General features: G+C 41.9%; 2 protein-coding genes across 2 annotated transcripts; both read right to left on the reverse strand.

The window, feature by feature from the left end:
* Positions 1 to 5,259: 5,259 nt before the first annotated feature.
* Positions 5,260 to 48,761, reverse strand: c1qtnf12 (C1q and TNF related 12). Its single transcript, XM_060936767.1, has 8 exons — positions 47,695 to 48,761; positions 24,505 to 24,609; positions 24,190 to 24,301; positions 21,798 to 21,979; positions 18,516 to 18,624; positions 14,518 to 14,611; positions 6,616 to 6,694; positions 5,260 to 6,529 (listed from the first exon to the last, which is right to left on the reverse strand). The coding sequence occupies exons 1-8, from the start codon at positions 47,866 to 47,868 to the stop codon at positions 6,431 to 6,433; spliced, it is 954 nt and encodes a 317-aa protein (XP_060792750.1). The 5' UTR covers positions 47,869 to 48,761; the 3' UTR covers positions 5,260 to 6,430.
* An 8,633-nt stretch (positions 48,762 to 57,394) lies between these two features.
* Positions 57,395 to 111,181, reverse strand: LOC132895891 (cilia- and flagella-associated protein 43-like). Its single transcript, XM_060936641.1, is given in 38 exon segments — positions 57,395 to 57,570; positions 61,539 to 61,692; positions 61,785 to 61,865; positions 62,422 to 62,586; positions 62,722 to 62,881; positions 63,173 to 63,285; positions 63,543 to 63,747; positions 66,201 to 66,289; positions 66,386 to 66,472; positions 66,701 to 66,808; positions 66,899 to 67,018; positions 67,315 to 67,440; positions 67,527 to 67,607; positions 74,053 to 74,142; positions 79,205 to 79,411; positions 79,548 to 79,753; positions 79,816 to 79,924; positions 80,096 to 80,200; positions 81,129 to 81,254; positions 83,495 to 83,572; positions 85,053 to 85,157; positions 85,537 to 85,690; positions 85,816 to 85,946; positions 86,036 to 86,203; positions 100,749 to 100,912; positions 101,013 to 101,177; positions 101,265 to 101,368; positions 101,487 to 101,635; positions 101,776 to 101,856; positions 104,549 to 104,665; positions 107,380 to 107,511; positions 107,663 to 107,745; positions 107,849 to 108,002; positions 108,753 to 108,903; positions 109,001 to 109,168; positions 110,044 to 110,140; positions 110,635 to 110,888; positions 111,153 to 111,181. Coding segments are annotated over 38 exon segments (4,992 nt in total).
* Positions 111,182 to 125,630: the final 14,449 nt, after the last annotated feature.

Below are 125,630 nucleotides of genomic sequence, written 5' to 3' on the forward strand. Positions count from 1 at the left end.
CATCCCTACAACATAATACACCAGTTAGCACCCAGCCAAACGACTACTCAGATAAACACTCAACTTTTCACACGGAATTTTAAGATGCAAAGCCAGTGCTATTGAGAACAGATAGCACAGTCTAACGATAGATAGATAGATAGATAGATAGATAGATAGATAGATAGATAGATAGATAGATAGATAGATAGATAGAGTGGTGCTTGAAAGTTTGTGAACCCTTTAGAATTTTCTATATTTCTGCATAACTAGATACAAAAGAGATCATTGTTGACTTCAGGAAAAACCAACCGAGCCACGCTCCACTTCTCATCAACAACATGGCCGTGGATGTGGTCAATAGCACCAAGTTCCTGGGGGTGCACATCACAGATAACTTCACCTGGTCTGTCAACACTGCGTCACTGGTCAAGAAGGCACAGCAACGTCTGCACTTCTTGCATAGGATGAGGTGAGCCCACCTGCCCCTGCCCATCCTCACTACATTCTACAGAAGCACCATAGAGAGCGTTCTAACCAGCTGCATCTCTGTGTGGTGTGGAGGCTGCAGTGCCTCTAAATGGAAGAATGTGAGGAGAGTGGTGAGGACAGCAGAGAAAATAATTGGGAATTCTCTTCCCTCCATTCAGGACATTAGACCAAGGCACTGCATCTCTCAAGCCAGTAACATCATTAGTGACCCCTCACACCCTCACTATGGACTGTTTTGGCCTCTGGAAAGAGGTTCCGCAGCATTCTGTGCAGGACCACCAGGTTCTGTAACAGCTTTTTCCCCCAGGTCACCAGACTGCTGAACTCCAAATCCAATCTCTAAACTTCTATTTATAACTTGAACACTTCCTAATTCTACAGGTCACTTTATACTATAGCACTTTATAATATTTTTGCTGCTGCATAATTTAATTTAATATGCTTCATATTTAATTCTGTGCTGAGTCAAATTGCAATGAAATTTAGTTCGGTGTACACTTGTTGCATACTGAATGACAATAAAGGTTGTCTAAGTATAAATATGACCTAAAACATCATCACACAAGTCCTAAAATTAGACTAAGAGAACCCAGTTAAACAAATGAGACAAAAATATTATACTTGGTCATTTATTTATTGAGGAAAATGACCTAATATTACATAACTGTGAGTGGCAAAAGTATATGAACCTCTAGGATTAGCAGTTAATTTGAAGGTGAAATTAGAGTCAGGTGTTTTCAATCAATGGGATGACAATCAGGTGTGAGTGGGCACCCTGTTTTATTTAAAGAAAAGGGATCTATCAAAGTCTGATCATCACAACACATGTTTATGGAAGTGTATCATGGCACGAACAAAGGAGATTTCTGAGGACCTCAGAAAAAGCGTTGCTGATACTCATCGGGCTGGAAAAGTTTACAAAACCATCTCTAAAGAATTTGGACTCCACCAATCCACAGTCAGACAGATTGTGTACAAATGGAGGAAATTCAAGACTATTTTTACCCTCCCCAGGAGTGGTCGACCAACAAAGATCACTCCAAGAGCAAGGCATGCAATAGTCGGCGAGGTCACAAAGGACCCCAGGGTAACTTCTCAGCAACTAAAGGCCTCTCTCACATTGAATAATGTTAATGTTCATGAGTCCACCATCAGGAGAACACTGAACAACAATGGTGTGCATGGCAGGGTTGCAAGGAAAAAGCTACTGCTCTCCAAAAAGAACATTGCTGCTTGTCTGCAGTTTGCTAAAGATCATGTGGACAAGCCAGAAGGCTATTGGGAAAAATGTTTTGTGGACAGATGAGACCAAAATAGAACTTTTTGGTTTAAATAAGAAACATTATGTTTGGAGAAAGGAATACACTGCATTCCAGCATGAGAACCTTATCCCATCTGTGAAACATGGTGGTAGTAGTATCATGGTTTGGGCTTGTTTTGCTGCATCTGGGCCAGGATGGCTTGCCATCATTGATGGAACAGTGAATTCTGAATTATACCAGCAAATTCTAAAGGAAAATGTCAGGACATCTGTCCATGAACTGAATCTCAAGAGAAGGTGGGTCATGCAGCAAGACAACGACCCTAAGCACACAAGTCATTCTGCCAAAGAATGTTTAAAGAAGAATAAAGTTAATGTTTTGGAATGGCCAAGTCAACGTCCTGACCTTAAGCCAATCAAAATTTTGTGGAAGGACCTGAAGTGAGCAGTTCATGTGAGGAAACCCGCCAGCATCCCAGAGTTGAAGGTGTTCTGTACGGAGGAATGGGCTAAAATTTCTCCAAGCCAGTGTGCAGGACTGATCACCAGTTACCGGAAACATTTAGTTGCAGTTACTGCTGCACAAGGGGGTCACACCAGATACTGAAAGCAAAGGTTTACATACTTTTGCCACTCACAGATATGTAATATTGGATCATTTTCCTCAATAAATAAATGACCAAGTATAATATTTTTGTCTCATTTGTTTAACTGGGTTCTCTTTATCTACTTTTAGGACTTGTCATAAGGTCATATTTATGCAGAAATATAGAAAATTCTAAAGGGTTCACAAACTTTCAAGCACCTGTGTGTGTGTGTGTGTGTGTGTGTGTGTGTGTGTGTGTGTGTGTGTGTGTGTGTGTGTGTGTGTTTATATATATAATAATTCTTGAAGAAAAGTGTCAGCACTTTTTGTAACAGTCATGGGTAAACTACGTTTTCCAACACAGGAAAGTCTTTCAAACATGACAACCTGCATATGTCTTATTAGCATCTCTCAAGACAGAAAAAAAACTGTGGTATAAGATGAATAGAAATATAATAAACAATCATTATCAGAATAGGATTATGAGAATATAATCAACTAGAGGTGTAACTATAGATTGTGACAAGATGCATCATGATGCAAAAATGTGATGTTCATGATGACATTGTTTGATTCACATTGTGTATATAAGCATTTTAATAATTTATGCATCTAATTTATGCATTTGCACTGTTTGAACACCAAAGGGCCCATAGATTTGGGACACAGTGGGCCCAATAGCGCTGGATCACAATGACCACCATGCATTATAGGTTATATAGTTACACAACCACATTCTAACCATTAGAAAGTGCTTTCCAGTTACTTTCAAATGGCATCAGTGCCATGCTTCTGCAATCTACAGTGCCCAAGACAGAGGCAGCAGAAACTGAGCATTTTAGCTGTCTTTGGCATTCTATTTCTGGTTAAAATGACGCCTCAGGCACTGCTACTCTGACACTGCAGCTCATTATGGTTCAATCGATCATTTTCCCCAGGTCAGAGACTTTGCTTATTGATTCAATTCAATTTTGGGGGAGAATTTATCAATGTATTTATTTCTTTTTAAGATATGGTGAACCTGTCATGGCCAGTATCATGAATTAAAACAAATTGAATGGTGAGAAATCGTTATAATCAACTTTAAAAAATCTAAAATATAATTGCCTCACAACACTGGTTTTTCATTCTTTTCCTATCATAGCATGTCTCTTAGGGTTATACCGGTATTCTTTTAGGGAGTCCAGTAAAACAGCATCAGTATCAAACAGTTTGAAAAGCTAAAAGGCCCATTGACTTGTGCTAGTGCTCTAAGACAGTGGCATGGAACCCCAGTTACTGAAAACCACACATCTGGAGGCAAAATAGTGAGAGAGAGAAAAAAAACAAGAAATACATGCATAAGTCGATAGATAGATAGATAGATAGATAGATAGATAGATAGATAGATAGATAGATAGATAGATAGATAGATAGATAGATGTCTTGTTTTTCACGTCAGTTTCCAAAAGGCAGTGAAAGGCTGGATTTCGGACATTGCACTGTGGTGTGTCCAGGTGGCTGGCCACAGTCAGCTTGGCAGTGCTGTTCCTTCTCACCAAGGTATTTGAGGTAAAGTAAATGACTCAAAGATGTATTTTCTACTCCACTGCACCAGGTTTAACCACTTTGCTGCATAGTGCATTACAACACTGTAGGATTATGAAAGTTAACAGGAAAACCCAACCTGAACAACTTGTATATCATTCTTAATCAATGAAATGTAATCATTAATCATGTCCAAGAACTATTTTATGATGAAATTCTGAGGGAACTTTGACATACTGGTCTATTTTTACTAGTTTCCTACTATTTACTGAGAGTGGTGTCAGTTGGATTATGCCTTTGCTTCATCTCTACCTAAAGAGAGTGATGCAGCAGCACTTTAGTCCTTTTGTCTGTCCACCTCTCACCTCCTCATTCGTACACCCTACTCAAACAGATCAGCTTCAACTTTCTTATGCTAATATTGCCAACAATGACATCATCACACAGATCGCTCACTAGCCAAGCCAAGTCTATGCTGTGATGCAGTGTACTGTCTTGTGCAGCTGCAATACATTTTAGTACATTGAATCCAACATATAGTACTGTGCCAAAGTCTTAGGCACATGTAAAGAAATGCTGTAGACCAAAAATGGCTTTAAAATAATGAAATTAAATGTTTCAGCATTAAAAAAAAATACTAAAAACAGCAGTAAGCCATAATACATGAAACAATGTCAATATTTGGTGTGAGATGACCCTTTGCTTTAAAAAATAGCAGTCTCAGGTACAATGAGTGCAGTTTTATAAGGAAATGAGTCGTAGGTTTTACTGAGCATCTTGCAGAGCCAGCCACAGTTCTTCTGGACACTTTGTCACACTTGTTTCTTCATTTTGCACCAAAACCCAGTAGCCTTCATTATGTTTTCTTTTTTAATCCAAAAAGTGGATTATGTAATATGCTGCTCAGATACAAACTTTTTTTTCTGTAACATTTAATTTTTGCTGGAAAAAAGTGAACATTTAGAACTCTAAAATGTTTTTTTTTTACTGACTCAGTAATGTAGAAGTCATAAAATAGAAATCTATAACAAAGTTTATAAGGCCTAAGACTTTTGCACAGTACTGTACATTTGCAGTCTCTAATACTTTTACGAATATGACATTGGACAAAAGTGAGTGAGAAAGTCAGCGCTCGCATTTGTGTTTTTAGGAGCTAACAACAAAAACTGATCTTTTCCCATTAAATAGCATTATAACTGCACCAGTGATGTCTTCCTCTGATGGCACAAACCCAGTAACAAAAATACCGCACCAACCTACAAACTGGCACTAGCTTTATGAAACACATTACAAATATGTCAATAGATATATTTAAAGTACTTTAGGGTGGTATTTTCATTTAAAGAAACATAAAGCAAAGCAAACAGTGAGTTCATATGTCATAAAAGTCATTTAGAGTCAGCTTTATACACAAATATTACTTACATTTATTGAATGTCAAAATGTTCAAGCTCCATGCTACAGTACAAACTCCTGAAGAGTAAATCTGCTTAAAATGGTGTCTTATTCACATTATTTATGAACTCTCTCATATTGATATCCTAATACTCACATAAATACTTTAAACAATTGTATCTGTACTCATATATTTGTCTGCTATAAAAGAATCAGCTTTTCCACAACAAGCACAAAAAATGGAGACGGCTCATTGGTAACGTTGTTGTGTCACATCCAAAAACAAGAAAAGAGTGCAGCAGGAATCTCGAACATGTCTCATTTGTCATGAAGGCACCTCTTCCCAAGTGCCTACATACATTCCAAGGACCCTAGCTCAAATCTGGAAGTGTTTTCAAGTGGGCATAACGAATAAACAGAGTCAGAATCATTGCTTTTTATGGTGCGCTTGATTGCCTCCAGGTTTTGCCCTTTTGCAAGCTGGTAAATGTGTTCATTATGAGCAATCACATGATTCATTTTCCTCGTGCAGGGTGTTATGGTGTGTTATCTACTGTGTGAGCATTAGAAGCCAACAAAGCAGAGGTGTATACATTAGAAATTATAATGACAACAGGATCTGTCAGGTTCAGTGAGTCCATAGCCAGCACCTTTACTCAGGTTGAAAAATATATGTCATCTGCTAATAGCAGTCAATTTTTCAAATAATGAATCTGTATTATAGACATGAGTCATTTTCCAAAGCAACATTTGTCTTATTATATATCTTTGTATACATCTACTGTAGATTTTATACATATATATGTGTGTGTGTGTGTGTGTGTGTGTGTGTGTGTGTGTGTGTGTGTGTATCACAAAATAAATTCTGTTCAATATCATATACTTAAAATCCCAATAAAACAAAAGATAACTTTTGTTGCATATGAAAATATTCATAATTTTTTTAGCATGCCTACAGCTGATTTAAAGATCCACACTGTCTTTTCATTCCAAACTGTGACGAGAGTTGCATCCGACTGTCTTTTACGGTGGCGTAAAACAGATGTGCCACAGTCAGTGCAGTGGTTCAGTCATCTCGACTGAAGCATTTGCAGAGCAGTTAGCTGCCTCTGGCTGTCCACTATTTGATTCAGTGTTTGATGGCAGTCCAAAAGAAAGCAGTCTTAGGTGGGAGGAAAAATGAAGGGAGGCTATACTCCCAACAGCATGCCCATGAAATCCGAACCATTCTGTATCGTGATTGAAGCTCCTGCTGCATTGTCCACAAATATGGAGGTATACTGACCAGCCTGAAGAGAAAGCACAATAACACTAGTCAAAAACAGCAGCAAATCACTGCATTAAAGTCACTACTATATGTGACTTAGACACTGACCTGGAGCTCCAGCAATCCATGAACATACACTGTGAATATCTTGCTGTTACTCTCCAAACCAACGATCATTTCCAAAGACCTACACAAAGAAGTCAATGCATTAATAATAAAATTAATTATTAAAAGTGATTTTCAGGTATCAGATACAGTGTGGTTAGGAAGCAAATCTATCAGTGGTCCATCAAAGAAGCTATATGATGTAAAAATAATGGCACAAACATTTTATCATATAAGGAATAAAACACAACAGGATGTGATGTTATTGGAAAATAATCAATGACTGGATGGTGTGATGTGACCTGATGCAAAGTGTAATTACTGTGACCACCCCAAAGTTATTTCTTATTATTATTTTCCAAAAACAGCACAGAAATACCAGTGTTTTATTCCTCTTGTATCATAGAAATCTATTGATTTAAAGAACTTTCCGGCTGGTAACAAGCTCAAGTTCTGACACTGGAGAGATTCCTTCGAAAATGTTATATATATATATATATATATATATATATATATATATATATATATATATATATATATATATAAGAATAGAGTAATCCTTAGGCACAAGAATGCTCAAACTAGGAGCAATAATACATTCGTCCACCGAATGCTTTGATAGAGCGGTGCTACAATACCAACATGCCCTTGACAGCAGCGGCTATGGGTACCGCCTATGTTTTGATGCGACCAACGCCCAAAGATTCCGCACCATACGAAATCGTGGCCGGAAGATGTATGCCAACTTCCTGTATGCCAAGTTTGGCCGCCAAAATCAGCGCACACAACAAGAAAATACTGATGGAAACATCGAAGCCGCCCAAGATGTGTAACTGCCGCAATAAGACGACCTGCCCCCTCAACGGCGCATGCCTTACAAAGAACATTATTTACAAAACCACCGTTGAGAGTGACTGTGGTAAGGAAACCTATATCGGGCTTACGGGGGACACATTCAAGTCACGCTACAATAACCACACTGCGTCATTCCGTCACGAGGGCAAGCGTCACGCAACAGAGCTGAGTAAACATATATGGACTCTAAAGGAATCCGGAGAAAATTATATACTGACATGGGACATTATAGCACGCACTCCGGTATATAATAATAGCACTAAGCGCTGTAATTTGTGCCTTGCAGAAAAATATTATATTGTATGCAAACCACACCTAGGCACGCTAAACAAGCACAATGAACTAGCCAGCGCATGCCGGCACGCTAGTAGGTTTATTTTAGCAAACATCTTTTGAGTATAAAAGTAGCCGTGTACTGACATTCTTGCTGCACCTGATGAGAGAGCAAGTCGCTCTCGAAACAGGCTTGTCGTGCGCAATAAAATCATGGGTATAAATTGAAGTATTTTCTCTCTTTATTTTGTTGTGTTATATATGGGTGGCACGGTGGTGTAGTGGTTAGCGCTGTCACCTCACAGCAAGAAAGTCCGGGTTCGAGCCCCGTGGCCGGCGAGGGCCTTTCTGTGTGGAGTTTGCATGGTGTCCGCGTGGGTTTCCTCCGGGTGCTCCGGTTTCCCCCACAGTCCAAAGACATGCAGGTTAGGTTAACTGGTGACTCTAAATTGACCGTAGGTGTGAATGTGAGTGTGAATGGTTGTCTGTGTCTATGTGTCAGCCCTGCGATGACCTGGTGACTTGTCCAGGGTGTACCCCGCCTTTCGCCCGTAGTCAGCTGGGATAGGCTCCAGCTTGCCTGCGACCCTGTAGAACAGGATAAAGTGGCTAGAGATAATGAGATGAGATATATATATATATGGACATGAGTCTTTTACTAGGAAATACACCACTCATATTTTTCATACAAGCTACATCCAGGACATGGAGAACTAAAACCATGACATAAATATCTATATGTCACTTGTGAGGAAATCAATGAATTGTTTTGATAAATTTGGGTACTATGTGAATGTGTCTATATACATCCATCCATTATCTGTAACCACTTATCCTATGTAGGGTCACAGGCAAGCTGGAGCCTATCCCAGCTGACTATGGGCAAGAGACAGGGTACACCCTGGACAAGTCATCACAGGGCTGACACACAGAGACAAACAACAATTCACACTCACACCAACAGTCAATTTAGAGCCACTAATTAACATAACCTGCATGTCTTTGGACTGTGGGGGAAACCAGAGCACCTGGAAGAAACCCCATTGGCCACTGGGCTTGAACCCAGAACCTTCTTGCTGTGAGGTGACAGTGCTAACCACTACACCACCATACTGCCCTGTTTCTATATAATAAAAATAAAATCACACATTGGCTTGAAGATATAGTGGTGCTTGAAAGTTTGTGAACCCTTTAGAATTTTTTATATTTCTGCAAAAATATGACCTAAAACATCATCAGATTTTCACACAAGTCCTAAAAGTAGATAAAGAGAACCCAGTTAAACAAATGAGACAAAAATATTATACTTGGTCATTTATTTATTGAGGAAAATGATCCAATATTACATAATTGTGACTGGCAAAAGTATGTGAACATCTAGGATTAGCAGTTAATTTGAAGGTGAAATTGGAGTCAGGTGTTTTCAATCAGTGGGATAACAATCAGGTGTGGGTGGGCACCCTGTTTTATTTAAAGAACAGGGATCTGTCAAAGTCTGATCTTCACAACACATCTTTATGGAAGTGTATCATGGCACGAACAAAGGAGGTTTCTGAGGACCTCAGAAAAAGCGTTGTTGATGCTCATCAGGCTGGAACAGGTTACAAAACCACCAATCCACAGTCAGACAGATTGTGTACAAATGGAGGAAATTCAAGACCATTGTTACCCTCCCCAAGAGTGGTCAGCCAACAAAGATCACTCCAAAAGCAAGGCGTGTAATAATCGGCGAGGTCACAAAGGGCCCCAGGGTAACTTCTAAGCAACTGAAGGCCTCTCTCACATTGGCTAATGTTAATGTTCATGAGTCCACCATCAGGAGAATACTGAACAACAATGGTATGCATGGCAGGGTTGCAAGGAGAAAGCCACTGCTCTCCAAAAAGAACATCGCTGCTTGTCTGCAGTTTGCTAAAGATCACATGGACAAGCCAGAAGGCTATTGGAAAAATGTTTTGTGGACAGATGAGACCAAAATAGAACTTTTTGGTTTTCATGAGAAACATTATGTTTGGAGAAAGGAAAACACTGCATTCCAGCATAAGAACCTTATCCCATCTGTGAAACATGGTGGTGGTAGTATCATGGTTTTGCTGTATCTGGGCCAGGACGGCTTGCCATCATTGATGGAACAATGAATTCTGAATTATACCAGCAAATTCTAAAGGAAAATGTCAGAACATCTGTCCATGAACTGAATCTTAAGAGAAGGTGGATCATGCAGCAAGACAATGACCCTAAGCACACAAGTCGTTCTACCAAAGAATGGTTAAAGAAGAATAAAGTTAATGTTTTGAAATGACCAAGTCAAAGTCCTGACCATAATCCAATCGAAATGTTGTGGAAGGACCTGAAGTGAGCAGTTCACGTGAGGAAACCCACCAACATCCCAGAGTTGAAGCTGTTCTTTACAGAGGAATGGGCTAAAATTCCTCCAAGTTGGTGTGCAGGACTGATCAACAGTTACCGGAAACATTTAGTTGCAGTTATTGCTGCACAAGGGGGTCACACCAGATACTGAAAGCAAAGGTTCACATACTTTTGCCACTCACAGATATGTAATATTGGATCATTTTCATCAATAAATAAATGACCAAGTATAATATTTTTGTCTCATTTGTTTAACTGGGTTCTCTTTATCTACTTTTAGGACTTGTGTGAAAATCTGATGATGTTTTAGGTCATATTTATGCAGAAATATAGAAAATTCTAAAGCGTTCGCAAACTTTCAAGCACCACTGTATGAAGTTTATTTTCTCGTATTGAAAAAGTCACATTTTTCATATGAAATACATTGCAGATCTGAGTGATATATTTCCTAATATTTCACTTCAATGATGTCACTCCTAGTGTTTTCCTGTTGATTAGATGCACATTGCAAAAATGGCGAATCGGTTCAAAATTAAAATTCTTTTGATTCTTTTTTTTTTTTTTTTTGTGGATGCGTCCAGATAATATAAAGAATATTACATGGTGGCAGTAAGATATTAAGTTTATCTTCTTGTGTTGAAAAATATATATTCACGACTCAAAGATAAACTTCATATCTTCACACAACCACGTAATATCTTCTATATATACATTACATAACATTAAACCATCCCAATGACTGATATTTTTCTTTCTTAAATAGCATGTCTTTAAATTCATTAATTATTAGCATTATATTGTAGGGTTGTCTGCTACACAAGTCCCTGTATAAATAGTTACTATAGAAATGATAACATATTAGAACAAAGCGCATGAATATAAACTTGTGACTCAAATTGCGACCGAAATTTTTGTCAGTGCTGCTATTGTAGAAAACTCATCAGTAGTAATAATAATAACAACAGTGATAACAGTATTAATACAGACATGATTCTGTAGTGGTAATTGCTGAATGGGCTCAGGAACACTTCTGTAACCATCCGTCCAGTATCTGTTGCAGGCAAGCTGGAACCTATCTTAGCTGACTATGGGCAAGAGGCAGGGTACACCCTGGACTAGTCGCTAGCTCATCGCAGGGCTGACACATAGACAGAAACAACCATTCACACTCACGGTCAATTTAGAGCAACCAATTAGCCTAACCTGCATGTCTTTGAACTGTGGGGGAAACCAGAGCACCCAGAGGAAACCCATGCAGACACGGGGAGAACATGCAAACACCACACAGAAAGGCCCTCGTCAGCTGCTGGGCTCGAACCCAGGACCTTCTTGCTGTGAGGCGACAGTACTAACTGCTACCCTTCTGAAACCATCGTCTGTAAAAACAGTGCATTACTGCATCCACAAATGCAAGTTAAAACCATATACAAACAATATCCAGAAACACTGCCACCTTATCTGGGCCCGAGCTCTTTTACGATGGACTGAGGTGAAGTGAAGTCCTGTGGTCTGATGAATCAACATTAGAAATTCTTTTTAGAAATCATGGACACCACGTCCTCCAGGCTAAAGAGGAGAGGGACCATCCAGCTTGTTATCAGAACACCGTTCAAAAGCCAGCATCTGTGATGGTATGAGAGTGCATTAGTGCATATGGCATGGATAGCTTGCAAATCTGGGAAGGCATCATTAATGCTGAATGATATGTACAGGTTTTGGAGCAACATGCTGCCATACAGACAACATCTTTTTCAGGAAGGCGTTACTTATTTCAGCAAGACAATGTCAAACCGGATTCTGCACCTATTACCACTGCATGGCTCCATAGTAAAAGAGTCCAAGTGCTAAACTGGCCTGCCTGCTGTCCAGACCAGATTATGGCAAAGGAGACCCCAAACTGTTGAGCAACTGAAATTGTATATCAGGGAAGAATGGGGCAACATTTCACTTTCAAAACTACAGCAGCTTGTCTCCTCAGTTCCCAAACATTTACAGTGCTGTTAAAAGTAAATATGATGCAACACAGTGGTAAACATGCCCCTGTCCCAACTTTTTTGAAATGTATTGCTGGCAATACATTAAAAATAAGCACATTTTTTAAAAAAACAAAAATATTTCTGTTTCAATATATGATATGTTGTCTTTGTCCTATTTACAATGCAATACAGGGTTTCCATGATTTGAAAATCATTGCATTCTGTTTTTATTTACAGTTTACACAGCATCTCAGCTTTTTTTGGAATTGGGGTTGTATCAAATCCTTTCATGAAGGACCTCTCAAGGCTTCAGCTCTGATTAAATGAGTGTTCATGCTCATGGCAGCTCTTCCAGTTGAATGGAAAGTCAGAAGCAACATTTTGACTTCATTTCTTTGGTCAGTCTGCAGATTCGCAGTGCTGAACCACAGCTCTCAGATGGAAAATGAGGAAGTTGTCATGGTGAATGAATCTTACTGATCGTTTCACTAAACTGTCTTCTCACTGAGTCTCACCTCACATTCTCAGCATATCCTAGCTGCTGCTGGGTTACAAACTGATTAAAAACAACCCAGCTCTGCTTTTCTAAAATGTGTCCAAAATGTTACGATTTTGGTCCTCTCTTATATTGTAATCTATCATCTTTCATAGGAGTGACTTTTCTTTTGCAATAATCTTTTTGCAGTGGTGTTATTGGTGTGCTTTGCCTTCTGTAATAAGAGAAGGACAGACAACCTTTTACCTTTAAATAATCTTTTAGCATCCAGGTCAGATTTTTGCAAGCACATTTCAAACACACACACACACACACACACACACACACACACACACACACACACACACACACACACCAAAACAATCGGGACCCTGTTAAGTCAAAGGTGCTACCCTATGGGTCAAAGATCATCAAGGGTACTGGACCAGGCTGAAGGATTGAGGACATTTCGGGGGGGGGGGGGGGGGGGTTAAGGCCTAAGGCCTACTCTGCTTTAACACAGGAAATGCCTTGCTGCTTCCACACAGGCTAGAAGAGACGACATTATTTACAGCCTATAAATTTTGGCTCAAGATAAACTGGCATCATAAGACTAATCAGGTTTATGAACCATCCTCTTGCATTTGCACAGAGTGTAACTACAGCAACAGCAACAAACAACTAATTGCTGCTGCCTTAAGGGATTTGCCTGGATCTGCCCTCATTTATCTTCCCCGCAGTGTCTTTTCTTCTTAAGCTAAAATCATTTTCTCGTTTGATTTCTCGAAGAGGACTTTTACGACATGCATTTGCTTGCCCAAACCACTTAAACAAGAACCACATGGTCTTAATTCCAAGAGGAGCCCAAAGAAAAATACTAATTTTCATCACCAATGATGTATTCCTTCAAGCCGGGGTCATGCATGAATTTATGAAGATGTGGATACGGTCTGTGGAAACAGAGTCAAAATCGGGCGTTTGGCTGTAATAAATACATGAGGGGAAATTATACAGGCGACTGACTTTCTTACCAAAATTGCTGTTATAAGCAAAGATGTCTCCCACATGGGCTTGTTAACAGAGTTGACATTGTCTGACAACAGACAGAGCTGAAACCACCAAAACTAACATTGGGGCCAAAGAGAATCACACAGAATGTGATATACAATTATACATATCAGATTTTTAGAGTTCGGCATCGTAAAATGGTCCACAAAGAGCAGTGACATGCTGCTACTTAGAAACACTGGAATAATGGAATAACACACAACGCCATGAACAACATAGCAGAGTCATGCCACATGTTTTCATTTCACGTTTTTATTCGGCTAAAATAAAATACAGAAGTCCCTGAGAAATACATTACTTCATTCATATGAACATAGCTGCATCTCTAAATAGCCTGAATTGTTTGATTCAATACTCAGTAATTGCATTCTGTCTGAATGTATGCTATTGGAGCAGGGGTTCTCAACTTTAATAGTCAGGGACTCCTTTAAAGTCTTCAACCCAAGTTGTTAAAACACCTCTGGAAGTACCTGCCACATAACCGCAATCTTGTACAAACTCCATCAGTTTTAAAACACATAAACTCTGACTTTTTTTTAACTAAATATTAGCAATCTGCTATTGCTACTAATGCACTACTCCTGTAGAGCAAGATCCACCTCCAGTAGGACAAGACATACAGTATATGGTGTTAATTGGACGATTGTGAAGATTGGCATAATCATCAATCATCGCTGATTATTTTACTGGAAGTGACAGGCTATAAAATCAAAAATTTATCAAGTCGTCATTCCCAAACCCGTTCAAGTGACCAGTAAAACCGACTAATCACTCTAAGAACTTAACAATATAACAGGTTTAATAATGATTAGCTGTAATTTCCATCATGGTAATGGGCTATGCTTTCTGGATCCTATTTTGAGAACCACTGGATTAGAGAACACTCACGTGTATCGATGGCAGAGAGACTCAATGCAGATCAGGACTCTCACATTGTCTCTGGCCCTGAGTTGGTTTTTACTCCTTTTCACCTCACTGTGGTCTGCAAAAAGAACACACAATCAGCTTCACGCCTGCAGCTAAACAACTGGAACACTCCTGAGAGTGTATTCGAACATTCTGAGGTAAACTGAAGTAATCTGATTTTGCTTTACTGAAGTAAACATGGCCTGAAGCCTGCAGTGTCAGCGGTATAAATATTAAGGTATTGGCATGTTACTGACAGCAAGTGCCAGGGTACTGAGGGAATGTTTTATACCACACAGAGACCGAGTCAATCACAATAGTCCAATAGTCCAACACAGCCTGAGCGTGGATATTTGTAAATATTTTGTGAATTTGTCACGGGATGATGGAGATTCTATCACAGTCTAGGACTGAGAGTTAATAGCTGAAGCAGACCTTAGAAGAATTTAACCTGGGAGAGGGTTTTAGAGCTTTTTTTTTTCAGTCACAGAAAACACAGTCATGACAAATTGTAAAATAAAAATTACTGAAATGTCATACTGAAAATGGCTTAGTGCATTCCATTCATTATATTTAGAATACAACATTGTTGAAGTCTCAATTCTGATTGGTCTGAAGGTATTAATTTATTTTCTGTAACAGCAGCTCAGACAGGGCGGCACGGTGGTGTAGTGGTTAGCGCTGTCACCTCACAGCAAGAAGGTCCTGGGTTCGAGCCCCATGGCCGGCGAGGGCCTTTCTGTGTGGAGTTTGCATGTTCTCCCCGTGTCCGCGTGGGTTTCCTCCGGGTGCTCCGGTTTCCCCCACAGTCCAAAGACATGCAGGTTAGGTTAACTGGTGACTCTAAATTGACCGTAGGTGTGAATGTGAGTGTGAATGGTTGTCTGTGTCTATGTGTCAGCCCTGTGATGACCTGGTGACTTGTCCAGGGTGTACCCCGCCTTTCGCCCGTAGTCAGCTGGGATAGGCTCCAGCTTGCCTGCGACCCTGTAGAAGGATAAAGCGGCTAGAGATAATGAGATGAGATGAGATGAGATGAGATGAGCAGCTCAGACAATAAAGGCATCTTTGAGGTTTATATTCACGTGCTCGTTTTAGTATTTTACCATTTCTTTAGTAACAGCTAATATGCAGTGTCTTGTATGGTGCACCACATAATGCGAAAAATAAACAAATAAAAATGTGCTATTATCTAACAAAGGAAAGCATGTAACGGTTAATATTGTTAATTTTTCTTTTTAGCATTTATGGAAGGAGTTTCCAGTATCAGAGTTTTGTTGTAATCAGGATGTTTTCCACTATGGCACAGACACTACACTGTTTTTTTTTTCTTTTTTTTTGTCTTATTAATTTCAAGAAAGAAAAAAAAAGAAAAGCTGGTGAGGAAACATCAGTTTATAGATGTCATAACATAAGTCCTGACAGGAACTACTTGTTTCGTGGAATGTTCACAACATTATGATGTGACTCTAGACATATTACGTGTCCTTTATTAATAACATAGTTGGCAACTTGCTGCAGAATAAGAGGAATAAAACACTTTGGGACATGTTGTTATAAGAAAATAATCAACTTCCTACTTCCTATGGTGGTGTAGTGGTTAGCACTGTCACCTCACAACAAGAAGGTTCTGTGTTTGAGCCTAGCAACTGATAGGGGCCTTTCTGTGTGGGGTTTGCATATTCTCTCCGTGTCTGCGTGGGTTTCCTCCGGGTGCTCTGGTTTCCACCACAATTCCGAGACATGCGGTTAGGTTAACATGGGGCAGCCATGGCCTGAGGTTGGGCTGAAGTGCCCTTGAGCAAGGCTCCTAACCCACAACTGCTCCCCGGGCAGCTGTAGCATAGCTGCCCACTGCTCTGAGTATGTGTGTGTGCTCATTGCTCACTTGTGTGTGCATGTGTGTGTTCACTGCTTCAGATGGGTTAAATGCAGAGGTTAAATTTCACTGTGTGCTTAAGTCTGTGCTTGAGTGTACATGTGACAAATAAAGGCTTCTTGGCTTGGCTTCTTCGTAAACCATTCTGTCAGTGATTATTTATCTATAACAGCATGCAACATGCTGTTTTATTCTTTAGTTATTCCTTAGTTACATCTCTCGATACTATGTGTATACTAACTTGATTAATTTATACTACTTTAAAATTTTTGAGTTTCCATTAAAAAAAACTTCGACAATGTTAGAACATTAGACACATACTTATTAATGACCATGCTTTAAAGTAAGCTACATTTTGACTTGAAAGTACACATGAAAATACACTTTAAAAAATAATCTAAAATATAACTAGCTATACTCATATTATATAAAGGCTACTAAATTTGAAAGGCAGAGATTGCTTCTCCCATGACACACACATCCACTGCCACTAAAAGTGGAATGCCATCTTTACTACAGCATCACCAGGATTGAATTTTACCATTGTGACACAAGTACCAGACAAATGTTTGGACATGCCTTCTAATTCAATGTTTTTTCTTTCTTTTTATTAATTAAAAGTCAATCCGTGTCTTAAAGTAATGATGGATGTCGTTTCTCTTTACTTAGTTGAGCAGTTCTTGACAGAATATAGATTACTACAGTTGTGAATGGAATAGGGCTATTTACTGTATTTTTATTATTTATTATTTATTGTTTGATTTCAAACACATTAAGAAGTCAAGAAACTAGTCCGCTAATTAACTTTGGATGAGGCACACCTGTTAATTGAAAAGTATTCCAGGTGACAACCTCATGAAGCTGGTTAAGATAATGCCAATAGTGTGCAAAGCGTCATCAAAGTAAACAGTGGATACGCTGAAGAATCTAAAATATCTCATCTCATCTCATTATCTCTAGCCGCTTTATCCTTCTACAGGGTCGCAGGCAAGCTGGAGCCTATCCCAGCTGACTACGGGCGAAAGGCGGGGTACACCCTGGACAAGTCGCCAGGTCATCACAGGGCTGACACATAGACACACAACCATTCACACTCACATTCACACCTACGGTCAATTTAGAGTCACCAGTTAACCTAACCTGCATGTCTTTGGACTGTGGGGGAAACCGGAGCACCCGGAGGAAACCCACGCGGACACGGGGAGAACATGCAAACTCCACACAGAAAGGCCCTCGCCGGCCCCGGGGCTCAAACCCAGGACCTTCTTGCTGTGAGGCGACAGCACTAACCACTACGCCACCGTGCCGCCCAATCTAAAATATGAAACTTATTTTTTTTAATGCTTTTTTTTTATTTCCAACATAATTCCTTATATTTTCCATTGGCTATTTCATAGTTTTGATGACATCAGTATTGTTCTACAAGGTAGAAAATAGTCAAAATACAGAAAAACCTATGAATAAGTAGAGTAGGGGTGTACAAACTTTTGACTGGTACTGTAGATTAAATTAAAAACAAATTTAATAAAACTGAAAAAAAAATACAACGCAACCCTAATATAAGTAGACATTAATACCTAGAAATAAGCATCAGAACTTCATTCTTGGTTTATCTTCTCCAGTGACTAAACTCATTGGTTATTTCTGACTTACTAATAAGCAGCCAATGTGTATCACTGACTGTATTATCACATCTTTACAATTATACTTAGAGATATACTTCGTGATATACTTGAAATTGGGTATATTCACCCAAAGTATTCACATATACTTGACTATGTTCTACTTTAATTTCCTGCAAGCGATAAGAGAACCTAGTTTACTCTATGACATCTCTCTGAGAAGACTGAAAAGACAAAGATTCTCAGGCCCTTCTAAGGGAAGATTACTACAGACTGCACACTGCACAATAAGTCCTTCTTATACACTTAGTTCTCCATTACCACTATTCTAAAACAGTACCAGTCGTTACAAACCAGCTTGACAGCTTGATTGCAGTAACATTGATCTATTGTTAGCACTCAACAATACTGTATCTAATGGATACACAGAAATATTTCCAAGCATTCAAAAAAAGCTAAGATTTATGTGATTGTCTTACCAATATGGACGTTGGCAGAGAACTGATAAATTCCTGTGATGGGTGCTGTAAATCGGCCAGTGGACTGATCCATTCCCGTCCCTCTGAGAAAGGCACCTTTGGCAGGGGGCTGGAGGTAAGAGGCAAGTGAGAATTACTGAGCACAGCAACCAGGACCAGACACCAAACTACCAGTTACTATGTCGTATCTATGAAATAGAACTTCTAGGCCTTAAGAGTATAAGAACCCTGCAGATAAAATGTTGTGTCTTTTGAGTAGCATTCCAAACTATGAAAGGTTTTAAGAACATTTTTTTGTTTGTTTGTTTTTTGTTTTGCCTTTTTTTTTCTCAAAAAACAGTTTAATATGCTGCAATTTAATAAGCCCGCATACTCTTATAAAATAAATCGGGTTTGGTTTGGGAGCATGGAGACGTTAAGGGTTTGGAAATATTTCAGATTCTGCCAAGACGCCTTCAATTCTGTTTTTGATCATCACTGTATGGGGCAGTCATGCCAGGCCACATCATTCTGTATTATGCCTTCTGAATCTATCAGAATGATTTTCTACTTCACTGAAAGTTTTTTCCTGACAAAATAAGCTAAAATAATAGCATTTAACTGCGCATTTATCACATAAGTATTCTGTCATTCTTCTGTGACATGAAAGACTAGAAATCAACATTTACAATGCATTCTCAAAATAAACTTTGATTGATTGCTCTGAAAAGGATTTAAAATCATCCATAATTTATAGCAATGTTCCAGCTGGGTGCACTTTCTGTTGCTAGTAAGAAATCATGCACCTTTAAACTTTGAGGCTGTTTTAGCAGTGGGATGCTTGGCACCATAGCCTTTTATTGTCTGCATTCATCAAAGCCCTATTTTTTTTCCATTCCTGGTGCAGAGACCACTTCACAAATCACAAGGGGTTTTTTTTCTTCACCGCCTCTCCTCATAAGCCAGCGTCTCAATTCCCCGTGCCAACCTCATCAGAATGTCACAAGACGTAGCTCTTCCCTGAAGCAGTGTGCCATTTCAAACAGCGTCTCTCTCTCTCTCTTTTTTTTTTATCCCTACCGCTCCCTGGTCCAAGTCCCAAACAGTGTACCTTTTTGTACAGTGCCAAGAAGGCAATGTGGCACATTTGAAAAAGGAGATATTTTTCAGCAGGAGGACTGTGAGAGACTCAGATTTGGTTCTGCCTGGAATATTGGCTAATCCAGCACATCTCATCATTAGTGCCCAGATGACGAGAGCTATTCACACTGAGACATACTGCTCCAAAATATGGCGTATAGGTCACATTTTATTCTTCAAAACTGTTATGATGAGGGCATGACTACAGAGCTTACAGTTACAGTTCCTTGCATAAATATTCACCCCTTCCCATCTTTTTTTTAATAGCCTGGAAGTGGAAATTACTTAATTGTGATTATATGTCATGAATCTGCACAAAGTAGACCATATTATTAAAGAAAAAAAATATATAGATTGCAAAATTATTTATAAATAAAAAACTTAAGAGTTGTAATTGCATAATTATTCACCCCCATTGCTGTAAAATCTCTTGTACTGGTGTAGCCACTTGTCCTCGGAACTCTTAAAATTTGTTAAATGGTCACAGGACAGCCATAATCCAGATACCATAAAGACTGAGTCAAAAGGAGGGGGCTGGGGAAAGTCATATGACATCCTGTTTGGTCTGATGAGATGAAGGCTCAAAGCATTCTATTTGGCAGAAATCCAAAACTGCTCATTACTCTAAGAATCCCATCCTCATAGTGAAGCATGGTGATGGTAGCACCATGATAAGCACCATGGTGATGGTAGCACCTTGGCCTCTTGGTTGCTTCTGTGACTAATGCCCTCCTAACTTGTTTGTGCAATATATTTCCAGTTTTAAATAATGCATTTAATAGTGTTCTGCAAAGTTTGGGATTTTTTTTTCTTCACAAAACCATTTTTAACTTTTCCAGAACTTTGTCCTAGATTGTTTTGATAGCTCCATGGTTTTCGTGCTATGTTCTCTAACAAAATCTGGAGCCTTCCAGGAAAAGGTGTATTTATACTGAGATCACATGGCACTTTAATTGCACATACACTTTCAGAAAATAAAGTATATTACTGTACCTTTAGGAGTACAACAGCTTGTCACTGGGGCAGTACCTTCTAAAGTACTTATTTGTACCCTTTATATACTGCTTGGGAACATATATGTATCTTTTTGGCCCTAAAATGGTATGTATAGTTATCTTAAGGTCCAATAATGAGCCCTAGGGGGCACATTAGTGTAGATTGTACCTTGTGGGACAGAAATGGACTCCTACTGCACCCCTGTTTCTGACAGTGTAGGCAGACACTAATTATGTGATTTCTTTTGGCAACTGGTTGCACCAGATATAATTTAGAGGTTTCACAGTAATGGGACAAACACTTGATCACTTGATGTTATTTGAAGAATTTAACCAACTATTGATCTATTTTGTGTTGATTCATGACACATAACCCCAGTGAATTCCATTTCAATTCCAGGTTGTAACACTACAAAATGTGGAAAAGTTCAAGGGGGATGAATATTTATCCAAGGCACTTTTAAGTGGAACCTGGTTCAAAATCAAAGTGATTCTCAAAAATCTGGAATTTGTGCAAAAACGAGTCATCATCATGAACATTAACACTTAAAAGAGCTATCATTTAGGACCATTGAATGCCTATCAGAGTATGACTTTAATTTGCACACTTTATTATTACATTATCCTTAGAGCTTCTCTGTTCTTTTGTGTCTCTCTCTTCCTCTTATTGATTTGATCATGTTTTCTATGCAAAAACAGCAGGCTCATAAAACAAAGGCTGCCCATGATTTTACTTCAGCCCACCTGTTTTTGTTTTTATGCGAATGTGCCTTTCATGGCATTAAAGAATAAAGTGAACTCGAGATATGATTGCATGTGATTAAAGGTCTTGTGGTGAGGTAATGCACATGGGGAAGATAAGCCATAAAACATGGATGCAGAAAGAAAAACAGACAGGGTGAGGACGGATTTTGGAAAAACACTACTGCCTATCTGTAAGAGCCACATAATGTAATCATTAGCAGCCTCACCTTTAGATGTATTTGCGAGGCAAGTGCACAGTAGATGGATTTTCAGACAATGCTGATGAACTATTTCAGAGAAAAATAGCTGTACTTATTATTTACCCAGGGCTGCACATTACCTCCCAAAATATTAATCTTTTTAAAAGCTGTTCATCAATTATAACTAATACATTCCCTAGGGAGTGACTTTTCATAACACTTACTGTCTGGAAGTTCTGCAGCTCAGTCAGAGTCTTCTTGTCTACCACGACAGGCCCTCTGAGCTTACAGTGGAAGGCCTCTTCGATCCTCCTGTATGACGCCATACCCTCCAGTGCCAGCAGAGTTGTGGGAAGTTGGCTCTGCCCGCTTGCCCTGTCCACCAATGCCCTCCTCTCCGTTGCTTCTGAATAAACACAATAGGGGAAAAAATGCATTAGAAAATATTTCAGATATGATTTGAATGCCAAAATAGAGCCCAGAGGTCTGGACCCAATTAAAACATGAGCCTTATCTTAACATCTGATCTTTCAAATTATTTTTGTTAGTTATTGAGGTTAAATTAAATGTAATAGAATTTAATGTGAGTGAAGGAATATTATTTATCCCAAAGGGATATCTTGAATCATCCACTTTCAGTTATCCAGTGTTGCGGAATAGCTAGATATAAATAGCAATGCTGATAGATTAGCTACATTTTAGTAGCTCAGTTGTTTTCAAAATAATGTAGCATTTCCAATAACTAGCTACTATTTTCAACAAGTAATGGAGTGGCACTATAAGCTAGCTACAAGAAGCAATGCTGCTACTTTTGCTACATTTTAATAGCTGAGCAATTTTCAAAATAATGCATCATTTCCAAGAACTAACTACTATTTTCAACAAGTAGCAGTATAGCAGTATAAGCCAGTTACAAGAATCAATGTTGCTAGTTCAGTAATCAATCAATCGATGGCTGTCTATTCTGTGGAGAATATGTATAGTGTTTTGTCATGTTCTGTTCTACATCTTCATAATGCTTTCGATGAGTCCTGGGTATGACTTTAAACTGCAACTGATGGTAAGTCTCAGGTCTGGGAGGACTTGAGTATTGGGGAAAGTGGAGTTACCCTGAATCACCATTGCTCCCAGGTCCGCTCTGACCTGGTGTGGTAGCACCTGCCTGGGATTTGCATTTCTGCGCATCCTAATGAAGCAGCCATCATCACTAGCAATGGACTGCCAATGACGAATCGATCAATCAATAATAGTTCATTTATATCACACACAGAAATCAAGTTACACACATAAAAAACCTAATACATATAAAGGACATAATGCTGCCTAAAAATAACTAGTAAGCTAATCTATCTAAGCAGCAAGCATAGCTTAGCTACATTTTAGTAGCTAAGCTAATTTCAAAATAATGTAGCATTTCCACTAACTAGCTACTATTTTCCAAAAGTAATGGAGTAGCATTATTATTATTATTAACTTGCTACAAGCAATGCTGCTAGCTTTGATACATTTTATTAGCTCTATTTTCAAAATAATGTAGCATTTCCACTAACTACCTACCATTTTCAACAAGTAACGGTTTAGTACCAAAGAAAACTAGCTACATAGAGTTCCAAAAGCAAATTTAACCAGCAGTACTGGAGTAAGTGCTCCCTGTATATGTTACTTTTTTACTGTTGCTTTAGCTGGGTTACTTTCAAAATAATGTTGCTTTTCTACCCACTAGACTTTTTTTTTTTTTAAATACCAAAGAGAAGTGTAGCTCGACAAAATTAGCTGGCTAGGTTTCTGGATATAAACTAAACCAAGAGAAGTGGAGTAAACTCTTTTTATGTGTTGTGCTTTTGGACAATGATTGTTGTTTTGCAGGTCTTATTATGAATAATTTACAAATAGAAAATTCTCTGTTATGGCATCCCCTGGACAAAGCATGCAGATTTTATTTTGTGCAATAAATTATCTGCACAAATGAAAATGTCACAGAATGATTTTCCTCAGTTTGACAAAGCCTTTGACAAATTTTATAGCATAACTAGCGATAGATCTAGATCAATAGAGCTAAAGTCTTCCACATGTGCTAATGGAAACCTGACCCAGTGTATATTTGGTTATTAATGTGTGAAGGTAAATGTGAAAAGCCTGAAAACCCCTGTGTGTGTGTGTGTGTGTGTGTGTGTGTGTGTGTGTGTGTGTGTGTGTGTGTGTGTGTGCGTGCACTGAATTGTCTACCGCACTCAATAGATCAGTCTTTTCAAAAGAGCATATGGTTAGCATACACATATTTTAACAGCCTAATTTCTGGGTCATGAAAAGCTCCTTGTATATAATCACAGGTCCTCTGACTGGTTTTGCACAAGCTACGATCTTCTACAGTGGCTTTCGTAAAGCATGTTTGAAAATGTGTGAAAATGAAGGCACTGGCAAACCACAGCCATGTCTACAGCGTCGTTCAGCAGATCAAACTTTTAAAACGCATATGGTTAGCATGTGCAGATTTTTAACAGCACTGTGACTTACTGGCTCATGAGAAGTGCCTTGTCCAATCACAGGTCTTAAAGTTTCTCCCATATGCCCACACATTGGTTTTAATGTGTGTTATATGTGTTGATGAGAGCTCACCTTTGATCATTTCTTTAAACTCCTTCAGCAAAACCTCTTGAGTGACCTCTGCACCAGGGGCCCCTGGCGGGCCCTGGGGTCCCGGAGGTCCAGGAGGTCCTTGAGGTCCTGGCTGAAACATAACATACTCTTAATCTCTGACTCAAAAGTCATAAGACATGTCACAACATGACATGATATATGACATAGGATGTTAATTATGTCCTAAAAGCCCTACAGTCAGTACAAGTGTTCAATTGAAACATTGCCTAATAGGATAGAAATGTAGAAATCAAGTCTTTGTTGAGTCACAAGGTATGATTTGAGATTCAGTACCAGTGGTCGCTTCCTTTTCCGGCATTTTGCTGGGAAATTGCCAACCGGCCTCTTCACAAAATCCATCCATGATCCATGTGGGTCAACTCTTTGGCTCTCTATGATCTGAGTAAATAGAATTAATAGAATCATATGTATTATAATATATTATATATAATTTTGTATACTTGTGTAAGTGTGTAAGCATGCAAAACTTTGTTCTTGATTATGGAGTTGGCTTTGCATGTACGTACCATTGATCACTCTGCCTGTGTTCACACATTATATTCTTATTTTCCTCTTCAATGAGCCTTGGAGGACTGCACTAATTATGTGATTTATCAGACACATTAAACCGGAATCATTCTACACTTGGCATTCAGTGTAGAGTATTGTCACTAAATCCAATGAGTCATAATTTCTGCTTACAAACCATCACTGGAAAATCTTGCCTAAAGATACTATTAAATGGTGCCAGACATCAGTGCAGGTTGCTCTTTCTCTCTCTCTCTCTCTCTCTCTCTCTCTCTCTCTCATATCTTTCTTCCTTTTTCTCTCCCTCTCCATCAAAGTGAAGGAATTGGTTTTGTAGCATGTTATGCTATCTCATACCAAGTATGGTCACGTTCGTGGATATTGCTCAGGTGATACATCAGATTTTACTGGACCTGCCATTTACAAGTACCACATCAGATGTTATAAGATCTTATCACAATGGAAGTCTCTCCCCAATTTTTCAGCATGAGCTTGCTCACTCACACAATCAAATATGCAATCTTGATAAATTTGATATAATGCATACATTTTTGCATCTTCCATAATGCACTTTAGTTCTTCATAGTTTGTCAGTCATAGCTATAGCATTTTACTTTTATTTATATTATATGGAAACGAGTGTGTGGCAGCGGGGGCATGGTCAAGCGCCGGTCTGTAAGAGGAGGGCGGAGTTGGGGAAGGTAAGTGGCAGAATCGCTACACCTGAGTGTAATTAACCTGTGTTTTGTGTGTGTTCTCCCCAGTAAACCGCCCTACTTAAGGAGGGAAAGGGAGAGCGGAAGGGAGCTTCTTCCCCGGCAGAGACGACAGTGTGTGTGTCTCTGCCTACTGGTTTAAATATTGTTAGACTGAAAAGTTCGGCAATAAAGCCTTCTGGGAACCTTGATCTCTGTCCTGCCGTCCTCTGTGCTCCACCCACACACTAGTCTCGCTACAGTGGTGCCGAAACCCGGGAAAAGGTGGATCATCAGTCCTACAGCCCCATGGAATCCTCCCCGTTCGCAGACTTGGTCCACGCCCTCGCCACGGCTCAGCAGAGCCAGCACCAGGCACTCATCACGCTCCGGAAGGAGCAGGAGCGCCGCTTTGAAGCCCTGGTGCTGGCTCAGCAGGAAGATCGAGTGGTGTTCCGGCGTCTCCTCGCGTCGGCGGGGTCCACCAGCGCCCCGGCCGCGGGCCTGTCTCCCCTCACCTTAACTAAGATGGGCCCGCAGGACAACCCCGAGGCTTTCATCACGTTGTTCAAGCAGGTCGCCGAAGCCTCGGGGTGGCTGATGGAGCAGCGTGCAGCATGCCTCCTCCCCCTCCTGACGGGAGAGGCGCAGCTGGCCGCACTACAGCTCCTCGCCGATCGCCGGCTGGCCTACGCCGACCTTCGCCGGGCTGTCCTCCAGCGCGTGGGGCGCACGCCGGAGCAGCAGCGCCAGCGCTTCCACGCGCTGTGGATGGAGGAAGTCGGCAGCCCGTTCGCGTTCGGCCAGCAGCTCCGGGACGCCTGCTGGCGGTGGCTGAGGGCCGAAGATCGCGACGCCGAGGGAATCATCGACCAGGTGGTGCTGGAACAGTTCATCGCCCGCTTACCAGCCGGAACCGCGGAGTGGGTCCAGTGCCACCGCCTGGCGTCACTGGATCAGGCCGTGGGACTGGCGGAGGATCATCTGGTGGCTGTTCCGGCGGCAGGACAACCACCGACATCGTCTTCTCTCTCCTCTCTCTCTTTCTCTCCCCCCCTCCTCCCGTGTCCCGTCCTCGCCCCATTCCCCCACCACGGAGGCGGGGGCCGGCTCCACCCCAGCCGGCCCGCTGCACCCGTGGTGCCCTCCCATTTCTCCCTTCTGTGTCTGTCTCTCCCCCCCCCTCAGGTGAGTGAGCCTCAGAACACAGCTGCAGAGGGAAGGCCCGGGCCGGTTTGCTGGCGCTGCGGGGAACCGGGCCACCTGCAGCAACAGTGTGCAGCGATGGAGGTGGGGGCGGTGGTGCGGATCCCCGACGCGCCAGAGGCTGCCCTCGATCGGGCCGGAGCGTATCGCATACCGGTAAGTGTACAAGGGGCTACATATCAGGCGTTGGTGGATTCGGGCTGCAATCAGACCTCGATCCGCCAAAGCCTGGTGCAAGACGAGGCATTGGGGGGAGCACAAGGGGTGAAGGTGTTGTGTGTGCACGGGGATATTCACAGCTACCCGTTGGTGTCGGTCCACATACATTTCAGAGGGGAAAAATCAATAGTGAAGGCGGCGGTTAATCCTCGCCTTACCCACTCTTTGATCTTGGGGACTGATTGGCCGGGATTTCGGGGTTTGATGGCACGCCTAGTAAAGAGTGGGTCCTGCCGGTTGATAGGGGAGGGTCCCGGTGTCGCTTTGGCTGGAGCGTTGGTCGCAGAGCCGTCTACGTCATCTCCGCGACAGAGTGAGGAGCCCCCGGCCCCTCCTCTTTCTATTGGGAAATCCCTCACGGATTTCCCACTGGAACAATCGCGAGACGAGACTCTGCGACACTCGTTTGACCAAGTGAGAGTAATCAATGGTCAAACGCTCCAGCCGAACGCCACCCCGCCCTTCCCCTATTTTTCTATTTTGAAGGATAGGTTATACCGAGTGACGCAGGACACTCAGACGAAAGAGCGGGTCACCCAGTTGTTAATTCCAAAGAGCCGCCAGGAATTGGTATTCCAGGCGGCTCACTTTAATCCCATGGCTGGACACCTCGGGCAGGATAAGACACTCACCCGGATAATGGCCCGATTCTATTGGCCGGGGATTCGCGGCGACGTCCATAAGTGGTGTACAGCGTGCCGCGAATGCCAGTTAGTAAATCCAGCGGCCATTCCAAAAGCGCCCTTGCGCCCCCTACCATTAATCGAGACCCCGTTCGAAAGAATTGGGATGGATCTCGTCGGGCCATTAGACCAGTCAACATGTGGGTACCGCTTTATATTGGTTCTGGTGGACTATGCAATGCGATACCCGGAAGCGGCGCCTCTTCGCAATATCTCAGCACGCAGTATTGCAGAGGCCCTCTTCCACGTCATCTCCTGGGTTGGAATCCCGAAAGAGATTCTGACTGATCAAGGCACCTCGTTTATGTCACGAACACTGAGTGAACTGTATGGGCTACTGGGTATTAAGCCGATCCGCACCAGCGTTTATCACCCACAGACGGACGGTTTAGTTGAACGGTTCAATCGCACCCTCAAGAATATTATCAAAAAATTCGTAAGTGAGGACGCACGGAACTGGGATAAGTGGCTCGAACCCTTGCTGTTTGCAGTGCGAGAGGTCCCCCAAGCCTCCACGGGGTTCTCCCCATTTGAATTATTATATGGGCGTAAGCCGCGCGGCATCTTAGATGTACTGTGGGAAAATTGGGAGGAGGGACCTTCACAGAGCAAAAACGAAATTCAGTACGTTATGGATCTGCGCGCAAAACTCCACACACTCACCCACCTAACTCAGGAGAATTTGCGGCAGGCCCAGGAACGGCAAACCCGCCTGTACAACAAGGGCACGCGCCTTAGAGAGTTCACTCCGGGAGATAAGGTACTCGTCCTGTTGCCCACGTCGAGCTCCAAATTAATCGCCAAGTGGCAAGGACCCTTTGAGGTCACACGGCGAGTCGGGGACGTCGACTATGAGGTTAGGCGAACGGACAGGGAGGGGTCGCTACAGATCTACCACCTCAATCTGTTAAAACTCTGGAAAGAGGAGGTCCCCGTGGCATTGGTGTCGGTAGTTCCGGAGAAGGCGGAGCTGGGGCCGGAGGTCCAAAAAGGGACATTGGCATCTCGTACCTCTCCGGTCCCCTGTGGAGACCACCTCTCCCCGACCCAACTCACGGAGGTCGCCCAGTTGCAGGCCGAGTTTTCGGATGTATTCTCGCCCCTGCCCGGTCGCACTAACCTCATAGAACACCACATAGAGACGCCCCCAGGGGTGGTAGTGCGCAGCCATCCTTATAGATTACCCGAACACAAAAAAAGGTAGTTCAGGAAGAACTTCAGGCCATGCTCGAAATGGGCATCGTCGAGGAGTCCCACAGTGACTGAAGCAGCCCGGTGGTCTTAGTTCCTAAGGCCGACGGCTCGGTCCGGTTCTGTGTGGACTATAGAAAAGTCAACGCGGTGTCTAAATTCGATGCGTACCCAATGCCTCGTATTGATGAGCTGCTCGATTGACTAGGCACGGCTCGCTTTTACTCGACACTGGATTTGACGAAGGGATATTGGCAGATCCCCTTGACTCCATTATCCCGGGAGAAAACGGCTTTTTCCACACCGTTCGGCTTACACCAGTTCGTCACACTTCCGTTTGGGCTGTTTGGGGCGCCCGCTACGTTTCAGCGGCTGATGGACCGGGTCCTCCGGCCCTACGCGGCCGCTTATCTAGACGACATCGTTATTTATAGTAATGACTGGCAGCGGCACCTGCAACACCTGAGGGCCGTCCTTAGGTCGCTGAGGCGGGCGGGGCTCACTGCCAACCCGAAGAAGTGTGCAATTGGGCGGGTGGAAGTACGGTATCTGGGCTTCCACTTGGGTAACGGGCAGGTGCGTCCCCAAATTAATAAGACAGCAGCGATTGCGGCCTGCCCGAGGCCCAAGACCAAAAAGGGGGTGAGACAGTTCCTGGGGCTGGCTGGCTATTATCGTAGGTTTATACCTAATTATTCGGACGTCACCAGCCCGCTGACTGACCTCACTAAAAAGGGGGCGCCAGATCCGGTCCAGTGGACGGAGCAGTGCCAGCGGGCTTTCTCTGAGGTAAAGGCTGCACTGTGTGGGGGGCCACTTTTGCACTCCCCTGACTTCTCTCTCCCTTTTTTGTTGCAGACGGATGCGTCGGACAGAGGGCTGGGGGTCGTTTTGTCCCAGCAGGTGGGGGGAGAGGACCGCCCAGTGTTATACATCAGCCGAAAGCTGTCAGTGCGTGAGGGGCGCTACAGCACTATCGAGAAAGAGTGCCTGGCGATCAAGTGGGTGGTCCTCGCCCTCCGTTACTACCTGCTGGGGTGCTCTTTCACCCTCTGTTCGGACCACATGCCCCTCCAGTGGCTCCACCGCATGAAGGATGCCAACGCGCGGATCACCCGTTGGTATCTGGCGCTCCAACCTTTCAATTTCAAGGTGGTCCACAGGCCGGGGGCGCAGATGGTCGTGGCGGACTTCCTCTCCCATCAAGGGGGGAGTCGGCTGCGGGCCGGACAGGCGCCCGGCCTGAGTCGGGCGGTGGGGGTATGTGGCAGCGGGGGAGTGGTCAAGCGCCGGTCTGTGACAGGAGGGCGGAGTTGGGGAAGGTAAGTGGCAGAATCGCTACACCTGAGTGTAATTAACCTGTGTTTTGTGTGTTCTCCCCAGTAAACCGCCCTACTTAAGGAGGGAAAGGGAGAGCGGAAGGGAGCTTCTTCCCCGGCAGAGACGACAGTGTGTGTGTGTGTGTGTGTGCGTGTGCGTGTCTCTGCCTATTGGTTTAAATATTGTTAGACTGAAAAGTTCGGCAATAAAGCCTTCTGGGAACCTTGATCTCTGTCCTGCCGTCCTCTGTGCTCCACCCACATGCTATTCTCGCTACAGAGTGTTTTACTGGGAAATACGTCACTCATATTTTTCATACGAGCTGCATCTGAGACATCAAGAACAGCAACCATGACATAAATCTTTATATGTCACTCATGAGGAAATCGATGAATTGTTTTCATAAATTTGGGTACTTTTTGTTTGTGAATGTGTCTATACAATAAAAAGAAAATCACACATTGACTTGAAGATATGAAGTTTATCTTCTTGTGTTGAAAAACTTGCATTTTTCATATGATATACGTCACAGATCTGAGTAACATATTTCCCAATATTTCACACAGATGATGTGTGTTTTCCCAGTGTTTTCCCACTGACTAGACACACATTGTCAAAATGGCGAACCGGTTCAAAATTAAAATTCTTTTGATTAACTTGCGTATTTTTTGTGAATGTGTCCATATAATATAAAGAACATTACATGGTGGTGTGAAGATATGAAGTTTATCTTCTCGTGTTGAAAAATACATCACTCATTCGCTTTGTTCACTCATGAAATATACATTTACCACTTGAAAATAAACTTCATGTCTTCACACCACTGTGTAATATAATATATGTATGAAGCTTTCTGGCATATCATATGCTAATCTCAGGGGTGGAAAGTAATGAACTACATGTACTAGTGCTACAGTACATGGTTCAAAGAAACAGTACTTTCTTGAGTATAAATATAGAACTGTTACTTGAGTTTTTGCTCCATTTATTTTTGATCACCATTACAGATAACTCCACATGACTGTAAGCCAATCAATATTATGACATTTCATGCAGATAGCCTAGACCTCATGCACCAAATACTTAGTCAGCAGCTGCAATGTCTTAGACAGTAGTGACCAATGAAGAACACTGGCACATTTTATCAGGTAGCTTCAGTTTTAATTCTTTGAAAGAAACAGTATGATAATGATCTACAAATTATATGAGTCAAAACCTGTGGAGATATGGAAATTTCAACATCCAACCTGCGAAAACATGAACCGAGAAACAACTAGTTAGCTGAGTGACCTAGACTAGCTAGCAAGATATTTTGATGTTTTACAGTATGAAGTCATGTTCAGGAGTCATTGCCTATTGCGCTTAATATATCTAATGCTGCTACATGATACTTTGCTAGATAGCTAACTATGTAGCTAGAAACATGCCTAAGTTAACACGAGCTACCTGGGTGGCTTCTGAACCTAACAAACTACAGCATTTGGTGAAGTTAACTAGGCAGCTAACATTTCCTTTATTTATATATCATTGATAATGGTGGCATTGCTCACGTCAGTGTACCTCACTACCTCAGTTAACAAAGTTGTTCAAAAAATGCATTCCTAAGATATATATAAATTTTTTTGGATTAGTTAGTGTGCTTGCTGTACAAAGCAGCGACAATGCTAGCTGTTAGCATGTTCACACTGGCATGTTAACATGCTGTTAGCATGTTAACAGTTAGCATGTTCGTATGCTAACTGTATGCATGTTCACATGCTAGATATTAATTAGCATGTTAGCATTCTCGATATTAACGTTATCTGTTATTGTGTTAGCATGCTAGCTGTTAGCATGGTACCCTTAGCATGTTAGCATAATAGCTGTTCTGCTACAGCTCAGCAAACACACTTTGCATTTTCTCTGCAGAAATGCAGTCTAGTTATATCAGTTGTCCAGTAAATCTCATCTCATCTCATCTCATCTCATCTCATCTCATTATCTCTAGCCGCTTTATCCTGTTCCACAGGGTCGCAGGCAAGCTGGAGCCTATCCCAGCTGACTACGGGCGAAAGGCGGGGTACACCCTGGACAAGTCGCCAGGTCATCACAGTGCTGACACATAGATACAGACAACCATTCACACTCACATTCACACCTACGGTCAATTTAGAGTCACCAGTTAACCTAACCTGCATGTCTTTGGACTGTGGGGGAAAACGGAGCACCCAGAGGAAACCCACGCGGACACGGGGAGAACATGCAAACTCCACACAGAAAGGCCCTCGCTGGCCATGGGGCTCGAACCCGGACCTTCTTGCTGTGAGGCGACAGCGCTAACCACTACACCACCGTGCCGCCTGTCCAGTAAATACTCAAGTAATTTTTCATCAGACAACTTATTAACCCTTAGTTATTATCACCACTTTTACATTTACTCAAGTGAATTATTACTTCAATAGCAGTACTTTTACTCAAGGCAATGTGTTTTGTACTCTTTCCACCCTTGGCTAATCTGCAAGAATGTTTATTGAGTGGAGACATGAGTCAAAAATTATGTGCAAAAAGGAATACCACACTGCACAGGCAAAACTGCCTTCAGTAGATTTTCTTTGGAGTGATATGTAATTAATATGTGTTGGTTGCAGATACAAATAACCAGCTCAATTACTTGAAATGACGAAACAACCAAATCCAAAGAACTGGTTAAAAAGTGAAGCTGAAATTCAACAACCACAACAATGGCTTCACGCCTTTCCATAAATGTCAAATAACTGTGGTGGAGATAAAAGTGAAGATAAAGCAGAGTCTTAGAGGCGAGGTGTCTGAAATGGAATTTGTTTAGGTTTGGCAGCCCAACATGGATCACTTATCTGTTAAAGTAACATGCCATTTTTCTTTGCAGAAAAACTTTGCTTTTTCTTATGCAATGGCAAAGTAAACCCTTGTGCTTTTTATCTCAAATATTCAGGAATGTAAAAGTCTTGTATTTTGGTTTTGGTTGGGCAAGGTTTTTGTTCTCTCTCTCATTTTTCTTGTGACAGCAGACAAAATAAACAACTTAACTAGCACACAGGCTTCTTGCGTGTTGGATGTCTTTGTGTTTGTGTTGTGCCTCAGGAGCCCTGAGACGTGTAAAAGACAGACTGGTTCAAATCAATTGTAAATATATTGTTAAGGCCGAGAGTAATCCTTCAGATCCTTCCAACAAAGGTAATTGGTTTCTTGCTGTTCCATTTCCTGGAATGTTGCCTGAATGCTAATAAGAATAGGATTGGCAACACTAAGGAAAGTAGCTTAACCAAGCCATGTATTTGTTGTATATATAAAACTCAACAGGTATATGTCATGCAAGCAACCTTGCAAAAAAAAAATAATAATTATGGTCCAAGATTCGGATCAGAATATTGTGAATTTTCAAAATTATATTCCAATTAACTGAAGACTGAAATGAATTACAGCATATTGTTCTTCAAAGCTCACAAAGTATTTTTGCAAATTTGTAAAATTTTTCACCATCTAACTTATGTGAAAACATAAAATGTAAATGGTCCATCTTTGGGTGATGGATACTGTTAGTGTTCATAGATTTTCTCATCCAGGGCTTCCTCTGGGTTCTCAGGTTTCCTCCCACATTCTAAAACTATGCCAGTGAATAGATAAGCTATGCTAAATTGATCCTTGATGTGAAGGATGGACTGGTATCCCATCCAGGGTGTATTCCCATCTCATGTCCAGTTTTCCCAGGTTCCACAGTGACCAAAGTTGCACGGTTACTGAAAACGAGTGAGTTCTTTCATGTTAAAATCCAATAAAATCACTAATTTGCTAGAATGCTTATAAATTTAGCTTTCAATTCAAGCACTTTAAATCAGACTGCTTCTCTACCGGGTCTGGAGGCCAGTGAGTTTGTCAACACTTTTGCTATACCACTTCGAAATATATGGCGAACCCCCACAAACACTGTGGATGAACAGACTCAAATTGTGCATATGGAGACAACATAATTCTCTCAAAACAGGGGATTAGTGTGCGACAAGACAAAGCACATGAGCTTTGTAGAATTTCACAGTCACAGCACTCCCCTGTTCATGGTAATATTCAAGACCACCTAATGTAACCGTAAAAGGGCAAATCCACCATTCCAGTGCCTGAGGGGAATGAATAAGCTCATCATTGCTGTTTCAAGAAACAAGCTAAGGATTGTGTGCACATAATTATAAGAACGATACCATGTCCCTGATGCAGCACAGATCAGTTTCAAACCATGATGATGATGGTGCCAAACCACGATCTTTATTTCAAAGAATTCAAGAAGTGATCTTTATTGTCTTGTTTGTGAAACAGCACTCATGCAGTGTTCTTTGTAAACAGAAGCAGCAACATGACTATTGTGGAAAAAGCTGCTACATTGAGTTATGTGAACATTTTGAGAAATGCCTGTGATGGATCATGTCAAGAAGCTTGTAGGTCAGCATACCTCCACCAACGCACTTTTACGGACCTAGTTTTTCCTCTGATGATTTGGGTTTGTGGTTGTTAAAATAGCAGTGCAGTTTAGGGCAGGGCTGCCAAATACTCCATTATGGGTGAGCTGGTGGAAAGAAAGAATTGTACCCAATAATATAAGCCTCCCACTGAAGTAATCTCGAGAAGATGAAAGGAAAACACAAAGCTCATTAATTTATTAGTCTATGAATAAAACACTGAGGTAGGAGGGGTGTCAAATGGTATGTGGCTGTTGGACACCTAATAGCTATGCTTTGACCACAGAGTCACAAGAGCAATGCACAGTTTAATGTAATCAGCTCTGTTTTTATTTTTAAGTTATGCAGTGCCTAAATAGTGAAAGTAAGTTACATGTATATGCCTGCAAATATGCACTTACAAAATAATTTGACCACAAAATGTACCTGGGCATGAAGAAACAGCAAATTGTTGCTTTTGCTGCTTTGGTTTTGGATTTTACAAGAGAAACACTGTACCTGTATGCTGTGACATGCTATAATTGTCATCCACACTTATGTTATGGTGTTTGCTGCATTCACTGAATACTTGAGTCATATTTGAGGCTCCACATGACTTTAAAACAGAATAGCTTCTAAGCAGGCTTTTTTTTTAATCTCTCCAAAGCTTCTAAGCAGGCTTTTTTTTTTAATCTCTCCAAAGTTCTGCCACATAGTATTTGTTTAACATTTAAAGGAAATTTGAAAATGAGCTTATTTTGAGCAACAAAAGTGGGAGGAACTAGAGGCTGTCTGCCACAGCAAACATAAACACAACCATTAAACTATTTTGTGGCCGCCATCAACAGCCACGCAGCACTGTCTCATTGTGGAGAGGCTTAATGATTGTTTAGGCTTCATTTCCAAGCCATTACAATCAGCTTGGTTATGATTAATATAATTCCAGATATTCTCACCATGACTATGCATTAGGCCTAATTTTTTCCATTGCATTTACTGACAGGCGTGTAGGCCGTATTTCTGAAGCCTATAATTAAGCCCACGCACGCACAGCCTGCACAAACTAGACTAAATATTGCATAAATACTGAATCCTTACAAATTGGGTACCCATTACACCAGACAGACTAACAGTCATGTTTTCTATTTACTTGTATCAGATATAGCACATAAAGCTATTATGTACAGCAGGGAAAATGGAAACAAGCCAGAACCAGCATTTCCCAGTTCTCTAATATGAAGACAGAAAGCAAGAGGTTGGTCTAAATTTATAATGCCAAGACCACAGATGCATTTTGATGCTCTACTTCTGCAACTCATCCTTGCTTCAGTGGATAATTTCACTTGGATACTGACAACTTGTACTTGAGAATTGCTGAAGTAATCATAAAGACGGTACTGTGCTCAACCCAGCACTTGTATTCACAATACACTCTCAGAAAAAGGATACTAAACTGTACCTTTCCTTGTCATTGGGTGATATCCCCAATTGGACAGCTTTTGTACCTGGAGTAGTACACTATAGCCACAAATACAGTATGTGGACACCCAATCGTCACACCCATATACAGGATACTTGTTGAACATCCCATTCTGAAACTATTGGCTTTAACATGGATTTGGTCTCCTTGGGTCTTCTAGGAAGGCTTCCCACATGATTTTGGAATGTAGCTGTGGAGATTTGATGGGTGAGAAGGACTGACACTCCAGGTGTTCAGTTCACTGACATTCATCCCAATGGTGTTCAGTGGGGTTGAGGTCAGGGTTCTGTGCAGGACACTCAAGTTCTTCAACTCCATTCTTGACAAACCATGTCTTCATGGACCTCAGTTTGTGCACAGGGGCACTGTCATGCTGGAACAGGTCTGGGCCTCTTAGGCTACATCCACACAACAACAGCAACGAGATTTTTTTTTTAAAATATCGCGTCCACATGGGCAACGGATCAGTAAAATATCAGGTTCATATGGCAACGCAATGCTTGCTGAAAACAATGAAATACACATGCCACACCTCTACGTGCGCTGTAAGACGGTCCCATCGGAGACACCAGAACAATAGAAGAAGTAGACGCATGCGCATAAACCCCTTCTTCTGTAGCATCAGCCACAAAGTTTTGATTATTAATCAGTAGTGTAAAACGAAAGATGTGGAAAGAGGAATGAAGGGGGGTAGATGGAAGCCGGTACGCCAACATTCTGATATCCTCCAGAATTCTTTAATGGTCCGGAATAAATTGAATGCTACACGTTGATGGATTAATTTGTTCTTCTACACCCTTTTTGAGGAATGTATTGTCGGACTTAAACCAACATCTGAAGAGGTGAGATCGCTCCTTTTTTTTCCCTATTTTTGCTGGCGGGATTGTTTTTGTTTTTGGAAAGCGCACGGGCGGTGCGCGGTTTGGTTATACTCAGTACTTCCGCAGTGTTTGGACTAAAGACTCTGCCCTAAGGGCTATTCTCTTACTCTCTCTCTCTCTCTCTCTCTCTCTCTCACTTTGCACCATTACACAATAAATATTCACAGTGAAAATATTTTGTAAGCGAGTTTCATGAACCAAGTTATAGGATTTGTTGACAACTCGTATCGAGTTCGTTACACTTCTACCCGGCGTGAAGCACTGACAGTCATGTGGTTGTGACGTCATCATAAACAAATCCGTTCTACTCATCCAGACGACTTCGCAACGGGGCCGTTGCCAGATTTTTCCACTCTGGAACCCGTTCTCAAAAGATTTCGTTTTGGGGCACCCAAAACGCCGGTGCCGTGTGGACGCCAGGCCGAAACGATAAACAATTTTATCAGATTCATCTGAATCCATTGCCGTGTGGACAGGGCCTTAGTTTTCCTCAGTGAATTGTCCATTCTAGACAATTGTGTGCTTCACACTTTGTGGCAATTGTTTGGAGAAGACCAAAATATGGGTGGGATGGAGAAGGTTCAAGGTTTCTTCCTCATGTTGCTCAGGGAGTTTTTTCTTGCCACTATTACCACTGGCTTACTCATTATGAATCGAAATCAACATCTGGAGTCTGAACTTGCTTTGTGACAATGCCCATTGTCTATGTCTTTTGTTTAAAGCAACATACAAACACAATCGAATTAAGCAGAATTGAATTTTTAACTTCAGAGAACATAGGTGTGTGTTATATATGATGAAATGTGAAGAACGGTGGAAAGCTCTCACAGACCAAATTGTACTGATTACCATCAGTAAATTCCCATTTTGGAATATGGTGTAGTTGCTGTGGAGGGTCAGCAGATGTATAGACAACACATTTGTCCAAAGAACTGTTTGTGGGTTTTTAGAGAGAAAAGTACAACAGCCACAAACTCTCCTGGTTCAATAAAAATGCTCAAATTTGTCCTCAGTACATTTATAATCTGTTGATATCATAACAGGTACCCAAAACACATCTAAAAAAAAATGAGCACATTTGTGGAAAAAGTGTTAATTCATGACCAGAGGTGAAAAGAAATTAAATTAAATTAAATCAAATTATATAATTTAATCATGTAAGAGTATTAGTATAGGGGCCACATGGGAGGCCCAGCTGACAGAAGTTCCCAGTTCAAGCCTGAGCTCAGGTTACTGTCTGTCTTGAGTTGTCCCCATGTGGGATTCCATAGGGTTTTCAGGTTTCCTCCCACCTCCCAAAAACATGGCAGTAAGTCCATCGATGACTCTTAACTTGGTCCTGTGTAGCAGTGAATGTGTGCATGGTCTGAAGTCTCATCCAGGGTGTATATTCCCAACTCATGCCCAGTGTTCTTGGGATAGGGTCCAGATCACCCATCTTCATACAAAAAAGAGCCTAAACTCATGAAAAATTCATCTGAAAATCCAACAAACAATGGTGATATGGTTGGAAGAAATTCGGTTTCCTTCAATTATATCTGACCACATATGAATGCTGTTTCTGAGTTTATTAAGACAGAAGTGGCTATTTAGCATGTGTTTTTATTCTTATTCTTCTTCTTATTATTATTATTATTATTTTATATCTGGACCTATCATCTATTTTATATTTAGGGTGGCATGGTGGTGTAGTGGTTAGCACTGTCACCTCACAGCAAGAAAGTTCTGGATTCGAGCCCAGCGGTCAACGGGGGCCTTTCTGTGTGGAGTTTGTATGTTCTCCCCATGTCTGTTATCCCTTTTCCACCAAATCAGTTCCAGGGCTGGTTCGGGGCCAGTGCTGGTGCTGGTTCACAACTCGTTCAACTTGCGAGCCAGCTGAGAACCAGCTTGCTTTTCCATCGCTCGTGGTGCTAAGAGAAGACACGTCATTATGTCGCTGTATACGTCAGTTACATCGTTGTATACGTCATTACGTCGCTGTATACGTCAGTTACGTCGCTACGTTTGCATAAACCTTGGCGCGAATATCGAAGCAAAAACAACGTGGAAGAAGCAGCAGCAACAACAACAACAATGATAATAATGAATGACTTCGCGTTTGTACAGCTGCTGCTTCTCGTCGCTTAAAAATGGTGATCTTTCGCAGTCTTGTTATTGTTGTCAGTCTTAACAACTCCACCCCCCTGCTGACGTAAGTGGTTCTTTCCTCTGGCCCAGCAGAGAGTTGGTGCTAGCCTGGAACTGGTTTTTCTGGCCCCAGAGCCAGTTCTTTGTCAGTGGAAACAGAAAACCCGGTTCCAAACTAAGCACTGGCCCCGAACCAGCCCTGGAACTGCTTTGGTGGAAAAGGGGCAAGAGTGGGGTTCCTCTGGGTGCTCTGTTTTCCCCCGTAGTTCAAATACATGCAGTTAGGTTAACATGGGGTGGCCTTGGGCTGACGTGCCCTTGAGCAAGGCACCTAACCCCGAGCTGCTCCCCAGGTACTGTAGCATAGCTGCCTACTGCTCTGGGTATGTGTGTGTGTGCTCATTGCTCATATACACACACCCATACAGTATATATATATGTGTGTGTGTGTGTGTGTGTGTGTGTGTGTGTGTGTGTGTGTGTTATTGTCTTATGGTGTTGCTGTCAGATTATGACGCAAAGCTGCATGTTCAAGAAATTTTTATATGTAAAATTTTAAGTCTGAGACTTCTGTTGTAATAAGGTGATAATAAATGTTGGAAAGCCATTGCTTAATGGTTAGAGAAGCAGCTTTGGGACCAAGAAGTTGCTGGTTTGATTCCCTGGACCAGCAGGAATAGCACTTCAGCTATTCCTGCTGGTCCAGGGAATCAAACCAGCAACTTTTTGGTCCCAAAGCTGCTTCTCTAACCATTAAGCAATGGCTTCCCAACATTTATTATATTATTGCCCTTGAGCAAGGCACCTAACCCTCAGCTGCTCCCCAGGCTGCTCTGGGTATGTTGTATGTCACTCTGAATAAGAGTGTCTGCTAAATACCATTAATGTAATGTAATGATTTTGCATGCAGAATGGAAAATTTCCTGTTTTGGTGGCATTTGCTATTTACTGAACTCCACTGTCATAGTGTCTTTCGAAGATGAGAACTATTCATTTAAAACATTGCTTGCATGAGATAGTAGTAAACAAAGGAAGGCTTTGCGCTTTTTTATTATTTTCAACATTGGACATAAAAAGGTTAGGACATTTGTCTTCTTTATGGATTTAGCAAAAAAACACCGAATGATAGGGTGGTGCAGTTGTCAGCACTGTCGCCTCACAGAAAGAAGGTTCTGGGTTTGAATGTCATGGCCAGCGGATGGCCTTCTCTGGAGTTTGCATGTTCTCACTCAGTGCATTTACATACACATCCAAATCGAGCTAAGGGTCCCAGCAGGGGTGCCAGAGAAATCCAATCCTACATGCACACAAGGAAATCGAGCTATTGTGTGAGGTACATTGTGCACCCGAGCCACAGGTGGCGCTACACGCCCCATCGTGTTGGTACACTTCTGGTTGTCGTCATGAAGAAGAGCTATTCAAGAGTATAAACAAAGTTATCACTAACAGCTTGAGCACGGAACTTGTGAACACGAAACTGCCAGTTCCGTGTTCACAAGTTCTGTGCTGAAGCTGTTAGGCTTGCTCTAACAGACTGTATGGCTACAAACTGTCCTGTGCAGACCACTGTTTTGTAAGACAACTTATTTTGCACAATTGTATATTTTTCTAAAGTCCATTTTTTGCTTACAAAAAAAATTTTTTTTTCTTACAATTTAACTTATGTCTTAATAAACACACAAAAAGTTCAATTGTTTTGTTTTTATTGACATTCTTCAGATGTTGGACATATATATATATACACACACACACAAATACAATGACTTGTTTATGTACACAATTCACAGCTATGCAACAGCTGTACAGATGTATTTGGTGATACAGTAAGTGAGCTACTGTAAATTTTAACAGTGCAAACAATGCCACAAAAAGAAAAGATTCATGCCGTTGTCATGATTCGTTGTCATGCCGACCGAGGCTGTTGTGTTTCCCGCTTGTGGTCTCGTCACTCGTCACTTCCGGAAGGGGCAGTGCTGAAGTAAGTAGCTCGACTACGTAGCTCGATAGGGTTTACATGCACTAAGTAGCTCGGCTAAAATCGCATAATCTAGGTCGTGTAGCTCGATTACAAGAAATCAAGTTCGGTTCGATTTCAGCCTAGCTAAGGTGTTTCCATGGCATTTAGAACTTCGATTTCAGTCGAGCAACGGCAGAAATTTGATTTTCTCTATGTGCATGTAAACGCACTGACTGTGTCTGCGTGGGTTTCCTCTGGGTGCGCTGATGTCCTTCCACAGTCCAAGAGACATGCAGATTAGTTCAATTGGCTATTCTAAACTGCCCATAGGTGTGAATGTGGAACCCAGATGAGGATTTGGTGTGCTATAATCACCCAAGAGAATTCATGGAAGTGAGTTGTGAAATTTGCGGAACGGCTTCCTGGATCACTGACCCTCAACTGAACAATGGACTGAATTATATCGGTTACATCATTCATCATCTGCAGTAACCATTTTATCCTGCAATGGGTTATGTTATGAGACAGCAGTCTGTCCAGTCACACACACACACACACACACACACACACACACACACACACACACCCCTAGGGGCAATTTAACATAGCCAGTATTTTTCATAATCTGTATCTTTTGGGGAGGTAGGAGGAAACCAGAGAACCTGAAGGAAACCTGTGCAGACACAGAGAAAACATCTGAAACAGACAAGATACCAAGCTAATCGGCTGTGAGTTACAGGTTACAGCAATCATAAAATCCAAAAAAAATTAAAAATCCATAAATAAGGATTTATGGGAATCTGTTTCTCACTGATCTCACAAGGTTTTTGTCTTACTATCACTCTTGTAAGCCTTCCAGCCCTTTTCACAACACTCCTGAGTGGCTGCAGTGGCGATAAAAACAGGGGTAGAGGAGAGCTGTGGAGGTGAGCTGTCTGAAATGGAATTTGTTTAGGTTTGGCGGCAGGACACGGATCACTTTTCTGTTAAACTAACTTTTCTTCACTAAAAGTCTTTTCTTTTTATATGGCAACAATGTAACCCTTTGTTTTTTCATCCCTAATGAATCGAATGAAGGGAGCCTCTCTTTGTTTCGGCAGTTGGACATCGGTGGCGTGTGTCCTTGCTGTCACGCTTGTCTCCCTCTGCCATTCAGCCGCCATTCCACTCCAGTGCCTCTAACTGGCACAGCAGGAGAGCCCTTATGGGAAAATCACCTACATTTTACATGTGATCATATGTTTTGTAATACAGGATCACATGTGAAAAACCAATGTGAAGTTCACTATGTTTTGTGCCCTTATATTGCACATGACATTGTGTGACAATGTGATCACATGGAAAAAAAAAACATGCCCTGTATGTAACAAATTAACATGTGAAAATTATCATGTGAAAAATTAGCAAGTTGGCATGTCACGATATATTGTGTGATGATAAATTATGATACAAATTAATGATGATTCAAATGAATGAAATAAAAAATTACAATTATTATATCAGGCTTTGTAATCTCTTAGTTTTTCCTAGCTGAAATTGCATTGTTTATACAGCAGATGGCTCAATAAAGTACAATATCAGAAATACACATGACTTCACCATAGGTGGAAGTAACATAGCTCTAATGCCTTGAAAACACACAAAAACAGATCTAAAATGGGAAAGCTGTTGTGTGATTGCCTGTACAAATAGAGTTAACAAGAAATCAGAGTTCTATTTTTACAGATGGCTGAAAGATAAAGAAAAGAGAAGCAAATGGAGAGAGTACAAATGTTCATAAATATTTATTAATAAAAGTTCAATTTGTTATTAGCTCTTTTCATTTGTAACAAAAGGAATATTTTGGTTAATAGGCGATTATATTTTACTCCATCCTTTACAAATGTGGGTAAATAATTATTGTAGGTTATTAAGGAAAAGGGATATTGAAGTTGATAAAGAATAGAAAAATAAATTTTGCATTTTTTTAGAATAAAATTTTTAAAAAAAAATTTTATATATTATGGGAACATTGAATCATGAGCTGAATATCAGTAAATCAAATAAAATCAAGTCATGAATTGAGTGAATTGTTAGATGCCTAATAGCAAGCGGAAAGAAATTAATCATGAGAGAAAATCACACGTGTGAAACATAACGTGACGAGTCTGAAAGCCACATGTGTAAAATTCACATGTTCATCATGTGATTATTAGTCAGACCTGTGAAGTTCATGTGACTTTTCTGTAAGCTTGGACACAGAGTGGATCCCACTAGAGGCCCCAGGAGAAAAAGTGGCACATTGGGAGGGGATGAACAAAGTGCAATGATGCCATGTTCCCGGCGTGGCTTTTTACGGATCGCCAGACAGATTTACAGTCTTGATTATATGAGCGCATTGGCTGCACGCCTCTGTGCCATACCTACAATTAAGCCCTGGGTTGCTACCAAGTCATTATGCCCTTTGGGATCCAGCATGGAAATACAAAAGACAAATGATCATTTCGCTACATATCAAACAGGAGGCCTCCTTTTCCAAAGGCCTTTCCCAGAACAGGTACCAGAACCCCATGTACTTTTCATTATTTCATTTCATCACTCATTCCTGTTTAAGGTTTGACAGCTAATACGTTCCGAATGGACAAATATAGATGTGACTCTTTTTTTTGCATGCTGAAGTATTTGTTTGGCAGTTGCCATAAAGTTCCTTTCATCACGTCCTTACATACACAGTGAAACAGTTAACTGCTGTGTTATTACTCGAGGGGAAAGTTGGAGAGGCGCCCATTAGGCCCATGGGTCATTAAATCAGTGACAACAAAGACGGCTGTATCTAATTTACACCGCCATCTAGCACACGTTTACAAAACACAGCGCCGTGTACTGTATGTGTCAAGAATGGCTGGGAAAGTTTCCATGAATAGAGATCTGAGCTGAGGTTAGCAGGGGCCCTGTGTTGTTTTTAATCTCTTGGCAGTGTAAACATTGTATAGATATTTTCATGAGCGAGCATATATTGAGTGTGCATTCCTTTGCTAGTGAAGACATGTGAAGAGTGAAAACCACAAGGCCTATTATGAGCTATGTAGCTCATAATTCGACCCACCTCCTTCTCGACAAAGCTGAGAAGAGGGTGATTGGAGCATCACACCTGCTTTTGTGCAGAAATTACAGTGCAGAGATGGAGGCTGGAGTGGCTGCTCATTTTCCCCCTTTTTATCTGTGGTAGGTCAAATGGATCATTTTTTGCCAAAGTCTTGCATCACAAAGATTTTGGGAAGCACCTTTGATGATGGCTGTTAATGACTTTAGTGTTGCTCAGTGACAGCTTTGCAACACTCAGCCTTGTCTAAGAACATACAAGTGTTTTGGTGAGTCAGTGGTTAAGGCTTTGGGCGATGGATCAGTAGGTGGTGAGTTTAAATCCAGATATCAGCAAGATGTCGCTTTTGGGGCTTTGAGGAAGACCTGCTTCCTCAGTTGTATTCAGTCTCAAGTCATTTTGGATAAAAATGTCAACCAAATAAGCAAAAAATGTAAACATAATATGTCTCGTCTCATCTCATCTCATTATCTCTAGCCGCTTTATCCTGTTCTACAGGGTCGCAGGCAAGCTGGAGCCTATCCCAGCTGACTACAGGCAAAAGGCGGGGTACACCCTGGACAAGTCGCCAGGTCATCACAGGGCTGACACATAGACACAGACAACCATTCACACCTTCGGTCAATTTAGAGTCACCAGTTAACCTAACCTGCATGTCTTTGGACTGTGGGGGAAACCGGAGCACCCGGAGGAAACCCACGCGGACACGGGGAGAACATGCAAACTCCGCACAGAAAGGCCCTCAACGGCCACGGGGCTCGAACCCGGACCTTCTTGCTGTGAGGCGACAGCGCTAACCACTACACCACCATGCTGCCCAACATAATATGTTTCAGGATTAAAATTGTATCATTTCCAGCTTTAAAATAACTGATTATGTAATCTCACTATTCTGTGCGTATAACTGTTTCTGTGATTTCAACTGTATCAAGTTAATCATGTGATTTGTTTGAACAAAAAAAACGTATAACAAGTTTGTGAAGAAGAATATGAACCGGCCATTATAAGTCTTCGGGCTACATTACAGGGATTGTGTAAAATATATCAATAATAACTTTCTAATGTTTTTTTCTTCCATTTTTAACACTTATTTTATGTTATTATTTATCTTTTTTTTCTCCTGCAGCATCCATGAGAAAGTGCAAACTAATAATTTCATTGTACACCACTTGTGTATATGACAAAGTGAATTTGAAGATTCACTAGATCGGGAGGTGTTGTTTTATTTGTCTAAAAACAATCACTACATGAAATACAAGTGTTAATTATGCCTTTGGGATGAACATCAGGGTAAAGTACAAACATAAAAAGAATAAATGAGGTGAAAAACAAGCAAGCTTACTTCTGTTTACCTCTTTCACCTGAAGTGAACATATCTTCCTTTAATGCCATCTAACATGCTTTAAATCTCTGAAATTGATCTTCAACCCACAACCCTGGATATCAACTTAACCCTGAGTCCACAGCCCAGGTGATGTTGTTTGGCAGTGACACAGTCTGGCATAACACAAGGCCTTAACGTGATTATGTCATTATTCCCTGATCGCATGGGACGAGATGAAAAGAATGTAAGCAAGGCGGGGGCAAAGCTGCTAATCCTCTTCTAGGTGTCCTCTTTCAGGACCCTTTCTGTGAGGCTTTGTGAGGGGCTTACACGGCCTGCTGCCCTGGTTTTTCTTTTTTTTTTTCACCCTATCGGATGTCCCAGACACAGTGGAGTCAGGCTGGCCTGAGAATGACAGAATCAATGGGCTGGGAAAGAGCTCTGCCAAGGGTCTTTAAATATCTCCCCACCTAAACTTTCCCAGGAATTACATCATGGCAGCTTGCCTGCACTGGACCACAGCAAGAAGAAGAAGAAGAAGAAGAAGAAGGTTAATGGCAAATGAAAATGCATTGTTGGATGAAGCCTCCAGAGGCCCTGGAGGTGTGACCCAAGTGGCTTCTAATTTTAGATATAAAATCATTACAGCCTGTAATTCAACAAGTAAAATCCTCATAATCCTTAATTTTACACAGTTAAACAAGTTCAAATTCTTGTAGTGGTATTATTCTGTCACACTGGAATTGGGAAAGGTATGATATAAATGAAGCATATTATTATTATTATTATTATTATTATTATTATTATAGCCCTGTGATGACCTGGCGACTTGTCCAGGGTGTACCCCGCCTATCGCCCATAGTCAGCTGGGATAGGCTCCAGCTTGCCTGCGACCCTGTAGAAGGATAAAGCGGCTAGAGATAATGAGATGAGATGAGATTATTATTATTATTCATTCCTTCATTCATTCCAGGAATCAGGTGTCAGCTATGTGCAACCTGTATGCCCTAACCTAGTAGCACATGTACAGAATTACTAACCCCCTAATGTCTTGGAAATCTTAGATCTTTGAGTTTTGCTTGACTGAGAAAGTCTCACTATTAATTTTATGGAAAAAAAATACAGTTGTTGTTGTGAACAAACTAAGTGAAGCATACAAATCATGAAGCGTATTGGTATGGAGGCTGAGAGCCAGAGCAAGTCATTTGAGAATGCCAACACAATGGGTGGGCCGAGAGTGGCAAATGGTCCAGTGGAAACTATTATATCTAAACAATACTTATGCAATAAATAAACACGGTTGGACTGTCAAAACATTTATCATGGTAAAGCCTGAGGATATGCATGCATGCTTGCATTCAAACTCAGTCACCGCATGTGGGCGTTTATGTCGCCTGACTAATGCTGATCCAGACCAAAGTTAATGCTGACATAATATTTTACATGTTCATTTTGGAAAAAGTTATTTTTGGGGAAAGAAAAAAACTCAAAATACACTGGTGTCGGTCTGAGCGCCTGTCTGTAGCTGCCATTGACTGCAGCTCATTAACCACTGAAGGATTAATCAGTAAGGCGTCTGGAGGTGAATGGAGACTAATTGATGCACTGATCAGGCTCCTCAAGTGTACATTCCTCACATGCCTAAGCCATTCATCCATTTTGACCTACACGCATTGCAGTCTGTACTTTCTCTCCATTTCAGTCTCTATCATCCAAGCAGTACCCACCTGCTCCAAACAGGCTGAAGCCCATGCTCTGTGTCTTATCGACTAATTCCATGGACATATTCTTGACTGACTTATCAATGTGTGTGTGTGTGTGTGTGTGTGTGTGTGTGTGTGTGTTTTCACTGAGGCAAAACAGCCAAAGTCTTCTACTCTTACACTATGCAGAGACATTATTATGATGGTCAGAATAAATCAGCCGGGTTCCCTGCTGTCTGATGAGTCCTCCAGATTTGCTCTGCTTAAAGAAATGTTTCAAGGTACTGTTTCTCATATATTTCCAATATGATATCACTGATTATGAAGACAAATGTGGCTACCTAGTGTTAAAGGCAGTCCCTGAATATTACCAGAGATAGTAAAATGATAACAACTGGAAGACTGACTTCAAATAATACACAAATAAAACACATTTGTCTGTATGTGCAAGTTTATGGTACATACATCCCTAAATGACCTATGGAAGACATGTAGGAAATCTATATTTTTTCTGGTTATAATTCCCTGTTAGAAATAGTCATTACTCATTTCAGGTGAATCTGTACCCCCAGCAAAATCTTACACATTGAAAGTGGTGAGATAACTGGCTAGGGAAAGGCAGAGGAATTAAATAGTTTACCTTTGTGCTCTCATCCTCCTCTTCACTGTTGGAAAATGTTGTGTTGAACACTTCGGTGTGCTGCGGGGTCATCTCCTTTGGCCTCTTGCGTGCTTTTTTGGCTTCAGCCCCTTCCAGGAGTGTGCCGTGACTCCAAAGCAGAGCTGCCAAGGTGGCTAGCAGGCAGAGGCGCATCTTTTGTTCTCCAATCAATCTCCCAAAGCAGTCTTCAGATCCTTCAGACAAGCCTCACTTTGAAAGCAGAGAGCACACCCCTCTGTTGGGGACAACCAGAGTTTTCCCAACTATGCTTGGTTTCAGTGGAGTCAATTGGTTTGAGGGACAGGCACTTCAACTCAAGGACTCCCTTCTCAGGGAGGAAGGCTAGAGGTGATGATGGTCTCAGTAGGTAGTAAAAGTAAAGTTCAGACTAAGCTGAGCAGCTCACTCGATTATGAGGAGTGTCAAGTAGAGCGGTTCTAGGGAATGACAGATCACGGCTGGTCTGACAGTAAATAAACCCATTAGTGAGATTTTTCACGCTTCCTGCCCCACTGGGGGTGGAGGGTACCATGGGGCGCCTGCAGAGGAGGGGCCAGGAGCCAAGGCAGGGGAAGGAGGGGGCTGGAATGGTGGGTTCCCCAGATTCCCTTGTTCTTTCTCTGGCTGGGAGGCTGTGGTGAGACAGTTGTGATGAGCTGGAGTTTCTCTAGTGAGTGTAGTCGTCTGCTCCTGAAGGTGGATGGAAAAAAGTCCTTAAGGTGTTAGAAGTTAGAATCACTCCAGTTGTCTTGGCTTTTGCCTTTCTTTCAGCTTTGTTTTCTCTCAGGGAAAAAAAATTTCCTGCAGATACCTTCAAGCAAGCTACAAAGAAAGAGAAGGACTTGGTAGAGACAGCAATTGCTGTTTTCTTGTCGATGTAACCACTTGTACACTCAACTCAGAAGCCCCTAAGTCAACAGCCAAGTCCAAAACCACAAGCACACACACCTCCGTGTCTGGGCTGCGTGGTGGGTCCTGCCTGCTCTGTGCCTGCTTGTTTCGACACACTTGCTTTTTCCAATCTCATGCACTCCTACACTCCCCAAACTTCCTGACTGAAGCATACAGGAGGGCTCACAGCAGAGTTTATCACACAGCACTCTCTCCCTCCCCTCCTCTCTCTCTGTCTCTCTCTCTTACTTACTTTCTCCTCCCTCTCTTTTCTGATTCCCCTAGCCTCTCTTCTCCTCTTCAGTAAAATTGGCAGACCTGCTTGTTTCACTGGCCTGTTTTATCTCACGAATGAAATGTTCATGTGAGCAACTAAGAGCTACTTGGAGGACTTCAGGGGATGTGTGAGTGTGTGCTCTGTTTTACTATAGAGTAGTACTCTGATCAAAAGATTGTCTTATTTAAAGTACTGACAGGACGATCAAGGAAATTATTTTATAGGAAAATAATTGATTGGTGATTATTTTCCTATAACAGCATGCTTGAAATCTTTTATTCCTCTTATGTCAAAGCAAGTTGCCAATTTTCAATTTATTAATGAATAGCACATCATGCTTTTTAACAATTTAGAATTAAATTTAATGTTGTGGAACATCCAGAAGACAATTTAGCTCTTAACATTGACATTATACCATAATATAAACATTTCCTCACAAGCTTTTTGGATGCAGCTCATAATGTTACCAAATAAACCACAAAGTGCAAAGTTGTCTGTCCTGAAGACGTTCCCACAATGGAAAATTTACTGACTGTTACAAAGCACTGACAGTGGAGACTCCTTCCATAACATGTTTTCTCATATATTTATTATTAGTCTTAGATTAATAATGTAGATTGTCCAACATACAAACCCATGTGCAACTGGTTACTACTGAAATGATAACCAGTTAAAATGAGTGCATTAACATAAAACTGATCTGAATTACAGCCAGGACTACTGTCAGAACTGCTGTTATAGAAAATGGATCAATACCATATGACAAATCAGATCCAATAATTAAACAGGGCTGATGTATAATCACATTTAGCACACTGTGGACCACACTCCTAGGCATAAAAATGACATTTTTTTTTCTGTTAGCATCGATTTGATCTTTTTTTAACTCATTAATGAATATTGTACTGTAATATAGTACCACCGGCCACTTTAATAGGAACTTGTTCTTGATTCTAAGATTCCTGTTCTTGTCTGCAGGAGTGGAGCCCAATGTTGCATGCTGAGATGCTTTTCTGCTCACCATGGTTGTAAAGAGTGATTATATGAGTTACTATATCCTTCCTGGCAGCTCGAACCATTCTGGCCATTTTCCTCTGACCTCTCTTGTCAACAAGGCATTTGTTTCCACCTACAGAACTGTTGCTCGCTCAGTGTTTTTTGTCTTTCGCACCATTCTGTGTAAACTCTAGAGACTGTTGTGTGTGAAAACCCCAGGAACTCTGCAGTTTCTGAAATACTCAAACCAGTCCATCTGGCACCAACACCCATGCCACAGTGAAAGTCACACTTCAAGATCACAATTTTTCCCATTCTGATGTTTGAAGTGAACATTAACTGAAGCTCTTGATTTGTATCTGCATGATTTTATGCATTGTGCTGCTGACAAGGGATTAGCTGATTTACATAACTTCATAAAACGGCAGGTGTATGGGTGTACCACTTTAAAGGTGAAAATTGTTCTTTTATTGTGACACAAACAATAATTAAGATAAAAAAATGAAATCTGGAGGGTGCATAGATATTCACCCCCCAAAGTCAATACTTTGTAGAGCCACCTTTTGCTGCAACTACAGCTGCATGTCTCTTGGGGTATATCTCTAATAACTTAGCACATCTAACCACTGGAATTTTTGCCCATTCCTCAAGCCAAAACTGCTCCAACCCCTTGAAGTTAGAAGGGCTGTGTTGGTGTACAGCAATTTTCAACTTATGCCACAGATTCTCAGCTGCATTGAGGTCTGGGCTTTGATTAGGCCATTCCAAGACATTTAAATGTTTCCCATTAAACCACTCCAGTGTAGCTTTAGCAGTATGTTTAGGGTCACTGTCCTGCTGAAACATGAACTTTCATCCCAGACTCAAACCTCTGGCTGACTCAAACAGGTTTTCCTTCAGAATTGCCCTGTATTTAGTGCCATCCTTCTTTCCTTCAGTCCTAACCAGCTTTCCTGTCCCTGCAGATGAAAAATATCCCCACAGCATGATGTTGCCACCACCATGCTTCACTGTAGGAATGGTGTTCTCAGGGTGTTGGGTTTGCACCTCACATGGTATTTCCCATAATGGCCAAAAAGATCAATTTTAATCTCATTTGACCAAAGAATCTTCTTCCATGTGTTTGGGAAGTCTGCCATATGCTGTTGGGAAGACTCCAAACATGTTTTCTTAAGCAATGACTTTTTCTGGCCACTCTTCCATAAAGCCCCACTCTCTGGAGTGTACGACTTAAAGTGGTCCTATGGACAGATACTCCCATCTCCACGGTGGATTTTTGCAGCTCCTTCAGTATTATCTTTGGTGTTTTTGTTTCATCTCTGATTAATGCCCTCCTTGCTCAGTCTGTGAGTTTTGGTGGGTGGCCTTCTCTTGGCAGGTTTGTAGTGGTGACATATTCTTTCCATTTTGCTATAATGGATTTAATGGTGCTCCGTGGAATATTGAAAGTTTGGGATTTTTTTTATAATCCAACCCTGATCCATACTTCTTCACAACTTTGTCTCTGACATGTTTGGAGTGCTCCTTGGTTTTCGTGTTGCTTGTTTAGTAGTATTGCAGAGTCAGGGTCCTTCCAGAACAAGTTGATTTATACAGACATCATGTGACAGATCATATGACACTTTGCATACAGGTGGATCTTATATTATATGACTTATGAAGTGAATTGGTTGGACCAGCTCTTATTTAGAGGTTTCATACAAAAGGGGGTGAATATCTATGCACACTCTAGATTTCTGTTTTTTTATATTAATTATTGTTTGTGTCACAATAAAACAACAGTTTGCACCTTTAAAGTGGTAGGCATGTTGTGTAAATCAAATGGTGCTGACCCTCCAAAAATCCATTTTAATTCCATTTTGTAATGCAATAAAACAGGACAAACACCAAGGGGGATGAATACTTTTGCAAGACACTGTAAGTTCCTTATACTGTTCCTTATAGTGTCTATTTGGTAGGTCGACTATGTTCTAGGAAAGCATACAGACTTTAAAGCCAGAACTCTTCCTCCCTCTGGTGACCAAAATGAGACAATACTCACATTTTCATCTTCCCATATAAACGATGGTGTCAAACGCATGCATAAATTCATCTCATCTCATTATCTCTAGCCGCTTTATCCTGTTCTACAGGGTCGCAGGCAAGCTGGAGCCTATCCCAGCTGACTACGGGCAAAAGGCGGGGTACACCCTGGACAAGTCGCCAGGTCATCACAGGGCTGACACATAGACACAGACAACCATTCACACTCACATTCACACCTACGTTCAATTTAGAGTCACCAGTTAACCTAACTTGCATGTTTTTGGACTGTGGGGGAAACCAGAGCACCCGGAGGAAACCCACGCGGACATGGGGAGAACATGCAAACTTCACACAGAAAGGCCCTCATCGGCCACAGGGCTCGAACCCGGACCTTCTTGCTGTGAGGGAACAGCGCTAACTACTACACCACCGTGCTGCCGCATGCATAAATTACAAGAAAAATTTCAAAAAGAAAGGAAATGGCCTTAATAGGAGTTAAATTAAAAAAGACTTTAAAAATAGTAATATTTATTTTTCCTCATTAAGGAATATGTGTAAGTACAATACTTAATAGATTATACTTTATATGGGGGGGGGGGGGGGGGGGCACGGTGGTTAGCACTGTCGCCTCACAGCAAGAAGGTCCTGAGTTTCAGCCCCGTGGCCGGCGAGGGCCTTTCTGTGTGGAGTTTGCATGTTCTCCCCGTGTCCACGTGGGTTTCCTCCGGGTGCTCCAGTTTCCCCCACAGTCCAAAGACATGCAGGTTAGGTTAACTGGTGACTCTAAATTGTGAGTGTGAATGGTTGTTTGTCTCTATGTCAGCCCTGCGATGACCTGGTGACTTGTCCAGGGTGTACCCTGCCTCTCGCCAATAGTCAGCTGGGATAGGCTCCAGCTTGCCTACAACCCTGTAGAACAGGATAAGTGGCTACAGATAATGGATGGACTAGTTGAATCAGGTGTGTTACTGTAGGAGCAAGGAAGACTAAATGTACAGGACTGGTGGTTTTCCAGGACCAGGGTTGGGAACCTGTGGTCTAGAGATAAGGAGAACATGGCTAAAGCTTGTTAGATATATTTGTCAATGGAATTAATCACATGAGTGAACAAGTTTGTCATCTACATAGCATTGCTGCATCCAGAGTCCAGGGTCCAGGGTTTGATCATGAGCTTGGAGTTCACATGTTCTATGTGTCCATGTAGGTTTTCGTCCAGGTTCTCAGATTTCCTCCCACTTCCCAAAAAATATGCTGGTAGGTGAATTGATCTATGCTGAATTAGGGTTAGGCGTGAATTAGGGAAGCCATGGCCTAATGGTTAAAGAAGCATCTTTGGCACCAAAAGGTCACTGGTTCAATTCCTTGGACCAGCAGGAATGGCTAAAGTGCTCTGAGCAAGGCACCTAACCCCCCAACTGCTTCCCAGGCTGCTCTAGGTATGTTGTATGTTGCTCTGGATAAGAGCATCTGCTAAATGCCATTAATGTAAAAAATGAATGTGTGTTCTTCCCTGTGATGGACTGGAGTCCTTGTGTCTCCTTCTAATCCTGTGTTTTCCTCTAACCTACAGACACATTCATATGTGGGCTAAATGTTTGTACATCAGACAGCAGTGATTTTTTTTTTCTAATACTAGCTTTGAAAGAAATCATAAGAACTATAAAACCTTCAGGCAGTGAATATCTGATACACATGATGGCATGTTGAAATGTCAATCCCTGCTCTTATTTGTGCCTGAAGAAGACACAGCAAAGCAATAACATATTAACAGATACATTGGCTGGTACAAGAAGCCTGTTTTTTAGCATGGCCCTTAAAGTTAAATAACAATTTCTACTGAAATGTAAGTGGTGAGTATACAAGAAGAGTTTGATGAACTAATTTGTTTCAGCCATAAGACAATACAGGGCAAACTGGTTTATGGTTTACTATTAAAATTTGGTCACTTTTTGACTCTTGTCTATGTATGTGCATAAAATAAAGCTTGGATTAGGTTTAGGTGACACTGTAATTATGATATTTTCATGAAAAATGTTGCTAGTTTGAACAGGATAAGTGGCTACAGATAATGGATGGATGGATGTTGCTAGTTTTAATTTCTGTTTCTCCAGGTGTTGGTCTCAAATCTACACCCCTGTTATAAGACAATCCTCAGTGATGGAGTGGTGTGATTGTGGAGGGTTGTTACTATCCTTAAGTTGATTATTTTCCAATAACAGCATTAACAACTTAATTGCTTTATGCTTCTTATTCCCAGCAACTGCCAATAATGTACAATGTAACAATGTAATAACAATGTAGTGTTATGATATGGTGAAAATTGAGTTCCTCTGATGACTGTTCTCCACTGCAGAGTATGCTGCTGTGGTCTGGGTGCATAGTTACCACACCCCAGCCATCGATACCGTGATCAATGACACCTTGAGAGTTATCTCTGGATTCATGACTCCCACTCCCTCTGCTATGCTGCCTGTTGTTGCAGGCATCCCACCTGCCAGCATCCAAAGGAACCACCTGGTTCTCAAACTCGTGGAGAAATCTTGTACTCCGGTCAGCCTGGTGCCAAACATCAGCGAAGTTAATACTCAACCACACCTTAACCGCAAGCACTTTGTTGTATGTGCTGCAGAGCTTGAGAACTGCAGCACCCCCACCCCTGATTGGGTCACGGATCAGCAGTGCAAGGAATGGGAGGGTGCTACCGGTAATTCCACTTTGTACAATTATACCCCTGAGCCCTTCACTAAATCTGCTGGGCACTTCCTCCTACGTCCTGCCTGGGTCAGGCTGAACCATCTTTGCATCGGTTGGGGGAAAACTCAGGCCTTCCTTCACACCATTGGCACGGCAGCTTCTGAAAACTGCTCCTGTGGTGCCCCCCAAACTGTCAGCCACCTACTTGAACCCTGTCCTGTCTTCTGTGCCCCAACAGAATCCTGGGGCTAAAGACTCTTGATGGCCCCACTGTCTACTGGCTCTCTCGCCCTGACCTCCCACTGTGACTCTTGGTCTATTCATACGAACGATAGCAATTACCATATAGTTACCGTCCAATATTATCAGACATAACTAATCGATATCAATTCGTGGTAGTTTTAGATTATTTAAAACTAAGGAAAGATGCTCATCGTTGCTATTGAACTATACAATAATTATGTTTACACGAGTGTGCAGAGTAAGAAATCGTTCAGGTAAAAAAAGCATATAATGCAATGATACGTTGCATGCTATGAAAAAAAAAACAATATTTTTTCATCAGTATTTTCCCTGAAATGTGTTAGTAATTAATCCCACATTGTTTTTTTAAAAAGTAAATCAAAAATAAGCACTGGATAAAAACCCATCTGTCTTATGTAAATAAAGATACAAATTTTGTTACCAGTGATCAAGTGTTTATGAGATATGTTGCTTTGCACTTATGATGGGGTTCCCTGTGGTGGTACACATACATTGTATGGTCAAAGCCATGCATTACCATATTCTCTTAAGTATGGAGCTCTGCTCTGCTACAAAGAAACTGCAGCACACTCTGACCTCAAGACTGTTTATAGCTGCTATAATGTAAGTCATAACAAAAACTAACTTTCACCTTCATTCCACAGCATTCAATGTAATTATAACCTACTTTAAAAAAAAGTATAATGTGCTGTTCTTTATTTAATAACAAATGTATGGGATCACACCACCACATTTTTGATTACTTAAATATAGCATGTCTCAAAGTACAACCCCGATTCCAAAAAAGTTGGGACAAAGTACAAATTGTAAATAAAAATGGAATGCAATAATTTACAAATATCAAAAACTGATATTGTATTCACAATAGAACATAGACAACATATCAAATGTCAAAAGTGAGACATTTTGAAATTTCATGCCAAATATTGGCTCATTTGAAATTTCATGACAGCAACACATGTCAAAAAAGTTGGGACAGGGGCAATAAGAGGCTGGAAAAGTTAAAGGTACAAAAAAGGAACAGCTGGAGGACCAAATTGCAACTCATTAGGTCAATTGGCAATAGGTCATTAACATGACTGGGTATAAAAAGAGCATCTTGGAGTGGCAGCGGCTCTCAGAAGTAAAGATGGGAATAGGATCACCAATCCCCCTAATTCTGCGCCGACAAATAGTGGAGCAATATCGGAAAGGAGTTCGACAGTGTAAAATTGCAAAGAGTTTGAACATATCATCATCTACAGTGCATAATATCATCAAAAGAGTCAGAGAATCTGGAAGAATCTCTGTGCGTAAGGGTCAAGGCCGGAAAACCATACTGGGTGCCCATGATTTTCGGGCCCTTAGACGGCACTGCGTCACATACAGGCATGCTTCTGTATTGGAAATCACAAAATGGGCTCAGGAATATTTCCAGAGAACATTATCTGTGAACACAATTCACCGTGCCATCCTACGATGCCAGCTAAAACTCTATAGTTCAAAGAAGAAGCCATATCTAAACATGATCCAGAAGCGCAGACGTCTTCTCTGGGCCAAGGCTCATTTAAAATGGACTGTGGCAAAGTGGAAAACTGTTCTGTGGTCAGAAGAATCAAAATTTGAAGTTCTTTATGGAAATCAGGGACGCCATGTCATTCGGACTAAAGAGGAGAAGGACGACCCAAGTTGTTATCAGGGCTCAGTTCAGAAGCCTGCATCTCTGATGGGATGGGGTTGCATTAGTGCATGTGGCATGGGCAGTTTACACATCTGGAAAGACACCATCAATGCTGAAAGGTATATCCAGGTTCCCATCCAGACGACGTCTCTTTCAGGGAAGACCTTGCATTTTCCAACATGACAATGCCAAACCACATACTGCATCAATTACAGCATCATGGCTGCATAGAAGAAGGGTCCGGGTACTGAACTGGCCAGCCTGCAGTCCAGATATTTCACCCATAGAAAACATTTGGCGCATCATAAAACGGAAGATACGACAAAAAAGACCTAAGACAGTTGAGCAACTAGAATCCTACATTAGACAAAAATGGGTTAACATTCCTATCCCTAAACTTGAGCAACTCTCCTCAGTCCCCAGACATTTACAGACTGTTGTAAAGAGAAAAGGGGATGTCTCACAGTGGTAAACATGGCCTTGTCCCAACTTTTTTGAGATGTGTTGTTGTCATGAAATTTAAAATCACCTAATTTTTCTCTTTAAATGATACATTTTCTCAATTTAAACATTTGATATGTCATCTATGTTGTATTCTGAATAAAATATGGAATTTTGAAACTTCCACATCATTGCATTCCGTTTTTATTTACAATTTGTACTTTGTCCCAACTTTTTTGGAATCGGGGTTGTAGGTTTATAAGATTACATATGGAACTGAAAACACAACCAGGGTAAGAGAGTTATTCTACATTTGTGCACTTTGTTACCCATTTTGCTCTTTTAATGGTTGAATTTTTAAGTGCCTTTCTCATGGATTTAAATATGATTGTGAATAGTACCTAACAGGATTTAGTATTCAAACTTCTGTATCAGATAGATTTTAATGGAGGAAGAGTAGGAAATGTCTTCTTTCGCAGGCACTCCAACTCAGCACTCAGTATGGCGATGTCTGTATCTTGTGCTTTGGCCACATCCACAAGTTTCCTCCTCTGCAGGATGTTTTGATAGTGTTGCTTAGCTTCACGCTCTTGCTCTTCCTCCATTGCTGAAGACACAGTCGTAAAGTTGTACATTATAATTATTGTTTAAAATACTGTCAATTTAAATTAATTTAAATGTTATTTACATTTTAATTTAAACAGATGATATGGCCAAAGGTTTGTGGACACCTGACCATCACACCCATATGTGGATCTTCCCATAACTGTTGCCACAAAGTTGGAAGTCCAAGTATGCTGTTGCATTAAAGGATATGGGACATGAAACATAAATGCACGCTATATCAGTTTCTTTCCATTAAAAATATGAATTAATTGCATCAACAAAGACAAAATCATCTATTAAATTCAGCAAAATCGTTATATTCGTGATGATTATATGGCATTTCTGCTCGACTTCCGATATGCATTTTTTGCAACCGGAAGAGCCGCTGTCACGTGATCATACGTCACAAAAACTTTCGGGCACAGCACAAGCGGGTAGATGAATGGAGAAGTGGATGACAAGAAAATTGTTTTTATAGTCTTTAAAGTACATTGGACATCATACATTGGACATCATGGTGTATTGTGCTGCTTATGGTTGCAATAATTCCAATGGGAAATGCCCTGGAGTAAGTTTTTTTGCATTCCCCAAGGACCCGAAGCTGAGGAAAGTGTGGGCTCACCTGCGCATGCGCAGTAGGCTTGGTAGGACAAATCCAAGAGGTAGGATAACTTTACAGAACACCTGTTGAAAAAACTTTGCACCTACTGTTTCCCACAAACTGTGTTCGGACCATTTCACTGAGGATTCTTTCAACATTAATACTCAGGTACTGAGCGATATTAATTCATGAAACATGAAACAGGAAGTATAAGGATGAGAAAAAAAACAGTTTAAATCGGGAAGCTGCGCACATTTGCGCCAGGCTGCACAAATGTGTGCAGCTTCCCAATTTAAACTGTTTTTTTCTCATCCTTATACTTCATGTTTCATGTTTCATTTTTTTTTAATCGGATCTGCGTGATTCAGCCGTGAAAAAGGCGGCATCCGCCGAAAGGTGCGCTGTTTGCATCCCTGCACGGAGGCCAGGGGACAGGGCAGGAATATTTTTGTTGATATGAGTGATCCGGTGCGATTTCGCGACCCCCCTGTTGAAGACCTCTGCGCTAAGCGTCTGAAAGCCGAGGTAAGGATTAGTATTATAATTTTGGGTGTATCAGTTATTGATTATCATAATTCTGACTCGTTTCGCCATTTTGAATGTTTTCATCTCGGACTCTGGAAGCATTGTATCTCAATCAAACTCGAAAAATATCAGCAAAAAAAAAACTAGCTTGCAACAGACTTTAGCTAGATCTATGATGAACTTTCAATGTATGATACAAAAATAATACTTCTTTCAACAGATCATTAGCCTTTGAGCAGAATTGTTTTTAACTTACCAGGAAGCGTTATCGAGCCGACCGCTTTCAGTTTCATGAGGGCTGAATGAACTCTCACTCTCAGAATCATCTAACCCGTCAGAGTAAAGACAAGATCTATGTTCATGTGAATTTCCAGCTATCGGTTTGAATTGATAGGGTCTGACTTCACATCTCTGTGAAACATCGGGAATATCACTGTCGATGGTGTCCATTTCGGTAACCTGTTTACATTAGATTCCCAAGCGCTGGCTCCTTGGAAAGTTTTTGTGACGTCACGGGTCACGTGACCACCTAGCTCATTAACGAATCCTTGTTTTACGCTGATGTATAAAAAAACTTGAATAATGTGATGATTTTCACATTTTTGATGCCCTGCAGTGATTTAGATGGCATTTCTTATGTCCTTTATACATAATTATCTCATCTCATCTCATTATCTCAAGCCGCTTTATCCTTCTACAGGGTCGCAGGCAAGCTGGAGCCTATCCCAGCTGAATACGGGCGAAAGGCGGGGTACACCCTGGACAAGTCGCCAGGTCATCACAGGGCTGACACATAGACACAGACAACCATTCACACTCACATTCACACCTACGGTCAATTTAGAGTCACCAGTTAACCTAACCTGCATGTCTTTGGACTGTGGGGGAAACCGGAGCACCCGGAGGAAACCCACGCGGACACGGGGAGAACATGCAAACTCCACACAGAAAGGCCCTCGCCGGCCACGGGGCTCGAACCCAGGACCTTCTTGCTGTGAGGCGACAGCGCTAACCACTACACCACCGTGCCGCCCTACATAATTATGCCCAGGTAAAAATCCATGTCCCATATCCTTTAAGAGTTCCTTTCACTGGACCTAAGGAGCTGAAATTTGTTCCAGCATGACAAAGTCCCTTTATGGACCAATGTGAGGACCATTAGAACATTGTTTGCCAAGGTTAGAGTGGAAAACCTCAAGTGACCTGCACAGAGCTCTGGCATCAACCCACTGAACACCTCTGGGATCAACATAGTCAGCTTGACTGTGCACCAGGCCTTCATCATCAGTACCTGATCTCACTAATGCTCTTGTGGTTGAATGGCAACTTTCCACAGCCAAGTGCCAAAATCTAGTGGAAAGACTTCCCAGAAGAGTGGAAGTTTTACAGCAACAAAGAAGGTACCAACACTATATTAATGCCCATGGCTTTGGAACGAATGAAAACAAGCACATAAGGGTGTGATGGTCAGCTACCCACATATATTTGGCTATATAGACCCCTTTCACTGACGTCACCTGAAACCGGAAGTAAACAGACCCTGCGCCATTTTGGAAGACCAACAAACTCGTGATTAGGGGGAAATAACGGCAGCGGTATGTGAACCCACGAGAATAAAGTGGAGTGGCAAACGACTTAAACAAACAAATCTGAGCTATTTAATTTATGATTTATTGGCCCAACAGTAGACTTGAAAGAAACCTGTGTGAGACTTGGCAAAAAACTGTGGATATAATGGATAAGTCTGTGCATGATCTGCGGACACTTTGAGGTAAGCAAACGCAAGAAATTCAGATTTAAAACATGCTAAATTGGCCCCAAGTTGATAACTGTATGAGGAGCAAGCCTCCCAGACTTCTACAATTTAATAATAATAATAATTTAGGATGGTTTGGGGCTTGCTCGCTGCTGCCAGGTTGGTTGTTGAGTAGCCTGACTGTTTTTTTTTTTCTTGCATGTGGTATCATTGTTGACGCAAGGTTGTTTTTTGAACATGCCAATGTGGACACGACTTCCCCCGATGAGTTATGACTTCAGACGCGATGCGTGTGTGGAGGTGTGGAGTCCGCGTGATATGTGCGTAAGATAGGCTTCTCATGTGTTTGGAGATCCGCGCTCCAAGACAAGCGCAAGCACCCCCCAAGGGAAAAAAAGGGACCCCCAAAAATATCGGCATAGTTCGAACACTGAGTGTAGGCACTGGGTGTAAACAACAAATAGTTTACAATGTCTGGGTAGCAAACAGATGGCAGAATTGGTGTCCGGTCCTCCTTATGTTTCCATTCTCCCTTGCCGCGAGTCTTATCATAGGGTCAAACCCATCAATCACAGCCAGTTTCTCCACATACCGTGCCCTTTCTGCAGCTGGTAATGTACTCACATAACCAGAATTATCATCCATCGTGTCACTTTACTCTCGCTCGTACTTTGTTTTATATTGTGAGTGCATGTACTTGGTCTTCTAATATGGCGCCTAACAAAATCTCGCGGCGCGGTGACGTCATGTGAAAGGGGTCTATACTGTAATAATACAGAAAATAATGTTTTGCTCCTTTCTCAAAATGTGCAATTAATCTACAGTATAATCTACAGTATAATCATCAAAACCAGTCAAATAAATACAGCAGGTATTACAAAGAAAGCAGGTGTTAGAAAGAAAGGGAACTTTACATTGTAGCTACAACCATGAGTCGATTTATCAGATTCACCTTTCATACAGGTGACTTTTGTAGGTGTAAACTTACTGACTAGCCCAAAGGTTTACACAGAATGGGTTTGGGTTTATAATTAAAGCTACTCTCTCTTTTAATATTTTAAAGTTTTCATTTAAAAAATCCAGATACCTGAGGACTCATAGATGTTAAATTCTTCTGCGAGAGTCAATTGCGTGTTGGTCAACTGCGGATCTAAAGCTGTATTTTTCTCTTTCTTCACCTTTGCTTCTCTGTTCAACTCCATTATCTGCCTCTTATAGCTCTCCACATTCTTCAGATGAGTCTAGACAAAAAGCCAGCAGTTGACTCATGCAGTAGTGAGAACATGCATGGATTTACTTTGATTTTAACTCATTCAGAAGAATGACTTGTTACCTTCTCTTGTAACATCATTATCTTCTCTAGAGTAGATATCTTCTTGGACATTCTGTTGCCATGGTCTGACTCTGTCAGGTACTTAAAATTACATACTCAGTGTCATTACATGTCTAGACATTCAGACAATATACTAGTTGCCTTTTTTAGCTATATCCACATTGTAGCTACAACCATGAGTCGATTTATCAGGTTCACCTTTCATACAGGTGACTTTTGCAGGTATAAACTTAATGACTAGCCCATCTGTTGCTATACAAAAGCTTCCCAATGAGGCAGAAAGACAAACTGTTTACAGTCAGAAGGTATACTCATAATGTACACATATATGGTAGAGCTGTCTGATAAAAGATAGATGTATCCTATACATTGTCAACTCACTGCAGAGATCATATTGATGTACAGTTGTTGGGGCAATAAATGTTAAACATCAGGCAGGCAGATGTCCTGACACTACACTTTACAAAAAATTAATTTGCACTTCTGCCTCAGGGAAGGGTATCAGCTGCATCACTGTATTTCATAGTAAAGAGTTTTACAAATGAATTACTCAGGCAGGGAAACGTTCCATTCAAGAACATCCACACGATGCATAGTTCTGTAACATACCATCACCAGAAACACATTCAGGCTTTACCTCCAGGACGTCCTGAGACACATAAAGCATCTGAATGTCTCTGGCTTTGTTTTCAAGATCTTCTATTAGCTGACTCATCCTCTTGTGCTCCCATTCCTGCTGAATAATCTCTTTATGAAAGTCTTTGCCCTCCACCATGCTGGCAATCTTCTGCTCTCCTAGAGCCTGGAAGAGATGCTCTGTGTTACACATTATTTGCACCCTGTGTCACACTATGGTTCTGTATAAGTTCTCAAGATATGAAATGTTAATAAGCATAAACAGCAAGAGTAGAGTAGAGTGTAATATTAGTCTGAGTACCCTGATGGTTTTGTTCAGCTCCTCCACAACACTGCGGTGGAGCAACAAAGAGTCTGAGTAGTCTGCAGTCAAGTCTCCAGTCTCCAACTCAACCTGGCCCTGTTTTAACACGATCTGCACCAGAACATCGAGGCAGAACCTGGTCTTCTCTTCTCGCAGGCTGAAGGGAATTTAATATTGAGTACACAATAGTACGAGTATAAAAACTGTAGTTCTGAAAGGTTCGCAAATGTTTTACAACATGAACAAATGATTGAATAAATCCTTAAAATATTCCTAAAGAATATTTATAAAGCCCCTTTTTGTTGTTGCTATGTTTTATGACAATATAACATCATGATTTAGCACCATTTTAACCTTGTTCCTACATACCATAGACATGTGAGTGCTTTGAATATTTCTCCGCATGATACTAACATATCAGAAACATCCACAAAAATCAATTTCTTACCAAGTAAGATCATCAACAAGCTTCTTGATTTCCATTTGTACATTCTCCTCCTCTTTTGTTCTCGTCTGCATAAATTTCTGCATCTCTGCTAATGTCAGCGCCTGAATTTTTACCTAACACAGAAAGTGAAAATACAGAACATGCTTTGTCTTTATTTTGAGTGGGATGTTTTGGATCACTGCAATGTTCCATTATTATCAGTTAACACTGTCATTTCGTAAGATTGGCTAATAAAATACACATGGAGGACTCAAATTGATGGTCGATTTAAAAAACTAGATGACCACTTCTTTAGTAAGAATTTTGTCACAGGAGGCATTCTCAGCAAACTTGTGCACTTTAATAGCCATTATTAAGATCATTTTCTTACCTTCTGCTCACTCTTCACTTTGGTCCTCCTAGCCAGACAGCATCTCTGCCATATGGCTGGGTCCAGACCCTCTGGCATGTTCTTTGGTGCATCTAACCCCTCCATGACCTTCATCACCTGTGAGAATCCTTCTGCTGCTTGACTCAACATGGAAGATTCCTTAAACAAGCTTGTCTTGTCTGTCTGTGCCTTCATAATCTGGATTCTGAGAAGGAACACATTCTACTGTCAGTGAACCAAATGGTAGTCAAATTAATCTATAGTCACATCGGAAAGAATATCACAAAAGATTCTACTTTCAGCACCGCCATGAGTCACAGCCTGCCTGCATTGCTCTCCGTTCTAACATAATTTTTTACTGGTTTTGCATGCACCTTCCATGGTTATTTGTACTAATGTTTAGGCTTTCACATGATGTGGATAGGAAAATGACTGTTTTTCCTCATTGTGGGAATGTTTTTTGGACCACTTTCCCCATCCTGATGGGACAGCCATGGCCTAAAGGTTAGAGAAGCAGTTTTGGGACCAAAAAGTCACTGGTTTCCCAAAATTTTCCCCTTCCTCTACATCCATTGTTGAAGTGTCCGTGAGTAAGGCACCTAACCCCCAACTGCTCCCTGGGCATGTCCCACTGCTCTCTCTCTCTGTTCACTGCTTCAGATGGGTAAAATGCAGAGAAACAAGTTCACTGTGTTCTAGTGTATATATGACAAATAAAAGGTTCGTCTTCTTCGATAAGTTAGCTATATCAGCAGTATTTTTGCATATGTACACTTATAAGAATATTTTTATTTTATTGTACACAAGTAGGCGGCACGGTGGTGTAGTGGTTAGCGCTGTCGCCTCACAGCAAGAAGGTCCTGGGTTCGAGCCCTGGGGCCGGCGAGGGCCTTTCTGTGTGGAGTTTGCATGTTCTCCCCGTGTCCGCGTGGGTTTCCTCCGGGTGCTCCGGTTTCCCCCACAGTCCAAAGACATGCAGGTTAGGTTAACTGGTGACTCTAAATTGACCGTAGGTGTGAATGTGAGTGTGAATGGTTGTCTGTGTCTATGTGTCAGCCCTGTGATGACCTGGCGACTTGTCCAGGGTGTACCCCGCCTTTCGCCCGTAGTCAGCTGGGATAGGCTCCAGCTTGCCTGCGACCCTGTAGAAGGATAAAGCGGCTAGAGATAATGAGATGAGATGAGATGAGATGTACACAAGTAATAATGGACTGTTGTTTCTCTGCTGTATATTTATTATTTACTATTTACTGTTTGATCTCAAACTCATTAAGAAGACAAGAAACTAGTCCACTAATTATCTTTTGATGAGGCACACCTGTTAATTGAAAAGCATTTCAGGTAATCACCTCATCAAGCTGGTTAAGATAATAGTGTGCAAAGTGTCATCAAGGTAAACGGCAGCTACTTTAAGGAATCTAAGATCTTGTTCTTCTTTTGGCTGCTCCCGTTAGGAGTCACCATAGCGGATCCATACCGCATATTTGATTTGGCATAGGTTTTACACTGGATGCCCTTCCTGATGCAACCCCAATCTATCCAGGCATGGGACCGGCACTAAGTATGCACTGGCTTGTGCAACCCCAGTGGCTGGGTATTTAAGGAATCTAAAATATATTTTCTTTTGTTTTTAAACTTTTTTGTTGACAACACAATGCCATATATGTGCTATATGTTGTTTCATAGTTTTGATGTTTTCAGTAAGGGGCAGCACAGTGGTGTAGTGGTTAGCACTGTCGCCTCACAGCAAGAAGCTCCTGGGTTCGGGCCCAGCAGCTGATGCGGGCCTTTCTGTGTGGAGTTTGTATGTTCTCCCAGTGTCAGCGTGGGTTTTCTGCAGGTGCTCACAGTCCAAAGACATGCAGGTTAGGCTAATTGGTGGCCCTAAATTGACCATAGGTGTGAATGTGAGTGTGAATGGTTGTTTGTCTGTATGTGTCAGCCCTGTGATAACCTGGCAACTTGTCCAGGGTGTACCCCGCCTCTCGCTCATAGTTAACTGGGATAGGCTCCAGCTTGCCTACGACCCTGTACAAGATAAGCGGCTACAGATAATGGATGGATGTTTTCAGCATTGTTCTACAATGCAGAAAATCATCAAAATACAGAAAAACCTATGAATGAATAGGTGTATCCCCACTTTTGATTGGTACGGTGTCTCATCTCATCTCATTATCTCTAGCCGCTTTATCCTGTTCTACAGGGTCGTAGGCAAGCTGGAGCCTATCCCAGCTGACTACGGGCGAAAGGCGGGGTACACCCTGGACAAGTCGCCAGGTCATCACAGGGCTGACACATACAGACAAACAACCATTCACACTCACATTCACACCTACGGTCAATTTAGGGCCACATATTAGCCTAACCTGCATGTCTTTGGACTGTGAGCACCTGCAGATAACCCACGCTGACACGGGGAGAACATGCAAACTCCACACAGAAAGGCCCGCATCAGCCACTGGGCCAGAAACCCAGGAGCTTCTTGCTGTGAGGTACCACCGTTGGTACGGTGTATATTATTTTTTTTTAACCAAATATGCTCACTGTTATTTGTATTGTTTTGAGCAAATTGCAAAAAAAAATCCTTTGGGATCAGTAACATTTTATTGTATTTTATCTTATCTTTATTTATTGAAGGATCTCTATTTTTGAAAGTACCTGGGTCTGCGCTTGTAAAGCTTGTACAGCTGGTCAACCATGTGTCCAGTGACATCACTAAACTCTTTGCGAAATCCACTGTCAAGAAGCTTTCAAAAGGAGAAAAGATGTCAGAGTATATCTGATATATTACCAAGATCAATCATAGTATTATGATTACGGTAGTTTAGTGACAGTGATCTTACTTTATCTTGTGCAACAGAATGCTCATACGTCTCTCGAAAAGCTTCTACCTCCTCTCCGAGAGTAATTAGAGTTTTCCCAATTTGATTCTGCCAACAGAGAAGAGTGAGTCATACACAAAAGCATTTTAGAGGACATGAAAAACAACCTCATAGCCAATATAATTAACATGCCACACAAGTTTCTTCATGCACAACTTGTCTCATTTTTAGGAGCACGATGAGCTATGTGCATCACTTGTTTCACCCTTTTGTTCAAAGTTCACTACACCCAAATGAACTGCACAACTGACAACAGGAATGTAACAAAAAATGTACCTGAACAGTCTGTGCCTTCTCCAGTCTGTAGCTCAACTCTTCCTCTCTGTTGAGTATCGCTTCCTCAATCAACAAGGATTGGAACAGATTGCTGATCTTTAGCTCTTCCTGAGGTACAAAAGTTATTATCCATTACTTGATATTGTAAGCTTACATACTATGCCTATATATTATATACTATGAGGTAAATCAACTTGCCTGGCATAAAACCATGTCTAATTTCATTTTCCTTTCTAACAACTTGCTCAGTCTTTCATCAAAGGCCTGAGTGGCATCTTTAATGGACACCTGCAGTTTCTTCATTTCTCCCTCCAAAGTCTGGGACCATAAATGATAAATGTTCAAATATAATAACATACCTATATACAATTGAAGCTTAAAATGTTGTACTCTTGACAAAGGAGTATTTGACTTAGATGTTATAACACCACAGTGCATATGACAGTGCTGCTTCTGATCATGTGTCTAGTAATGAAATTAGAACAGACCTCTAATATTTTAAGGAACACAAAATTAAACAGATTTTTTTTATCCAGTTATTCAGCACATTGTACATGTACAGAACACAATTGCACATTCCTTATGAGAATAATTTAATGGCTAATAAATCACACCTTTCTATATTTCTCCTGTTCTTCACTGAGCTCCTTTAATTTACTTTCATACTCTTTGTAGCATCTTTTTTCCTCCTCTGTCCACTGGAACTCAGGCTTATCTATGAACTCTGGTGGTGGCACTTCCTTTAAGTCAAATAAAACAATTATTCAACTGTTTAATATTATTGTATTCTAAATGTTTTGTGCTAAAATCAAACTGGCTACTATACCATACTCAGGAGGTCCTCTTTTTTGACCTCAAGCGCTCCACCCATCATATCATCCAAAGCTCGCTCTCTGGTTTTGTCCCCCTATACAGGGGAAGGGGAGACATGGGCACAATGTCAGGATAAAGTTCGACAAGTTCTGAAGGAAAAAATGAAAATGTCTGCTGTGGATAACATTCGCATTGTGAGATGTCATAGGCTTGGCACAAAACAAAATCTCTCTAAAAGACCTCGGACAATTATTGTGAAATTTCACTAGTATGGTGATCGGGAAAACGTGTGGAATGCAAGGCATGAGCTGAAAGGGACTAATGTTTTTGTGGATGAAGACTTTCCAGTTGCAATACAAAACCGCAGGCAAATCCTGCGACCTATCCTCACTGAGGCACGTAAACAGGGAAAAAGGGCAACACTCAGTGTAGACAAGCTAAACATTGATGGCCATATCTACACCACAGAGACACTCTCTAGGCTCCCAGATGACCTCCATCCTCACAAAATCTTCTCTCCATCCAAAGACAATATCACCGCCTTTTACTCAGGTGCCAGTCCTCTCTCCAATTTTTACAAATCTCCCATAACAGAAGATGGCTTTGTGTACCATTCTGCAGAACAGCTGTTTCAGTATAAGAAATGCTCATTTTTCAATGACCATAAGAGTGCTGCAGAAGTGAGAAAAGCATCTACACCTTCTGAATGCCACAGGCTTGGACAACAAGTCAAAAACTACAACAGCTCTGAATGGGAAAAGAACTGTATTGACATCATGCATGATGTGTGTATGAAGAAATTTCAACAGAATGACTCAATAATGAACTTCCTGATACAAACTGGTTCAAATGAGCTCGTAGAAGCATCAAAGAATGACAAATTCTGGGGATGTGGGATTGCGCTATCAAACAAAATTGTCTTTAACAGAGATAAGTGGGATGGTCGTAACAATTTGGGGCGTATCCTAATGAAAGTCAGGGAACATCTAACTTGAGCCCACAAGTAAAATAGCATCAGTTAAATAATAAGATTATGTGCCGGGTGCCCCTTATAAAGCACTTAATGACCTGTCAAATATTATTTTAGTCATTACATATGAGGTATATCAGTTTTTTTTTTTTATCTCACATTTATTTAAACTACTTATCAAATATTTGTGTATTAATGAACACGTAAAACTATGTCTGCCATACACATATATGTACTGATTTGTTTATCAAATATTGTGTTGCAGCAATCAGTCTGTTGAATAATCTAATGTACTCCTTCAAACAATTAATATGTCTTACAAATAATACCAATTGCAAATGTCATGACCCCTAGTTTAGCTTATTTCAGTATTGAAGCATCAGATTATACAGGATTAAGAACCACACTGACACAGTATAAGCATCGATTCAAATGAATAAATGCATGTCAGCAATTGTATGTAGCTGTAATTGGTTCACTTGCATGTGTGTTCCAATTTATTGTTACCTGTACTATTTTATACTGTATTTCTTACTAGCTTCCTCCTTTGCAGGTTTCTTTGTTTATGCAACATTTTACACTTATGGCTTATTGTACAAATGTTTTATCATAATGTTATTGATTTTGTCACATTTTGTTTCACTACCTTTCATAAGTTATGACCCTGGATGATGATATCTTAAAACATGCAGGTGGTGTTGAATGTAATTCTCTAACTCACATAATGCATAGTAGTGTATCAGATGATGATGAGGATTACCAAATTGAACTTATAAAACATTCACCTTATTATGACTATGATGCATTTAAGGATTTAATTGATAAAAAGAAATATGTATTTGCAATATTTAGCACTAATATTCAATCTCATCTCATCTCATTATCTGTAGCCGCTTTATCCTTCTACAGGGTCGCAGGCAAGCTGGAGCCTATCCCAGCTGACTACGGGCGAAAGGCAGGGTACACCCTGGACAAGTCGCCAGGTCATCACAGGGCTGACACATAGACACAGACAACCATTCACACTCACATTCACACCTACGGTCAATTTAGAGTCACCAGTTAACCTAACCTGCATGTCTTTGGACTGTGGGGGAAACCGGAGCACCCGGAGGAAACCCACGCGGACACGGGGAGAACATGCAAACTCCACACAGAAGGGCCCTCGCCGGCCCCGGGGCTCGAACCCAGGACCTTCTTGCTGTGAGGCGACAGCGCTAACCACTACACCACCGTGCCGCCTAATATTCAATCAATTAATGCAAAATTTAATGAATTCAATCTGTTTATAGAATCCTTACAAGTAACTGATTTTCACTTCAGTGTTCTATGCATACAAGAAAGCTGGCTGTCTGCAAAATCTGATAAATCACAATTACAGTTAAAAAACTATGTAATGTTGGATCAACCCAAATCCTGTAGCCAGTATAGTGGTCTCATTACTTATATACACAGTGACTTTGGCTATGAAATTTTGATGAAATTAAATTATTTCTCTACGTAGGAAGGGCAGGTTATCAAAGTAAGTAACAAAGGTTCTAAGAAAAAAACAATAATCATTGTTAATATTTATAGGCCCCCAAGAGAACTAATTGCAGATTACTCTAGTTTTACTTCTGAACTTTCAACTATACTAAACCAATTAGACAAAAACAGTAATATAATACTGGTTGGTGACTACAACATTGACCTACTTAAAGTTAGCTCAAAAAATCATATTAGTGACTACTTTGATATGCTGACAAGCTATAGTTACTACCCAAAAATCACTCTTCCAACACGTTTCTCAAATAAACATGGTAGCCTCATAGATAACTCCTTCTGTAAACTATCTGAAGAAACCATTAGCACTAGTTCTGGTATATTATTGACTAAATTTTCAGATCATCAACCATATTTCACTTTCCTAGACAACTACCTTATCACTAAACAAAGATCAAAATATGTAAGCCTATCACTGCAAAACACTGAGACCATCAACAAATTTAAAGATGAAATTGCATCTCTTCTGCAAAAGTATAACATTGACACAGACAATAATGCTGATCCAAATGAGACATATTTACTACTACATGATGTCATACAACAAGCTAAGAAAAAGCATTTTCTTACGAAAATAGTCAAATTCAACAAGTACAAACACAAAAAATCAGCATGGATGACTGAAGGCATTTTAAGATCAATAAAATATAGAGATAAATTATATAGAATAAAAAAATCAACAGACCCTGAATCTCAAGAGTACATTAAAGCTAAAATTAATTTAGATACTTACAATAACATCATTAGGAAACTTATCTGTCAGTGTAAATATTACAACCAGCTTTTTGACAAGTATAAGTCAGATATTAAAAAAACATGGAAAACAATAAATAATATTCTCAATAGGATAAGTAAAAAGAAAGATTTTCCAATCTATTTCAGAGATAATGACAAAATTATAACTGACAAATTAACTATTGCTGAAAAATTTAATGACTTTTTTATTAATATTGGAGGAAATTTAGCAAAAGGCCTAACATCATCCAATCCACTTAATTTTAAAAAATACTTAAAAATTAATGTTCATTGTAAACTTTCTTTTCACACTGTTTCTCAGAATGACATTGAAAAAATTATAGATAAGCTGGCACCTAAAACCAGTTATGGATTCGATGAAATATCTACAAAGCTATTAAAAAGTATTAAATCTGTACTATTGTCACCAATTTTAACTATAGTTAATCAAATGATAACCACTGGCATTTTTCCAAATCTGCTAAAAATAGCCAAAGTCACCCCTGTCTATAAAAAAGATGATGAAACACAGTTCTTAAACAACCGCCCTACTGTATTTCATTACTTCCTGCCATGTCAAAAATATTTGAAAAAATTATATACAATCAGCTTTATGACTATTTTCATGTTAACAAATTATTTATAAATTCTCAATATGGCTTCCGATCTAATCACTCAACAGAATTTGCAGCTCTTGAACTAACTGATCGACTTATCTATGAACTTGATAATAATAATATACCACTTAGTGTTTTTTTTAGACCTTTCTAAAGTGTTTGACACCTTAGATCATACTATACTTAAAATTAAACTAAGTCATTATGGAATACAAGGTCTATCTCTATCACTTGAAAAATTATTTATCCAATCGGAAGCAATATGTATCATTTGAAGATCATAACTCATCTCATCAATCTTTAAACATAGGCGTTCCCCAAAGATCCATTCTTGGCCCCCTACTTTTTATTATTTACATGAATGATATAACAGCAAGTAGTAAGCTTTTCTCATTCATGATATATGCAGATGACACAACCTTACAAACAACTGTCAAAATAGATTTAAATAATAAACAAATTACAAACATCTCTACAGTAAATGATGAATTACAAAAAGTAAACAACTGGTTGCTGTTGAATAAGTTATCACTGAATGTTAATAAATCTAAATTCATTGTATTTCATACACCACAAAAATCAGTTGGGCACATTGATCTCCAAATAAATAATACTTCTATTGAAAGAGTCAGTACATTCAATTTTCTTGGCTTAACAATAAATGAAAACCTCAATTGGAAAGATCATGTTGACAAAATTGCAAACAAAATTTCTAAAACTTTAGGCATACTAAACAGACTAAAAAATATTCTACCCCTTGATGCAAAAATAAAGATTTACAATTCTCTTGTGTTATCACATCTAAACTTTGGTATCTTACTTTGGGGATTTAATTGTGAACGGATTTTTAAGATTCAGAAGAAAATTATTAGAGTCATTTCATGTGCTAAATATAATTGTCATACAGAACCCTTGTTTAAGAACCTCCATTTGTTGAAGCTTGAAGATATTTTCTATCTACAGAAACTTAAATTTTATTTCAAATATCATGAAGGCACTCGGGCGGCACGGTGGTGGAGTGGTTAGCGCTGTCGCCTCACAGCAAGAAGGTCCTGGGTTCGAGCCCCGGGGCCGGCGAGGGCCTTTCTGTGTGGAGTTTGCATGTTCTCCCCGTGTCCGCGTGGGTTTCCTCCGGGTGCTCCGGTTTCCCCCACAGTCCAAAGACATGCAGGTTAGGTTAACCGGTGACTCTAAATTGACCGTAGGTGTGAATGTGAGTGTGAATGGTTGTCTGTGTCCATGTGTCAGCCCTGTGATGACCTGGCGACTTGTCCAGGGTGTACCCCGCCTTTCGCCCGTAGTCAGCTGGGATAGGCTCCAGCTTGCCTGCGACCCTGTAGAAGGATAAAGCGGCTAGAGATAATGAGATGAGATGAGATGAAGGCACTCTTCCCAGCTATTTTCAATCTCTACCTTTTAATATTGTAACTCCAATTCATAATACACGCTCATCAAGTCAAATTTATCAACCAAGAACTAAACACAAATTTGCTGAAAAATGTGTTAGATATGATCTACCTCAAACTATTAAATCCACACCAAAAATCATTCTAGAAAAGGTTCATACACATAGTCTTCAAGGGTTCTCTTCATATGTTAAACAGCATATCATTCAGAACTATAGTGTGAGCTGTAATGTTGTGAATTGTTATACATGTTCCAGATAGATGTTCTTCATATGTATAAAATAATATTGTTTATACACCACTGACTGCATGCCTATTACTATGTATAATGCTTAAGTATGTTATATATGTAAGATTGTTCAAAAGTGACATTGCTATGTGTAAATTTATCAAGATAAGTCAAATGTGAATTTTATCACAAACCTAAACATCATATTATGAAAATTTAAAAAAAGTTAACTACAAATATTTTATGTTCCTGCAGGGAGCCTATGGTGGCCTGCATGATAGCGGTTTTATTTTTATTACCTTAATGTAGGTCCCCTGGATCTCTCATATTTCCTATTTCAAGTATTTTTGGTTTTTTATGCTTTATATATGTTTGTTGAAGATCCAAATAAATGAATTCTGAGTCTGAGTTATACAGGAAATGGACAGCCACAAGAGATAATTTCAAAGATTAATGAGTCAGAATAATCAACACGTATAAGAAATACATACTAGATAGCCAAAAGTCTGTGGACACCTGACCATCACAATCATATAAGGTTTTTGAACGTCCCATTGCACTGATTGCACTGTCCTGGTCAGGCACTAATGTCATGCTAGAAGGCCTGGGCCAAATCATCCCAATGTATTCAGTAGGGCTGAGGTCATGGTTCTGTGGAGGACACTTGAATTCTTCCACTCCAACCTAAGCAAACCATGTCTTTATGGACCTCACTTTGTGGACAGGGGCACAGTCATAGTGGAACATGTTTAAGCCTCTTAGTTTTCCTCAGTGAATTGTCCATTCTAGCAATTGTGTGCTTCACACCTTGTGGCAATTGTTTGGAGAAAACCAAAATATGGGTGGGATGGACAGGTACCCAAATAAATCTGGCCATAGTGTACGCAGTGTACCTTACACAGTGGCAATGGCCATAAGGTGTACATGAATTGCTACCAAAACATGTTAACTTCTGACATAATAAGTGCACAAAAATGTATTCTTTTTTACTTTACTATGAGTGATGTGTAGAAACTTGGCGTTACAATTATGTTTTATACCTTTGCTGCAAGCCTCCTCTGTTTCTCTTCCTTACTCTTCTCCTCCTCTCTAAGCCTCTGCTCAGATGTCAGGTATTTCTCAACTTTGATCTAGAAACATACACAGAAACTCAGACATTGAGCAAACTGTCCACAACAGCCATAAGTCAAAGTTCAAATAACAGTCAGTATTAAAATCTCAAAAATAGCAATAAACTGATTATTTCAAAATTCAATTTTCTCTCAGAGCGTTTCTCAAACAAAACAGACCTAAATGGACATGTTCAAAGACTTGTCCTGATATGTTGCCTGAAACAGTATCATTCACTGCTAAAGCCAATTTGTAAATTTCTGTGTCTGAGCAATAAATTATGCAGAATGAATTTTGGCATGAATTTCTCATAAGCAATCACAGGACAAAGAGTCAAATTCAGTTTTAAACTGTTTAAAACTGCACAGAGCAGGTTCAGAGTAAGAGAATGGCAGGCAGCTACTCTGTTTAAAGATGTTGTAGAACAACTTACAAAACCACACACACACACATATATATATATATATATATATATATATATATATATATATATATATATATATATATATATAAAACCCCGATTCCAAAAAAGTAGTCAAACTTGGTAGTCAAACTGGCCTTAAAGGAGTGGAGACACTGGCTCAAGGGGGCCACACACCTGTTTACCATGTACAACCCCAATTCCAAAAAAGTTGGGACAAAGTACAAATTGTAAATAAAAACGGAATGCAATAATTTACAAATCTCAATAACTGATATTGTATTCACAATAGAACATAGACAACATATCAAATGTCGAAAGTGAGACATTTTGAAATTTCATGCCAAATATTGGCTCATTTGAAATTTCATGACAGCAACACATATCAAAAAAGTTGGGACAGGGGCAATAAGAGGCTGGAAAAGTTAAAGGTACAAAAAAGGAACAGCTGGAGGACCAAATTGCAACTCATTAGGTCAATTGGCAATAGGTCATTAACATGACAGTATAAAAAGAGCATCTTGGAGTGGCAGCGGCTCTCAGAAGTAAAGATGGGAAGAGGATCACCAATCCCCCTAATTCTGCGCCGACAAATAGTGGAGCAATATCAGAAAGGAGTTCAACAGTGTAAAATTGCAAAGAGTTTGAACATATCATCATCTACAGTGCATAATATCATCAAAAGATTCAGAGAATCTGGAAGAATCTCTGTGCATAAGGGTCAAGGCCGGAAAACCATACTGGGTGCCCGTGATCTTCGGGCCCTTAGATGGCACTGCATCACATACAGGCATGCTTCTGTATTGGAAATCACAAAATGGGCTCAGGAATATTTCCAGAGAACATTATCTGTGAACACAATTCACTGTGCCATCCGCCGTTGCCAGCTAAAACTCTATAGTTCAAAGAAGAAGCCGTATCTAAACATGATCCAGAAGCGCAGACGTCTTCTCTTGGCCAAGGCTCATTTAAAATGGACTGTGGCAAAGTGGAAAACTGTTCTGTGGTCAGAAGAATCAAAATTTGAAGTTCTTTATGGAAATCAGGGACGCCATGTCATTCGGACTAAAGAGGAGAAGGACGACCCAAGTTGTTATCAGGGCTCAGTTCAGAAGCCTGCATCTCTGATGGTATGGGGTTGCATTAGTGCATGTGGCATGGGCAGTTTACACATCTGGAAAGACACCATCAATGCTGAAAGGTATATCCAGGTTCCCATCCAGACGATGTCTCTTTCAGGGAAGACCTTGCATTTTCCAACATGACAATGCCAAACCACATACTGCATCAATTACAGCATCATGGCTGCGTAGAAGAAGGGTCCAGGTACTGAACTGGCCAGCCTGCAGTCCAGATCTTTCACCCATAGAAAACGTTTGGCGCATCATAAAACGGAAGATACGACAAAAAAGACCTAAGACAGTTGAGCAACTAGAATCCTACATTAGACAAGAATGGGTTAACATTCCTATCCCTAAACTTGAGCAACTTGTCTCCTCAGTCCCCAGACGTTTACAGACTGTTGTAAAGAGAAAAGGGGATGTCTCACAGTGGTAAACATGGCCTTGTCCCAACTTTTTTGAGATGTGTTGTTGTCATGAAATTTAAAATCACCTAATTTTTCTCTTTAAATGATACATTTTCTCAGTTTAAACATTTGATATGTCATCTATGTTCTATTCTGAATAAAATATGGAATTTTGAAACTTCCACATCATTGCATTCCGTTTTTATTTACAATTTGTACTTTGTCCCAACTTTTTTGGATTCGGGGTTGTACACCATTCACAATATACACCTCGAATATCTCAAGTCAACAAAACATCTGAACCCCCGTCAAGTATGCTGGTCTCTCTTCTTCACCAGATTCCAGTTTGCAATTGCATACTGACCTGGTTCCAAGAATGCAAAAGCAGACACCCTGTCTAGAATACACTCCTCTGTGACCAATGTCCAGGAGCCCACATCCATCCTACCCCCCAAAGGCTTCATCAATGCCCTCACATGGGACATTGAAAAGGAAATGGCACAGACTCTGTCATGTCACATTCCAGAGGCCATCCTGTCACATTCCAGAGGCCATCCTGTCACATTCCAGAGGCTTGTCCTCATGACCAAAAGTATGTACCCCCACGACTCTGGAGTTGACTCATCATCTGGGTGCACTCCTTGCCAACCACGGGACACCCCAGCAGTCAGCACACCCATCAACTGCTCAAGACAAAGTATTGGTGGCAGAACATACACAATGACATCAACCAGTTCATCCCCACTTGCTCTGCCTGTGCCAAGCTAAGGTACCCTGCACACCTCCAGTGGATAAACTGATGCTGTTCCCCACACTCCAGCATCCTTGGTCCCACCTAGCAATGGATTTCATCACAGACCTCCCCAAATCACATAACAATACAACTCTCATGGTAATCACTGACCGATTTTCCAAGTCCCTCAGGCTCTTTCCATTACCTGGCTTACCCACAGCTCTTGAAACAGCAGAACTGATTTTCTCTCTCAAGTCTTCTGCAATTTTGGCATCCCAGAGGACATAGTAAGTGACCAGGGTCTTCAATTCATGTCCAAACTATGGTCCAAGTTCATGGATGAACTGGGAGTATCAGTAAGTTTGACCTCTCGCCATCATCCCCAGTCCAACGGCCAAGTAGAATGGGCCAATCAAGAAATCAGGTGCTTCTTGAGGGTGTTCTGCCAGGAAAATCAGAGGGATTGGGCTCAGTTCCTATGTGCAGAACTTACATTCAGCCACACTGTTCACGCCATTTCAGTGCATACTGGGATATCAGCCTCCACTCTTCCCCTGGGACGACTCCCCCACCAACATACCAGCCGTTGAGCAGTGGTTTCAATGGAGTGGGCAAGTTTGGGAGAATGTCCACCAACACCTTGAAAAGGTGGCTAGGAGATATAAGCACTTTGCCAACAGGCATAGAGGAGAGACACCTGTGTATGTCCCCGGTGATAGGGTATGGGTATCCACAAGGGACATATGGGACCCTAACACCTGCAAAAAACTCAGTGCAAGGTACATCGGCCCCTTCAAAGTTCTCCAAGAGTCAATGAGGTGTCATACAAACTGGAGCTCCATCAGCACTGCCGCCTATCACCCACCTTTCATGTTTCCTGCCTAAAGCCATCCATCTCAGGAACTTTAGCAACTAACACCCCAGTCACATCACCTCTGGCACCACTCAATCTGGAAGGACAACGTGTACTTGGTGCACAAGATCCTCAACTCACATCGTAAACAGGGGAGCATTGTGTACCTGGTGGACTGGGAAGGTTACAGCCCAGAGGAATGCAGTTGGGTCCCAGCCAAGGACATCTTGGACCCATTGCTCAAGCAAGAATTTTATTCAAGGCACCCTGAGAAACCAGCACAATGAGCCCAAGGCTGCCCCAAGAAGAGAAGTGCTCCCAGAGTGAGTGCCTTGGAGGGGGTTCTGTCACGAATGAAGCGGAAACCCCAAGTTCATGGCAGCCTTCAAACATGGCTGCTTTGAACTGAATCTCCCAACAGACACCGCACTACCCTCCCCCCGAATTCTACTCTGTGTCACGCATTCCCCTAATCACCACTCACACACTATATAAGCACTCTCCCTCACGTTTACTCATTGCGAAATATCGCTCAATGTGCCTTTACATGACCATGCCCAGCTTTTCCATTACGTAATGCTCTAGCCCGTCTGACCTTTCTTCCACATTCCCAACTTTGATCTCTGCCTTGCCTCTGACATACTGACTGTGCCTCACTTGACCCCTTGCTTTCCCCTGATTATGAATTGAATTATGGCTTGGATTTGTTTACCAGTTTGCGACACACCCGTTCTCCCCTGCGATTGCATTTGTCAGCTGCTTGCATATCTGACAGGCAGCAGCAAATCAATTCATCCATCCGTTATCTTTATCTCTTATCCATCAGGGTCACATGTGAGCTGGAGCCAATCCCAGCTGACTTTAGGCAAGAGGCAGGGTTCACCCTGGGCAGGTCGCCAGTCTACCTCAGGGCTAACACAGAGACAGATAACCATTCACACTCACGTTCACACTTATGGGCAATTTAGAGTACCCAGTTGACCTAATTCACATGTCTTTGGACTGTGGGAGGAAACCAGACCTCCCAGAGGAATCCCACACAGGCCCAGAAGAAACCCATACAGGCACAGAACATGCAAACTCAGCACAGAAAAGCCCCAATTAGCCACGAGGTTTGAACCCAGAATCTGCTTGCTGTGAGGTGACAGCACTAACCATTGCACCACTGTTCCTGGCCCCAGGTCACTTCAATTAAATTTTAACTACAGACATTGCTACTAAGCCACTTTACAGAAATTTGAATGTAGATTTAAATCTCTAACGAGGAAGCCATAGGGGACAGTGGCAAAGAAAATCTCCCTGAGACAGCATGTGGAAAAAACCATGAGAGCAACCAGACTCAAAACAGAATCCATCCTCTTCAGGATGACATTGGATATTATGACTATAAATTAGTACACTACACAGTTGTAAACAGAAAAGGCAAACAGTAGATCACAATCAATTGCCTATTTCAGTGATTTAAAAACTACTGGAAAACACAGAAGATGCTGATACAATGATACTTTGCAAGTGATATGCAAGGACCACCTTACTGATGTCATTACCTCAGAGTCACTAACAATGAGAATTCTCTCTGGTCTCTCGTTGTCAGTCAGAGTAGGCTCCCATAGGGTCTCCTGCAGTTCCAGCTTACTCATAATATCTGCAGTGCGCTGGTTCTTGTCTCTTATGCGGCTGATCTCTTGCTCTTTCAGCTTGTATAGAGCCTCAAACTCATTGTTAAAAGCTGTTTTCACTTTGTAAATCACATCCTAGAATTAAAATAATTCAAATAAAAATCTCTCTATATACAGTATAGATACACAAGTTTTACATTTGAGTTTAAATAATTTATTCCTAGCATTTTAATTCTTTAGAAATACAGTCAGGGTAAAATGAGGATGTCACCTTTATCAGGATGATCTGGTTGATCTTTTGTTCTCTGGTTTGCAGACTGAATTGGTTGTATAAGTAAGGGTTAGAACCTCCATATTGAGCACTCAGACTTCCTGTTAAAGCTGAGCTCTCCACTTCATGCCCTTTATCCTCTTCGTCTTCATCCCTGTCTTGCTGCACATTGGACAGAAGAGAAGGCATGTATAATTAACCTTTTTCTGTTTTAATCTCTTCAGCCTTTAGAATCTGCATATTTATGTCTGTGTACATACACGAGTACCAACCTGCTTGAGCTTTTGGATGGCCTCTACCCTGTAAAGCTCTTCAAGTTCTTTTGGTGTGCGTTCCTTCATAGGAAAGTCAGTCACTTCATTCCCTGAGTGGAAGGCCTGGGGGGTGGGGGGACATATATTAATGAGGCACACAGAAATGATGATGTATTTCCTCAAATATAGCACACGAACACTTTTAGGACCAGGAAGGCACCCATGCCGCTTATTAGACTTCCTGAGGAAACTTATAAATGAAGGTCACAAAACAGCTCTGTTCTTTGCTTTTACCTTAATGGCCTTCCCTTTCACAGTCACAGAGTCCCAGTACTTTTTCTTGAGAATGTTGTGCAGATCACATTTTGCCAGGTTCTCACGCTCAATCTCCTTTCTCACCTAATATAATTCATACACAGCAAAGTAATAGTTAATTCTAATCCCATAAATATCCATTATTTATTCTATCCACATTCACTGGATATGAGCAATCGCACACTCCGATTGGGTACTCTACTACTAGGATATCAGCTCATATACTGTGAGTAGAGGAAAAACAAAATGGCGGAGCATGTTACTGAACCAACCGAGGATGAAATAAAAACTCTACTCGAAAACAAAACCACAAAAATGATCAAGTATTTAAAAAAAAAACAGAACTAGCCAAAAGAATATAGTTTTTGGGGTTTTTTCCCCTCCAATATCTCCTATTCCACACTCCAGCCCAGTTGGTGGTGGTAATGCACCTTTAAGTTGGTTTGCCAACCACCAAAAAAACCCTAAAGAAGAAAATCCCAAAAAATACAAAAAAAGCAACAAAATATGGAATAAAAGTATTTGATGGTAAGAACATATCTTTTTTTTATTTTTCAATTATTATTATTATTATTATTATTATTATTATTATTATTATAGCATTTTTCACAAATTGCTACTGTCATTTCAATGGCTTGTTCACATTCTAAGCGGAAATGATTTTGGTGGATGTTTTGTACAAAGATTTTATTTATTGACTTTGCAAAAAATAAAAATGCTCTGTTTCTCAAAGTGCAGTGAATCCGGATAGAATAAAACAGTTATTCCAGTCAATCGCGTCGTACATCGCTTATAGCCAACTCAGCACTATGCATCTCGTCGGCTATCAGTTCATGTACAACTCGATTTTTTTAAACAATTGTTAAATGTATTATTAGAATGTCAGTTACAATTCCTTATCCATAATATTTGAAATTGACCATTACCAGTGTGAGAAGTAGGTTGTCACTCTGTTCAAAATGGCTTTCCACTGTAAAAATTAAATAAATAATTAAAGACACACTGGTTTTACCTTGGCGACCTCCTGCTCTCCCTTGGCTTGTAGTCTCTGCTGCTCCTCCATGTCCAGGTTAAACTCCAGCTGCTCCAGCTTCTCTGTGTCTGGCAGCTTCTCATTCTCTTCCATCATAGCCTGGATCTGGCAGCAAGGAAGCAGGCTATATCAGAGTTATTCTTAATCACATTTAATATTAAACGTTACTGGTATGATAGCGTGGCTCCAAACTCTCAGGGATTCCTGAAAAATGGCACAACTAAAAAAAAAATATGTAATTGTTGTATTGTTGCTCATTGCTGATGAGCTCATTGTTGTATTGTTGACAAACATCTAAAACCTTCTTCAAAACCTTCTTATAATCAATAATTGCTTAATCAATATGCAGCTTAATCTCCCAGATTATTATTCAAAGATTTGGATATTGTTTATATGAATCCTTGTAAATTATTCAGTACCTACAATGAAACTGAGGACACGCTGAAATTATGTTGACATGGATCAAAGGGGTTAAGTGAAAACAGGACTATCTTCATATACAGTGCAGTACAGCTGGTTAAAACTGAGTGAGAGTGCATAGATAAATTACAGTATTCTTTACAATAACATTGACAAATAAACAAAACAGTTCATTATACAGGGAGTGCAGAATTATTAGGCAAATGAGTATGTTGACCACATTACCCTCTCTATGCATGTTGGCCTACTCCAAGCTGCATAGGCTTGAAAGCCTCCTACCAATTAAGCATACCAGGTGATGTGCATCTCTGTAATGAAAAGGGGTGTGGTCTAATGACATCAACACCCTATATCAGGTGTGCAAAATTATTAGGCAACTTCCTTTCCTTTGGCAAAATGGGTCAGAAGAGGGATTTGACGGACTCAGAAAAGTAAAAAATAGTGACATATATTGCAAAGGGATGGAGCACTCTTAAAATTGCCCAGCTTTTGAAGCGTGACCATCGAACAATCAAGCGCTTCATTCAAAATAGTCAACAGGGTCGCAAGAAGCGCGTTGAAAAAAAAGGTGCAAACTAACTGCCCGTGAACTGAGGAAAGTCAAGCGTGAAGCTGCCAAGATGCCACTTGCCACCAGTTTTGCCATATTTCAGAGCTGCAACATCACTGGAGTGTCAAAAAGCACAAGGTGTGCAATACTCAGGGACACGGCCAAGGTAACAAAGGCTGAAAAACGACCACCACTGAACAAGACACACAAGATGAAACGTCAAGACTGGGCCAAGAAGTATCACAAGACTGATTTTTCTAAGGTCTTATGGACAGATGAAATGAGAGTGAGTCTTGATGGGCCAGATGGATGGGCTCGTGGCTGGATCAGCAAAGGGCAGAGAGCTCCAGTCCGACTCAGACGCCAGCAAGGTGGAGGTGGGGTACTGGTATGGGCTGGTATCATCAAAGATGAGCTTGTGGGACCTTTTCGGGTTGAGGATGGCGTCAAGCTCAACTCCCAGTCCTATTGTCAGTTTTTGGAAGACACCTTCTTCAAGCAGTGGTACAGGAAGAAGTCAGCATCCTTCAAGAAAAACATGATTTTCATGCAGGACAATGCTCCATCACACGCATCCAAGTACTCCACAGCATGGCTGGCCAGAAAGGGTCTAAAGGAAGAAAGATTAATGACGTAGCCTCCTTGTTCACCTGATCTGAACCCCATAGAAAACCTGTGGTCCCTCATCAAATGTGAGATCTACAAGGAGGGGAAACAGTACACATCTCTGAACAGTGTCTGGGAGGCTGTGGTTGCTGCTGCACGCAATGTTGATCGCAAACAGATCAAAACACTGACCGAATCCATGGATGGCAGGCATTTGAGTGTCCTTGTAAAGAAAGGCGGCTATATTAGTCACTGATTTGTTTTTGGTTTTTTTTGAATGCCAGCAATGTATATTAGTGAATGTTGAGTTGTTATATTGGTTTCCCTGGTGAAAATAAATGAGTGAAATGGGTATATGTTTGTTTTTTGTTAAGTTGCCTAATAATTATGCACAGTTATAGTCACCTGCACACACAGATATCCTCCTAAGATAGCTAAAACTAAGAAAGCCCTACTCCAACTTCCAAAAATACTCAGCTTTGATATTTGAGTCTTTTGGGTTCATCAAGAACATAGTTGTTTTTCAATAATAAAACTAATCCTCAAAAATACAACTTGCCTAATAATTCTGCACTCCCTGTAGTCCTAAATGTGGAATTTAATTTTAAGTTATTTTATGTGCTCACAATCATACTGATTAGATCTGCATGGAATTTCCATGAACTTTTCTCAATCACGAGTTATTATCCATATTCTTATCAAATATGTTGATCTAAATATGTGATCAAGGATAAAACATTGCTGTACATTATACTGTGACATTTCTTACTATGTCCTGAAGTTCTTCTACGTTCTTTGTAAGACTCCTCCTTTTCTCTGCAAACTGCTGGCTCTCCTCTTGGAGTACCTGTGAAGATGGCAACAACAGTTAAATCGATATACTTTTGACTGGAAGGGTAAGTGGGTGATAATGGTGCCACATACATACAGACTGCTGGAGATTCTCATGATTTGTGGGAGATATCGCAAATGTTCAAGACATTCCTAAGTATTCTATGAATTACACTCTCTGATGATGATGATGATGATTTTGTCCCAAAACCTAAGGTTGACATGATGCTAAACTGATGGCAGATTTGATAACTGGATTAAAACTGTATGGAAATGATGCATGAAACAGGGTGAGTAATGACATCAAAACCAGCAGAAGATCAATTTTGTCGTTGCTGTTGTTGTTAACTTAAACGCTATGTTTTAGTAAATAAAGGGCGGTCCTTTAAAACCTGAAACCTATAATAAAATATGCAGTTTCCTCAAAAATTACAAAAAAAAAGCTTAAACACACAGAGTAATTGTCAAGTCCATGCACGTTCATGAAAGTCCATGAAAGGGCTTTGTCTCTTTAACTAAAAAAAATCTTTGCCTCACTGCAGCCCTCACAGAAGAAGTCATAGTTGTAGAGGTGAGTTTTACAAACAGTCAGGAAGATGTCTCTGTCTGACCCGAACCTTAATCCAATTAAGCCATATCAGAAAAAGATAAATGTCCATGGAATATGGTTGCTGTATTGAAGAAAAAAAACATTCATCCCCTCCAGAAAAATAAATAATCCACTGATAATACTTGATGGAAAGTAGCATCTTCACCAGAGCTCCAACAAACTGCTTCTCATTTCAGTCACATTACTTGTTGCCCCTCACCCAATTTCAAAACCTTCAGTCCATGATCATTGGGCGGCTATGCAGACCAACCCCCCAGCCTAATCTACATGAGCAGTATATTATAGGGTAATGAAACACTTAAATACCACGAGGAACAACAAAAGATAACAATATAAAAATGAATTGTAATATTTTCTTAGCTCACTTACAATCTAGTATTTTAATAAAGTGACCAATGTAGTTATTTTTTGAATTTGCTACACAACATTCTGCATTGATTTCAAAATATAATTTTGTTAGATATGTATAAAATGGGGCGGCACGGTGGTGTAGTGGTTAGCGCTGTCGCCTCACAGCAAGAAGGTCCGGGTTCGAGCCCCGTGATCGGCGAGGGCCTTTCTGTGCGGAGTTTGCATGTTCTCCCTGTGTCCGTGTGGGTTTCCTCCGGGTGCTCCGGTTTCCCCCACAGTCCAAAGACATGCAGGTTAGGTTAACTGGTGACTCTAAATTGACCGTAGGTGTGAATGTGAGTGTGAATGGTTGTCTGTGTCTATGTGTCAGCCCTGTGATGACCTGGCGACTTGTCCAGGGTGTACCCCGCCTTTCGCCCATAGTCAGCTGGGATAGGCTCCAGCTTGCCTGCGACCCTGTAGAACAGGATAAAGCGGCTAGAGATAATGAGATGTATAAAATGCTGTTAATGTGTGACAACATTAAAAGACTTACTGCATTTAGTTTGTTATCCAGCCATGTAGAATTGCATGGAGGCAGATGGTTAGAATCCTCATTCTTGTCTGTTATATCATCGGTTACTTGGTCCCTGTTACCGAGCTAAAATAAAAAAAAAAAAACTTTAGTTAAAATATTTTAGCTTAATTCTTAGGAAAATGCTTAGATTCTTATAAATACTTGCATCTCCTAAAAGCTTAACAAAGAAAAAGAAAGTTTTTGTAATAGAAACAGGCTCAATTCTAGCTGGAACCTCTTCTGTTTCACTAAGATATTATATAACTGATTCTGCTTTGGTATGGAATTAAAAAATAATAATAATTTTCAGCACTAAACTCCCACACCAGTTGACTACTGTGATATTTGCTGTTCACATATTTGTTCAGCAAAATATAATACATTTGCAAGGCGCTTAATAAAAAGCTATGTCAACACTGTGATTATCAATTATTATCAATTAAGTATGATTACAGTTCTTTACCTTGACTGTATGTGATGGGGCAAATCCCACTGGTGTCTGTGATGGCAGTTCCCAGTCAGCCATGTCACTGAGGATGGGATTCTCTTGGGATATTTTATCTTCAAACGAGGTCACCATGGATGGATCATGCTGGGTAGCTGCAGCCATCTTCAAACTGGTCAAATTTGAAATTTCACACATAAGCAACAAAGGTTTTCTATTTTTTGTCCCCAGAAATTAAATACAGCTTTACAATACTAGTACAATTTGTAGTTTCGATGTAATGGTAAAAATGTCTACCTGAGCCTGCTGCAGACCAGAGAGCCATCTTGGAGGCCGGTAGTGATAAAAGTTTGACTGTCAGGGGTGAAAGACACAGAGCAAATTCCTCCCAACCAGCAAGAGTGACACTGCATCTGCACACACATCTCCTGAAGGAAACAGATCAGTACAAGATGTCAGCATACTGCACTCCTAAACATGTGTAAAGTCTGAAAAACTGTTCTAACCCTGATATTACCAGAGTGCTGATGTCATGGACACGAAGCAGCCCATCTCTGCTGACAGACGCCAGCCAGCTCTGATGAGGAGAGAGAAGCAGTGATGCCAGGCCAAGAGGAGAACCCTCTACCTCTTTCTCTGGACTTAGTCTAACTGCTTTGTTTTTGCTGGACAATTTACCCACACTCTGCAAATCAGATGAGAAATACTTGTGTTAACCTCTGTGTTTGTATTGAGTCGAAATGATCAAGAAAAAAAAACAATGCTAGGTCATTGTCGACTGAAAGAAACAAAGTGATATATACATAAATATGTTAAAAAATGCAAATGTGAAACAAAGGAGTGATTTTTATCCCTCTCCCATAATGTCCATCTTTTATCTTCACTCTACAGGAGGATCCCACTGTATGAAAAAAACTTTGTGTTTGTCTTTTTCCATAACTATTATTTAGTGTATATTGCTAATACTTGAGATAAAATAAGGATATATAGAGTATTGGTTATGCGTTGAACAGGAAATAAAGGTTCAGTATAAATATATGTATAAAAGAGTGCTGTTGAAATTCTCAAATCTGTTTTTTTTTTCCATCAGCCTTGACAGTCGTGCAGGCTGCAAGTCAAATCAATACACTTGTTCTCATATGTTAGAGTTTCTATAGTAACAACAATTTACATAAACTAGTATGGTGGACCATCTGCATGATCTATAAATAATGATAAACAGATTTAAAAACGTTATTTAAAAAAAGGCATGTATAATTTTTGCTATGGAATGGAAGGAGTATATAGTCAGCACTTTGTAAAAGTCAGTAGGTTGCGTTTATAGCTGCTATAATGTAAGTGATCATGCAAACTACCTTTTTTCATGACTGTTCTACAACTTTAACATTAATATCATCTCATTTCATTATCTCTAGCCGCTTTATCCTGTTCTACAGGGTCGCAGGCAAGCTGGAGCCTATCCCAGCTGACTACGGGCGAAAGGCGGGGTACACCCTGGACAAGTCACCAGGTCATCACAGGGCTGACACATAGACACAGACAACCATTCACACTCACATTCACACCTACGGTCAATTTAGAGTCACCAGTTAGCCTAACCTGCATGTCTTTGGACTGTGGGGGAAACCGGAGCACCCGGAGGAAACCCACGCGGACACGGGGAGAACATGCAAACTCCGCACAGAAACGCCCTCGCCGGCCACAGGGCTCGAACCCCGACCTTCTTGCTGTGAGGCGACAGCGCTAACCACTACACCACCGTGCCGCCACATTAATATCATTCTTTCTTAAAGTGCTGATGACACGTTTTTGACATCTTTGGCGATGTTTTATAACATAAAAAGTAATTCCAGATGATCCATATATTAATTCACGAAGGCGCCTATTTTACAAGTTATGATGATAAATGCGGCTATTTGGACAAATTTGACGGAGCTGCAGCACCCAGGAGACGAAGGAGGAGGAGGAGCTATATGACGTCAGCGAAAGAACCTTCCTCCTAACTTACCAGTTTGTTGTTGATGCGACAGGTGTTCAGTTTATCATTGTTAGTATTTTTATTAGACATTATTATACATTATTATATATATAGTTATTATGCCTTCGCGTTGTGTTGCCGGCTTTTGCTCCAAAACCCACAAGGATGGGGTAAGTTTATTCAAGTTTCCTAGAGATCCTGAGCTGCATGCGAAGTGGGTGAAGCAAGTCAGGCACACTCGTGACAAGTGGGAGCCCTCACCAACATCCGTCCTGTGCTCTGAACACTTCGATTTGGATTGTTTTGACACCCTTCCCAGCTTAAAAGAATCTCTTGGGTGTTCAGTTCAGCACAAACGTGTGTTGCTACCATCAGCAGTGCCTACACAGTGTTGCCAGATTGGGAGGTTTCCCGCCCAGTTGGGCGGTTTCAAGTGCATTTTGGTGGGTTTTGAACATATTTTGGGCTGGAAAACGTCAGCAGTATCAGATACTGCTGACGTTTTCCAGCCCAAAATATGTTCAAAACCCACCAAAATGCACTTGAAACCGCCCAACTGGGTGGGAAACCTCCCAATCTGGCAACACTGCCAGTATTCCGGAGGGGGTCTACTAGTAGCTATGCCGGATCCAAAGACAGTCCTCCTGTCAGAACATGTGTTGTGAAATGACATAAGATAAAGGTACGTAGAGCCTGGGTGCGATTTGCTGGGGGGGAAGGTGGGGATCATCCCCCCCTCTGGTTTTTATCTCTGCTGAAAAAAAATCCTCGGGGACAACCCCGTCAATAAAACAAACAAACCAAAAAAAAAGTTGACATGACAGGCATGTTGTGACACAGTTTTCTATGGTCTACATTGCACTCACTTTCAAAATGACCCGAAGTGGCAGCTTTGATGTTCACGAACGTCTAGGGTTGCCAACCGTCCCGTATTGGGCGGGACATCCCGTATTTTGGGTAATTTTCATTTGTCCCGTCAGGGACAGATCCTGCCCCTCACTCCAATGCTGTGGTGTAAATCGCGTAATTGCCGTGAGAAGCGCTATTACCGCGAGTCGCGGTCATCTGTGATTTAAAACCATTCACTGTTGCCATATCCTGAATTTTTAAGCTATACTGACAAAATAGGCATCAAATTAAACTAGAGCAGATGGTGCAGCCAGTGGATACAGCCTAGCTGTTCGATAAGGATAGCAGATAGCTTAAAAAAAAAACCTTCCGAAACAGGATAGACCTCAGCCTATAGTAGGGGAGCTTTTCTGCCTCACTCCTGCCTTTGTGATGTCTTTCTCTCTTCTTCTTCTGCTATGAAGCATTGCAGAAGGTTCTTAGGGTTTTCAAATGGACAATTAAGCAAATATCAGGGTTTTACAGCTACAGCAAATCATTTTTCAGTTTATGACATTGCCTTCATAAATATGGCCTGATTAATTATTTGGCCAAAGTTTAAAAGAGAAAAATGAGACAATAATATTAGAATTGTTTGTTATTTTGCATTAAGTTACTTAAAAATATCCATTAATTGGTCTATTAATTTTTAAAAGCTCCATTTTAGAAATGAATTTGTAGTGGCCTACATTTGAAACCCTCACCTAAAGGCGATTCGGTACTGTAACTATTTCGGGGCGCTGGGGTGCGTGTACAGGGCCTGTACCGGTACTTGTCCGCACCCGGAACAAAGTGTCCCTCATTTGGATATGAGAAAGTTGGCAACCCTACGAACATCCCCAGCAAATAGATACATTGTAGATAATCAGAGTGTGAACATGGATTTAGAGCCATGAATCACATCCTTACTGATGAGCGCAACAGAATGAATGTATCCACACTGACAGCCTTCTTTTCCTCGCTGTCAATGGGCCAGACGTGTGTTCCTTCCCTGCTGAGAAATTCGCAGAAATGTGGATTAAAGAAGGGCGAAACGCGGCGGATAGCGCACCGATGGGAAATCAGAAAAGGCCACATGAACTGCGCCATCAGAGCAAACTGTTCATTTAGTATTCATGTATTTTAGTGATTTTCGAGTCACTGTCCATTTAATCCGGAGGGAGAGAAACATCAGAGCAACGCGACAAGCAATGCGCACTTTGTTGTGTGTTAGTGTTCGTGTATTTAGTCAGAGAGATAGGAAGATGAATTTACTATCTCTGGTTTAGTGTTCGTTTTCATTGAGTGTTATTCATTTGATATCATCGGATGTTATTGAGCTGTTAGCCTATTGTTACCTTAATTTTGTGACGTTTCATGATTAAAAAAAAAACATCCCCCCTTCTGTTTTTTTGACAAATCGCACCCTGCGTAGAGCTATAGATTCTACATGATAATCATAAATGTAATCATAAAGTCGGCGTGATATCAGTCATGTATTTGCTTGTGAAAGCTTGCGGCTTTCATGTAACTGCCGCCTAGCAACGAGAGGCAAAGGGTAAAGAGGGTAGGCTATCATAGATTCTATTCGGAAGAGATCAACACAATTCTAGACTTCCAGAAGAGGAAGAGCTAGCACTAGAGAGTTCACCGGCGTTTTCATGCGCCATTTCCATTGAGTAGAACCAGAGTAGAACAGCCAGTAGACCGCAGCGTGTTCTTCCGCTGATGTCACAAAATGGCCACAAGCCACGGACCCAGTTTTCTTGCGCTGTGCAATTAAAAGTTGGATATTTGCATAACAACAGCTTCTTTTCACGTAATTATAACAGAAATCTAACATGTTTGCCATGTTGTATAGTTTATTTAAGAAATTGCATAGAGTCATGTTCGTGTCATCAGCCCTTTAAATAAAAACAGTAATCATCTGCAGAGTTGTGGTTCAAGAGGAATAAAACACTTTGGAATCGCTGTTATAGAAAAATAATATATCAGTCAGTGTGGCCACTTTGCATTAGGTCATATCACACCACCCAACCAATGATTATTTTTCTATTACAGCATATCCTGTCATGTGCTATTCCTTGCTTATTACACGGCTTTGGTTGGGTTCAAGGGTTGTCATAGTTGGGGTGGTAATGGGGATAAGTTCCCACTCCCTATAAAGTGCCCAATAGGCATACGCCTCAAACAGCCTCTGACAACCAAGTCCAGCTCCTGGCCTTCACGTGTGGTTTAGCTTCTAAACCTGGTGGACCTGTTTCTACTAACAGGAGAAGGGATGAAAGGCGGGCCCTGGCGCCTCAAAACCAGATGCTTCGGGTAGATGGGGCTTGTTAACCTTGGTTGGTAGCTCATCTAGGAGAAGGAAAACTCTGATCTCAAACCTCCACTGCCTTGTGGCCATACCCACTCATGGGAAAGGCTAAGGGTGTAAACCCTGACAGGAAATCCAGAGGTGGAGTCCCTAAGGTGGCGTGGCATCATAATATCATCCTGGCAACTTCTGCGACGCCACTGGTGCCAAGCTGTATTGACTTTCATCGTTCCCTTGGATCCATCAGCTGCGTGGTGAGGGGGGTTCTGCTGCCCAGGCTATGTAGCTCCACTGGAGAGGACACTCCAGCAACATCGAAAGGTGCTGGTACAACATGGGAAGTGAGCAGTTACTGGTTTTAAGCTCATCCAATTGGCAAAGGAAACGAGCGCTAGGGGCCACTTTTGACGGTGGGAGAAGTCATCATACCTCACTGGACAGCTACCGCCTGTCTCAAGCTAGGCAGCCCCCAGCCAGTTAGCGCCATGGCCTGCCTGCCCCACTAGGTGCATGGGGATTAGAAAACATCTCGAAAAGTGGGCCATAAACCCTGCACCAGGCAAAACAAACAGTAGAAAAAGGAAGACTCCAGCTCTTCATTTTGCATGCTGGAACGTCAGGACCATGTCTCCTGGTCTCACGGCTGACCTGCAACAAATCGATGACGCGAGGAGGACTGCTGTCATTGACAGAGAACTCTCCCGGCTAAAAGTCGACGTTGCCTGCCTCCAGGAGACCCGACTGGCTGACAGCAGCACCATCAGGGAAGCAAGCTACATCTTCTTCTAGCAAGGGAAGTCCTCGGACGAACCCCGGCAGCATGGTGTTGGCTTCGCTGTGAAGAACACGCTTGTCGCCCTCACTGAGACTCCTTCAGCAGGCACCGAGAGAATCCTCAACATCCTCAGGCCCAGCCAACATCATCAGTGTATACACCCCAACCCTCAATTCGACTCCTGAGGAAAAAGACCAGTTCTACAAGGCCCTGGATAAAGGGATATCCAGGATCCCTAGCACTGAAGCCCTTTATCTCCTTAGAGACTTCAACGCTAGAGTGGGAGCTGATCAAGTGGCCTGGCCCACCTGCCTCAGTGCCCACGGAAGGGGCAAGATCAATGAGAACGGCCAGAGACTGTTGGAGTTCTGCTGCTTCCACGGCTTGTGTGTGACCAACACCTTTTTCAAGTGTAATGAGATCCACCAAGTGTCCTGGAGACACCCACGCTCCAGTCACTGGCACCAGCTAGACTTAGTCATTACCAGGCATACAGAACTTGCCAGTGTTCTCCTCACCCGCACCTATCACAGTGCAGACTGCGACACAGACCACTCCCATGTCGCCAGTAAGGTGCGCTTAACACCAAAGAAGATGCACCACTCAAAGAAGAAGGGATGTCCATGCATCACCTGCTGTGCTAGCAACTCTGAGAGGACCCAGCAGTTCGTGAGCCAACTGGAAGAATCCCTTGCCGCGAAGACGCCCGTCGACGACATCATCGACTCCAAGTGGTCCTGCCTCTGAGATGCTGTGTACAACTCAGCTATCACTGCCTATGGGAAGAAGGAGCGCAAGAATATCGACTGGTATAAGGCCCATTGGGAGGAGATGGAGCCCATGACCAAGGTGAAGAGGAAAGCCCTCCTGGCTTACAAAGCTGCACCTAGCCCCATTACATTAGAAGCCCTCAGGATTGCCAGGAAAAGATCCCAGCAGACCGCCCGCCACTGTGCCAACACCTTCTGGCTGAACCTCTGCAGTAGTATACAGACAGCCGCTGAGACAGGGGACACAAGAGGGATGTACGAGGGCATCAAGAAGGCGATTGGCCCAGTCTCCAGCAAGTCCGCCCCCCTCAAGTCTAAGTCAGGTGAAGTCATCACAGACAAGGGGAAGCAACTACCACAATGGGTTGAGCACTACCTCAAGTTCTACGCAACCCAAAACATCGTCACTGACTCTGCCTTCGATGTCATTCCAGACCTGCCAGTCATTGAGGAGCTAGACACACCACCCACCGTGGAAGAGCTCAGTAAAGCTATTGACTGCCTTGCTAGTGGGAAGGCTCCCGGGAGTGATGGCATCCCTGCAGAAGTACTGAAGACTGGGAAATCTGCACTGCTCCAACCCCTGCATGAGCTCCTCTGTCTATGCTGGGAACAGGGACATATCCCCCAGGACATGCAAGACGTTAGCATCATCACTTTGTACAAGAACAAAGGAGACCGCAGCAACTGCAACAACTATCAGGGATCTCCCTCCTCAGCATCGTTGGAAAAGTGTTCGCCTGAGTTGTCCTGGCACGCCTGCAGACCCTAGCTTCCCGCATCTACCCAGAGTCCCAGTGTGGCTTCAGAGCAGGCCGGTCAACAGTAGACATGATCTTCTCACTATGCCAGCTGCAGGAGAAGTGTCATGAGCAGCAGATGCCCCTCTACATCGCCTTCATATATCTGACAAAGGCGTTTGACTTGGTCAGCCAGAGCAGACTCTTCAGGCTACTGCAGAAGACTGGCTGCCCCTCACACCTGCTTGCAGTCATCACTTCATTCCACAAGAACATACACAGCACAGTCTGCTTCAATGGAATAACACTCGAGGCCTTCCCGGTCAGCACCGGAGTAAAACAGGGCTGCATCCTTGCGCCGATGCTCTTCGGCATCATCTTCTCGATGCTCCTCTGGTATGCCTTCAGAGACTGCAGCGAGGGAGTTTTCATCCACACCAGGGCTGACGGCAAGCTGTTCAACATCGCCCACCTCTGCGCCAAGACTAAAGTCACAGAGGTACTCATCCGCAAGTTGCTCTATGCTGATGATGCAGCCTTGACGTCACACACAGAAGACAACCTGCAACAGCTCCTTAGTCACCTTTCCCATGCCTGCAAGGAGTTTGGACTGACCATCAGTCTGAAGAAAACAAAAATCATGGCGCAGGGCACAGATCATCCTTCAGCTATCACCATCAATGGGTACAACCTGGAAGCTGTTGAAAACTTCACTTACCTTGGGTCCATCATCTCCAGCTCACTTACCATTGAGACAGAAGTGAACAGCAGGACTCCCAAGGCTGCAGCAGTTATGGCAAAACTGAACCAGAGTCTGGAGTAACCCCAGTGTTAGGACTAGGACTGTTTTGGCCTCTAGAGGCCGCTGTTATTTCCTTTTCATGTCGTGTTTATTTTGGCCTCTAGAGGCCGCCACTGTTCCTGTGTCTTGTGTTTGTGTTAATTGCCTAATTATCTTCACCTGTGTCCTTAATTAGTTTGTCTATTTATACCCCTGAGTTCAGTCCTCTTGTCACGGAGTCTTTGTGCTGTTATGTTTATCTCCAGTTTCCTTTGTACTGTGTTTTTTTGATCTTCTTAGCTTTTGTATTTTTGCACTTTGCTTTTCTTTTGGATTACACTCTTTGGTTTTTTTTGTCTTTTGTTTTGCCCTGTATATAGTGTATATAGTTTAAATAAACCTTTTTGATTCTTTTTCTACTTCCGCCTCACGCCTCTGCATTTGAGTCATCCCCCTGGTGGCCTAGTGGGGGTTTGCTGGATCATCACACCAACGAACCAGGTTCGAATCCCAGCAAAACCCTAACAGAAAGACTCCGTCATGACCGACTCAGCAGAGGCTGCTTCAACTGTCTACCCGGCCAACCTTCAGGGAATTATGGCAGCTTTGACACGCTTCGGAGCAACCATGGACGCTCATGGACGTACGCTCACCAGCCAACGTGAGGCCCTCGCTCGCCACGAGGAACTGCTTCAGCAAATTGGGAAAACCCTGGCACAGCTGACATCTCTGCCTGCATCTCCTGCTCCTGATCCAGTTCCTGCTCCTGATCCAGCTCCCACTCCTGCTCCAGTGCCTCCTGCAATGCTGCCTTCTTCACCTCGCGAACCCAGCCTTCCTGCACCACAGAGGTATGACGGCAAGCACAGTGAGTGCCGAGAGTTCCTTACCCAGTGTCAACTCACCTTTGAGCTTCAGCCTACCACCTACACTACGGATCGCCGCAAGATTGCCTTTGTGATCACCTTATTAGCTGGTAAGGCGCGAGCCTGGGCTACTGCTATCTGGCAAAGACAGGGACCTGAGTGCTTTGATTTCCAGCTGTTTTCTGAAGAGATGCTTCGGGTCTTCGATCAGGCAGACATCAGTACCGACGCAGCCCGAAAGCTCATGTCCATCCGGCAAGGAGGAAGCGTCGCAGATTACGCCATCTCGTTCCGAACACTCGCAGCAGTAAGTGGATGGAACGAGACTGCCCTGGTGTCAGCCTTCCACCATGGTCTGTCTGACCCCATCAAGGACGGTCTGGCCTCTATTGGATGCCCAAGTGACCTCGAAACCCTCATCTCACATGCTATTCGTCTGGACAACAGGATGAGAGAACGCCACCAAGCCTTGAGCCCCCCCAGCCTCCCTACCTCTACCTGGAGACCGTCTACCTCCTTCAGTGACTGTCCAGAACCCATGCAAGTGGGTCGTACTCGCCTCTCCGCATCTGAGAGGGAGCGCAGAAGGAGGGACAAGTGCTGCATCTACTGTGGCAAGCCTGGTCACTTCCGAGCATCATGTCCCGAACTCTTGGGAAAAGGACCGCCCCGTCCAGCCGAGGGAGGGTTGTGACGGGGCCTACCCTCTCTCCCGGACTCCCTGGCCAAGGAATCTACATCCCGGTCTCCATCTCCTGGGGTGAGTCTGTCCACTCTTGTCAAGCTTTGATAGACTCAGGGGCGGCTGGGAACTTTATGGATATTCACTTCGCCCAAAGCATCAATATACCTACTGCACCTCTTGAAGTCCCTCTGTCTGTGTCTGCCCTCGATGGCCAAGCGTTAGGTGATGGAAGAGTCACTCAAGTTACTTCTCCAGTCTTCCTCCAGTCTCAAGGTCACAAGGAAGAAATATCCCTGCACCTGATTCCTTCACCTGAGTTCCCAGTTATTCTAGGCCTTCCTTGGCTTACTCGCCACAACCCTCGCATAGACTGGGTAACTAGCCAGGTTGTGGAATGGGGCCCTGCATGCCATGCCTCTTGTCTGCTCTCTAGCTCTCCTGTGTCTCCTGCCGAGCCCCCTGATCTCACCGAGTTATCTCAAGTTCCCACAGAGTACTGGGATCTCAAGGAGGTATTCAGCAAGAGCAGGGCCGCCGTTCTTCCTCCGCACCGGGCCTACGACTGTGCCATCGACTTGCTCCCTGGGACTACCCCTCCTCGTGGCAGACTGTTTTCACTCTCTCAGCCAGAACGCAAGGCCATGGAGGAATACCTCAAAGATGCCCTGGTCTCTGGGTTTATTCGACCCTCCACTTCACCTGCTGGAGCCGGCTTCTTCTTTGTCGGCAAGAAGGATGGGGGGCTCCGACCATGTATTGATTACAGGGGCCTGAATAAGATCACTGTGCGCAACCGATATCCCCTTCCGCTGATGTCCACAGCTTTCGACCTGCTCCAAGGCGCCACCGTCTTCACCAAGTTGGACCTACGGAACGCATACCACCTCATCCGTATCCGACAGGGAGACGAGTGGAAGACTGCCTTTAACACCCCGTCTGGGCACTACGAATACCAGGTGATGCCCTTCGGACTCACCAACGCACCAGCTGTTTTTCAGGCCCTAATCAACGACGTCTTAAGGGACATGATTAACCTATACGTTTTTGTCTACCTCGATGACATCCTTATCTTTTCCAAGACCGTGCAGGAGCACCGCCACCATGTCCGCCAGGTTCTCCAGAGGCTGCTACAGAACAATCTGTTCGCCAAGGCCCAGAAATGCGAATTTCATGTTCCCGAGGTCTCCTTTCTGGGATTTATTGTACGGACAGGCCAACTCCAAATGGACCCTGCCAAGACCCTGGCCGTCCGGGATTGGCCTACTCCCAAGTCCGTTAAGGAGGTTCAGCGGTTCTTAGGATTCGCTAACTTCTACCGCAAGTTCATCAGGAACTTCAGTTCTGTGGCAGCACCCATGTCAGACCTCACCAAAGGGACAGGTGGATCTTATGGCTGGTCTCCTCAGGCAGAAAAGGCGTTCAAAGACCTCAAGGACCGCTTCTGCACGGCACCCATTCTGGTTCTCCCGGACACCTCCCAACCATTCATCGTGGAGGTGGACGCCTCGGACAGTGGTGTCGGCGCGGTGCTCTCTCAACGTTCGGAAGGAAAGCTGCACCCCTGCGCTTACTTCTCCCACCGCCTGAGTCCTGCTGAGTCCCGGTACGATGTGGGGGATCGAGAACTGCTAGCGGTCAAACTGGCCCTTGAGGAGTGGAGGCACTGGCTGGAGGGAGCACAACATCCATTCCTGGTTTGGACTGACCACAAGAACCTGGAGTACCTCCAGCAAGCCAAGAGACTGAACCCTCGACAGGCTAGGTGGGCCCTGTTTTTCAGTCGATTTGACTTCACCCTCTCATACCGCCCCGGCTCCAAGAACACCAAACCTGACGCACTGTCCAGACTGTTCTCTGCCACTAACAGGGAGAATGAAGTCGGGCCTATTATCCCTGTGTCCCGGATTGTGGCCCCTGTCCGCTGGGGTATTGAGGAGGCTGTCCGACGAGCCCAACGCCAGGACCCCGGTCCTGGGACGGGGCCACCAGGCCTCTTGTACGTCCCACATCAAGCCCGGGCCAAGGTTCTCCAGTGGGGTCACTCTTCCCCTCTCACCGCCCACCCGGGAGCTCGGAGGACCCTGGACTTCCTGAAAAGACGCTTCTGGTGGCCTAACATGGAGCAGGAAGTAAGGTCATTTGTCCTGTCCTGTGAGGTTTGCACCAGAACCAAGAACCCACGACAGCGTCCCCAGGGTCTCCTGCATCCTCTGACCATTCCCCGGCGTCCCTGGTCCCACGTGGCAGTCGACTTTATCACGGGTCTCCCTGAGTCACAAGGTAACACGGTCATTTTGGTCTTAGTTGACAGATTCTCCAAGGCCTGCCGCTTCATACCACTGTGCAAACTCCCCTCTGCTCTTGAAACTGCGAAACTTTTGTTTAATCATGTCTTCCGAGTCTTTGGTCTTCCACAGGACATCGTCTCAGACCGAGGGCCCCAGTTCTCCTCCCGAGTGTGGCACGGGTTCTGCAAGGTCATCGGAGCCACTGCCAGCCTCTCCTCTGGGTTTCACCCACAGTCCAATGGTCAGACGGAGAGGCTCAACCAGGACCTGGAAACCACCCTGCGAGGCCTGGCTATGGATAACCCGACATCGTGGAGCACCTGGCTGCCATGGGCGGAGTACGCCCACAACACCCTGCAGTCATCGGCCACCAAGCTGTCGCCATTCCAGTGCCAATTCGGGTTCCAGCCACCTCTGTTCCCGGACCAGGAGGAGGACGCGGGGGTGCCCTCGGTCAACCAATATGTGAGACGGTGTCGCAAGACCTGGAGCAAGGTCAGGAAGACCCTCATACAGACCTCCAGAACCAACCAGACTCAGGCCAACCGCCATAGAAGACCTGCACACGCTTTCCGCCCTGGGCAGCGTGTTTGGCTGTCCACTAAGGACCTTCCACTGCGGGTGGAGAACCGCAAGCTTGCTCCTCGCTACATTGGCCCCTTCAAGGTGGTGCGCAGGGTGAACCCTGTCTCCTACCGGCTCCAGTTGCCCCGGACTCTGAGGATCAACCCCACTTTCCATGTTTCCCTGTTACGGCCCGTACTGACGTCTACGTATGCCCCTGCCCCTAGGAACCCCCCACCCCCCCGCATCTTCCAGGGGCAGACTGTGTTCACTGTGAATCGCCTGCTTGACTCCCGCCGGGTCCGCGGCGGGTTGCAATATCTGGTGGACTGGGAGGGCTATGGTCCTGAGGAGCGCTGCTGGGTTCCTGCTCGGGATGTCCTTGATAAAGAACTATGTCGGGACTTCCATTCGGCCCATCCGGATCGCCCTGGGAACGTCAGGAGACGCTCCTAGAGGGGGGGGTCCTGTTAGGACTAGGACTGTTTTGGCCTCTAGAGGCCGCTGTTATTTCCTTTTCATGTCGTGTTTATTTTGGCCTCTAGAGGCCGCCACTGTTCCTGTGTCTTGTGTTTGTGTTAATTGCCTAATTATCTTCACCTGTGTCCTTAATTAGTTTGTCTATTTATACCCCTGAGTTCAGTCCTCTTGTCACGGAGTCTTTGTGCTGTTATGTTTATCTCCAGTTTCCTTTGTACTGTGTTTTTTTGATCTTCTTAGCTTTTGTATTTTTGCACTTTGCTTTTCTTTTGGATTACACTCTTTGGTTTTTTTTGTCTTTTGTTTTGCCCTGTATATAGTGTATATAGTTTAAATAAACCTTTTTGATTCTTTTTCTACTTCCGCCTCACGCCTCTGCATTTGAGTCATCCCCCTGGTGGCCTAGTGGGGGTTTGCTGGATCATCACACCAACGAACCAGGTTCGAATCCCAGCAAAACCCTAACACCCAGCCTCACTGAGAAGACCAAGCTGCACATCTACCAGGCCTGCATGCTAAGCACACTCCTCTACAGCAGTGAGGCATGGACCACCTATGCGAGCCAGGAGAAAAAACTCAACAGCTTCCATCTGAGGTGCCTCCAACGCATTCTACACATCCGGTGGCAGGAGAAAGTGTCCAAAACTGAGGTCCTGGAGCGAGCCAACATGAACAGTATGTTTGCCATTCTCAGAGAGAGGTGCCTGCGCTGGCTTGGCCATGTCAGGTGAATGGAACCTGGGCGCATCCCCAAAGATCTCCTATATGGTGAACTCGCAAAAGGCTCACGACCAATTGGACGCCCACACCTGCGCTACAAGAATGTCTGCAAGAAAGACATGAAACTGTGCAACATCAATGTCACCATGTGGAAGAGCCTCGTAGAAGACCGTCCAGCCTGGCGCCTTGCTGTGAGAGAGGGCGTACAGACAGCAGAGGAGGTGAGAAACACAGCCCTTGCTCAGAAGAGAGCCAAGCGCAAGGAGAAGCAAAGTCAACTGCAGCAGCCATCAAATTTCAAGTGCAGCAAGTGCAACAGAGACTGCCACTCACGAGTTGGACTACATAGCCACTCGCGGAAATGCAACTTGATCCACTTTTGGATGCTACTCCATCATCTCACGAAGACGGAAGGATGCCGAAGAAGAGACACAGCTTTGGTTAATACACTCACCAGTCACTTTATTAGGAATACCCATCTACCTGTTGTTTTATGCAATTATCTAAATCAGCCAATCTCTTGACAGCAGCACAATGCATAAAATCATGCAGATACAAATCAAGAGCTTCAGTTAATGTTCATTTCAAACATCAGAGTGGGAAAAATTGTGATCTCTGTGACTTTCACTGTGGCATGGGTGTTGGTGCCAGATGGACTTGTTTGAGTATTTCAGAAACTGCTGATCTCCTGGGGTTTTCACACACAACAGTCTCTAGAGTTTATACAGAATGGTGTGAAAAACAAAAAACACATTGAGTGACAGTTCTGTGGGTGGAAATGTCTTGTTGATAAGAGAGGTCAGAGGAAAATGGCCAGTGCTGAGTTTCCCAAAAGCATCACAGCACAAAGATCATCATTAAATGGTAGCGCAAGCAGCACAATGAACTCTCTCCTAGTTAAGACACTCTTAGCATTAAAAGGCTTTTGGGAAACCCACCGCAGATTGGTTCAAGCTGCCAGGAAGGACATAGTAACTCATATAATAAACCGTGGTGAGCAGGAAAGTATCTCAGCATGCAACAGCAGAAGACCATATTGGGTTCCACTCCTGCCAGCCAAGAACAGGAATCTTAGAATCAAGAATAAGTTCCTATTAAAGTGGCCGGTGTGTAACAGACCATTGCTATGGACCAGGTCAATAGTGGAAGCAATAAATAATTTTTAAATCAATATTTTGTGGCAAATTATTGATTTTTTTAGTAAGTAGCCATGTAATAAGCATGATAATGTACAGTGAGCCAGTCATTATTGTAAAATAAACCCCTTCAGGGTGATTCAAGACCCCTCCGCTTCAAGTCAGGGTCATGCATCACACTGTCTGGGTTTATTTCACAATAATGACCAGCTCGATGTATATTATCCCTGACTTAAAAATCTTCAGTGCACTACACATCATACCTCTGGTAGTTGGAATCTTTGCAGAACTTTCTTCTGGTGACTACAACCAAAGATCATTTTGGTACCCAGAACACATGAGGAAAGAGAGTGTGGGATCTCATACACACAGGTTTGAATAATTTGTTCTCCCAGGCAGCCATGGGGGTCCACACAGCTTGCTGCATCTAGGAACAGGATTTTATTTAGTAATGCTGGTAGATTTACATAATCTGTAGCAAAAATATTACACATTTCCTTAGCTATGCTGTTTTATGAAAAATCTACCTGAGAGCCGCTGTGTAATCACTGACAGCAACATGAGCAGATTCCCTTCCTTATGTTCCTTATCTGTCCTGTTCTCCTTCTCAGTATTACAGAGCACCAGCACATCCACCTGTTTGCTCTCTTTCTGGTACTGGGTGGACAGACTCACGGTGGCACCCATACAGTCTGAAAACAATTACAAAGTAAATGATATGTATGTAAGCGATAAACTCACATTTACAAAATATCTTTATAATTACAGCTATAATGTACCAGTGTATCCAATGATTTCAAATTCTTTAGATGGTCTTGCATCCAGGAAAAATATGTGTGAATCGAATGCTCCTGTAATCAAGAAATTTCCCCCTTGGTCGAAACTGTTGAAAAAAAATAAAAAAGAATGAGATTACATGATAATTATTTAAAATGAAAAAAAAAAAATCTGTGCACCTTTAAGCAGTCTGTTAAAGTGTTATATATAATAACAACACTTACACTAAATGCTCTACAGGCACATGGTACAGATAGACAGTGTGAACCAGTCGAGGTTTCTGTGCTCTGGTCAGTTCTACAAAGAGGACATGGCCTGTTACTGCTCCCACAGCAACATACTGCGCTACTGGGCAACATGCCATGCAGGTCACCTGTGGTCATATTACAGGAAATTTATTGCATAAAGTCACATACAGGATGTTAAGTGTAAAATATATGTGACACTAATAAGAAAATCATGAGAGTGTTGGTGGGTGGGAATAAAACCAAAGGATGTTGGAATGTCACTAACTTTTGTCTGTAAAGAGAGGGATGCAATGCAGTTTCCATCCTCCAGTGACCACAGCTGCAGCTCCCCAGACTCTCTAACTGACTGTAATCATTCACACACACACACACACACACACACACACACACACACACGAACACATAACATTAGCATCAAAATACACATCTCAAATCTACAACCCCAAATCAGAAGAAGTTGGGACGTAATGGAAAATGCAAATAAAAAAAGAAAGCAGTGATTTCTAAATGTATTTCATTACAGACAGAATGAACCCAAGATATTTCATGTTTTGTCTGGTCAACTTCATTTCATTTGTTAATATACATTCTGCGTTTCAGGCCTGCAACACATTCCAAAAAAAGTTGGAACGGGGGCAAATTAGGGCTAGTAATGACATAAAACAATTAAATAATGATGTGATTTGAAACAGGTGATGTCAACAGGTGATTGTAAACATGATCTCATCTCATCTCATTATCTCTAGCCGCTTTATCCTTCTACAGGGTCGGAGGCAAGCTGGAGCCTATCCCAGCTGACTATGGGCGAAAGGCAGGGTACACCCTGGACAAGTCGCCAGGTCATCACAGGGCTGACACATAAACACAGACAACCATTCACACTCACATTCACACCTACGGTCAATTTAGAGTCACCAGTTAACCTAACCTGCATGTCTTTGGACTGTGGGGGAAACCGGAGCACCCAGAGGAAACCCACGCGGACACAGGGAGAACATGCAAACTCCACACAGAAAGGCCCTCGCCGGCCCCGGGGCTCGAACCCAGGACCTTCTTGCTGTGAGGCAACAGTGCTAACCACTACACCACCGTGCTGCCCTGTAAACATGATTTGGTACAAAATCAGTATCCAGGAAAGGCCTTATCTTTGAGGAGCAAAGATGAGCTGAGGATCTCCAGTTTGTCAACAAATGCGTCAGAAAATTAGTGAAATGTTTAAAAACAATTTTCCTCAAAGAAAGATATGAAGGGATTTAGATATTTCACCTTCCATTGTGTATAATATAATTAAACGATTCAAGGAACCTGGAGGAATTTCGGTGCATAAAGGGCAAGGGCACAAGCCTAAGCCAAACACCCATGATCTCTGATCCCTCAGACGGCACTGCATCAAGAACCGTCATTCATCTATAGCTGATATAACCACATGGGCTCGGGATTACTTTGGCAAACTTTTGTCAAGCTCTACAATACAGAGTTACATCCACAAATGCCAGTTAAAACTTTACTGTGCAAAAAGGAAACCTTATGTTAACTGTGTCCAGAAGCACTGTCAACTTTTCTGGTCTCAGAGGCATCTGGGATGGACCATCACAGTGGACAGATATATTGTGGTCAGACAAATCTAGGTCTTTTTTGGAAGAAATGGATGCCGTGTGTTACAGACTAAAGACGAAAAGGATCATCCAGACTGTTACCAGTAACAAGTCCAAAAGCCAGGGTCTGTCATGGTATGGGGTTGTGTCAGTGCCCTTGGCAAAGGTAACTTACACTTCTGTGATAGCAGCATTAATGAAGAAAAGTAATTGAGATTTTGGAGCAACATATGCTGCCTTCAAGAGCACACGAACAACTTTTCCAGGGATATTTCAACAAGACAATGCAAAACCACACAGCAAAATCCCCAGTGCTGAATGAACACCCAGAGTGTTTATATATGTCGAATTGGTCACAAATTATCTCTGAAAGTGCTGGGGATTTTGCTGTGTGGTTTTGCATTGTCTTGTTGAAATACCCCTGGAAAAGTTGTCGTCTTGAAGGCAGCATATGTTGCTCCAAAATCTCAATTACTTTTCTTCATTAATGCTGTAAGTTACCTTTGCCAAGGGCACTGACACAACCCCATACCATGACAGACCCTGACTTTTGGACTTATTGCTGGTAACAGTCTGGATGATCCTTTTCGTCTTTAGTCTGGAACACACGGCATCCATTGCTTCCAAAAAAGACCTAGATTTGTCTGACCACAATACATCTGTCCACTGTGTGATGGTCCAAGTGTTGATTCAACACTTTCAGAGTTAATTTGTGACCAATTGGACATATATAAACACTCTGGGTGTTAATTCAACACTGGAGATTTTGGTGTGCACATTCTGCACACATTACAAAGGCATGGCTATGGAAGAAGAGGATCTTGCCTGTCCCCTCTGTCCCCAATACAAAATGTATGGAGAATTTTGTAATAAAAAACATGACTATGACGACCCCATACACCTTAAGACCTGCTTTGCAGGAAGAATGGGACAAAATAACACCTGAAACACTTCATCACTTGGTGTCTTCAGTCTCTAAACACTTTTAAAGTGTTGTGAGAAGGAATGGCAACATTATAAAGTGGTAAATGCTTTACCATCCCAATTTTTTTTAATCAAATGATTTGCAAGAATCAAAATTATGTGATTATTTAAAAAACAACAACAGCAATAAAGTTCATGAAGTAGAACAACAAATAATGTGCTGTTATTGTATTTTAAATGCAATACTGATCAAATTTCAATTTTTTAATTTCATTTCCAACTTTCTCTGATGTGAGGTTGTAAAAATGTCATTTTTAAAAATAAAAAAATTAAATGTCTTACTGAATTATTAATATAATGTCTATAATAACTGCATATATCAAATTTTGCAACCAAGACTATTATAATAATCAAAAATTTTAAAGACAGCTCAGATCCAATTTTAGCCTATATAACCTTCACTGTTCTCTCCTAGTTATGAATAAAGTGAGAGCAAATAAATATTCGGTATCATTTTACCACACAGAGGTTCTTTTCAGTGTATACTGGAGCAGCAGTGATAAAGTCTCCACACAGCACATCCAGAACTTTGTCAACTTCATTTTTAAGCCCTGGATTGTACTTGTAAATGCGTCCCTACAAAACAGCAAGATATAGAACAGGTCTTACAAACATTATAAACACTCTAATTTACTTGGATTATGTTGAATCAGCAATATTGCAAAGCACCACATACTGTACAGTGGTGCTTGAAAGTTTGTGAACCCTTTAGAATTTTCTATATTTCTGCATAAATATGACCTAAAACATCATCAGATTTCCACACAAGTCCTAAAAGTAGATAAAGAGAACCCAGTTAAACAAATGAGACAAAAATATTATACTTGGTCATTTATTTATTGAGGAAAATGATCCAATATTATATATCTGTGAGCGGCAAAAGTATGTGAACCTCTAGGATTAGCAGTTAATTTAAAGGTGAAATTAGAGTCAAGTGTTTTCAATCAATGGGATGACAATCAGGTGTGAGTGGGCACCCTGTTTTATTTAAGGAACAGGGATCTATCAAAGTCTGATCTTCACAACACATGTTTATGGAAGTGTATCATGGCATGAACAAAGGAGATTTCTGAGGACCTCAGAAAAAGCGTTGTTGATGCTCATCAGGCTGGTAAAGGTTACAAAACCATCTCTAAAGAGTTTGGACTCCACCAATCCACAGTCAGACAGATTGTGTACAAATGGAGGAAATTCAAGACCGTTGTTACCCTCCCCAGGAGTGGTCGACCAACAAAGATCACTCCAAGAGCAAGGCGTGTAATACTCGGCGAGGTCACAAAGGACCCCAGGGTAACTTCTCAGCAACTGAAGGCCTCTCTCACATTGGCTAATGTTAATATTCGTGAGTCCACCATCAGGAGAACACTGAACAACACTGGTGTGCATGGTAGGGTTGCAAGGAGAAAGCCACTGCTCTCCAAAAAGAACATTGCTGCTCATCTGCAGTTTGGTAAAGATCATGTGGACAAGCCAGAAGGCTATTGGAAAAATGTTTTGTGGATGGATGAGAACAAAATAGAACTTTTTGGTTTAAATGAGAAGTGTTATGTTTGGAGAAAGGAAAACACCGCGTTCCAGCATAAGAACCTTATCCCATCTGTGAAACATAGTGGTGGTAGTATCATGGTTTGGGCCTGTTTTGCTGCATCTGGGCCAGGACGGCTTGCCATCATTGATGGAACAATGAATTCTGAATTATACCAGCGAATTCTAAAGGAAAATGTCAGGACATCTGTCCATGAACTGAATCTCAAGAGCAGGTGGGTCATGCAGCAAGATAACGACCCTAAGTACACAAGTCGTTCTACCAAAGAATGGTTAAAGAAGAATAAAGTTAATGTTTTGGAATGGCCAAGTCAAAGTCCTGACCTTAATCCAATCGAAATGTGGAAGGACCTGAAGCGAGCAGTTGGTGTGAGGAAACCCACCAACATCCCAGAGTTGAAGCTGTTCTGTACGGAGGAATGGGCTAAAATTCCTCCAAGCCGGTGTGCAGGACTGATCAACAGTTACCGGAAATGTTTAGTTGCAGTTGTTGCTGCACAAGGGGGTCACACCAGATACTGAAAGCAAAGGTTCACATACTTTTGCCACTCACAGATATGTAATATTGGATAATTTTCCTCAATAAATAAATGACCAAGTATAATATGTTTGTCTCATTTGTTTAACTGGGTTCTCTTTATCTACTTTTAGGACTCGTGTGGAAATCTGATGATGTTTTAGGTCATATTTATGCAGAAATATAGAAAATTCTAAAGGGTTCACAAACTTTCAAGCACCACTGTATGTTGGTAAGAAATAAAACACAAACAGGCATGCTGTTATAGGAACCAACCAGAGGTGATGTGATGCTGTGAGTTTGATGTTATTACCCTGAAGTTGTTCACTTTACTCTGACAGATTTCCCCAGTTTTTTAATTCCTCTTACACCACAGCAATGTGCTGTGATGGCATGCTTCAGTGATTAAAGAACAACATATGATCTGTTTGTACTGTACTTACATTTAACACTGTCTACAGGACAAGTTAGTTCCTTTTACCACTTATGTTACAACAGCTGCTCCTTCAACAGTCTTTTTTCCTTCTCTTGAAGTTAATAAAGCAAAAAAAAAAAATTCACCGTGCTACTGAAAAAACAGAAAGTAGAAAGTCCTCTATTCTGAAGAGTTTTCCTTTCCCATCATAATGGAAAGAATACTGTTTTTAAAGTGCTGACACACCGAGACTTCTTCAGTAAATGTTAAATAAATATTTCCTTCCAGAAAATGTCAACATATCAACAATTAGATCTTTCCTTTCATCACATACTGGTTTATTAATGTCTTTATTATTTGCCTTAAACTACATGGAGTACCTGCCACTGTTTGGTTAGAAGGTGTTGACTAATTTTCTGTAACAGCACAAATCTGAGAGTTGTTCCAGCTACAAGAAAAAAAAAATCACAGGTTTATAATAAAGTGCTCTTTCAGATATGTTATCAGTTGTATAGTAACAACTCATTCACTGCAACTGGTATTTTGGAGGTCACACAAACATAAAAGGGTAATTGTTGACATGGTGAAGATTTATGTAATGAAATGTTTATTTAGCATTTTTGGAAGGAGTCTCCAGTGTCAGACCTTTGTAACGGTCAAACAACAAGCTGGAGGGCTTTGCTGGTTTCACATTGCATATTTTCTTATAACAGTACCGTGTTTTATTCTCTAATTACGCACCAACCCATAGTCTGTAAAAAAAAAATAGAATTAGTGGCCACCAGTTTGTGAATTAAAAGCAATTTCACTTACACTGGTTGAGGACAGAAGCAATGTTTTATAGTCAGGTGAAAAGCACAAACTTGAGACTGGTTCCACTAGATTAAAAGTTTCCACCACTTCCACCTGGTGCTCTTTAACCTGAAAGGTTTGCAAAACACCATCCTGTGGCAAAAACAGCATGAAAAATAATTAATTTTGGCAAAGCCTTAAATGGACACACACCCTAGAATAAGCAGAGGGTTCAGAGCACATGATGACTAATGATAGCCTTTATAACAACTGTATATACTGAATATAAATGAGATGCTCTTACAGGTCCTGAAGCAAACCCTCCTTCACTGTGTAGTGCCAAGCTCTGAAAAGTGCCTTCCTGAATCCCCAGGCTCTCACTGCAATCTACAAGGTACAAATAAAGCAGTTCTCAACCTTTCCCAGGACAATAGAGATATAAAACCTAAATATTTAACATGTTTACTAATCAATAAAACCTGCTCTTTACCTGAGGAGCTTTGCTTAATATGAGGATTGTACAGGATAGAAATGAGGAGACTTTCAGTGTTGACTAGCAGCAGGAATCCTTCTTTAGTCCCAACATACAGATCTGAGGAAACTGACCAGCAGATGGCACTTGGGCAGAGTTGAGGCTTCGCTGGCTTCAGAGGCAGTTAAAGTAAGAAAAAAGTGATAAAGTGATGTGAGTAGACAAATCAGACCAACTGAAAAATAACTTGTGTAGCAATTATTTATATGGATTCTATTTTATCGAAACATGTCGAGACAGAAGCAGTGAACATACACATGCACAATGAGCACACACGCATACCCAGAGCAGTGAGCAGCCATGCTAACAGCACCCGGGGAGCAGTTGGGTGCCTTGCTCAAGGGCACCTCAGCCCAAGGCCATCCCATGTTAACCTAACCGCATGTCTTTGGGGGAAACTGGAGCACCCGGAGGAAACCCATGCAGACACGGGGAGAACATGCAAACTCCACACAGAAAGGCCCTTGCCGGCTGCTGGGTTCGAACCCAGAACCTTCAACTGTGCTAACCACTACACCACCGTGCAACCCAGGTTTTGAATGGAAACAATGCAAGTAAAATCCACATCATTATGAGCTTTAAAACAGGTTAAAACCAACCATGGTTAAAACTAACCATGTGTACATCCACTGAGAACTCTGGCTATGATTGTGAACATTGCAACATATCCATGAAACTTCCCATAACTGCTTTACATTCATTATATTGTGGCTGAAATACCCTTCACATTCACTGATTCACTCCACCACTGATTTTGTAAACTGAATATTCTCCCCATGAATTATCAACAAAATTAATCTGAACAGAAAAACCTAAATGGGTTAAAAGAAAATAAATTTTTAATTACAAGTGAATTCAATACCAGAATGTTATCCGCTTTGTCGCCGATCAGCCCTGCAATAGCTGAAGGGGGCATCTGAGGGCCAGAGTACGCCAGCTTCCCAGTGGGGATGTAAGAAGTGCCGACTTCCTGCTCGACTACAGAGCCATCGATGGCAGGGAGATCAATAACACTGCAAAACAAATTCAAAAGCACTGATATTCAAGTCAAATGCATTTTTTTATTATCAATCAAATAATAGTGACGTGCTGGACAGAGACCATATGTACCTGGGCTTCATAAGATGGAAGTCATTACTCCTCTCAATATTCCACACTGTTAGAGAGTTTGGATTCATAGCACAAACTTGCTGCCAACTCACTGGATTGAAAAGCAGGGTTGTGACATCCTCTTCAGGCAGTTGACTACTACAAATTGAAATTCCACTTTCCAAGTTCCTTTGAAAATACATGTAACTCATTCAGCAATTTGTTAATACTGTATGTTCTATTCCCTTTACCTTTGTAAAGATCTTTCCACATTGTTTTCTGAATCAGATAGGGATTTTTATCTCCATTGTTACTAAACTGCAAGTTTTGTTTTTATTCATGAAAACAAGACATATACTATATGGCCAAAAGTTTGTGGACATCTGCCCATCAAATCCATATGTAGGTTTTCCCCACAGTATTGCACAAAGTCGCACACAATTATTATACTGTTCTTGTATGCTAAGGGGTCTAAACATGTTCCAGCATGCCAATGCCCCTGTGCCCCCACAAAACAAGGGCTTTAAAGACAAGGTTTGCCAAAGTTGGAGTGGAAGAACCTGAGTGTCCTGCAGAGAGCCCTGACCTCAAATCCCCCATCCCTTTGGGATGAACTGAAACGCTGACTGCAGCATCCTCGCCCGACATCAGTGCCTAACCTCACTAATGCTCTTGTGCTTGAATGAACACAAATCCCCAAAGTCATGCCCCAAAATCTAGTGGAAACCCTTCCCAGAAGAATGGAGTGGAGGTTATTATAACAACAAAAGGGAACTAAATCTAGAATGGAATGGTCAAAAAGAACATGGGCATGATGGTCAGGTGTCCATAAACTTTTGGCCATATAATTTATGAGTTAATATGAACAAAACACATGCCATCACAAAGGAATAGAACAACAGTCTTTAAAAATGAGCTAAATGTGCTTATAGGTGTATATAAAACTCATACATGTATTTAGAAAAATCTAAATACAAGAGACATGGAATACATGTTAAATAACATTGTGTCTTAATATATACACAAAGGTATGTACATAGCAATAATGCATGAATAATTCATACCATATTGTGATGGTGTGATCAGGAAAAGATGAGCAGCTGGCTAAATATGGAGTAGTGTCACTCAGTGTGAGGGCTGTGTAAGCCAGTTTAGCTGCACCTGGACAATAAAAACAAAAGAGTAAAGCAACGGTAAAGTATAAGATTAACTTTAAATTTAGACATTTGATGTCAAATGATTTTGGAAGACTGAATGGTTGAACAGGATGTCAAATATCTTGTTTTAATAAGGCTAAAATGTGTGATCAGTCTACCCCAGTTCTATCCCAGGAACACTGCGTGCGAGGCAAGAATACACCCTGATTAGGACCAAATTTTTATACATAAAATACATTAGGCTAATATTAATACAATTCTTCATTGGTGAAAAGTATAATTTTATATTATGTTATCAATTGATTAATAAGTTAATCAACTGACACTCATTCATTCACCTGATTGTTTTAACTGTTTTGGCTGTGTTCTCGATAGTACAGTTACACACTAGATAGTTTGCTTTTATAAAGATGCCTCAGCAGCTGTAATGGAGTTCTTGACGCCTCATCTGGATTAATGTTGCCTTTTTTTGAATGATGAAATGACACAAAAACACACCTTTAAGCTCACATCTGAGACTCAGCTCAGGGTATCTGTACACGAAGACTGATGGAAAACATTTCTCCTCAGAAAACGCAAGAGTTTTACAATGTCCATTCGCTGTGAAGACCCTGATGCCATGACCAGGGCTTTGGAGGACCTTTCTGATTTTTGTCTCCACATTGAGGAAGGTGATATAGTTTCCACAGGGGTAACAGGCTGTTTTTTCATCCACAAATGCAACTTTGCTGTTGGTGAAGCCCTGCACCCACCTTGTGAGGGGGAAAAAAAGATAAATGAATGACCAATGCAATGATCATGAATAATATTGAGTAAAGCAAACAATATGTTTACTTGTTTATTCCTTTCATCACACCTCGAGGTAGTTATTTCAGCTCGCTATTTACAAGCACACTATCCAAATATAAATAAAGGTCTTGGAAATATCAGAGAAGATCAAGCTGGAATTAGAAACCTGTTGGTGAACTCACGACATTTTTTTTTCTCTCGATAAAATCACTTTTTCAGGCACTAACCTCACTGTCAAACTCTCTGAAACATCCATTGCAAAACGGTACGAGCTACTTCCGGCTACTGTCTTCTTTTCCATGGCAACCATAAACGGAAGATCATAATCACGTGACTCGATTCTAGTGATGTCATAAACGTAATGTTCGAGAGATGGAAACGTTTGAAACAATTGATTCAGAAAAAGAACCAATCATTTGGAAAGTTTGAAACGTCTCACCACAGCGACATCTAGTGGTCAAATAGATACCCTTGTCATTTTAAACTATTTAAGTCAATAAACAGTGGAACATTCTCTTGTTTCTTTGTCTCATCTCATTATCTCTATCCTGTTCTACAGGGTTGCAGGCAAGCTGGAGCCTATCCCAGCTGACTACGGGCGAAAGGCGGGGTACACCCTGGACAAGTCGCCAGGTCATCACAGGGCTGACACATAGACACAGACAACCATTCACACTCACACCTACGGTCAATTTAGAGTCACCAGTTAACCTAACCTGCATGTCTTTGGACTGTGGGGGAAACCGGAGCACCCGGAGGAAACCCACGCGGACAACATGCAAACTCCACACAGAAAGGCCCTCGCCGGCCACGGGGCTCGAACCCGGACCTTCTTGCTGTGAGGTGACAGCGCTAACCACTACACCACCGTGCTGCCTCTTGTTTCTTTGTATATATATGTTAATTTAACATTTTTGTGTTGGTTTATAGGATGATTTGTATGGAATGATATTTTATTAGCTACCCCAAGGCTTTTTTTTTATTTTATGGTAGGTTACTTTCTCATCCAATAGTCAATCAGAAAGACCATGAAAAAACAAAAATATGATACCTCACTCATTAAGAGAGTTTTATTGGTTTTGAAATTACAGCATTTTAAAATATTTAAGAATACACTGTTTTAGACTTTGTTTTTACACTAAAACAGCCAAAAATAGCATTTTCAAAAATCAGTAAAATCAGAAAAATATGTTAAAATACCTGCTTCTATGCATTTTCTAGGGCGGCACGGTGGTGTAGTGGTTAGCGCTGTCGTCTCACAGCAAGAAGGTCCGGGTTTGAGCCCCATGGCCGGCGAGGGCCTTTCTGTGCGGAGTTTGCATGTTCTCCCCGTGTCCGCGTGGGTTTCCTCCGGGTGCTCCGGTTTCCCCCAAAGACATGCAGGTTAGGTTAACTGGTGACTCTAAATTGACCGTAGGTGTGAGTGTGAATGGTTGTCTGTGTCTATGTGTCAGCCCTGTGATGACCTGGCGACTTGTCCAGGGTGTACCCCGCCTTTCGCCTGTAGTCAGCTGGGATAGGCTCCAGCTTGCCTGCGACCCTGTAGAAGGATGAAGCGGCTAGAGATGATGAGATGAGATGAGATGCATTTTCTAGCACACTTTTGGACATATTTTAGGTCTAATTTTTCCAAGTTATCTGAAGGATGAATTAAAATATTTAGCTATTAAAATTTGAAAAAAAAAATCATTTTCTACTTGTTAAAACAGCTGAATCGACAGATTTATCAATTTTCAAAGGTAAATCTGCCATAAATATCTTAATAATGGTGATATTAACATCAGGTTTTAATTGCTATACAGCTTAAACCATTCCCTTTTTGGAATTTACAATTTAACTGAACAGCAGCTTTGTGAAAATTATGAAATATGATGAAAGCTAAAAAATATTGATGAATAAGTAAATTAACAAAATGTACTTATTTCTTTTCCATGACCATTCACTAGTTACTGCTCACAAATTCACTGGGTAAGTCCTTTGTCTTTCAAATGATTATGTGCATATATTTATATTTTCATGTGACATTACTAATGAAATGTTATTTTGTATTAAAACAATTATGTGATCAAAAAAGTCAATAAAGAAGCAATATCAATATCTGCATATATGTAATGTATGTACAATGAGTTTAAACTATTTATTTCATCAGTATAATATGTCCTTTACTTTTAATGTCCCTATGTCTACATAATTTTAAATGTATAGTTATAAATGTCGTATTTTGGGATAATATTTAATTATTTTATGATGTTGCATGAAAACTACTGTTGTAAGAAATATAATTTTTTTTGTTGGATGTAATCATTCATGCAGAAAGAAATGCATATTTTTTCAACTTGGCAAAGTAGCATGCTTAACATGTGATGTTTACTAATAACTTCTGTTATCGCCTGCTGGCAGTTGTGACTACTAAGCAATTACTGGACGAGGTTGAACAAAATATCAATTATTTGCCAAGACTGAAGGCAGAGGCAAATAATTGCTTGCGAGACAGTAACGAATCATGATATTTTCTAAAAACAGAGTTCAATAATTGTTTTCCATCCATCCATTATCTGTAGCCGCTTATCCTGTTCTACAGGGTCGCAGGCAAGCTGGAGCCTATCCCAGCTGACTATGGGCAAGAGGCAGGGTACACCCTGGACAAGTCGCCAGGTTATTGCAGGGCTGACACAGAGACACAGACAACCATTCACACCTACAGTCAATTTAGAGCCACCAGTTAACCTAACCTGCATGTCTTTGGGGGAAACCAGAGCATGCGGAGGAAACCCAGGCAGAGCATACAAATTCCACACAGAAAGGCTCTTGTCAGCCACTGGGCTTGAACCCAGGGCCTTCTTGCTGTGAGGCGACAGTGCTAACCACTACACCATTATGCCGCCAGTAAATATTTTAGCTTTCAAATTATTTTTTATAATACTGATTATTATGTTCACACAACAAGTCAAATGACAGCAAAGAAGTTGAGCCATGTTGACAAAAGTGTGAAGTACTGCACATGAGCAGACCATGATTTGTAGGCAGTTATTTGCAGTTCGCTCAGCCAATCAAAACAGCATAAAAATAATTTGAATGATCCTGACATTTATTTGCTCTATATCAGGATTTTAAAACATGAATCAGCCATAGAGATGCACAGAAACGTCGGCAATGATTCCATAATATCCATGCAAATTTAAGTTGCAAGATTCATGTAAGGGAAATAATATGATTTTAGAAAGTGATGACTGACACCATTCTTTGTATATTTGAGAGGGAAACATCAACTTGTTTGAGTGCTTGTGTTACTTGTTGACATTCCACACGCAGGAGCCGCCATGTTTCTAGCACAGAGTCGATGTCGGCGATGAGGAGACTCAGGCTAATAAATTTGCGAGGTGTAGTTTCACATCAGATTTGACCTCACACCAATTGTTTAAATAAATAGGCCATCTAAGCTTTCTATTTATGTAAAAATTCACAGATTTCACGTTTATTAAGCCATTTTGTAATCGGAAATAAAGGTTTAATCGAATAGTTCGACCACTTATAGTGGGGTAACGGGCATAATTTTTACATGAAAATGCAGTTGAAGAGACGATCTATTAGTCTGTCAGTGTTTCTGAGCAATTCCAACCAATAGAAAATTGAGTGAGCCATCAGAAAACATGGAACAGCCTGTTTTAGTTGTTGTTTAATTGTTAAAATTTCATATCAATGCACATAAAAAGTGGACATGCATAATGGTAAAGAATTGGTCTTTGCTTTCATACAAAATTAAAATGAATAATACAACTTTTGTATATAAAATGACTTGGTGAAAAATCACTCTTAACAGTGCTGGTCAGCACTTGTCCATGCATACCGCAGCAGCCGTTGAGGTACCTATTTATATTTTAATCTGTCAGTATTTGTAGGGAGTGCTTGTATACAGGTTGGGGGATAATTTGTTTTAAATATTTTTATTGAGAAAAACAGTCTGTTCAACAGTGCTAAGACTGAGAAGGTTTCTCCTCTTACTCTCCTCTTTCTTACTTTCCTCTCCTCTTACTGGGGTCAGCCATGGCCTGATGGTAGCACTGAATGAGCAGCACTATCCCCTCCCTCTGTATCATGAGCAAGGCACCTCACCCCCAACTGCTCCCCGAGTGCTGTAGCATAGCTGTATGTGTGTGTTCACTGCTTCAGATGGGTTAAATGCAGAGGAGGAATTATGCTGTGCTTGAGTGTACATCTCATCTCATCTCATTATCTCTAGCCGCTTTATCCTGTTCTACAGGGTCGCAGGCAAGCTGGAGCCTATCCCAGCTGACAACAGGCAAAAGGCGGGGTACACCCTGGACAAGTTGCCAGGTCATCACAGGGCTGACACATAGACACCGACAACCATACACACTCACATTCACACCTACGGTCAATTTAGTCACCAGTTAACCTAACCTGCATGTCTTTGGACTGTGGGGGAAACCAGAGCACCCGGAGGAAACCCACGTGGACACGGGGAGAACATGCAAACTCCACACAGAAAGGCCCTCGCCGGCCATGGGGCTCGAACCCGGACCTTCTTGCTGTGAGGCGACAGCGCTAACTACTACACCACCGTGCCACCCCTTGAGTGTACATGTCACAAATAAAAGCTTCTTCTTCTTCTTCAAATCTCTTCTGTTTTGGAGAATATTCTCTCACAAGGCACAGAGGTTGCTGGAATGGAGGGATATATGTCTTTGTCAGCTGGAACAGATCTAGCAGCTCATCTCCTCTGGGTAGATATGGGGCTGAGACATATCGCTGAACCTCAACAGTAGCTTCAGCAGAGACACTCTGTCCTTGAGTAGTTTCATTTACACTGCTGTCAAAAAGATCCCAGAGACTGTCTTCATAATGTCCACTGGCCTGTGGTGTTGTATTTTTTTTTCTAGAAATGCACCATGGGGAGCCTGAGGGAAACGTTATTTCAATGTACTGTATACTTGTATATGGACATGTTGACAATAAAGCTCTCTTGAATCTTAAAGGTAGACTGCCTTTCAGATTTTTCAAGTGTAGGTCATAAAAAGAATTTTCCCTGACACCCAATTATTTTTGTTTAGTGTACTGAAAGCTACTGAATTCAAATCACAGACTTCCATCTCATCTCATTATCTCTAGCCACTTTATCCTGTTCTACAGGGTCGCAGGCAAGCTGGAGCCTATCCCAGCTGACTACGGGCGAAAGGCGGAGTACACCCTGGACAAGTCGCCAGGTCATCACAGTGCTGACACATAGACACAGACAACCATTCACACTCACATTCACACCTACGGTCAATTTAGAGTCACCAGTTAACCTAACCTGCATGTCTTTGGACTGTGGGGGAAACCGGAGCACCCGGAGGAAACCCACGCGGACACGGGGAGAACATGCAAACTCTGCACAGAAAGGCCCTCGCCGGCCACGGGGCTCGAACCCGGACTTTCTTGCTGTGAGGTGACAGCACTAACCACTACACCACCGTGCCGCCCACAGACTTCCAATTTTACAGTATTTTTTTTTTTTAAAATAGAACAATTAATGAATTTAGGGCCACATGGCCCTAAATTCTCCACTATTTTTTCCTGCTTCACCATGACCAAATTCAAGACACTAAATCATGCATCACGTGATGGGCTTTCCCTGTTCACACAAGGAATTGTGGAATACAAATTTGAAACAGGAGAGGAAAATGGAGGACATGAGTGTGCGAATGAAACGTGAAAAACCGACTACAGTAACGGAAAGCGAGAAGAAGAAAAGACATTATGTTGCGAAGGAAAGGAAACGCAGGACCAAACTAATAAATATTGGCAGTCAGTGAGCACCTCGCTGTGATCAGCTGTTCGTTTAGTGACAGAATGATGTAACTGTGTCAGTGCATGGTCAAAGGTAAACCTGTGCATGCGCACATGGACTGCCTCTGTCTGCTTGACTGGGTGAAGTGAGCGATTTCATGCACATTATTTGCTAGGGAATCTCCACAACTTCCCAGCCACAGAAGTTGTGAGATAATATCTAACAGAAGATGTGAGATATTACGGAAATAAGCATATATCACAATAAGCAAATTTCAGAGGGAACTAAATTTCACTCATTTCATGAAATCAGGAGCCTGTCTTGCTTTAAACTTTGTAGCGGCTGATGTTAATGGCACTCCAGAACTTGTTTGTGCTTGAGCTGTTCCATGAATGACAGTGCAGCACTCATATGTCAAAGATTTCACAGGTTTGACTGCATTTTCTGGACATCCAAAATCCAGAACTCGTCATGGAAACTCATCTCATTATCTCTAGCCGCTTTATCCTTCTACAGGGTCGCAGGCAAGCTGGAGCCTATCCCAGCTGACTACGGGCGAAAGGCGGGGTACACCCTGGACAAGTCGCCAGGTCATCACAGGGCTGACACATAGACACAGACAACCATTCACACTCACGGTCAATTTAGAGTCACCAGTTAACCTAACCTGCATGTCTTTGGACTGTGGGGGAAACCGGAGCACCCGGAGGAAACCCACGCGGACACGGGGAGAACATGCAAACTCCGCACAGAAAGGCTCTCGCTGGCCACGGGGCTCGAACCCGGACCTTCTTGCTGTGAGGTGACAGCGCTAACCACTACACCACCATGCTGCCCCGTCATGGAAACTCAGTCACCAAAAAGAATCTAAGGTTAAGGAGTTGCAGAAAAATTGACTTTTATTCAGTCTGTCTGCAGAATGATCTAATTCATCAATCACAGGGTCTATCGTTTGAAACAGTTCTAATACATCACAGTTCACATATTTTTGTTAATGCCAATAATCTCATTGGCTGACATCTCTCACCATGCCTCAACAGATTCCCATCAATATTTTCCATTGGACAATACATCTCAGACCTTTCATGCAATGTTTCCACCAGTATTTCCAAACCCTCAACAACATGAATAAAAAAGAAATACACATTATTATTAAGTCAATACTTTGTAGAGCCACCTTTTGCTGCAATTACAGCTGCAAGTCTCTTGGACGTCTCCATTAGCTTAGCACATCTAGCCACTGGGATTTTTGCCTATTCCTCAAGGCAAAACTGCTCCAACTCCTTCAAGTTAGATTAGTTGCGTTGATGTACAGCAATCTTCAAATTGTGCCACAGATTCTAAATTGGATTGAAGTCTGGGCTTTGACAAGGCTATTCCAAGACATTTAAATGTTTCCCTTTAAACCACGGCAGTGTAGCTTTAGCAGTACAGTATGTTTAGAGTCATTGTCCTGCTGGAATGTGAACTTTCGTCCCAGACTCAAACCTCTGGCTGACTCAAACCGGTTTTCCTCCAGAATTGTCCTGCATTTAGTGCCATCTATCTTTTCTTCAGTCCTAACCAGCTTTCTTATCCCTGCAGATGAAAAATATCCCCACAATATGATGCTGCCACCACCATGCTTCACTGTAGGAATGGTGTTCTCAGGGTGTTGGGTTTGTGCCACACATGGCATTTCCCATGATGGCCAAAAAGATCAATTTTAGTTTCATTTGACTAGAGAATCTTCTTCCATGTCTTTGGGGAGTCTGCCACATGCTGTTGGGCAAACTCCAAACGTGTTTTCTTAAACAATGTTTTTTTTCTGGCCACTCTTCCATAAAGCCCCACTCTGTGGAGTGTACAGACCCACTCTGTGGAGTGGTCCTATGGACAGATACTCCCATCTCCACTGTGGATCTTTGCAGCTCCTTCAGTGTTATCTTTGGTGTCTTTGTTGCATCTCTGATTAATGCCCTCCTTGCCCGGTCTGTGAGTTTTGGTGGGCGGCCTTCTCTTGTCAGGTTTATAGTGGTGCCATATTCTTTCAATTTTGCTATAATGGATTTAATGGTGCTCCGTGGGATATTCAAAGTTTGGGATATTTTTTATTACCCAACCCTGATCTATACTTCTCCACAACTTTGTCTCTGACCTGTTTGGAGTGCTCCTTGGTTCTCATGTTGCTTGCTTAGTCAGGGTCTTTCCAGAACAGGTTGATTTATACAGACGTCATGTGACAGATCATGTAACACTTTGATTGCACACAGGTGAATCTTAACAAATTATGTGACTTATGAAGTTACTTGGTTGGACCAGCTCTTATCTAGGGTACAGTGGGGCAAAAAAGTATTTAGTCAGTCACCAATTGTGCAAGTTCTCCCACTTAAAAAGATGAGAGAGGAGAGACAAAATGAAAAAAAAAATCAAAAAAATCACATTGTCTGATTTTTAAAGAATTTATTTGCAAATTATGGTGGAAAATAAGTATTTGGTCAATAACAAAAGTTTATCTCAATACTTTGTTATATACCCTTTGTTGGCAATGACAGAGGTCAAACGTTTTCTGTAAGTCTTCACAAGGTTTTCACACACTGTTGTTGGTATTTTGGCCCATTCCTCCATGCAGATCTCCTCTAGAGCAGTGATGTTTTGGGGCTGTCGCTGGGCAACATGGACTTTCAACTCCCTCCAAAGATTTTCTATGGGGTTGAGATCTGGAGACTGGCTAGGCCACTCCAGGACCTTGAAATGCTTCTTACGAAGCCACTCCTTCGTTGCCTGGGCGGTGTGTTTGGGATCACTGTCATACTGAAAGACCCAGCCACATTTCATCTTTAATGCCCTTGCTGATGGAAGGAGGTTTTCACTCAAAATCTCAAGATACATGGCCCCATTCATTCTTTCCTTTACACGGATCAGTTGTCCTGGTCCCTTTGCAGAAAAACAGCCCCAAAGCATGATGTTTCCACCCCCATGCTTTACAGTAGGTATGGTGTTCTTTGGATGCAACTCAGCATTCTTTCTCCTCCAAACACGACAAGTTGAGTTTTTACCAAAAAGTTCTATTTTGGTTTCATCTGACCATATGACATTCTCCCAATCCTCTTCTGGATCATCCAAATGCTCTCTAGCAAACTTCAGATGGGCCTGGACATGTACTGGCTTAAGCAAGGGGACACGTCTGGCACTGCAGGATTTGAGTCCCTGGCGGCATAGTGTGTTACTGATGGTAGCCTTTGTTACTTTGGTCCCAGCTCTCTGCAGGTCATTCACTAGGTCCCCCGTGTGGTTCTGGGATTTTTGCTCACCGTTCTTGTGATCATTTTGACCCCATGGGGTGAGATCTTGTGTGGAGCCCCAGATCGAGGGAGATTATCAGTGGTCTTGTATGTCTTCCATTTTCTAATAATTGCTCCCACAGTTGATTTCTTCACACCAAGCTGCTTACCTATTGCAGATTCAGTCTTCCCAGCCTGGTGCAGGTCTACAATTTTGTTTCTGGTGTCCTTTGACAGCTCTTTGGTCTTGGCCATAGTGGACTTTGGAGTGTGACTGTTTGAGATTGTGGACAGGTGTCTTTTATACTGATAACGAGTTCAAACAGGTGTCATTAATACAGGTAACGAGTGGAGGACAGAGGAGCCTCTTAAAGAAGTTGTTACAGGTCTGTGAGAGCCAGAAATCTTGCTTGTTTGTAGGTGACCAAATACTTATTTTACCGAGGAATTTACCAATTAATTCATTAAAAATCCTACAATGTGATTTCCTAGATTCTTTCCCCCCATTCTGTCTCTCATAGTTGAGGTATACCTATGATGAAAATTACAGGCCTCTCTCATCTTTTTAAGTGGGAGAACTTGCACAATTGGTGGCTGACTAAATACTTTTTTGCCCCACTGTATATGAAAGGGGGTGAACACCTATTGCACACTCCAGATTTCTCTTTTTTTTCATCGTAATTATTGTTTGTATCACAATAAAACAACAATTTGCACCTTTAAAGTAGTAGGCATGTTGTGTAAATCAAATGGTGCTAACCCCCCCAAAATCCATTTTAATTCCAGCTTGTAATGTGACAAAACAGGACCAACACCAAGGGGGATGAATACTTTTGCAAGACACTGTAGGTGAAATGACCCAAGGACAGGGTGTCTCTGCTGAAGCTACTGTTGAAGTTCAGTGATGTTTCTCAGTCCCATATCTACCCAGAGGAGATGAGCCGCTAGATTACTGGACCCTATATTCCCTTATCTGTTCCAGCTGACATGTCGCTCTATTCCAGCAACTTCTGTGCCTTGTGAGAGAATATTCTCCAAAGAAAGAGAGATTTTAAGCAAGAGGAGAAACCATGTCAGCCCTAGCATTGTTGAACAAATTGTTGATCTAAATAAAAGTATTTAACACAAATTATTCCCCAATGTCATGTCTGCACCTGCTTGCATTCAGCACTCCACTTCCCAGAGTTAGGAGCGGCCTTCAAATATGGCTATCACAGACCACAACAACCATTATGCATTGCACCATTCCCAGTCTCCAGAATAGTAATCAGACACACCTCTTCCTGATTATAGCTCAAATATAAAAGTACTCTCAGTTACATAGTTACCTTGCGCAGTAACACTCAGTGTTTCCATGTCTCACTTACCGAGCCTTTATAGTTCATGCTGAATATGATCACATTTGGTTATTGACCTAGTTTGTATTCTGATTATCGTTTATAGTTTCTGCCTTGGGGCAGCATGGTGGTGTAGTGGTTCACGCTGTCGCCTTACAGCAAGAAGGTCCGGGTTCGAGCCCCGTGGCTGGCGAGGGCCTTTCTGTGCGGAGTTTGCATGTCCTGTCCATGTGGGTTTCCTCCAGGTGCTCTGGTTTCCCCCACAGTCCAAAGACATGCAGGTTAGGTTAACTGGTGACTAAATTGAGTGTGAATGGTTGTCGGTGTCTATGTGTCAGCCCTGTGATGACCTGGCGACTTGTCCAGGGTGTACCCTGCCTTTTGCCCATAGTCAGCTGGGATAGGCTCCAGCTTGCCTGCGACTCTGTAGAACAGGATAAAGCGGCTAGAGATAATGAGATGAGATGAGTTTCTGCCTTTGACATTCTGTTTGTGCCTTGCCTGACCATTGGCTGTTTACTGACACTGCCTCTGCCTTACAATTTGGATCTGTTTTTCAGCCACTTATCCTGTCCTACAGGGTCGCAGGCAAGCTGGAGCCTATCCCAGCTGACTGTGGGCGAGAGGTGGGGTGCACCCTGGACAAGTTGCTAGGTCATCGCAGGGCTAACACATAGACACAGACAACCATTCACACCTACGGTCAATTTAGAGCCACCAGTTAGCCTAACCTGCATGCCTTTGGACTGTGGGGGAAACCGGAGCACCCGGAGGAAACCCACGCGGACACGGGGAGAACATGCAAACTCCACACAGAAAGGCCCTCGCCAGCCACTGGGCTTGAACGCAGGACCTTCTTGCTGTGAGGCGACAGTGCTAACCACTACACCACCGTGTAGTGGAACATTCTCCCATCTGTTTTCCAGTGTGTTCTTAATAAACATTCTGACGGATGCTTTTACATCCGTCTGTTGCATGCATACCTGGCACTCAACTTGTACATATAAGCACTCCCTCCAAATACTGACAGATTAAAATAAAATATCATTCCATACAAATCATACTATAAACCAAAACAAAAAAAAGCTAAATTAACAAATATATGTATACGAACTACAGAGAAACAAGAGAATATTCCAGTTTATTTAAAGGGGTATTTATTTGGCCACTAGATGTCGGTGAGTCGTTTCAAACTTTCAAAAGATTGTTTCTTTTTTATTGATTTCTTTTTTGAATCAGTTGTTTCAAACGTTTCGATCTCTCAAACATTCCGTTTATGTTGCTGACATCAAATTCAAAATGCGCATATATTTTTCAAAATAAACAATAACATTTTTCAGTTTGATATGTTGTCTTTGTACTATTTTCAATGAAATTTTTGGTTTCCAATATTTGCAAATCGTCATATTCTGTTTTTATTAATTTACGTTTTATACGGTGTCCCAAATTTATGGAATTGGGGCTTTGTGTGTGTGTATTAGTGCTGTCAAAAATGTTGCATTATTAACGCGTTAACTTGACTCAATTTTAACGGTGATCATTTTTTTATCGCGAGATTAACGCTCTGTGACATGATGTAGGTTTTTCATAAGCTTTTGAAACTGCCAGGAACTTGGAACAGAGACTTTGCTTAGAAAAACGATAGCAGCTAGACTGTAATGCCACGCCCCGCACAGCCAGAGTCCTCTGCCCTCCCCCGAAGAGCCACGGTGCTCGGCTTAGGTTTCGTTTTCCCATCGGCGGCTCCAGCCCCACTTTGCAGTGGCTGTGACAAGACGTGTTATGCTCTGCAATAAAAAAAAAAAAACATTGGTACAACCAGTGTTCGAACTATGCCGATATTTCCGGGGGGTCCCTTTTTTCCCTTGGGGGGGTGCTTGCGCTTGTCTCAGAGCGCGGATCTCCATCGCGCGCTCACTTCGGATATGCAAATGCTTCCCGTTACACACGATTGCTATGTCAATAAACATCATTTTGCCAATATTTTAGAGACTCCCCAACATTTCCCAAATCATGTTTTCAAGGGATCTCATGTCTGTTTCAGGGGATCTCGGATCCCCCGAGTACCCCCGTAGTTCGAACGGTGAGCAAGCCCATTCACTTTTTTATGCTGATAAGAGAATTACAATGGTTTTTCATGTGACAAAAATGTGCGATTAAATTGCGATTAATCGCGAGTTAACTATGACAGTCGTGACATTAATCGCGATTAAATATTTTAATCACTTGACAGCACTAATATATATATATATATATATATATATATATATATATATATATATATATATATATATATATATATATATATATATATATATATATCCCTATTTTGCACAAGCATAGAGCACGTGGAGATGTAAGACCGCATCAAGAAGGTGGCCCCCATCATCTCCTAACAGATGCTAGAAGCCAAGGGCGAGTAGAATCTACAACTGCTCCACCCTAGCCTGGGCCCGCCCATCCTAAGCGTGACGCAACATGAGGGCCTGTTGCAAGCTTAGTCTGGCCAGGCAAGCTATCTACAGCTTTTCCAAGCTCCCGAAAAATCGGGGGCCAATCAACTTTGAGCATCTCCAATGGCCCTGGGTAGAGGCGTGTTCAAGGCAGTGACGTAGGAGAACTGCGACCGGAAGCCATAGATTGTTTACAGGATCTATGCCGGAAGCACTTCATTCACTAGAAACATTACGAACATGGAGCAAGTTCTCATTGAAAATGGAGCAAAGAGCAGCCCTGGAGGTATTTATTGAAAGGAAGGACGTTTTCGCCTTGTTCCCGACCGGCTTCGGTAAGAGTTTAATCTACCAGTTAGCCCCGTCGCGTCACATATGTCAGAGGAAAGAGTGATGTGATTGGTTTAAGCTTCGTCACAGCCTTTTCTGGCTTCGACCAGTAGCAAACTGAGGCATTTCAGGGAGGCGGGTCAACCACGCACTTTGGGAAACCGTTGGGCTTAATATCTTGGCCAGACCAAATGCTCGCAGAGCTTTGAAGTCGCATTAGCCAGACTAGCTCCACCCAGCCCCAGGAGTTCCAGCCTGGTGATCATATCTTACTACTTGTACCAACAGCAAACTGCAAGTTACATGCATGCTGGAAGGCACTCTTCACTGTGTCTCAGCAAGTCGGCCCATTGAAGTGGAAAGTGAAGTGAAGAGGAAACCCACACAAACCTATCACATAAATCTGATGAAACGATTGAGCCTCTTCCGTTACTCTCAACCCACACTTCTGCCTCCCCAGAACTACAGGGGCACACCCTGGTACAACAAGGTGAAGACCTCACAGCCTGACTATCTCAAGGACTGGGAGAACTACTGGATCAGTTTGGGGACATTTTCTCAGCAGAACCAGGTCAGACCCACCTGATCCACAGGGTTTTATTTAGTAACCGATTGCCGATCGAGGGCGGCACGGTGGTGTAGTGGTCCTCACAGCAAGAAGGTCCGGGTTCGAGCCCCGTGGCCGGCGAGGGCCTTTCTGTGTGGAGTTTGCATGTTCTCCCCGTGTCCGTGTGGGTTTCCTCCGGGTGCTCCGGTTTCCCCCACAGTCCAAAGACATGCAGGTTTGGTTAACTGGTGACTCTAAATTGACCGTAGGTGTGAATGTGAGTGTGAATGGTTGTCTGTGTCTATGTGTCAGCCCTGTGATGACCTGGTGACTTGTCCAGGGTGTACCCCGCCTTTCGCCCGTAGTCAGCTGGGATAGGCTCCAGCTTGCCTGCGACCCTGTAGAAGGATAAAGCGGCTAGAGATAATGAGATGAGATGAGATTGCCGATCGAAATCAGTGGTTGTAATGGCATCTGAATCGGTTGTTTTTCAGCCAAATGCAATTTTCCTGTAATTGTTCAAACTTTCTCGTCGGACTTATTTGATAAGGAAAGCCGTTACTTGCGTGCCATTTGGTTGCTGAGGCTGTGTACATGTGACTAGATAAAAGGTGGGAACCGACTGGCTAATCCTTCTTATATCGTCCAATCATTTAGCGCATATTAAATTATAGCATATCACCCACATGGTAAGATGGCGACCCTATCCTGTATGGTATAGCATGATGGTGACCGCGAAAAAACGAAAGTGAGCACTGTTCGATTTCGGCTTCACAGAAAAAACTGGTAAGTCTCGCGGAAAATGCCTAGCAGTGTTCTCCACGGGCGCTTTTAAAGTGGCACACCGCCACGTTATAATTCTGGCCCGCCACCCTTCCCTTGGCCAAAAACAAACAAAAAAAACTAACTTCATCAGTATACACCAAATAAATTGTAAAGTATTTGCTTTATTATAATTTTGTAACTATGTAACACGCAGAAGAC

This window comes from Neoarius graeffei, chromosome 13 (assembly GCF_027579695.1).
Source record: "Neoarius graeffei isolate fNeoGra1 chromosome 13, fNeoGra1.pri, whole genome shotgun sequence".
NCBI classification, from domain to species: domain Eukaryota; kingdom Metazoa; phylum Chordata; class Actinopteri; order Siluriformes; family Ariidae; genus Neoarius; species Neoarius graeffei.

Bases quoted from the DNA above. Each gene is read 5' to 3' on its own strand.
- c1qtnf12 (XM_060936767.1), bottom strand. From the start codon at position 47,868: ATGCGCCTCTGCCTGCTAGCCACCTTGGCAGCTCTGCTTTGGAGTCAC. The intron at 18,625-21,797 runs GTAAGTGTTATG...TCTTACCTCCAG, and splicing joins AGCTGCAGAACTTCCAGACA to CCCCCTGCCAAAGGTGCCTT. The intron at 6,530-6,615 runs GTCAGTGTCTAA...CTTTCTCTTCAG, and splicing joins ATGGATTGCTGGAGCTCCAG to GCTGGTCAGTATACCTCCAT.